The sequence below is a fragment of the Neodiprion virginianus genome, chromosome 3, assembly GCF_021901495.1.
Source record: "Neodiprion virginianus isolate iyNeoVirg1 chromosome 3, iyNeoVirg1.1, whole genome shotgun sequence".
Classification (NCBI taxonomy): domain Eukaryota; kingdom Metazoa; phylum Arthropoda; class Insecta; order Hymenoptera; family Diprionidae; genus Neodiprion; species Neodiprion virginianus.
This window is the reverse complement of record NC_060879.1, coordinates 28,884,339-29,028,517: the sequence shown is the minus strand read 5'-3', so window position 1 is coordinate 29,028,517 and position 144,179 is coordinate 28,884,339. Positions and strand designations below refer to the sequence as shown.

Sequence of the window (144,179 nt, the reverse complement as noted above, 5' to 3'; positions counted from 1 at the left end):
CAAATGTGATTAGGTTGTAATTTGCGGACACGTGTCGAACTACTCTATTAGTAATGAGGGTTCGGACCGTTTCGGGCAGGTCCAGCGGATGTCGGCTTAGCACCGGCATCAACTACCGCCGCCGAAGGCGGTTTGACGCCGTGGCTGGGATATCCGGAATTCGAGTCGAAGCTCCGTCTACCCGCCTCACCCATAAATTGAAAAGATTCCGTTCAACGTTCGTTCCTGTTGACTCTCACCGACTTATCCCTCTGCCGGGGCAACCAGGTATTGGAATCCGCGTCATCTCCGAGCGATCTCCGCCCTCGCGATCGACCCTAGCTCACTTTTTTTTTCATCCCCGTATCACGACGCCTCCCAGCCTCGAACCCTTCGTCCCCCGTTAGGACGTTAGGACAGGTGTTCGACTGATGTACGTGTGGGTTTATCTGGATGTGTCGAACCGGCCTGCTTCCTCCTCCTTTCAGTCCGTCTAAGCGCCTGCGTCACTTGTACGGGGTGACGTCGCGTTGAGGTAGGTTGTCAGAAATAATCAAGAACCGTTCGCCCTGATAGAAGTCACCCGAAAGATTTGCCGTAACGATTCACTCTTCCCAGCGGACCTGCACGCTCGTTTACCACCGTCCACCTACAACGAGGGTTCCCATCACCCATCCTCGAATACAGGCTCGCACACATCCAACGAAATGGTAATGATGACTCCACCGTAATGACGCGAAGATCTCCTCTGATATCACCGCGAAAGCTCTTTCCTATGGAAATAACCCTCTCAGCATCATATGACGAGGGTAACAAAATTCGAACAGATATTTAGAGGTATTTAGGGGAATCCTTAAGCTCGTTTCGAGTTAAGTGTGGACGTTGGCGTCGGCTCGTGCTTATCACGTTCCGATATTCCCGATTGTTATCGGAAAAAAGTGACGGAACAGCTCGCGAGGAGTGGATATCTGCAACCGAATTCGGTACAACACTGGCATTCCGCGACCGCGTATTGTATAATGTGAATCCGAAACGGTTCGTGTTCCAAATCATTTCCACCCACTCTGGCATTCCTGAATATCTCATACAACATCGCTTAAAACGATCCAGATGTTCTTTGAAACCGGGTGTCAGCTCCTCTTCATTTTCAGACGAAAAAGCCGCGGCCAGTTGAAGTTTAAATTATCGCTCCAATGCACGCGAGACAGTCTTATACATTATACATATACGATACGCAGTTGCCCCCGAGGTTATTGTCGACGTGGCGGGGTGGGTTCGAGAGGACTTGTCGAATATTAAAGGAAGAAATTACCGTGGCGGTGAGTCGGGAGACAGAGACTGTTATTTATTCCTCGGAGGTCCTCGAGGTCCTTGAGGTCATCCAACTCGTCGAAATCCTCGGGCAGTCGCCTCCGACACAGAGCTTACACGACCCCCGGGACTCCCCGGTAGCGCCCGGAAAAGGACTCAACCCCGGCCGACACACACCCACGATTTTAAACACCGCACGAACATCTGTCCTCGTGTCGAGTAGGACTCGGCTGACAAACACAAGCCTTTTTTCACGCTACGTCTTTGTCGTGCCTTTCATCTTGCCGCATTTCTTCCGAGCGAAAGCACCCTTCCCGTTCACAATCAGCCGGACCGCGGAATGGACGGTCTGAGAGTGCAAGCTCGAGTCGTAAGTCGGGAGTCGTCGAAGCGGCAACTCGCTGCAGCGCCCGGGAGTCGTTTATGGAAAAGGGTATCGAGCCGGGATCGGAGAGGCGAAAGGTAAGGGCACGAACGGGCTCCGCCGTTATAATGCTCGATAAACTGATTCTCCGAGTCGAAAAGTCTGAAAGTCTATTAGCTCGAATCGGATCGTATTAAAACAGCTTTTGGCTCAACCGACTTAAGCTTCGCTGGAACTCGCCGTGCCAAGTAACTTATTTCGTACGGTTCAACGAGTATACGGAACTGATCCTTTTTCCCGCCATGCCACCCCCTCAAATCCTGCTGGACGGAAATGACGCGTGTTCGTAAAACCACCGCTATATGAGACGTAACTGCTGCGAGAATTCTTTAAGAAAATTTTTCTTTACTCTTGTTATTTTCAGAGCTTCGCGGGGTTATTGCATTCGTGACTGCATGTACACTCTCCGCACGTGTGTATTTCTACGTCGCGGAGATTTCTTTTCAACAAAAGTGCACCACTGCTGCTGCTGTTACCGCTACAACAATGGCGACAAAACCAAGCTGGAAGAAATATTCCGCAAATATTTCAAATGACAATTTTCGCGTTTTTAATTACCATTCCACTTTGACGGACTTAGCGATCGATCAGCTTTTTTGTCGGACAGAATTTGCGAAACGTGTCTTCCACGCTTCGTCTAGAATTTTTGGCTCATTTTTTTGTTCAATATTCCAATTACGGATAGTACACGCCTCGGCTTTTATCCTCGACACATGTTTTCATCCACGAAGTAATTTCTACGGTTACGTGTACACGTTAATGGGTTTTACTTGATTTATCTTGTTTATTTTTCCCTGTTACGCCTGATTGAATAATCCAGTCAAGGAAGCTAATGCTATGCATTCATCTCTTCCTTTTAGGTTCTTTCGAATAACACTGGCACTCCGGAGAGTTGAATACCACGAGATAAGTGCAATTACACTTAATAATGCCGAGCTTTTTCCGTGCAATCCTACAACGGGTGAATAAATTCTGTGAAAATTGTATTTATGCTCGTTACCTTGAATGTATACATATATGCACGGGTTTTTTCTCACTCACTTCTCTCTCCCCGCTCTTTCCATCCCTCGCTTTCCCGCCGCGCTCGTAACGTTTCATTATCAACGAACTTCCTATATTTGCACCCTTACTTAAACCTCCACCCGACGATACAACTTTTACGTTATCATCCACTACCTGAATTAAACCTTATTTTTCACCTTACGTTGTGATTATTATAACTCATGTTCCGGGCTGGTTACTCACGTTTTCCATTTCTCCATAAAATTTCGATCGTAAATCATGTCAGAATAATATTTTCGCTTTTATCCAGTGGTTCAAATATCTCTATAACTCACTTGGCGAAGGACCTTGCGAAACTGAGCAAATATTCATACACAAGCATCAAATTGGTATTTCCTTTCTCGCTATAACCGTTCATGAAAGGCGCACCATCAAATTCACCTGAAATAACTAAACACTTTCAAAAGTATGAAAAAATACGGTGACACCTCAGTCGAATAAACCATCTGTTGCAATTTAATAAATATTCAATCCACCTGGAAATGCATTAGTCTGAAACGATTTTTTTTAAAATTTTTTTCCAACATTCACACCAATTAGTTTCTCCAACAGCGTACAACGAACGTATCCCGCGCTTCAATCAGCAGTAGCCAATGAATTATCAATGCCCGACGATAAGGGGTGAAATCAAAACCGTGAACAGAGCCGTGCCTAGCCCCGTAGGAAAAATAATTGTACAAACGTGGTTAGGGTGTAATCGTAAGAAAATCAGTGGTCTTCGCCTGCAATGTAATCAGCCTAATTCAACTTTAATTAATGTAATGCACGTGTTAAATTAGTGGACGCCGTTAGCAGGTAACCGAGTAAGTAATAGTAAGTAAGTAAGTGCACGTGCAGTCACGCAACACGACACATGTCCGTCAGTTTGTCCGATAGGACGCGTTGCGTCGCGTGACACCGTCGCTTTCGGAACGTCTGTCTGAAAAGATATATACACCTACATACCAATGTATCCGCAATTACGCGTATAGCTATATACGTAGGTACGTATGTATACGTGTACTTGGAAGAGACAGTCGCCGCCACGCCGTCCGCCTTCGGACAGCAGGTATACGTAGAAGCCCCGCTTTGCATGGTTGCGATAAGCTTTTTACCCATTAGGGTGATTAAATACGGCATGAAATTAGTATACAAGTTTATTCCCGTTTCTTTTTTTTCCCCTATTCCTCTCCCTTTTTATCTCTTTAATTTTCATTTTACAACGCAACGGTAACCTGCAGCTACGAGTTTCGCTCCTCTGCGTTATAATGTTTCCGCAGTTTTTAAATGAAAAAGTTTATTTTCATTTTCGCTTCATGAACGATGGACCGGATCGCGATGGTCGGATAATGAAGTCCTGAGTATGTTTCGTTGAACGCATTGAATTTGATTAATTGGCCCGTTAAAGCCGATGTATTAGTGATGTGGTATCAGCGGCGGGTGCAAAAGCAATATCAGAGTAACGTCTCGTTTGATACAGTATCCAGAGCTCGACGAGTAAAACAACATTCATCACCTCAAGCAACGTCGTATGCGAAATACCTGATCGATATCATCCCTCATTTTATATGATCTTACCTACCCACAGAAAGCTTGGAACGGTCTTAAATGTATCAAAAACCGCACCTCGTTTCCTGGGAATCGCTGTCGTTGCGAATAAACGGATTCGTTGTTTATATTTATTTTTCTATCGCGTTCCCTCATCCGTCATCGGAAATATAACACTTTGTTGGAATTGGAATTATGGTTCTACAATTTACGCCTAAAGAGTATATGTTTTCCGATTTTTATGTGCGACACGTGTAATGAAAAGAAGTAAAAAGGTGTCTTCGCATATTGTGTGAGATATTGAGCAAGCAGATATGGGGAAAATTTGAGGTTCTGAAAATCCTGAAACTAATGATTCGTGTCTTTCAATTTTTATGTACTGGTTGAATCAAGCGCTGAAAAGATAGCGGTGTTTTTGAGGGCAAAAGTCTGTAGGTACGTGGGATTCAAGACGCGCTTCGATCTTTTATGCATGACGTGCCGTGCTGTAGCGAATTCTCAGGAGTAGAGATAAAAAGAACATATATATGCTGTTGTTTTTTTTTTTTCGTACTTTTCTCTGCTCCTTCCTTTTTCTACAGTCTTGGACTGCCGACGACTATTTGACCAAGAGAAATTGGTTACCCTTTGATATCCCCTGTCTCGGGTTAGTCTGTTTTCCTTCTTATTTCACCTTAGAATTGATATTCTCATGTCACACATAAGTCGGGATGCGCAGGTTAGACTGTACGGCACACCGTGAATTTCAAACTCAATCACCGTTCGTACGGCGCTTTTGAAATTCATTGTCGGAATTTTACATGTGTACCTTTCGATCGATAAGTACGAGTGAAAAAAAATCTTTACCGGAGTGTATGTACAAAAAGACGTTGAGTGCATCGGCAAATGAATGCCGAAAGTATACCCTTGAAACTATCAACAACCGATCTGAATATTGGAGAGGGAGCGTCGTCGTAACGAAATTGAACTTTTCAGCTTGTCTTGGTATTGAGAATCGAACTGTCAATAGGTGATCACGCGAAGAAGGAGTAAACTTTTTTTTCGTACAGAGCCAAAATTGATATTTATCCCGGAAGATATCCCTTCGGTTACGAGGATACGAATTCGGGGGGTACGACGCACGCGTATATACAGGTATCTTTTCCTTTCGGTGTTCGCGGTTTGTTAGAACGACGTAACAAATAAGGTAATCTTCCACACATATAGTTGGGTTGTTGAAGCCGGATGCCGCTCTGACTCTAAAACAGCGTCGGGACCACCGAGTGCGATTCGGTGGGCGAAAAAGAAGGACGAAAAAAGGTCGGAGGCTCGGGGCGAAGGTGGAACCAAGGGATGGGGCCGAGGGCCGAGTGAAGGCTCACGCATGCAGGAGAGAGAGCCCGCCGGCACTACGTGGCTTGAAAGCTTGGAAAGCTCGGGAAAGCTCTAGCCCTATATTCTCTATATTCTAGATTTCTTCATTACGAGATCATGTAAGGGATGTCGTGAGGGCTTTGAGAATTTCCAGTTCTCGTTATTCATGGAATAACCTCGGTGCCGAATCGGACCGAGTCGTGTGACCAAACTGCTAACCGTTTAACCGACCCTGCAGCTCTGCAATCGTTAATTCGGAATACCACAAACACTGGCCAGGCTCCGAAATTGGCTTCCGGCATGAATCGTGAATTATTTCCACGATCTGGTCAATTCACCTCGGAACTTTTTACCAAACACCGAATTTTTCCCTATACAATTATATCGACTAGAAGTTATCCGCTTCAGGCATTGCGTGCTGCGCGAACTTTGGAATCTGAATTTTGAAGCTTGGGACTTACGTCGGAGTTGAATTCGTGATTAAACTATTTTTGTCATCGTTGCGTTCGGCGATAACTTTGCCCCGATCATCTACAAGTATAGTGAACGATCGTGCAGCCGAAATAAAATCCCAGCCTTGTCAATGGCCGCCATTGTTGACTCTAGAAATACTTTAAAGCGTTTGCTCAATAACTTTTGGCAAATTTTGAGCTTATACAACTTTCATCGGAGTATCGGGCTAGTCAGATCATTGTGTAAATTTACTGATTCTCAACGTTCAACAATTCCGTTGAATACTGACTACGTTGTAACTATCAATGATGTATTCGAACACCAATAAATACAACACGATCACTCTGTCATTTGAGGAAAATGCAATAAGACACGGTTCTTCAACGCTCCTGAATATGCAATCCATTCGGACGGTATTAGAATATTTTTGTATATATTTACGGAAGCGATATCGGAAAATGGTATCTGAATATAGATATTGGCCCTTCATATTTCGCGGATATTATTGGCCTCCTCTACAGATTCTGCGGTGTCGAAACATTGTCTGCTCGCCGATTGTCAGAGAGCGGAATTCTAATATCGAAATGACGAAACTTTCGTTAAACAAGAATATATCTCTTTTGACGTCTATTTAACGCAACAATGAGGCCTCGAGGCTGAATTTACACCCTCCGGTGCGCCGCAGGGCGTCTCGACTCTTTCCAACCCCGATGATCTGACCTGACTGAAAATCAGACGATCAAAAGCTCGACGTAACTACCTGGAACTGAAAGCGTTTCTTTCGATACGTACCTTCCGCCCGATTTAACCCTATTATTACTCCTTCACGACTTGTTGCATTCAATTTACGACACTGCAAACAGACTCTGCCGAAGGTAGAGAAAGAGCCCCGCGACGATCACCGAGGAATCGCGTCGTTTATCAAATACTCGAGAACTCCACACGGTCTTGTTTATTCAGAATATTATTCCAAGTATCCACACTTTGATGCTGTACCTATAGAACGAGGCTTCGTCGCGGAAAACTTTTCAAGAAAACAGGGGCGAGACATCACTTTAAGGGTGGATAACGCGTGGCTCACGCAACTGTGAGGTTTGACAAAAATGATGAGTCTGCTACGGTGATTAGTAAGGTCTTTGTGCGGCCGAAGATTACAGCGGAACGCCTTGTACGCACCACGCACGGTGGAGATTTCATCTTCCCGCCGTATCAGGTGTAGTCCTCAAAATCTCGAACAATGCTTCGAAATTTAAAATACGCGCTGGAAATTTATCACCGCGATGCTCGGCAGAAGTCGTAAGCATAATAATCGTGGATGTACAAATCGCTCAGGTCGTGAAAACTGCGATTCGAGCAAAACCGAAAGTGAGCGCTCTCACTCTTGAACTGGGAAATAATGAACGTTAATAAGAAAGTTATCGACAGATATTATTCTTAAATATCAGGTAGGAAAGAGTTGTGGAATTGTTTTTTTCTCTTTCACATATATTTCGGTCGCTCGGGGAAGCCCAATTTGATGATTTATTTTCTTTCTTCGATTAAAAGACCATAAAGTTGACGACAATTATAATAGGCAGGTTGAAATTGGCATTATGTGACACAAATCGCGCTAGAGCACATCTATATTTTATATGAAAAAAATAAACGGTGAAATTCAATTACATGTAGCTTTTTAAACTATTATTTGCACTGGAAATAATACGACCCAATTGTTTAAAACCACTTTACTTTACGGACATATGATGTGAAAATGGTGAAAGTTTTCTTTTTCAGCAAACTCTACCATTGTGTATACAGCTCTGTTGAATTTCTGGCAAATATTATGCAGGACTTGAAATAATTGACAAACAGCGAGTAAAGTCAAATTAATTGTTACACAACTGTATAACGAATTCAAAGATAAATGGGAATGACATTTTTAAGAAGTAGCTGAAAACCGAGCTGTTACACGAAGCTAAGCGGCCATTCAGCCATGCGTCTGGTGACACATTAACCGGAAAAGCTCCCCTCGGCGAAGCAGTTGTGCGAGAATTTCCCACGTCGAGCCGGGTGAACCGGTCCAACACCCCGCGTGGCCAGGTGTCAGGGTTCAACCCGTCAAGGGAGCGGGGGTGGTACGGACAAATAAAATACCCTAAATATTTAGCGAACAAACAAATCTACCCGGGGCAGCGACATTGTCCCCGCAGGACACGGTTCGAGCCATTGGTTCGCTACATCGCCTTTACGCGGTGCGCCGTTGCGTAATAGAATCGCATTTTCGGGATACAAGAAAGGAAAAAAAGAAGAATAAAAAAAAAAACAACGCAACAACAATAACGAAAAAAGGGAAAACATAAAATTCAACCATACCAGCAGTAGAATTATTGCTCGAGGCCTGGACTTTTCGTTAAAGCTTAAACCGAGTGGGAGAAGCAGCGAGAACGAATTGGTTTCGGCTGGGTAAAGGGTGTGGCTCTGGAGGGCACGAGGCCGGTACCCTCCTCATCCCTCTCCTCTTTTCTTGGGTTATTAGCGACGCGAAATAATTATTTTGGCGCCCCACGTCCCGACGGAATCGACGGATTCTTTCTTATCGTCGCCCGAACGAAAATCAGCGTGATTCCCTGCTCTTGCGTCTCTCAAGACTCGGCTTGTACGCTCGCTGGTGAAACAGCTCGGCGAAACAATGAAGAAAAGAAATTATTTGAACCGTGAATTCGGGGCTTACATATATACCCACTTCATATTTCACTACCGGCGAGCCGGCATCGCCTCTCCCTTATTCCTGGATTTAGTGTAAACGTGACAGCTGCATTTATCGTTTTATTTCACACAACGTCTAAAGTCGATATATTTTACACTCTTCTTTAGGCGTGCACGCCTCAGTCGGCGTAGCGCCGTTTCTTGCATACCCATCCGGAGGAGGATCCTTTCAAACTGCACGTTTGTACCCACCCTATGTGTGTATTTTCGCAGGCTCATATTTTTTCGACCATATACAACCACTCCGCGTGGATATATAATACAGTCAGCATGGCTGGCACGTTTATCGCCGCATTGGCGCCATGCACGTGACAATGCGATACGTTACGCGTGTCGATGAACGCGTCGGATAATGATTACAAAAAATTTTCAATTGTTCTGTGAAGAAATTCAACGTCAAAGGAAAATTTTAATAAACCCGGGTCTCGCTCAGCGGCGAGACGTCCTTTCAATTTTATTATACCTATAATATACCTTATTATATACGGATATACATGTATATGTATGTATATGTATGTATATCACCAACATCCGTTTCTTCTCGTTATTGGAATTACTCTCGAAAGATACTCGCTCGCCGGATAATTTAATCTCTGAGTTCCTTCTCGATGCGATACATTACTTACAGACGTATGCGTGATAATTCATGTGCCATTTTCACGTTGTTTATTAACTTTCGTTGTTATTGAATACCCGGCTGAGATACGCTTCGCTGGCTTATCAATTCATCCCTCAAACCATGACGTGCCCACGGATCCGTACTTCTGGTCACCGTCGACTGCCCGCAATCTGTTTCAGACCAAAAATATATAATCCGAATCGGTAAAAAATTGCCGTACAAAGTTGACGTTGGGTCGAGGGTCGCGTGGCTGGTAAACTTCGCGCAGAACTTCACCGTCCGCGAAGTCTTGGAGAAAAACTGAAATTAAGTCCGAACGCTTACTTGGATAAATTTACCCAAGTGACGCGATCGCATATACATATTAGATAAAACTGCAGAAGGGTTTTACTCAGCGTGATTGACGCCCGTGAGATATGAATATAATCTTAGCAAAACGACAGGCGAATAACTCGCGATTCTGGCTCTAGGTAGCGTACAGCTTGCGTTGAAAAATATTCTACTCCCAGCGGGATTCCATACCGAGTCAATTTTCCAGGCATCCGCGACCAACCTTCAATCACAATTACATCTCCCTCTGCAGCGTGTCTGGGATAAGAGTTTTCACTCTAAAATATAACGTCAATACCGGATGTGTCCGCTGATAATATCTCGTGAAAGAATAAATCATATTGTTGCCAGGCATCAACATTTCGTATTCGCAATCAACAGCGGAGCTTTTGACAGCCCGAATCCAAATAATCGCGCTGGATATATAATTGGCGTATTATATACAAGCAGCGAATGAAAGTTTTGTAAACGTTCGTATTACCTCGGTTAAATTTGTGCGATAATCTGTATTACTGAGTTTCATTCCGACGATAGTTGTCGATCACACAGCATATTGTTCCTAGGAATATATAATTAGTTTACTAGAGAATCATATATCATGATACACCTGAAGCCGAGATGAGTATTATAATCAAATATATCAAAGAATTCGAATGTATTCCAATAAATTCGTGAATGAAATGGCAAACGTAAAAACATTCCAGCTTTTTGAGAAAAAATATGTCTGTAATAAGCTTAAACTTGTACTTCATAGTTTTTTGACAGAAACGTCGATTCTGTTTATCTATTTGTTAGAAAAAAACTTATTAGATTAGAATACGTAGCTTTTCAAACCTTCGCAAGATATATTAAAGTATGGATGAAGAATGAACTAAATATTTAGAGATGCAGCTCCTGTTTCGTGCTGTCAACGATACCTGTTATTTTCCTGTCAAGAATCTTGAGTAACTCGAATAAATTATTGCTTTTTCGATGACCGTAAGATGATGACAAATCTAATAACGTATACAATGATAAGTTAACCTCCGGTTTGAGAATGATGACGTAGCGACTTCGGCTTCGAGTGGAATCACCAGAGTAAGTGCCGTTCGTTATTTAAACTTCCGAACTTGGTGCGACAATATTTATGGTGACTTGTCAGCAACGGTGTAATTGGCTTGATGTGAAGCATAAAAATTAGCGAAAACGCGGACTTTGGTGTGTTTGAAAAACCTGCAGGGCGAATGACAACATATACCCTTTGAAAAATTCTAATCCAGGTTAAAACACTCCGTTTCTTTTTTGAAGCTGTAATCTTCTAATTACAGTGAGATTTTTCACGTTCCCTGCAGGAGCTAAAGTGCGAAGATGTAAATTTTTAATTGACGTACGCTACACACGCTGTGCCAAACCTACTCGTGGACGCATGTTATGCATTAGGTAAGTGTAATTGCGACGCTGCCCGACAAACGAAACCGTTAATTACTCGACACTATACGTTATACGTGTATCGTACGACTCCCGTTAAATTACTCGTAATTTAATGACCTATCTGTTAATCAGCTTTTCAAAGTGCACAAATTTTCAATATTATCGGATAGAAACTCCAGTAACTGCAAGGCTTGCAAAGATTCTGTACAAGATTTCTATTATATATATATATATATATATATATATATATATATATATATATATATATATATATATATATATATATATATATATATATATATATATATATATATATATATATATATATATATATATATGTATATAATATAATATAATATAAAACTGGAGGAGTAGCTACTGCGCACTTGAAATTCGTCAAATCTTCACAATCTCTCCTCGTTTTAACGGGTTTGAAAGACGTGCAGGTACGATATTGTCAGGAGATTTCACCGCACCGCATAGTTCTGATGGTGGTAACGGGAAGAAAACTTGGTGCAACTTCCACATAGTTTGCCCATAGATCAGGTAGTCTAACACCCTGACCTATGACTCCTAGAATGAAACTGGATCGCACCTAATTTATCCAAAGGTTACGGCATTTTCTACGTGGGTACATTACTTCGTTGCGCGAGCTATAAAATATTTTCGGAGAAGCGAATGAAGAATACTCGTCTCCTAGACGAGGCCGGGGTGCAGTATTCCTTGAAACAACGCAGCGAACCAACAGCACTGCGAAAGCTGAATAGCAGCCGAAAGTTTTTTGGCCTCGGGAAAGCTATCCTCCAAGTCTTGATAGAGTTGGTTGATGGAAAACTATAGTAATTTAGTCTCCGTTGGGCGGCTCTTGTCTTCGGGTCGTTATATTAAGCTGCGGCAGTCGTGATTGGCTGTTTGAGAGAATTTACTCCAAAAATATTGAAAAATGTAAGGGTTCCGGATCTCCGCTATTCGGGAAGTCGACATAATTGTAAATCAGTCTGAATTCTGACCATCCGGAATTTCCAACCGCGCCCATGTATGATCAGAACGGAAAAGCTGTTCATCCGTCCCCGTCGAAATCACATGCGGTGATACACAAGGTGCGGATTCCGTTCAACATTTTTCAACCGAAATCACGGTAGGCACACTCCCCAGCACCCCTTGAAGAAATATGACAGTCGAGCCAGACTTTCGGGCGTGCGGATAAAACGCCATTTTCCCCCGGTATACGGTACACCTGCAGCTATCACTCGTGACCTGCGAGAAAGTGTACATATTTATCTTTCCCCCATACCATCCAATCTCTCTCTTGCCCTCGTATCATTTCCCTTTTGGAAACCCACTCCTCCCTGCCAACTCTGCGCGCCCCGTGTATCTGTGCTCGGCACAGCTCGCATCCTGCAACTTTCTCGTCGCTGTGATCGAGACTCGTTTTCCTCAACGATGAAGTACTAATACCATGCCACGAATACCATGCGATTAAACCCAACACCGAGTGTCACAGTGAAGCTTACTTTATTTCCAAGCATTGATCACTGGACGGTCACTGGAGCTCTTCGTGCGTATCGTCGTTTCTTTCCATTGTACTGTAATAAAAGTATATTCGTTTATTTTCCTGGTGAAAGAGGTGAACACAACTTGCCCCAAAGCAGTGCCGGTACTTGGAAAGCAGAAGTATGAAGGATATCTGAGTTGTCAGTTTATACCGGAGAAGAGTTTTACCACGACAAAGGCGGACTGAGCAATTAGACATTGACAGAATCAGGATAATCAACCCCAATCAAGGGCGCAGATTCATCTTGAAAAGGGGAACTTTGAAAAGACCGCAGTGTGCCTGAAGAGAGTTTATTTTATTTTATTTCGCGTTTTCTTTTTTGTGTTTTATTCATTTTTTCTTCTTTGTTTGATAACGCTACATTATTGCAGTAATTTATAAACCCTTTGAAGTATATCCAGTTATAAAAGTCAGAATCTGTAGAACGGTGCCTCTCGCACTTCATCACAGTTACCCTCGAAAATCGTAACACAGAGTTATTCACTAACCACAGAATTCGAAACCAATCGAATGATACATATTAGGGTGGCCTTAAAAAAATAATTTTTTTTCCGTAGATCAAAAACGTTGATTTATTTGCTAAAACAAATTTTCGTGAAAGGAGAGCCCCGTAGTTCAATCTTAAAGGGTCGCTCAAGCGACTTTTGTACTCGGTTTCTGATTAACACGTGAAAAATCAAAGGGGCAACAACGGAAGAAAAAAAAATTCCGGATCAGTGTGCAAAGTGACCGCATTGAGGGGTATGAACTACCTATTAATCGGTAAGTTTTGAATGTTTCTTTCTGCACCTATATTTCGCTGAAGCCAACCAATCGAGAGAGTGCAAATGGCACGATCAAAAAAGGTCAAGATTTTTGAAATGAAGCAAATATTCCCATCCATCCGACAAGATGTTCGATTGTAACACTCAAACACGTTCACCAAAATATTTGCAACAAAAGAGAAAACAAATGCACTGTGCGCTTATTCAGTAATAGGGTGAAGTTTCCCCTGTCGCTTCCACCCTGATGTTTCATGTGTTGATCAGATACGGGGTACAAGATTCGCGTGAGTGACCTTTTAAAATTGAACTACAGGGTTCTTCTTTCACGGAAATTTGTTTTAGAACACAAATCAACTTTTTCGATCCACGCGTGTCGAAAAACAAAAAACAAATATTTTCTGGGACCGTCCTAATACACATACTCCTATAATTTTTTTTGTTTTTATATTGAATTAGCAGCGGAGAATTCGAATTCTTGGAATACTGCAGTATTAATTTGGCGTGAAATTAACTCATCACTGGCACAGATTTATCGTACAAAATTTCAAGGTACGATGATATAAACGAACTTCGCGCCTAAAGATGAACGCTTTTACTTCAGCCTCAACTGATCGTGGGATCTTTCACAGGTCGAGTCTTTCATCGGGTTATATATACTTCAAAAGCCCATTGCGTTTCCAAAAAATATCTCTGAGACAGACCGGTCCTTTAAAAGTTTCCTCTTTCGAGAGAAATGTGCATGAGCGCTTCAAACCTATTAGGACTCTCAGATAATACTGGAACTTTGAAGATGAAGTCGAAAATGGCGAAGGGAAAGCACGGGAGTTAGGAACGTTGATCAACAGCGCAAGTAGATAAATAAATGAAAATTTGCTTCGTAATAGCAATATATTTCAGTGTAACAGGTCACAAAGCGAATCAATAACCCGCAAATATTTGTAGAAGGTAATATTTCGAACGAAAATCATATCGCGTTTGATCAATACCAGATCAAATAATTTTTACATAACGAAAAATAACTCACGAACGTCGGTAAAACTTGTGTGACTTCGTGGAAAATTTTTCAACCCAGTACACACAATGAGAGAATACGACGGGTATCTGACTATTCAAATACAGTAGGAATTTCAACCATAAAAATAGTTCATTTGGCTATTCTGCTGTATATAAGTTGATTAGACCGTTTTACAGTCGATTCAACTATTTTCTGCTGGGAATCATGTGTGTTTTGCATGTGGACGCGCGTTGTTGCTAATGACATAGCTGATGCAACGAAGTTACGCTGTTTTCGAAAAAACCTGACTCAAGTTTCCAGATTGAAAAAAAGTCATTTTGAATAAACGTTTCTCTCAATGAATGCGATCGACGTTGCGCTGGTTTAAAACATGTCAGGTATTCCATGATTGAAAACGTGTAGTGTTGCATGGAACTTGTTACTGGTTACACGCTTGTCTGATCATGATCGGGCTGATTGCTGAATTCCGGTATGTAGACCAATCAACTCCAGTTCACGCACAAGTGTTATCTAGATATTCAACGGTACGGACCGGACCGGTACATCGGAGCTCACGTGAATCCTTACGAGAGAATTTCCAACTGTCCGTATCTGTTTTCAAGCCACGATTAATCACTTCCTAGTAGTAGCTCACTCCAGTCGCTGTATCGATTCCGATAAAACGCTGACTGCTGCTGCAAGGCCGCGACGCCGGCCGGATTGGCGCGTCGACGTCTAATTGGACCTTTGAAGAAGTTCAAAGAGAGCGAACCCTCGGCAGGGCGGAGCTGGAGATGATTATGGACGGTAGAAATGACTTTTACAAAGTTAAAGAATATCACATTCAAAGTCTAAGGTCGGCAAGGCTCATCCTCTTCTCGCGTACAGAAGCTGCGGCTTGTACAATATGTTCCGGCAACGGAATAAAGCACGTGGCAAACGATCGACGCACGAAGGGCATATTTGCGCGCATCAACTTCGATACCGTCATCGACGAGCCGTCGCAGTTCGCGCCCTTCGTCCTCGTCGGGTTCAACGTACGGTCCGCAGCTCCGTCAGCCCGTAACTGGCTCTCCTCGTTTCATCGGAATTTATTCCCGCTAAGCTTTGAACCTCGTGCCTAGATACAGCCGGGATGGGTAGCGAATTCAATGCAGTCTGCCGCGGCATTCCGACGACATGTCATTTGTCCAAACTGCTACAGCGCAGCCGATGGGATACTCCCGATACGTGGGCAGCATGTAATACCCCCGCAGCCGTATACGGCAGGGTGGCTGGCTGAGCACACAAGCAGAGGGGCCGGCGAGGCGAAATCCGGGACCACGTATCCTCCCTCGCTGCACCTGTATCGGTGTACCTGCGGATACGATATACGCTGGGGAAGAGAACCGATAAAGAGGGAACTGAATATCATGGCACATGATTTGCATCCTCCTACCGGCTATCGGGCCTCGAGGTAACGGCGGACGCTTTGATACGTAACGGAAATCCCCAGGTTATTTCATCCGACCGTGGGGAAATGACTATCCTCGTAACGTGTACCCGATGTCCTTTTAACTGGCTGCCAACCGTTAACTCGGCCTCTGGTGATATACTTCTCAGGCTCACTGAAATCCGCAATTACTGCATTAACGCTGCACGCGGTTACACGGTTTGACGGATGCCCAGAGATAGTGAAAATTCCACGCCTAAGGCGATCCTTACAGGTATAAGCACGCCGGAAATCCGACGAGTGATCGATCGGTACACTTGTATTATACGTACTCTTATCGCTGTGATGGGTGAAAATTTTCTCACCCTCGTCTGGTACTGATCGAAGGAAAATACGGCCATCCTGACGAATAGCAACCTGCACGCGATACTTTTTTTTTTTTGTAATAAATTTCGAGAAAGATGTTTATCGTTTGGTTAAACGGGAGAATTCGGACTGCAGTGCGAGTGAATTTGAACAGTATTACTTCGAATGCTTTTCCCGATAGGCTTTAGGTGGTCATTAAAACCGTTAAATAACCTGGTTTCTCCGGTAATGAATATCGGGAATTTATCGCTCACCCATGCATTACAGGGTCCGAAATGCTTTAATGGCTTATAGCCAATTTCTCCGATACACGAGTGCAGCGGAACCATTGAATCTGTCTCACGGAGTTGGAAGAAGCCGTGTAATTGGCTTTTGTGAATAATTACAGAGTTCGATTTGAAAGAACAAAGGTGATCGGATGTATCGCGATGGAAGTGCCGGTTGCTCTAATTATTTGAATTTTATTAATCACTTCAATGCGTCAACTATGTTCGTAATACAGGGTATTTTAAATTTTGAACATGTCTGGACGCGAACCCATGATTTGAAGGGACCGTGAGTCGTAACTGTGAAAGGTGCTCCAGCTGTTTGAATTTTATTAATCACCGCAGTGCGTGAAACGTGATCGTGATGTACTGCACGTTAAAATTGGAGAGGGTCTGTACTTGAACCGATGATTGGAAGCCGCCACCGTGGGGCTGTAACTGTATCGTCTCTCATCACGCTTTGAAATGATCTTATTTACAGACGTTAATTCCGTGATTACACAGAGGAGAATGTAAACGATGAAAGAGGCGAGTGAAGTAGGTAGGTATAAGAATCTAGTGGAAAATTACAATTTGGAATATTCCTTTCTGAACGCTCGATCAAGTTTGATTGTTTAATTGGTAGGGGCGGAATTGGGTCTTCGCTTCACTGTTACAGGCTCGAGTAATTTCGGATGTTTGCCATTTATTTCGGGCTTTAGGTATTTACCCCGAAGTTCAGGGTAGATATCTACCTTACGCCAGAGGAATTGAATGCCCAAGTATTTTCGAGGGCCCTCGTCCAACCGCCGACCGAGCACCGGCCTAAAGTGACGCTGACCCGAGATATTACCACGTCACGAACGACACGGACTACGCGGAATCAAGCGGCCCCGACAAATCAGGAAACGGACGGATCGCTAAGCGTTCCGTGATTGATCCCGAACTGATCGCGCCTATTATTGACACGGCCAATCGTCGGCGGGATTTCCTTCGGCGACAAACTGCCTTCGATCGTCCGTACGCGCGAATTGATTCGTACGTCGACGGGCGTCTCTAACCGAAGCCCCCCTGGCGAGCGATAATTTCTTTCCTCCCTCCTCTCAAGCTCTCGAGCGTCGCGACGCCGGAGCTTCGCGCGAGTCGTTTGTTACGTTAGACGAAGCGATTTGTTGCTTCCGACGCTCGGTTGCGGCGTCTCAGTCGGTCGTGGCATTGCTACCCCTTTCGCAACCCCTATTCTCATTCCACCGTCTTCGTTTTGATAACGCCATGTCGCGAACTCGACGTCGAGTGCGTTCTCTCGGCGTCCCGACGCCTGGTACATAGAGCTACCGAGAAATCCCCATCTCGGCCTCCGTTCTGTGTACACATGTACGTAAATACACGAGGGGTAGGGTTAGGGGGTGCAGAGATATACAGTTGACACCCAAGTCGGCGGCCGTAAACGCAAACACCAGGTTGCTCGTGTTGCACGCACACGGGGGTCTTCGGCGTTTGCGAGAGGGTGGGTGCAGGGAGCGCGACTTGAGACTCCGAATGAAAACGAGTGATTCACAGCCTCTTTGTCCTCTCCGTGTTTCCAACTCGGTCGCAATGGCTTCCGTCAGTTACCCGCGACATTCCGCGGCGTCTCGTCCCGTAAGACCTGGATGGAAAGCAGCGGAACGTCACTGACTATATAAACGTCTCCGTCCCTCTCTCTCTCTCTATCTCTCCGTTTACCCCTTTTCACCCCGCGCGTTATACCCCGACTGGATCCGCACCTTGTACCCTTCCTACGCGACCTACGACTACCTGCACGGCTGCCTGCGCGAGGGTCTCTCGTGGGAAATCCTCTAAACCTATAAACCAGTTGCGTATACTAATCCTGATTCAATCACACGCGTTACATGGATTGATGTCAAACGATTGCTGCAGGGGTTGAAAGGCCGGCGTTACACACACTCCCTTGACTCCCGAACAACTGTTGTACGTATCCTCCGATGTACGGTGTGAAATTGAATTGATTCTTTTTCAAGCGGGATTGAATAATTCGTTAACTAACGATTTAAAGTTCGGTAACTCGTTTAAACGAATTTCCCTCGCTGCCGTATATTCCAATTCCGTCTCCCGTAGTCTCGCCGCTGCTGCGGAGGGGAAGAAACCGGGGCCCCTCGCAAATCTTGTAATTTTCGCTACGGGGATAAGCAAATTGTATATTCAACCACGGCGGTATAGTTCAACAGTCGACTCTTTGGATGCGAGTTCCTTAAACACACCACGCAACCTTTCACCAGGCAAACAATTGTTCCCGGGATCTTTTAACGGCTGTAAGTCGAGCCCAAAGTGGCTTGAGGTTTCTCAAAAGAAGAAGAAATATCACAAAAAGTGAAGGGATATACCGCGGCCATTTGAATGTATGGGGGTCCCTGTTACTGTGCTAATAAGGGTCGTCAAGAAACATTTTCCACCGGAGTTTTGCTTAATGCTAATTAGTTCCGGGCTCAAAGTTAATTTCTCTTGCTCTTGCCTATGTACACATACACAATCTACATGCATACACACACCTACATAAGTATATATATATATATATAACTTTTCTCACAGAACTCAAACAAACATCAAGGCCAGCGTCAGCGTCACCGATATTCTCTTGGAATCGTTAGTATATTTCACCGGTACTTTCTAAGACCAGACAAACTTTTGCAAGCTCAAGTTATTCATCGATATATCGCAGGAATGTACATACGATACAGAGTGCCTGCCTCTTCGTGTCATTGAATCCAGATGTAATAATCAACGACGCTCCGACTCGCCTTATAAAAAACTGAACTCCACGTGGAAATTGAACCGGGCTCCGTATATTTTGCGTGCGCGGCTTTTCTGTAACATGCGATCAATTATTGTGTGTTCAATTTTTTTATCACCTTCAGATACGATCATTCGTGCTTTTACCTCTATTTTCATCAGAGAACTTGCTGTGTGGCAATCTGATTATAAATATATTTGCTTTTTTATCAAATACGGCGGGCTAGCTCCAACGTTACAGCTATACTACCGATCCATTGTGCATTTTTAGGCACGAACGCACAGAGGATTGCTTTCGTGTGTTATACGTTACATAGTTGCCTACATGTCTGGCTATCCAATCCGACCACCGCGAAAAACATTCGATCGAAACAAATTGTCTTTTTCAACTTTAGACAAAGCGTGCTCTGTCACTCGTACGTAACAATCCTTCTCAGAATTCTCAGACATCTCTACAGACACGAGTTATCGCCATTTGTTTCCCCAATTCAGCGCAAATAAGTTAACTACGGATTCGGATGAAAAGTTATGATGAAAAATTATGCATCTGGAAAATAAGTGACGTGCAAAATTGCCAACTTCCGACATATTTTTGGTTTCAAAATATACCGAGCACCTGCAGATTCCGCCTTATCGATGGCCGTTATGATTATATGTATATGGGTAAATTACCTTTGCTCAATTTTACCGAAACAGATATTCTCAGTTCTTTCGACGTATATTATATATTCAAAATTAAATACCGTGGCTGTTTGAATTTGTTCAGTGGAAAAACAGTTTCGTGAAATAGTTCATAAAATTTTGATCATGGTATGACTTTCTACATTGGGTAAAACCAAAGCTTGGGATTTTTAATGATCGCAGAACGTAAAGGCCATAAAATTTCCGAGCTTATGAAAGCTGTTAATCACCGGCCTATTTAGACCCAAACAATTTCGTCGCGGTGCCCCTAAACCTCTCTTCGTCCCTGTTTCTACCCCTGGGCCTCGGCCATTTGAGCACTAGCTTACCCGTGTACAGCACAGCACAGCACAGCACAGCACCGAGTGCCTCACACCCTCGGAGCGCACACCCCTTGACGCCAATAGTATATAGTTAAAGTTATAGTAATTTCACGGTAAGCCGGAACGAGTTGGAGTGATACTGGTATTTTAAACTTCGACGCAGTTATATAGTTTAACTGGCCCAGGAAACTTATTCCGCGAAGTTAACTGCATGTAACTACGTGATGCTCATGAACGTGCATAGTGAGACTACCTATTCGACACGTGATAGCATGATTGTCTAATGACGAGGGCGGTAAAACTTCGGCATTGAGGTATTAACATTCGGAGGACTTTGGATTTCTACGATTTTATACTTGAGCGAAAGCTGCAATTACGAAACTTGGGACGTATGTTGATCACAGATCCGTTATAGTCACGCCGCCAAAGTTACGGGGTTGCGTACGTACAGGAATTGTCCTATTACAGATGAGTTGTTAATCCTGCTATAATGTAAGTTTCCGAATTAGTTGAACTTATGCATGTAATAATTGTATCATCGGATCTCATTCTTGTAATAGCAAAGATGACGAAGACAACGATATCATTCTTGAATTCGCTGAGCCGTGAATACTACACCTATAATCCATCAAGCGAAAATTAAAAACCTGTGCTCGCGTAGCTGAAAAATGGTCTCGGAAGACGACAATGCGAATAACGATACGTTGTATCTTGAACTCACAAGGTACCCCTACAAGTGACGCGTTGAGAATCTTTTATCGCAAGAGAAACGCGGTGAGCAGTTATCAAAATAAGCACCTATTTAGAAATATGTATCAGCGTAACTGAATCATTAGTGGTGAAAACTGGAATTGAGGATTTTTGAAGTACTAGAAATTCGTTGTTTCATTCGTCGCCGCGATTTAAAACCATTTGGAATGAGCCTACCGTTTGCAATGACACATTCCTTTTTCATGTTCATTTCCGATTAAGCAATTTGATTACATTAAACCGATGATCTTTTTAGTCACGGTAATTGAAAAATCGTGTTGCAATCCTTACAAAAGATTCTACCACGCAGATTGGATTTCGCAATTGCAATAGAATGTTGCGTATTGTGGTACTGACTTTTTTTTATGAAATGGACAAGCATATTTTTGTTCAGTGAGTAGAATAATTTGGGCAATTTTTCTGGTAGCGTCTGATAGAGAATTTTGACTGTGCCGTTTATTAACCTCAAAATTTACTCATGGTAATACAATTTCCGTTGTTAAAGCTAAACATCTTTCTGAGAGTATGCAGCTTGGATGTGATGTGAAAATGTTTTATGTATGGGATGTTGAAACGATTTTCTACTACTTTTGAGCTTTGGGAATTCGGAAATCGCATAAACGAACAGTAAATTGGCTTGAAAAAAATATTCGTTATTTACACGGTTATGCGAATCTTATAAAATAATGATGAGCATAGGTATGAATTCAAAACGGGATTTTCAAATACTGAAATATATTTCACCGTGCAAAAGCCCTTCACTTTTATTACTTTGCAGGTTGCAGAGTTGGTTTCCCTTCTAAGCGCGAGGCATTTTCGAACCTCGAAGCATATAAAAAAGCCGTACGTTACTTTACGACCTCCGCGAGTAATATCGTCGAAGTGTATACTAATAATTCTAGCAACTGAATTCCCGTGGAAAAACAAACAAGAATTAGCGCTACGGAAAAGTGAAAGGTGTGCTGAAATCGAAATGCACAAACACGCGTATATTCCGTCTGTAAATTTACATTGAAAAAGTTTATCCGCAAAACAATCTATCGATCGGTAAACAGTTCAATTTGTCATAAAAAGAAGTTAATCGACCTTTTTCTGAACGTGCCGAGGATGCAGCTGGAATGCAGATCAGGGGAGTCTATGCGCGAAACGGGAACCGCAAATGATGTTGACTTTGGGTGAAATCCGCGGTCGAGAGAGGACGCAGCGGGAAACCCGCGTAAAACCGTTAAAGTGGCAAAAAACATTGGAAATAATTAGCCCCGGGGAAAAACTCTGAGAAGCCGGATGGCCGGGCGACGTCATTGGTACGTCGTTACCGCGAGGGTATCTACCTGCCTGCCGAGTTTATCTTCTTCGAGAATTAGCCGGTGTGCAACGCTGCCGGGTTTGGCTATTTTGCACCCACCTTGAACCAACGACATGGACATGTAATACGACACCGTCCTCTACACGCTGCATGCGGAGGTGATGACTCCACGGGGAATTGCATCGAGGCACGAGGACGCGACGCGACACGACACGTTATGGTACGGTATGGTATACCCCATACCTCGTACCTCGTACCAATATATATATATATATATATTTCGTTCGTATGGCCCGCAGGAGTCGTTGTCCAGTGGCGGCAAACTTTTGATATTCGACCATGCAGTCCGAAACTGCTAAGGCGAGGTCGGCCGCGCGTTGAGCCCAAGTTTCAAATGACATTCTCCTAAACCCTGTTTACGTTATATTATGCTGTTAGCCTTGAGCCCCGTTGCGGGGGTGATTTGTTTACCGGTGAAATTTGACCAGGTTGGGGCGTCTAAACTGCGCGCCGCGTAATTCTCTGTGAGATTTCCTCTCCGTTTTCTTACATTTTTTCCTTTTTTTTTTCCCTTTCCGGCTATTTGTCAATTGTTCTTTTTTCGGCTAGTTCACCCTTACCTTTCTCTCACTCTCGCCCTCTCACTCTCTCTCTCTCTCTCTCTCTCTCTCTCTTCGTACGGAAAAATGTTTTCAGGATTTTTCATTTAACCTGGAATCTCAGGAATCTACTCCGCTCCTCGAAACACGGTATACGTACTTTATTTCAGCCGACGGCGAACGATGCGAGTCAAGAAGTCCTCCGGTGACTTTTCCGTACCCACCAACTAACTTCGGAAACGGGAGTCTCTGAGCAAACGGACATAATGCTTCTCATAAAGCTTTCGAAAAAATGCCGACGATTCTTTTTCCATTACGCCTCGATAAATCGCTTCCTCCAATATATATCCGCAACCCTCACACTTTCGAGAACTTCCTCCCCTTATCCCCGGGCATTAATTTCACTGCTACCCGTACTCGGTCCAATGCCTGCACGTACCAAACGTAAGCAGCGTAACGAGGAACACGAGTTTCGCGTAGAAAAGTCTCCTCGCGAAACTACATTGCTCTCTACTTCTCGGGTGATCATCCCAGGGACAGGAGACTTGACGGAAGCTTTTCCACACCTCGCCGGACGAAGATAACTCCTGACCAGGGCTCTTCTTGTTCCCGATGTCACCGTACCTACCCGTATGATCCCGTCTCGCTGAGAGACAAAGCGTTGAGAGAGTGTTGGGCACCGAAATCCCGACGGATCACCGCATCAGTTTCGCGAACGCGAGACCAGATCGCCCGCGTAATTTGTCGCCGGGTCAATACGCACCCAACCATCAACCCTGCTCCTCTTCCCTTTGTCTATTTCATTTTTCACTTTTACCCTCTTGACCAAACGTTTTTCACCGACTATTTTATCTAACGTTTCGCGATGTATTCGATTTACCGCACGGTGAACCTGACTTGGACATATATATAGGTCTGTATATGTACGGTGTATAATATATTTAAAGGCGAGTATCGAGTAGCGACGCTAAATCAATTTCCAAATTTTTTTTACGCCACAGACACTGTCAGCGAATCTTTTCTTTTTTCGTTTTATCTCACCTTTCTACCATTTTTGACAAACGACCCTATTCGCTGCATCGACGTTTCTGATATATAATATTGTATATATCTGTCTGGAAAATCAAAACTTCTTCCATGACATTCGTCAGAACTATTTTATCACACGATACAGCTGCGTTGACATTTCTTATCAAATCGTACCGCACGGTCGGGGCGTCACCGGTTGTCGCGTGATATCATGACGTTGAGAGATATCTTTGCCGACTTTCGAAATGTTGCAAAAAAGAAAGAAAAAAACAAGCATAAACATTTGTAATCGTAGTACGTCAATCACCGCGGCATAATTTTGCCTCGTCTTGGATCAGAGTCGTAGATGTTTTGCTCCTAGTTGACGAAAAGTAGTCGTCGTCAAACGGATGGCAGGGGACAGTCGAATCCAACCTCATTAAGAGCGGGTGATGCTGGGCGATATTATAGCGAGCATGACTGATGATACCAGATATTAGTTTGTATGATGAATAGTCTCGTTCGTCTGCACCAATCATTCCTATGATTGTCGGTTGAAGGTTTCCGAGCACTTTTACCTCACGCAATTTTCAATCAGAATATCATTCATTTCGCAAAACGATGTAACAACTTAAACGGGAAAGTAGTGCCATGATTTTTCTTTCATTAGCTATCATTGTGCCGGTAATAACAATGATGCACCCTTTTTAACGAAGTTCAACTCTGTATGACACGAGGGCTGTACTCCTCCTAACTTTCAACCGTTGTAGAATGCATGGTGGAAGTTTTACGTCCCTCTTTCGCAACCGTTAAGCCATGTTGTTCAAACGTTTCAGTAAAATCAGGAGCTGAGATGCTTGCCGCGGGGGGGCAAGTTAACTTAATGTTCTTGTTGCGTAAGGATACAGACCTTCGCGTGTATTGTCGGCAACGCACCAAAATCCGGACGCAATGAATCCAAAATTCAAAGGAACGTTAATAAAATACCGCTCAAGCACGGAACTTCGAGTTTTCAGATGGATACAAAACAATTTCGAGAGAGAAATGCGAGTCTAGAAGGTACGTCGATCGGGTATTCAGCCCCGGGATAATTATATACAGCGAAAAAATTCTTCCGAGTAATATTTTTTTTCGCATATATTTTTGCCAGAGCAAGTTTAACAAGCACTACAAAGAGCGTCGATATACAGGGTCTGTACGAAGTTGTATCGAGCTGGGTTTCTCATGAAGCAAACACAGGAACGTCAAAGAATTTGATAGAAAACGCAAGAGAAGTTAACCTACATCGATACAAAAGCAAAGAGAATTTGAAGAGTGATTCTATTCCGTGTTCGCCGGGATTGAAAACGATATACCTACAAAGAGAGTCCTCGTCACTCAATAACGTTATTCGTCGTGACATCGGGTCTAAGGGTGCGAGGGTGGGGGGAACGCGAAGGTACGGTAGTTGCAAAAGGAACGAAACGTGTGGAAGTCTGAGATCATAGAGAGCGAGAGTGAAAGATCGGCGTATCGGTAAAGGTTCCATAAAGTATTGCGCCCGCGATCGAGGCGGGGGTGGGTGGATTAGGTGGATACAGGGTATAAGATATCAGTCGGGCAATTTATCGAAAGGAATATGGAACAGGGAACTGTTTCCAGTATTCTAGGCATTAAGCCCTACGAACGAGACCAACAATGGGCCTAATGCGGATGAATGATGATACGTAACAAACCTTATTCAACAAAAAGTTTTGGTAGTAAATTGAATCCAGTGCTCTAGCCTCACGGTCCTCGGAGTAGGTGGGCAGACAGGGTGGAGGTTGAGGTTGAGGCAGCCGAGGCAGAGAACGGAGTGTGTGGTAGTAGGTGGTAGTGGGTGGTGGTAGGTGTAGAATAAGATCATGGGCCTGGCCGTTGTTGCGTGCGCGCGGGGCGAAGGCGATAAGCGCATGCGCGCGATCCAAAGAGGCTAGCAGCCACCGCGCGGCGACGCTCAGTCTCGCCTGTCGCAATCCGGTGCAGATATACGTGCAATTACCCTGTCAACGGTACTTAAAATCTCCGGCTCTCCGTCGCGGCGAGCTTTCGCCAGACGAGTCGGATCGGAAACGGGAGTTTGTCCAGTGATCGAAGGAGTTTCCGAATTTTTTTTTCACTTTTTCACAAGGTGTTTTTGAAACGGTGCGGTTTTCGCGGGCTAAGAAAAAAATTAACGCGTTATTACAACCCCCCGAACGAGGGTGACGACTTTTGTTTTTACTCGGAGGGTTTTTAAAATCGACGGGAACGGGCCAACCTGGCGAAGCAACGAGGAAAAGGGGAAAAATCGAAGGGGTGAATCCGCTGTTGAGAGGAAAGACACTTGACGTCCGGTGGTGCGAAACGCGCGCGATTAGAACGCCTCGTAACGCTGCCTCTTTGCAGCGCACCTTGTAAGCGGCAAGTGTGGTGAAATCGCCGTCACGATGCTCTGACATTAGCGCCAAAACACTGTAGTGAATCCTGGCTAAATTCGAGGGGATACATAGTTCGCCTAGTTAATCCCCTGCACTCGCGAGGAAAAGAAGGCGGGGGGATTTATTGCCCGCAGTTTCCCGTGACGAACCGTCATTAGCCGCCTCTGAAATCTCGCCAATTTCTTTCGAGACCATGGATCGCCACCTGTGGCTAGGCGTTACTCTGCTTTTTGCTATTTCGCAAGGTAAGTTTATCACCACGCTCATTCGAATCTCGGGACGACGACAATAATCTCAAAGCGCGACCGCAAAAATTAGGGAACAACATCATCAATCCCCGAGATTCGAGTCTGACTCCCGATGAGCGTAGAAGCGAATTAGCGTGGGGCGAGGTGACTTAAGATTCGTTCATTTTCTGCACATGTAAAGTTAAACAGCTTACGGTTGTATCAAAAATTGCTATTCGGTTGGTAAAATGGTAGAAAAAAAAGGCTGTAACGGCGAGAGAAAGCTCTCGTCGTCTCTCGCCGTCGGGAACGAAGCAACCTGCAGCTTCCGTGTAAAGACATGTGTGCAGACTCTGTCAGAGAGCCGTTGACAAGATAGGGTCGAAAATTTCTTTCACGCCGATCGCTGTACCGTGTTTGAAAAATTGCGACACATTTTTTGCTCGCTTTTCTTCATACCGCCGCGGCGCCGCCACGTTGCGTCTCTTTGAGTGTGACGCACGGCGCAAATAAATCTCACTGACCTTTGACAGATCAGATGTACGTACACGCATATTGATAAATAGGTCAGCGATAATTTATATTGACATAGATATGCATGTTCATCTCACTTGCGCAATAGCATCCGTAACTTTGTACCGCGATTTCACGTAACTGCGGCTCATAATTAATCGGCACGAAGTTCTATGTATAACGGTGCTGATGAAAATGCGTCTATCATATCCGTAGGTATAAAGTAGCCCCTGCAGGGTGGTAATTTTTATTCTCTCATCACGAAACTCGCTAACGAAGCATTTATTATCTTAATTATTTTTAATCAACCGAAAACCAGATGTAGGCATATATATATATATTGTACAGACATACAGGTATATGAATTTATGTAACAGACAGATTTACTGGAAGTTTTATCTTCTCTCGAGATATAAGGTTTGTATATATGTGCGTGTATATACTTTAGAACTGCAGGGCTGGGGGCAGGGGGGAACTGGATCCGAAGATTAATCGAAAGGCATCAAGTCAAATGCTTTCGAGGCAAACGTAACCTAACGCACCTCACAAACTCAGAAGCCACCCTATAATTTGGCAAAGCCCACAATAAAGTAGGCTTGAACGCTTAGCTTAAACATTTTTCTACACTCCTGCGGGTAATTGATTTCTCTTCCCCCGTCTCTTTTAGCACGCGATTTCAATGAAGTTTGGTATCGACCCGATGTGCCCCATGTGCTTTGATATTTTTACTTTAAGTGGTTCCAATTCATTCAGGGAGAATATAAGAGAGAGAGAGAGAGAGAGAGAGAGAGAGAGAGAGAGAGAGAGAGAGAGAGGGAGAGAGGGTGAAATAGAGTCAGAAAAAAGTAAGGATCAAATAAGAAGGAAATGAAACAGTAAAAACAGGTAGTTTAAATGGCGGGACGATTCGAGTGTATAAATTCACTCGGACGAAAAAGCGTTGGCAAATGCAATTTTCACCGTCTCCATTCCCCTAACTTCGAGTGAAAATGAATTCAACCCTGTATGCACTCTGCGCTGAGGCGAAACCGATGCTATTTCATTCCAAAATATATGCGCACACGTGCCGTGCGGATTGCAGAGAGAATACGCAGCGCATATCGCGTGCAATGCATCGTCGAACAGCGGATGCTTGCACCTACGTGTGTGCAACGACAATATTGCAAGGACGTTGACGCGGTGATTCATGCAATGACCGTACGCAAAGCTAGTCCGTTTGTCGCGGTCCAATCGAAACCCCGTTCCGATCATTATTATTCTTTGTCAGGTTCAAGTCGCATCAATAATACCTACCCCCTTCATTCGGTGATATATCGCGTTTGGAGAGGGTTTTCATTCACGCGTCCGTCAAGCGCTGACAGTTTGAAAAAACAAAAGCAGATAAACAAAATTGAAAGAAAGAAAAAAGCAATCGAATCGAGAGATCAATTGAGTATTTAAAAAAGGGGCGAGAGGGAGCGAGGGATTGTTACGGTCAGAAAATCTGGTCAACTAATTATTCGCTGGTGAATTTCGGGCGGCGCGGCGCGATCGTTTCGCAGCCAAGTCGCGTTTGGCCAATTTAAACGAGATCACTTTTTGTCAAGGCTTAACAGGTTTCTAATTATTTGGCACGTCGAGCGATACCCGGTCGCCCGACAAGCGCAATAATTATCGCCTTTTCCCCCTTGGTGGAGAAGACGGAGATGGTGGAGAGCGTTCTAAGATCGATCACTGAAAATGCACCACAGAATGAGTATTTGATTAGTGTCGGGGCTGCCTGCACCTTCGTTAAAATTAATTACACGACGATCAGGGCGCCAGGATGGATAGCCGAGGTTCATTCTCACCCACGTACCGCGAGGCGATCATACGTATATATATATATATATACCTTATACGTATACCTACGGCAGATATAAACGTACGAAGCGAAGCTGTAGCGAAACAAAGAGTTTCGGAGGGATCGCCGGCGATTCGGATAAAAAGTTCTTATTTTTCTTTCGTCTCCCTTTGTTTTTACTTTTTCTCTCTTCCTTCTCTCTTTTTACAACCCATGATACGGCCCCATGGCGCGAGGGCAACATTCACCCACATAAATACACGGTACCGAGACTCTTGTTTAAATCCAGGGGCGTGATGATGGGGCTGGTTTTCCGTGTAGGTTTCAACCTGGTTGGGCAATATTTCATTGTTTTATTATTAGGGCGGGCTGCGGGGGTTCGGCGTGGGGCAGGGCACGAAATTCTGGAGGAAGCGGGAAAGGGCGCGGGGCAAATGACGACAAACACCGCCTACGTACGCATGTATGTATGTAATTACGTATGTACGTACGCATGTTACAAGTAGCTGAGAACACATATTTTTTCTTCCCGCGCGAATATTCTTTCCTCGTCTACGCGTTCAGCTCGGGACCCCTCGAGCACGTGTCTGACGTTTGTTACGCCGAAAAGGCTAAAGACACCCCAGGGGTGAAGACTCCGAGCCGGTTGCATAACGCGCGTGCATGCCCGACTTATTCGCAACTCCCCAGCTGCTTATCCAAGCCATGCATGTTGCATGGAGCGTGCAGCTCTGCCAGCGCTCGCAAGCTCGTCGAAAATCGGTTCTCTCGGAAATGCGACTCGTAGGTATCCTCGTATTGCCCTCGAGATAATCGCAGATCTGATCCTTTGACTTGGCTGCGAAACAAAACTGACTCGGGAGAGACTTAACGGGATGACATTATCAGCGGCGTCACTTTTAGGGGTGGCTCCGAGATGAGCCGGGAGTGGCGAACGGCCCGTAGCCGAGAAGTCGGGGTGCGGGAGGCCAACACCGTGAATACGAGAGTACCCTATAAATAATTTCATGTCCTTCACATGCAAGTTTGAAACCCCAGATCCACGCCGGCTCCTTCATGATCCTTCGGTTTTCCGAGAAAGTTATTTACCCTGAATTCCTAGGCCGTATTCCATCGACTATCCGGAGTGGACGATATTTGATTTTCGAAGGACACGAGAAGGCGTCGATTGTTGAAACGAAAAATTACCCGCTGCCGTCAACGTCTTTTTCAACATCTAGCCTTGGAACGTAATCCGCATGCGCTTCTTCCGCAACAATATGCACATACTTGATTTCGCAAGTCCCGCGGGAAAATTTACCGCATCAGCTTCTGCGATCATTTCTCTGTATCCTCGTGTCGTTAATTAAACTGTGTCACTGTGGCAGCGAGTTAATAGTTTCCACGCTTGTATGCCTACGGCTCCAGCCGGTTTATTACAGGAATTAAATTCTCCGCACCGAGAGCGTTTCGTTGCCTGTACGTATAACGAACAAGTGGAGAGTTTGGTAGCCGTTCAAAAGAGGATTAACAAATTGGTGACGCAGAGGCATGTTTAGTCAGGATTTATCTGGGCAAAAAGTAACGGCCCTCTAGCGATGCTTGGAACGGTTACGGAAAAGGATGGGACCATTCAGGAAATTGTTGGAATCCATTAAGCACTATACCGAACTCAAGAACTGTTATGACCATATTTAGATATACGTTATACTGTGTTCGTAGCTACGATTTACTCGGAGTTATGACCAAACGTGATGTCGCTCTTTAAAAATCTTATTAGTATAATGGAACTAAAATTTTTTACCTGAGCCACTCGTGTTATACTTGGTAATTCACACATTTTTACTTGGAAAATATTTTCGTTGGGGATGGTTGAACATGTACGAGCAATCGTGTAACTTTAAAATTCATGCCGAGTTAAAAAACAAAATGAGACGATTCTTCAAAAAGCTAGCAGACACGTTCGATCGTCGTACTTGCGATCTTTCAAATATCTCGATCACCGTGAAATTCTTGGCAACTCCTTGTCCGTGTGTCAGAAATAGATAATGAAAGAGAATGACGGGAAGTGGGTGCGATAGTTTACATCTGAGGGAGAGCTGAGTATCAGTTAATCGGTTATTCGGGCGCAGCTTACGGGCTGGTAAACATGGGGGAATAAAAAGAAGAGAAGCGTTCCGGAGCTTAACACCTACACTTATAACGGGAAGTTCTGGGTAGGACGGTAAAAGTCACGTACACTCTACCCCGTCATCTGTTAACAGTGATAAGTCCGGCTGTTAGTCGGAGATCAATGGTCAAATCGACTGGTTCGCCGCTCGGCACTCCGTGGCGCGTAGCAATTTGTCCTCGCGACTCGAGGATATAAAAAGAGCTTCCGAATTCCGGGGCCGGATTTTAGCACGAAAGAGCAGACGCAGGATGCCAGAGACATTCGTTCTGCCCGTTCCCATTCCGGGTAGACAGATGCGTTGAAAAAGTGTATCTATTAATTCAAAGCTACTGTCTGCCGCGAAAAATCGAGGCTTGAAACTCTGTTCGAAGGTATGTACATATATATGTACTATACATACATGAACGCTTATACGAAAAGGTACATACGTATAAACGCAAGGGTACACTCGGAGCCAAAAACCATAAGCCAGCCTGAATTACCATAACTTTATACCGGGCGATAGGAAGAGCCGAAGAAAAACAAAAAACGAGAAATACAGTTCGATGGCAAAAATACGGACGGAGTCTGATTTATTTGGAAAATTTACAGAAATTGATGTTATGTATTCAAAATACGTAGGTACTTTCAACACGCTCACCTTGCCGTACATACGTCGTGCTTGAATATTCGATTTATTTATTCTGTATCTCCGTATTCTATGCGAAAGAGAGAGAGAGAGAGAATATAAAGTGCAACGAGTTTCGTGGTCTTCGAGATCATTGGATTTATTCAAACGGCAGAGCTAGTACGGGTATCTACGAAGTTCTTTATTCACAGTTGCACGAAACTCGTAGTGTAGGTATACTATGTGACATAATCGGATATCGAACCGGGATTCGTTTCTCCGTTAAACTTTGTGTACCCACAGCTGAAAGAGCCTTATACATTGGCGGAAAAGCGTTTGCGAAACTTGACACTCTCGGAAGTTTTAACGTCTTAATAACGTCGAATGAAAACGCGTATGCGATTCACATGTTCAGGTTTCTCCCTCTGCGATCTAAATTCATAACGAACGAATTTTATTTCCAAGAGGAATGGAAAACGACGAGTTTTTAGTATTCCTGAATAGTAATACAGCTCTTCTTTCTTCTTCGTCTTCAGCGATGTAGCTCGAATTATACGTAAATCGTAACCGATGTAATCCCAACCCAACCTAACCCGTCACGGATAAAAAGCATCAAGGATAAAAAAAATTTAACGGAAAACCTTTTAACGTGTACGCATTGTAAAAAGTATATTCAGAATATCATTTCGCATTTTGTATTTAAATGTACATCTTGCAAATTGAGGAAAAATATCTCTAATAATTTGCTACGCGCTACGAAAGCTTTCTCATATTCGAATGCATTTGAAACTCCGACGACGAAATTATTCGTACTATATTCGCACTACATTCTTATTGGTAATGAGTCTATGAAAAGAGAAAAAGTTGCAAAATACCTGGATGTAACATTTGATGAAAATTTAAATCAGGAGGTTCACGTACAAAATACGTTCAACGAAGTTACATATCTGGTGTATGTCTTTGCTAGGCTGAAGAATATCGTAGATTACTCTAGATTAATCGCTGCGTATTATGCGCTCTTTCGTGGTATTTCCACCTATGGTATAATTGCTTAGTGGGAAGTGGAGTATGGAAACGTAATGAATTTGATTCACTGGAGCCAATACAAAGTCGTGAATATCATAAACGATAATTTAATCGATGAAGTCAAAAAGAAAATAATCAGTTACCTGAATGCAATTTAGAAATCGGTAGGAAAAGCTGTAATTTTGTAGCGATCACGTGTTTCACCAAGCTACCCAACGAACTCAAAATAATAGACGTGTATAAGATAACGTCTAACAAATGATAGTAAAAAAATGGATGGTCGAAAATATAACGCTAAAATCATGTGGAGTATTAGTATTATTGTTATTGAATCTGTTTTTTTTTATTTATAGAATCAACCAAATGTATGTGTCCAGTGTTTCAGCATTGCTTGATAATAGTGGAGAAAATCAAAGAATAATCGTACATCATACATCATATCATACATCATATCGTACATCATACATCATATCATACATCATATCATACATCATACATAGTATTAAAGTTCGAAACCAAAGTTTGGATGTTCGGATGTTCAGAAAGTGACGTCACCCAAAATTTTTTTTTCTCTTGACGTCATCGATCTATAGTAACCGTCACGACCAAAATCAGCTAGCCGAATTCCTCAGTCTGGAAACGATCGCGCGGTAGAGCGGACGGATGAGAATCGTGCGCCGCAAATTTCGAGTACCGGGTTCTCTACCTCCTGGATCTTGCGCTTCGGGTACGCTTCCTGATGCAACTCGACTTCCAGGAACAAGCGCTCCGTAGTTCTGGCTGTCCAAGTCCTTGACCTGGTGACTTTTAACATTCGGGACTAATTTTATGTACTTCTGGCTGTCCAGGTTCTTGACCTGGTGACTTTTAACCAAGCGCTGCGTAGTTTCTGCGCTCCAGGTCTACTTCCTGGTGAAACTCGACTTCCAGGACAAGCGCTCCGTAGTTCTGGCTGTCCAGGTCCTTGACCTGATAACTTTTGACGTTCCGGCCTAATTTTCAAGTTTACAAGTTTGATTATTAAAAACGTAATTTTTTGTACTATCAAACCAATGTGCATGCTTCAGATAACATTTTGAATCCGAAAAGAAAACCGACCGACCAGGATCAACAAATTGCAATTGGTGAGTGGCTGGCATACTATATATAGGAATACATGACAATAACGTCGTTCAATTAGAGCTAAAATTGCTGGGCGTAGTGTTTCGAATCTGTCAGCACTTAGCTGATGGTTCTGTGGTATTTTGTGACGAAATTTATTGTCATAAAATCACGATCCGTTATACTTACATGGATGTGTAAACGTGATTTGTAACATTATATAGAAAAAAAATCTTACGGGCAGATTCGGTTTGCGTCACTTGCACAAAGACAGTGTTCATTCTGTATACTGTGAAGCAAATACCAGAATTTCTTGGGGGGTCCATTGTGCCCCAGTCTCCCCTACAACTATGTCATCTGGTAAAACACTGACAACGAGTAAGCGATCGCACGAGCACAAAAACCAGTTGCACTAGGCATCCGACCCCGTGCGAGCTTTAGCGAGCGAGTGTTTTAAAACTAGTAACTATTAAGATGAAATGTAAATGGACTGGTATCTTTTTACATCCTTTTACATCTTTTATACACGAGTTTTATTTTAACATAGATGATCTACCGGTGGTTTGTCGTTTGGTGAATCAATTGCGAAGAGTAGTGTTGAGTTCACAATTAGGCAAAGTGGTTTAATCCTGTAAATATATCAGTGGCACATAACGATTGTCGAGTAAGACGGAACGCCGTGAGCAGTCGAAGTTTTTGCGCTCACGGGTTCGTACAATTTTGTAACGACGTAACGTTGTCCAATTTGTGAAAAGCAGGTGCCGCTCCGAGTGAATTTGCTCTCGAAGAACGTTGGGAATTCCTCTCCTCAAACAGTCGACGCGATGCCGTCGTCGAATTATTTCCGCCAATATGGTCGTTAACACGTTGAGCGCCATGTCAGCCATCGGTGGCTGACACTAGACTTTCCGTTTAGGCCGCGTCAGCCATCGGTGGCTGACACTAGACTTATCGGTGGCTGACAGCGGCGCGCGTGGCCTGAACGGGATTGTCTTAGAAATACGCGTGGCGCTCAACGTGTTAATTATCGGACCTATGACGCCGTATCTCGTCCTTCAAAGAAACGTTGAGATATCGCGGTAATTAGGCGTTGTTTCAAAATTGAAGCTCCTCCGATTACAATTATGCAGACTCCTCCGATCGTGAGAAATCGATGATAGTGTTTGTCTGGTATAGCTACAGAAAAAACTGTTCCAAGAACCGACGCAAGCACGTCGTGTTACCCTCAGGATTGTAACCGGGACGCGTTTCGCTGTATAAACTTTACCCACCTTAATCGTATTTCACGAAGTATCCGCCGCCTGGACGGTTATACTAGGTGCATGGTCCAACACCATAGAGGAGATAATTAGTCAATTACTAATAGTTTGGGTCCCGGGCTACGCAGGTATATAATAGGCACATACTCGGTGCACATGCCCATAATCCTTTACGTATGTATGTACGTACGTAGTTGGAAACTATAAGGTACCCACTGGTGCTGCTAATAGTTTACATGTTCAGCATCAATATTCGCCCACCAACTCAAACTCCCACGTAAGTTCCTGTTTACATTCGGAGACCAAAGTTCGACGTCGCTTCGGTGTCGCTCGCTACTGACGAAAATTCAATCTGGCTGGGTGATGCGATTGAAAGGATATACCTTCGCTGCAGGATGTGATTACCCGACAACGGATGACACCGTGCATGCTCGAGTCCTTTCTCACCACTAGACCTTCGACTTCGCCGTTCGTGGGATGAAAATTCCACGCGTACAACTATCGCCGGCGTACCCGCGGATATTGAATAAGGCTCCGACTATAATTTCGTATCAAGGATAAAAGCGATCGCTTTCACAGACTTCGGCTGCAGGATCCGAGCGGATCGTTCGATTGATGCGATTAGTACTTGTCCGGGTTATAATATCAAAAGTAACCGACTTACGCGACGGGCAGGTACAATAATTTTTTTATTCTTCACCTTTCTCTCGCTCCCTCTCGCTCCCTCTTTCCTTTTCTCCCCGTCCCAGCCCGATCCTTACACTCTTTTCGTTACTCCCTTTTTCTCGTTTCCCCCTTTACGACTACCACGAGGTCGCGGCCACTCCGGGTCCCATATTACGTACAACGAAAACCTAATTTCTGAACTGTAAATAGGTATACTAACCGAGACCGAGGTTGAAGGAATCCGTAAAAACAAGAGCGGGTATAGAGAGTCGCTCACGAGGAGGTTGTCGGTTATTCTTGCCCTTTCGACCCGCGGCAGCCAGAATACCCGCCGCTTATTCTCTCGCTTCCTGTTAATTTTGCCGCCACCTTGCGCTCCAGCCTTATAATGCAGTAATTAAAATGAAAGAAATATTAACCGGTCTCTGCCCACCTAATGGTGATCAAGAAGCGCCGAAAGGTGCCCGAAATAAAGCGCAACAATATCAGCCTTAATTTTGAGGGATGACGGTATGTAATAGAGAGAGGAGAGAAAACGTCTTAATTTAATGAAAATTCCAGGCTTGCAGGGCTTTGCCCAAATGACAATATTGAGAACAGGATTATTCCTGTACGTGCGGGTAAAAAGCGTTCACACGCTACGCGGATATGTAATGCATATAAAGTGAACGCGGTTTACAGTTAGTTATACCTCCAGCTGGGCTGCAGGGTGAAAATTGAATGAAAAATTTTTCCAACGCTTTGAACAGGGCACTTTACACCTGATCTACGATCATTTTTCAATAGCTGCTCCGAACGATATGCAGATTTTAAAAGGATATCGGAAGGACTAAGGGATTACTTCATCGCTCATTCATACTTCGCAGTATATACCTTCGTGAGTATGCAGCTTGCGTGTGTATATATATATATATATATATATATATATATATATATGTATGTAAATATGTGTATATATATATATATCATATATCACATATATATAATACATCTAGCCAGCGCTGTGCTCAACTTGGGGATTTCGCGCGCTGACACCTCGCTACCTCGCGCACACGTAGACTCACTTATCATCGTACATACAATTATCCCCATTTATCTCCTCGACACAAGTGCCACTGCCACGTACTTAGTCTTTCTACTCTGTTAAGAAACCTTACACCGTTCTCATCAGTGTAATGTACGATTTACGTGAAGACGCAACTCCGCGAAAGTTCGTTTCTTGTCCTAATTGTAATGCGAAAAGGAATTCTTGTATCAAATTACGACTATTTCAGCTGTTACATCCTGCACATTGCGAATGTGCATTTTATACATCACTGAGACACTCGAATGCTGCCGGAAAAGATAATTTGCGTAAGTGCTCTCGTCTGAGTTCAAGACGATCGGGAAATAGGTATGTGTACTCTGTGAAACGGCGAAACACGACTAGCCTTTGTTTGCTATGAAATGAACGAGATTTGGAACATTAATTTACGATCAACTTGGCGGCTGTGAGTAGATAAACAAGCTGACCGCTCCATGCAGACACGAGGAGAGATGAAGAAGTTGAGAAAGAAGACGCGCCGTTGCCTCGGGATCGAGAAGATTCATTGGAAAAGTAGCGAAAAGACACGGGGAAACAAGCACTTCCGTACCGCGATTTTTCAGTGAATAAATAATAGAAATATACTCCGCTCCTTTGTATCTTAATTACAACGTTATTGTCATCGTAACACTTATACGCGCGGACCTTTTTCGAGACGCTCGTCTGGGTATCGCGGCCGTTTCCCCTCCATTCGAATTCACATGTCCGTGCTTCGCTTTATCCTCACAGGTAGATACCCACTTCCTATACACGGATACATCCCCCCGGGTTCGCGATAAATTTGAAATCATATCCGGCGAAGGGTGGATGTGTCTTCACGCTCAACTCTCAGCCGAAGCACTTAAAATTCCACTCAACCGAGGTGTGCAAATTTCGAGGAATGCTCTCTCGGAGTGTGTCTCTCAAGCGGCGGTTTAAGAAAGTAGAAAATACGGACAGAGAGCAGGAGGAGGTGGAGGATCGCGAAGTGAAAAAGTACAGGAAAATGACGACTGCTTTCAGGGTTGCTCCAAAGTCTGAATATAATTACTCGACGTTCGTGTACACGCATATCCGTATATTTCGAAGCAAGGGCAAAACAGAATAAAAAGAAGATGAAAGAAAGAAACCTCCTGAAAAGTCGACAACTGATCGTGAAACTATTACCGCGCTACATGCAGCCGAGTTAATTGGACTATAAATTGGTAAAGTCTGCTCGGTACGTCGGAAGAAATTTCCTCCCGCTCATCCTGTTCGCAAAAGCGGGCGATCCCGAGTTTTACTGCCCCCTCATATCGTTGCTTCCGACATCCCTCGGGCAACCACACTTCCTCCAGAGTTGAGGGAACGCGGGGGAGGGTTTTTATTGTAGATTTTCGCAAATATTAATTTGGGTGAAAGATAAGGTTAATTCGAGGGCTGAGCAATTACTTTCCCAGTAGAAGCCCGTTGAGGTTAGCTTAGTTAGGCCCGGGGTTCAGCCGTTCGAGCAAACCTGCGGGCGGACGCGCGTCACGAACCACTCTCATCCTTCCTTCCTTCCTACCAACCGTACGAACTCTTCGTAGGTAAACCCTCACCGCCTCCTTTTCTGCTCCGCAGACTGCGACCCTGGGACAAAACGCTGCGCACACCCCGCGAACCTACACGACAGGCTAAGAAGGAGCTAAAGTGTTTGTTTGACAAGTCTGAGGTTTGTATCTTCAAAGGGTCAAACATAGGCTCCGTATGCAAGCATATGGTGCCGGGTTATAAATAGCCTGGGGTGGCCTATTGTGGGATATGTAAACTTCGGCATATAGTAGGTATACAGTGATAATGCCGGGCTCTGCGGTGCAAGGAACTTTTGGGAACCGTCTGCCCAAGGGTCGGTCGCAGCTCCGGAAACGCTTCTGGTGACGCGATGACGTACGGCTGTTTGCATTGAGAAGATTACGTTAATATAATAACGGGCGAATCACTGCGCGCGAGTTCTACCGACTAGCGACTGTCGAAAGTCGGATTGCAACCTTCGAGGAATCTCGCCGAGATGATCGTCTCTCGTTGTCTCGGGGCCTCGCATTCCCTTCTTCTTAATTTAAATTGTTGTCGTTCCGCCGGACCGAAATACCCTCGACTCGCACCTTAAATAGGCACCTACCCCTCTAACGTGCCGGGATTTATGACTCGCCGCGCCTCTCGTGCATGCTTTCATCCTTTATGTACAACGGTATTAACTCATTTCGTTCCAAACGTTTGCTTGGATAGATATGTTCAACGCGCCAGCTAACTTCGTCTCTCGCTTCGGTCGCAGTTCGTTAATCGCCTTTTCATTGTCAAACTGCACTTCGGACCCTCAATGAAACCCCTTTATGGGAATAACTGAGTGGACTCAAAGCGCCACTCGATCAGATCAATGCAGCAGCGCTCAAAGCTCCGGCATCATAATTGCGGAAACAAAAGGCTTGTGTACGTACACGTTTTTCTCTTCGTGGTAAGGAGATACCTGCGGATGCGCGGTGTTTCTCTGAGATGAAACGAAAAGATGCAAAAAAACAAAAAAAAAAAACGAGCTGTATTCGGAAACGGATCGATCGAATCCATAAACCAGTTGGCAAATTGTCTCTGAGAAGCTGCTTTCCCCGCGAGACGATGGAAATTTCTTCTTGAACAACGTCCAACTTCCGAAGGCGGATGATATACGATCGGAATTAACGATAACAATAACGAGTAATTCGCGGGGGATTGTTCATCCGAGTATTCTGCAGCCTATTACATTAATCGCCTTACGGTCTCGTTGCTTCGGACCAGACACATAAATCCGCATCCACCAAAGATACGTGCAGACCAACACCGGCCGGTGCGGCGTTATTCTATATCGCGAGGGGCAAAACCGGGTTACCGCACTTAGGTGTTAGGTTTTATTAGATCCCTCGCTAATTACTCCCCGGTGAATATCGCCGGCAAACTTCCGACCGCCCCAACTCGGGGCAAAAAATGTTGAAATCATTGTTTCGCTTCGGAGAAAGTTGAAACTGCACACCCTAGGCTCTCTGCCTATGATCCCCGTGTGCACCGGGGGGCAGGTGCAGAATTTTGAGTGGGGATTCAATGCGAGTTCAGCACACGTAGCCTGCGTACGTACGCCTAGAGAACCACCGGGTTCAACATGCTTGAAACCTCCCCCCCTTCCTAATTAATGGACCACGCTAATAAAAAAAACAAGTCACGTATCTATAGGCGCGTACCTTTGCGTTTAATGGCCGCACGCATGTGCTCGCTGACCGGTAAAAAGCCTCAACGGCCCTGTTTGTAATTCCCGAATCATTAATCGGGGGTCGTAGGTCATCGCTTCGCAAAGTTTTGCGCATGTTTTCGCTGGCGAACGGTATTTAAACGCTCCAGCCGCGTACACAACGAAATATAATAATTTATCGATACTTTTTCCCCGACACGTTTTTCCCACGTACGTAAATTTTTTTTTATCCCTACGCATGTGTCCGTGGCCCAATTTTTGTTTCACCGTATAACGTACGTACGGGGGGGAAAACGGCGATGAGGTTGAGAGAGATTCTCCGTGCTTTTTTTCCACGCGCAAAAGGGTAGATAACATTAGCCACGCAACCTCGCGTTGTTCTTCTTCGGCGTAGCACCAAACCTCGGAAAATCACAAACTGTGGACTGTCACGATCAACGAGATCCGGAGTAACTGCGGTATCCTGCAGGATCTATCTCCGAGAGAAACTTACAGATTCGCAGAGATATTCAAAGGCGTTTCACGTCTCTGCGCCGCCGAATTTGATCCAATTGGCTTTCCGGTTCCGCGGTCCATACGGGTTACTTCGAAACCAGTTTCCGAGGCTCCCATCCCCAGCAGCGCTTGTTAATTATACGCGAGAAATTGTATGCAGAAATCCATTATTACGCTGTGATTGTCAAATGCAGCTTGACTCCGCCGCTGCGCTCTTGCCTCAATCCCCCCGAATTCTAATGAACGAACCGCGTACCTATACGTATATTGTATATACGTCAGGAACGCGTGTACATACTTCATTTACTACCGAGTCTCCGGCTTTCCTTTGCACCGCAGATGCATTACCATGTTCCGGTTGTACCGCTTTCGTGATATAAAATCATGGAATCCAGAGAGATGTCGCCGGGGGTCGACTGGCTATTTCTTCTCCGTTGACGTTACAAATATTACCCCTCTAACATTGATGGTAAAGCAAGATAGTGGTATGGAGTTACTAATAAACTCCTGCGTTCCCGTACCCGCAACGTACATTTCACCTTTGCCTTTGAACCGCATTCGTTCTTTTTCTTTTTTCTGCAGTGTAAAAAAAGACGATACAGAATCGTGAAACGTACATTCCTCGTAATTAAATTTGTCTCTGGTATAAAAACGAAATGATTATACCTAGCATATAACAACCTTGCAGCAGAAAAATAATTGCAACAAATTTTCCAAGTGGATAAATATCAACAAAATATAGAAATTTCTGCAGCTATATTTACGCGTTCAATTCTCTCTCTCTCTATCTCTCGCCGTGGAAGCAAACCCTTTTGCCTATCCAACAGATAAATTCAAATACGCTAAACCGAAGTGAATTTCTACATCGGATGTGTCTGTGTGGTGTGGGCGTGTGTGCTCGTACAGCAGAGTTTGAACAAAAGGCGGATACTTGCCGAATTGGATTGACATTTTTCAATAATTCGGTCATATGCACCATATTTTTCACCTCGCGTTATATGCACGTATGTCAATATCGCGTGACTATTTTAACACGCCTATTGTACGGTATGTAATACATAGGCATGGCGTGCGGATCATCCAACTTTAGTTTACGTTCATTGAAACGAAAGGAATAGACGAGCAAAAACTGGGCACTGATATAATTACTCCGAAATTATCAAGCAGTCATGTTTTGCCCACTCAAAGGATAAGTTAGGAATAATTTAGGAGTCAAGTAATTGTACCGTAAATTCGGTTGATAAAAGCGGGAAAGTCTGGATGCCTTTCAAAAGCGAGAGCTTAGACGAATTTTGATGGCCGCGTCTCATGCTTGAAGAATCGTACAACGGAAATTCTGAGATGCGCTTCATTCTTATACTTAGGTACTTTACCTTCGAGTTTGATTTTTTGTTTCCAACATTTTTTCTTCATCTCTTTCTCCTCTGCTTCCGTGTTCGTCGTTTTATTCGATTCTTTTTCAGGAACGTTTTCTTCGTCCTCGCATATATACGAGAGGACGTAAAATAGTAAAGGACGCTTTTCGAATACCGTATACAAAAGTACGTAGTTGTATTTCTTTTTTCACCTTCGATGACATGCGCGCATCACGCTCATATATTGTAATTCATTTCTCGATCGTACGATTTCACTGTTTTTCGCAACTGCGTACGCCTAGCTGGATTACAGCTATATTACACCTAAAACGTACGACTCGCGGAGGTGTGTTGCACGCCTAAGTTCTACGTGTAGAGGCATTATAAGCCGCACAGTCTGACGGGGCGGGCAGACATGCGTCAAACAAAGGGGACATATTGCATCCGCCGAATTGCTGTCGCTTGCGTAGGACCACTAATCCGGCTGTAAAACATCGCAATTTCAGTTACTCGTTTTATCTCCGCACGAAACGCATTATTTACGCGACCCACCATTACAATTACGCGCTGTTGTTGAAACCGTACTTATGCCGAGTCCCGCTGACCAGCCGCGGCTCTCGAATCCTCCCATGCGGACCAAATTCAACGCCGTCGTTTTACTCCAGGTATATATACGTATACAATATACACACACATATATATATATATATATATATATATATATATATATATATATATATATATATATATATATATATATATATATATTGAGTTTTGACCGAGAGAAAAAAATTTCCCGACTATTATCGTATGTATGGGTATTCGCGCGTCCTCGTACCGACAAAATGAAATCTGCTTGCCAGATGATGCAGCGTCCAAATCTAACTTCGACCCAAACCCTGTTCATTTGTCTCGCGTTCAAGAATAACCGGGAAACTTGTCAGGCGTTGGTGTGTACATGCTGTTTTATACCTACAAAACGTCTATGTGCTAAGGGATATTGCACTCGTATGTGCCCGCCAAGCGAATTTATTACCGTACGTCTTTCCGCAAATACACAACCATGGTTCGTTGTTTCTTTTATCATTATTGTTATTCTAAAGATGTCAGCTCGATTGGGAACTTTGTGGAATTTTCATCCCAGTGAACTGCAGCTTTTTAAACGTGCACAAGCTTTTTAATATATTCACGTTAAATTTTTGTGCTATGAACTTAAATTGAAAATAAATTAAATGATTATAGTGTCCAAATATGATTTTAGTTGATTGTGGGTTAAGGCGGGGCTAAAAAAGATTCAAATATAGAAAAGTTACAATATCCAATTTTCAAAGATGAAAAAATGTCTGTTACAGAATCGCTAAAATGTCGAAATCTAAAGTGTAGAAAACCAGAATACTGAATTGTCAGAATTGTACTATTTTCGTATTCTTATGGCTTTCCGTGTACCACGATCTTTGTTCACGATGACTTTTCTGTATTTTGAACTCAAATTTTGAATGTTCTAACTTCTATTCCTGATCGTTCTACATTTTTCCCACCACCCCAGTCCACCCGTGAAGTTTTGTATGCGGGATGATTCTTAGAATAAAGAAAATTATTTGTTTTTGTTTTTCACTTATAAATTTATGCAAACGTAACGGGCCAAGGGTTCGTTTCATTTAACGATATTTCTTTTGAACTTGTTTGTCAGGAATGTATACATCATATCGCAGAGTATCGATTTCTTGGGTTTAATTCAGGGATTAGTGGATCCCCGGTTGGTTTCGGGGCCTACGAGGCACTTGCCGGTTAATGTCTTAGAAAAATGAAGAGGTCCCCCGGGAAAAGTTTTAATTTTACCCGCAACCGCGACCCGGGTGTTCCCGGTCCCCTCATAGTTATAGTAGTTAGCGAAATCTCGGGGAAAAGCTCTTTTACGACGGTCGGGGTAAAAGGCACAACAACAAGACGTCGCCCGACTCCCCGAAGAAATGCTTAACCACCCAGCAAGGGGGGGAAATAATCTACGCCTCGGGTTTTCCAGGGTCTATCTGTATACATATCAATAAAAATGGCGACATTGTGAACGTGATATCCCGGGACGCGATCGGAATATCGATTTGTTATTTGGCATTCGACTCAGGTGACTCGAATGGTCAGAGCCTCTCGCGTTCAAGCGAGCGAACGAACCGAGGAAAAGAACGAGAAGGGTTGGAGTAGAGAATTCCTTCTGGTATTTCAGGGAAAGATAACGCAGCCGGGGTGAAAGTGCCTGAAATATATCGCCGATCAGAGCGCGGGAGATAACTGAGCGGGAAATTGCGATACAAATTTGGCCCAGCTTCTCGCGCTGAGGATGAAAATTTTTCCTTCGACCCTTCGGTGACGACAAATTCCGGGAATTTTTTTCAAAATGAATCGAATCATATTTTGCAGTTGAACAAAACGATCGGTTCGTGTCCTGAGTCGAGTGCATTCTTCCAAGTACTTGTAATGTTTCTATAAATTACTGAAACGAAATTGTGTATTCCTCGTCATTTATCGATTTCAATTTTACGCGTCGAGTTTAATTTTGATTGATAGATTCGAAATGCTGGGATAAAAAAAGAAAGAAAAAAAAATGACGAGGAATGAAAGGTGAAGGTACATTTTTGAAATTGTGTTCTTTTTTCTAAGGTTGTTGGGTGTATGGAAAATTGCGATGCTTGAGTTGGAACGGTCTTGAAAAAATGGAAAATTTTTACAGTCCAAGACGCGTATCATCCCTGCGCAAGCAAAGGGGTGGAGAAATGTGAAGGGAGGGCATAAAAATACGACCGCGTTACATGCCGCGTATACGCCGATCTCGAATTGAATTGCCAGAGTATAAAAAATAGCATAACCGATTTTCACATGCCGTGCAATTCTCGTTTGCATCGCAGATTTTCACAATCACGCATAGAAAAAGAAGTTCTCGCGAGATAAGCTCGATCGCGCCGACTACGATATAACTTGGAGAAAGTCTAAATTGCTTTACTGTTGGCGCTCGGCGGGATTCAAAGTATCCAACCGAGCGTAGCGCACCCGGTCTAATTTCTAGTTCAGACTTAAGTTATTACTTTCTTACTTGAATACCCGGCGAAATTATCGATCCTCTCGGCGATTGGCCCGCCTTGGAAGACATTGCCTTGGCACGAATTGGCTCATAGATTCGCCCAACGTATATCTATGTGGGTATATGTGTGATATCTGCGGCGTGAGACGCGTCTGAGCGAAATCCGACGTGAGAACAAGATCCGCGTCGGTGTTTTCAAATGACCCGTCGTAAAAACTTGTGTGTATAATGTGGATATCATATCCGAAAAAATGATCACAGTAACGTCCAATTATAGTAGGAGACTCCGTGAACATTCTACGAGAATAGCAAATCCTATTTTCCTGCAGCTCGAGCGTCTTCGAATAAACGAAAATTGTCCAATTAGGTTTTATTTCTAGTCCGCAGTAAAGCTTTATATAACTGGATTAACGAGGACTCATTTTTATCGCGGAGAAGGGGCTTCGCGTCAAGAACCACTCAATGAGACACAGGTTTATCCTAAATTAAGCCCTATCAAGAAGGAACAAAATGAACGAGGACAGTCACAGCGAGAAACGCCGGTATAGATTACTCGGAGGGGGCTGATAATAAGATAATTCCCTGTCGAGATCCTTTTATCTTATTATAATCCTAGGTATAGCTTATTGTCAAGATAACGTGAACGCATCTTGTATCCCAAAATACGCTCAACCGCGCAGCTTTTCATAGGTATATCTATAAGGTATTCGGAAGGCGCCGCCAGTTGATACCCATGGCACCGCAGCAACGGTACCACCATGATAAGTAATAAGCGAGTAATTCGACGCTCGAAAAAAAGGAAAAAACAAGTTTTCACCGTTATTAAGTACCCGGGCTGAGTTCGCAGCTGAGCAACAGGGAAGATTAGCTGGAACTTTTGAAGCGCAGGGCGAGGAAACATGGCGCGGTCGGCCGGCTTATTGGTTATGGTTTATTATGGGAGACCGCACGGCTTTGTCGCAGCGTTATATTGCCAGCATATACTTACTTACCCGCGATGTAAACTGATTTAGGGGAAGATAATTATTTTATTTTATTTTTCCCGTCGGCGAAGAGGCGGATGGCGGAGGCGGGGAGAAAATTTAACTTCCCTCGAGCACGGCAAACTTAACGTAATAAAGCCAGAAATTCTTTTGTATGAGTTCATGACGGGAATAAAAATATCGGGCAAAGTAACCATCCGAAAGAGCTTTTTCCCATTCATATCATAGCGGCGCGGCGAGGCTGTGAAGCGAAATGCGAATGCAAATTCATTTGTTCTAAGCTCACCCCTCGCCTTCACGCGGATGCGTTCCATATATGGGTAATGGGGTATATGCGGTATGTATTACTTTAGAAATCAAATTTTATCCAATGCTAGCCGGCTGGCGTTTCGAACGCGTTATAACCTATCTTGAGACCGAAAAGCCGCCGTTGCAGAATTATCGATGCGACCGGCTCGAGCATCGATTTCCCCGATAATCTTTCCGGGAATTACGATTCCCTGATATTGCTGTTTACCCGCTGACGATGCCGCGGCTCTCGTATGCTAAATAAAACTAGACTAATGACCGGATCATCGTCTCTAATCGCGGAGGCGGCAGCTGCGGCAACCCTCTTTAATCCTTTCTACCCTTTTATTTTCCAAGGTGTGAGATGCCTGCGGGACGTCAGTCTGGAAGTTCTGCCCGAGGTTGTTCAGAGAGGTCAGGAAGCGATTTTACGATGCCGCTACGACCTGCAGGACAGACCGCTGTACTCGGTCAAGTGGTACCGGGGTAACCACGAGTTTTACCGATTTGCACCGAAGGACTCACCCGCGACAAAGACCTTCCCCATCGCCGGCATTAACGTTGACGTGAGTATTACTCTCTTCGACGTAACTGACATGGGAACGAAATGTGGTTATACAAAGTGAAATGTTAACAATATGTACTAGGATTTTATCGAGAATAATCCGCGAAATTATTATTATATACTAAATTCTTACCCACAATTCGTATAACGTGCGTGTAACATAACCCTTTCAAAACGGTTGCCAATTCGAGTGGACATACATTTCGAAAATCCACAACAAATGTTTCACTCGTCAGACTTTTTTTTAAGAAATGGGTTTTGTCATCGATTCTGATACCAATCTGATAAAAAATATGTCGAAGACTGTCCCTTCGTTTAAGTATGTTTTCTAGTTAAAAATCTGCAGTTAGTACAGTTGAAAAAAGAATCGTGCAATTCTAATTCTCATTTCTAGTTTGATATGATTTTTAAAATTCATCTTTTTAATAGGGAAAAAATATTTATGTTTATAGAATAGTCCTAAATATCACGAAAAAAATGTACAAGCTCGTTAATTCTGAGCACATAACTATTCTAATCTGTACATACACGAATCCAATCAAATGACGAGTACTGCAGGTGGATTATCGATGCTTCAATCGCATCTTTGAAATCCGTCAATTAATTGAATCTATAGACAGGTATTACAAAAAATTATACGCATCAGATAGCCAAATGTTAATGTCAGACGTGTAGTAATTCAGGTGGTTAAGAATATTTTGCGCGAAAAAAAAAAAAAAAATAGTAATAATAATGATTATTCGCCGTAGTAGCGATGAACAAATTTTTAAAGCACGTTCTTCGTATCAGTAAATACGATGAATTGATCCAAATTTAGTTCATATCGCGACCAGCAATGAAATACCGCATTCTCAGCCGACGATGCAGAATCGTAAACCACGTCGATTCCCACACGAACGATGAAGTCGGCTTTGATTTTCATCACGTGCACTCATCGAACGGCGTGAAAATTCGACAGTCGGAGTTACAAGGCTCGTAATCATGGACCATTCGATAAAAGGTTCTATTAGCGTCGGTCACACCTTCCCCACTCTCTCTCGCACCTTTAAGGTTCACCGCCGATTGCGGGGGACCACTGAATGTGGGCGTGTGACATACGGAAGGGTTATATTTGCCAGGTCGCGTCTCACCTCAACTGCAAACACCCGCCATAACCAAATACCTGTTTACACGAAGGTAGCGTGAATGTTGAAAGGGTGGGGCGAACATGCCTGGCGCAAACACTCTGTTGGTTCATTGAGTTTTCTTGGCGCCGAAACACCGGCCAGACTGCAACTTTGTAGGATACTTACCGCATTCCGCAGACGGCGATTCGTGAAGTCTGTTTGAGTCGCGACTGGATTGGATTAACGCGAATGGAATTATCAGAGAACCTTATTCACATCGTGCGGAAGGGTCGATTTACGTCTTCGGCGTGTAAACGCGATTGTGCTTCAGGTTGCGGACGCATGTGTGTCTGTGTGTGTATATAAGTATATGCGCGATGGGATTGAAGAGTGAAAGATTAACGTTGTCTCAATAAAAATTCAAATTATACAAAGGTAACTGCTTGGCTAGAGGGATTCCGTTCCGAGCAAGTTGAGAGTACGCGAAGGAAGGATATGTGGACCAGGTTTACCTCTGTTCTTTGTGCCTTTTACGTTGTGTAACTCACGTTGCACACAGCTGCACCCATCGTGCGGGGGGGGGGGGGGGGATGAAGACTAAATACCAAGATAGAAACATAAACTTTTGCGGAACGCTTGTTTTCCATACCAATTTAATCATGGAAATAACCTGCGGCCTGACTACAGTTTAAATATACATGATACGCCGAGGGAAAAAGTTATCGTGATCCTGATTCGTGACACCCTGTGCTAACGCGCTTAATGCTGGTCTCGTGAAGCGACGCGGTATGCGGCTTGAAGTCGTATCTATACCGATTTCGAGAGGCCTGAAAAGAAAACGAAAACGAAAAAAGAATCGACAAGGAAAATAAATAGATGAACGAATAAATCAATAAGGAGAATGCAATAGGAAGAATTCTTTGACTTCAAAGAATGCCAACATTATTCACCAACCCAATCACACGCGGACTTATTACCAGTGATAAAAGTCGGTGTTGGGAAAAAAAATGGGAAAATTTCACATCGCGTGTGAATTGAAGTTTTAAATATAACAACCGTAATTCTCTCGTTCTTCTCTGAAGCGGTGTGAAGCGTTATTCTCCATTACGTATAGACACAGCTGTATCGAATTGACCAGCCGTAACATATTTTGCTCACTCAGCTTGACGCTTTGGCCATAAAAGATGCACACGCTTCGTTTATGGAACAAGATTTCCTCTGCCGGTCGGTATAAAAGAGTCCGATGATATATCTGTGATAAATTATTGCCATTTCCTTCAAATCGCCTCGCTTGCCCGCAACGTTGTTATGACAACGTTCAAGAACGGGCTTTGAGTACAGAAAGCTCCAAGAAATTGATCGTTGACAAATGCTGAAGCCAAGAAGTCGATCCAGGCTTATCCCATTACGAACAATAAGTGCATGTAAACTACATCCTACTGTAATATATGACACATAATATTGCCAAAGTGACGCAGATATATCGAAAGACTTGAAGATATACCAAAATTAGTTTGATTTTATAAATGAATTAAGTAAACAGATGATCGAGTCGTCTTGTAATCATTTTTTACAAAAGATGTAAAAAAAAAAAATCAAAGCGTTAGAGAAATCTGTAACTCGAGTTAGATAACGATTGTAAAACATACGTGTTTCAACGAGTCGAAAAGTTGGTCTGATTCCAACGAACCTGAAAAAAGGCATAGAGAGCGATAGATATCTGCTGATTGTACTTCCACCTTATGGTACGAAATTGTGATGTATGAGGCGGCTCGCAAAGTCTGATTGAAAAACGAGCTGGAATGGTTACGAAGCACGCGGTGGGTAAAAAGCCGTAATAAGACAATATCGTTCCTATTTCGCGTGCGTATCATAAACACGTACCGCGTAAAATGCATGACGCGTAGCGAGTCTCATACAGACGTGAACAAAAGGAACGGAAGACGAGGAAAGCAAAGAGAAGGACAGAAAGAAAGAGGAAGACGGAAAGAGTGGTGAAAAAAAGAAGAAAAATAAAAAAAAAAAGAAGGGAAGAAAGGAAGGAAATCAAGTAAAGAAAAACGGAATCGGATTAACAACGCGAGTGGACCGGAATCTCCAGAGGGACGGAATTTCATCGGAGTCAAAACACTTGACCCGAGCATTTCCCTTGTTTGCAAAGCCGCGGCCTGCGCACATGCCTGTCGTTCTTTGCGTACCAACATACGGATCTTCCATCCCTCTCGTTACCGCCATATTCCCCAGGGTATCGTCTCGTTCTCCGCTGCTCTACATCCTCCCGTACTGTAGACTCGTTGCAACGGTGCAACCTCGGAAAAGCTCTGTCAAACAACCGTCACGATTGTCTTCTGGTGAGAGATTTTTTCCACTCTTTAAGTATCTTTCGCGACGCGAGATTGAAGGCGGACGTCCAATTCATTGAACGCGGAGAAAAATCTCATTTGTTAAAGTAGCTGGAAAGTTGTCGTAAAATTAATATCGTTACAATAACGGTTTCAGTATTATTGTAATTGCAGGTGAATATGGTACGATAATTAATTGTTTACTTTAATTATACCTGGTAATACTAAATTATTAATTTGTTTAATCGGTCTGATACATTTGAACAGGTGAATAAGACCTGAGCATCAATTTATTCTTGCATCGGCATTAAATTATCGCAATAGTTGTAAAAAAGATATAGTACGAGTGACCACGAAGAAAAAATAACTTTACAAGATTTTCTCGTTATAGTTACAAAGCTTATTGTCGTTTTTCACCCAGAACTGTAATGTCTTGCGGTTAAGGTAAGAAATTAACACTATACTAGAAACTTCTCTCCGTGCCGCAACACAATCAATATTCATTTTTCACCGTACACAAGGATAAAAAATTTTCACATAGGGACTATCAGTTGCCATCGTGAACATTTGCGAGTAGAACTTGTCCGGCTCCTGACGATATTGTACGTAGATACAAGAACGACGGTTCTAAAAACCGATGTTCACACCCTGAAAATTTTATTTTTTTTGCCTACCCAAGTTCTACAAATCTCATTTAGCCGTAAAAGCTGGAATTTTGGATAACCCGCAGATATCAAATGACGTTGACAGTCTGAAAATGTTGGGAATTTTTTTTTCAAATGCACAAAAATGGTCTGTTGATTCACGTCACGCATATATACATAGTCAATTGTATAATTAACGCGAGGTTTGTTCTTAATTTCAACGTCAACCGTTCTTGCGCTATTGTGAATCGAAAGTTCCTATCCTTGATGCGCGTTGCGATCGTCGTACGGTAGCAAAATCCGCGTTTAACCCGAGTAAAAACAGTCGTTCGAAAAGTAAAGCGCAAAGATTGAGTCGTGGCGAAATTTGTCAAGACAACCTGTGGAACGAGAATGAAAAAGAAAAGGAAGGCGCAAACAGAGAGAAGGACTCTGAGAGTATTTCACGCCCCGGTATCCAGAGCCGGTATTTTTAAAGGACCTTGCCAAATTGTGTTTACCCAAGAGCCGTCGGAGCTACGGGTGCAGAACCGTCGGCGGGCGTCCCATCCTTTATTCAAATGTGGCGAACAGAGTTATTCCTATCAATGGCAGTCCTCGGCCACCAAAGCGGTGTCCGTTCGACACCCCGGAGCCGGGAAACCCGGTGTCCCGTATCCTCGTTACCCTCGACAATCGCGGGTTGAGGGTAATTAATGTAACCGCGACATGACGCCGAGCGAGACAAGCGAGCCGGACCCCCGTGATAAATACAAAGTGAACATCTCGCCGGTGAATGGGATTCATCATCTGTATACCCTCTCTGTGCTTGATTTCGAAGCATCAAGATTGCATTACACTGCCGGCATTGTCCAACGCTCGTTTTCGCCTGCCGGTTGCGCCGCATTTCTCTTCGACGAATGCCTTTGCTGCACCGGCATTTGTGTCTGTACTCGATGCACTTGGGCCCAGGGTGGCGCAAGCGTGTGTGGGAGTACCGGTCGGTTGAATAAACTTACGTTCACCGCACCCTCGCCGCCTCGCGGTCGAGCTATTCGAATTATTTTCCAACGAGCATGAGCTAGGCAACGAAATGGCAATAAACCGCGCTCACCACCTCGTTCGAATAGGGTCCGAATTGCAGGAAATCAAGCCGATATCGCTTCCTCGAAACACGCGACCATACCTGTTTACGAGTATACCTATGTACGTATACGCGCCTCGTACCAAATAATTAATAAGCACGTTTATTCGGGCATATACGTTCCAAACTCATCTAAATCTGCACGGGACCAGTGTCATTGTATACATATAATACACATGTGTGTGTATGTATGTGTTATACATTAATATCCGAGGATTACATTGTACAGGGGGGACTTGGAAAATTCTCCTACCAATACTCTTTTCAATTATTCTCCCACGTGAAAGAGCAACCTCCTTCAGATATTGTGAGATTCACATTTTCAGTGCCCGGATATCCCTTCATCAAAAATCCATCATCTCCGCGCGCACTTGACGTACACCATTTATGAGAAGCACCGAAGCTCTATAAAAATTAAAGCCAAAGGTGGAGAAGAAGAGGCGGACATAGCATCTCGCTCAACGCTTTCGTGGATGATTCTTTTTCTCCATTTCTTCTGTTTTTTATTTATTTTTTTGTCTTCAAGTTACGGAGCACGATATGCAAGCTTGTAATTTAAATTGAACAGTAACTGAATTTTGTATGGCATCATTGAATTGATTGATGATATTTCGTTGTGATTTACTCATAGGTCTGTGTTTAGTCGTAATGTTATATTATTTGAAAGAGAGAAACTAATTTAAATCACGTATATATACTGTCTATACAATTTAACCGCGTTGTATAAGTTACGTCGTTTCGTAAAATATGAATATAACGTATACAGAAGTTTTCGACGCTTTGTTTTGTTAAACAAACGACTCGGTGTAACAACATCGTTATTATTACTTTTATTATTACTATTATTATTGAGACGCGGTGGTGAGTAATAAGATTGACGGTAAAAATGAATGTTGGATATTAATACGGTGACTTGGAAGTGACAATTCGCGTGTTCCTTCTCACTTGACGATCTTTTCAACGCTGCAGATAAAAACTTCCGTCGCGGAGTAGTGATTAATTACGGAATGTTCTTATCGTGTTTTGAAAACTCGCGTTTCGGACATGCGGAGATTTATGTACATTCAATAGCTGCGAGTATTCGCGTGACAAGTGCGTCAAAACGATTAAATAGATTGAAGCTGGAGAGAGAGAGGGAGGGAGAGAGAGGAAGAGGAAGAAAAAAAGAATCTTTGACGAAGAATAATGATATTAATTCCGTCTGCAGCAGACTCGCGTTTCATCACCCGAACCCCGGGGTTTCGAATAATCTTAGGAATCCAAAATATCGCCGAAAGTGATCCAACATCGCGGTTGATCTGTGATTATGCAGAGGGGCTTGCTGAATCGGTCAGAGTACATACTTTGGTCTTTGAGGCTTGGCTAATGGCATGTTAATGAAGATTTGCGCAACGTTTACTCACCCGATCATGTCCGTCGTGCTGGACGTCGATGTCTCATGGATGACGAATGACACGGATCCTGTACGCTTTAAACCGCAACATAGTTTATTAGAGATCGTTGGGGTTCGAGCTGGGTGGTAAAGATTTACCCGATGCAAATTATAATCGTAAATAAGAATTGCACGAGCTCCCATTTGCGTTCAGATGGAAGACGATTCAGCTTTCAATAGCCAGATTTTACCGGATATAAAATTTCGGCTCAACTCCAGACGTTAGTGGTGGCAGCGGCAGAAGTAGTAGTAGCGTGATGTAGCTCGACAGCACATGTGCGGATTTTCGCTGATTGCTGTCTACGGAAATAAAAGTTGTCGATGAAATTTATTCATATCTTGATAACCGAATGGACGCTCTCCATTCTCTCTGTGCGCGTCTGTGTGTCGCTGGTAGAGAAAGCTGACGCAGAATTGTAGGTGAAAAAGTTTGAACGTTTCAATACCCTCCTCCGCATTGAATGGCTCGCGGCGCGTTTAGGTACGTACCTAAAGCTCCTGATTAAAATATGTAAGAGAAGTATTAGTTTCGCGTCTCCTGCACTTGGCGTTATACCGCCTACCTCTCCTATATTTACCCCTCTTGACAATGAAGCTTTTAAGTTCCAACGAGTCGCAATAGTGCCGAGTGCATTGGATAGCAAGGGCCGGGTTTTGTTCTCCCCGGAATGAAAGACCGTCTATAAATCCAGAATCGAAGGCTCCGCCTCCGACCTATACCCCTTTTGTCTTTCGAAATCATCGAGCAATATTGACCTCGTATAAAGTCTGGTGATAACCGGGCGACGCGACGCTTTCTATCGATTAATCTGTCGTTGACAGAGACTAGTTCTGCATCGGGGCCAGAGGGTTGGGATCGATTGAGCGTGTAACGGATTGATCGGGAGTGACCTTAAAAGGAGCCAGGATTGCATAAGAAAACTTTTCTATGCGAGGGAAAAAACGTCCTGGTTTCATTACTTGAATACCGACTATACTTTGCAACTCTTATAATTACAAGAAAACATTTTCTTTTTTTTTCCGATTACACGCACTGCACTTCGGAAGTCACTTTTTCAACCCTCCCTGGAGTGTATCAAACGATGCTGTTCCCCTCAAACTTATCGCCTCTCTCTTTTTCAGGTCACGAACTCGAACGGCAGTCAAGTTATGCTGAGGAACGTGGATTTCAGACTGTCCGGGAACTTTAGCTGCGAGGTTACGGCCGATGCACCATCGTTCTCAACGGCCTTTGTGACGAAGAATTTGAACGTAGTATGTGAGTAGCCCAGTAAAAGTGATAAACTCTTTTCGCTATTTTTACCCTCTTTGAGCACACACACACACCGGCAGCTCGCGAACTAGCGGAGAATATTGCAGCACCTGCTTTGCTGTAATTTTACAACGCTTGTAATATCGAAGCTTCCGTACTTTGTCCAGAACGATTCTGCCCACTTTCCGTCATAAATTAACCGCGCTGAATATTCGCGGATTAGTTTTTACACAAGTTTGACTTAATCCCTAATCCGTGTTCTATAATACCGGAGATAAATTCACGTATTAACGTACAAAATACGTTTGCGAACTTACGTAAGCCTCAGTTGCAAGTTCTGACACACCGATATAACCGCCGTCTCTGGCGTATGAACAGTTTTTATTTAGTAAAGAGTTCACCCAAGATTAAACAAGTATCGCAAAATTTCAACACTCTCCATCTCTCTCTCTCACTCTCTCTTTCTTTCTCTTTTTCTCTCCTCTCTATTTTACGATTTATTCGAATGTAATCAGCTCGTATAGGGAAAATTTCCCCTCGCCTTTATATTATGTACGAAGGTAAAAATCATAATGTCGTGAAAGTATCGATCGAGCTATTAGAGCCGAGATTGTTTTATCGCTGAACGTGGAGCGCAAAATACTATCTCATCTCAAGGAGGAGCAAGAAGCACGTTTACGGTCCTCATTTCGCGACTGGATAGAGAAAAAGCTCTTCCTCCGAGCAAGTTCTATAGTGTCAACAGGGCTTACCTGTCGGCGAAAAATAATAAAAATCTTGTTTACCTCTGTGAAAATTGTGTTTCAGCTTTACCCCAAGGAAGGCCCGCGATTGCAACCGGTAGAGACCGTTATGATCCTGGAGATACTCTCGAAGCAAATTGCACTTCACCGCCTTCAAAACCATCCACCCACCTTTCATTCACGCTCAACAACGTGCCGGTGAGTATTTAAAAAAATTTTTAATGGAGGCAACAATTATTCTCGCTTTGGGCTTTACATTAAGGTATGCCATAATTATGAGCTTTACACACTTAGGAAGAAAAAACTTTTATTAAAATCGAAATAAAATTTCGTGGTAAAACGAGCTGGACGCGTTCTGATCGTTATTGAAAAATTTTTCGGTATGACGTTTGAATGGCACCACTTGTAGGTAGACGGATTTTTATTTTTTCCGATTAAAATCAGCCGAACCGTGCATCGACGCGAGCTTGAAATGGGACGAAACCGTACGTAAAATACGTATCGGTTTTTTTTTTATGAAAAAGCGAATTTTTCGAGAGTACGCGGCGCGAGCGATCCGCAGCGTATCTTCATCGTATCCTCGTGACTTTGTGTCAATATACTGTCACTTGTGAACCATTGGAATAACGAGAACCGTTCACTATTGAATATTGCTTGTTCAATGACGTAGTATAAAATCTATTTAATCAGTTTAACGAGAACAGCCGCGTTGCGTTTACAACAATATGCGTAGTTTATTGATCCAGTTGAAGTAAGTTAAAAAAATACGTATGAAATACAATACTCGAGTGGACAAAGAATTTTATAAAGCTGTATAAACATGAATTTCCAGGATTATTCGGTCGATTCAGCACAATCCCGGTTGGAATCAATCAGACTTTCGTCCGAAACGGGTGTCAAAGGAGTCGTGGAAACATTTTCCCAAATGCTCCTTCGTTTTGTTTTCGTTCGCCGACATACCCTACTGGCTTACCATTTTCAAAGCTCTCTAGGAAACATCAAAAGCGCCACAGAGTTGTTTCGACCGAAAGGAAAGAATCCACGTGACCCTCACGAATTCGTTCGTTCGGTTCATCTCTTCTGTGTGTCTTTCAGCGGGTGTGGTACGGGGCTTTGAAATGAAACTCTGAACTTGTACTCCGTCGTTGTTTCACTCGGCCGTTTCACTCCGTTCTCGCGTTCACTTCCGCGGGATTCCCCTTATTTCAAACTGATTTCTACGGATTAAACTACAGGTACATAATTAAGATCTTATTCGAGCAAGTCGTCTTGAGGACGACTTGAACACATACTCACCGGGAGTTTAGAAAATGGAATAAGTTTACTGGATTTCCCTCGGTCCGTTGGTTTGCTCAGAGCAAGTTTGATCGCTGTGCGACGTCGACGATTCAAGTATCCTTCACCGTGCGCCATGGACCCCTCGCATATTCCACCTTCAGCAGATACGGAAATCTTGAAGCCCCCTCTCCTCCCAATATGCTTGACCAGTTCATTTGACCGTTCGAGCTTCATCAACGAGGCTGTCCACAGTTCGCTATAAATCAACTCATTAGCCATCTGATGTTATGAACCATATGTATATGGCTACGAATAGACAACCCTGTACGGCTTTGAAGCCAGCGGGTAAACGGCGTGATTCACATTCATTATTCCAGTGAAATTCTCGGTTTACCGCACGCGTACTGTTGCACACATTGATAACTAGGAATCAGCATCGAAATTTGACGTACTTCTAGCAAAAATCTGATCGAAGAGAAAAGACACGTGAGATGACGTACGCTTTGGCAAGCAAATCAAACGTGCGTGAATATCGTGTTGAAGTAACTATGAAGAAGACGCGACTCTGCGCTTGTGTTTGTCACATCGTACGAAGGTATAAATTGCCTTCATTGAGAGATCAAAAACAAAATTCGACAATAAGAAAATCTCATCTTCAGAGACAACCTGCAGTTCGATGATTGCTGCTCGGCATTACTTACTTGTTGCCAAAGATTATATCGTGGGGAAGAAGCCAGTAACGTAAGTGCCATGCCAGTGCAGCTTATAATCTCGATGATCGTAAATCTACTCGCTTCGTAAGTAGCGTCATCCATTAGTTCGTCCGTCCGTGTCGCGCCAGTTTACAATTAATTATTGTTGAAAGTCTGAGTATTCCTATTGGTATGGTTGAAAAAGTATCGTCACAGAGTCGCTTCGTCTGTACATTATCGACAAAGCGACGCGTCGAAGCCGATAGTCAGATGCACAAAGCTTCGCAATTGTGGAACTGTTTTTTGCATAAATATTCATATCTCTCCTGGATCGTTTGATTGTTACGAACGAAACAATGGTGATCGAAATTCCTGAGAACGCGCGTGGCCAGGCTTTGTTTCAACATAACTTTTTACAGAACTTCACTACGGTCTGACAAGCTCCACTCATCCAGGATAGACTCCCCCTCGAAAACATCCCTTGTTTTCAAACATGAGAGCACGTCACGACGCGAGCTGAATATATTCCTCAATCCAAAAAGAGAACGGAGAGCAGATGACAATACACGGCATGTTGTAGATGTGAGAGAGACAACATTTCTCTTTCATCCGTACGTTGCAGCGGTCATTGTTTCTCGCCGCAGCAACGTTACGCTTTACCTTGTATTAGACTTATAATTGTGCAAGGTGAATTTCTGATAAATTTTTCACCGAGCACTCGCATTTGTGTGCAAATCCTTGCCGATTTCTTCGGCGGAGTTTTCCAAGTTTTTGCGGCGCTTGGGGTAATGGAGAAGCTAAGCGGGGTCGCTCGTGTTGAACGTAAATCCTTCTTGATCCCCTCGTTAATTTAATATTCCTTATGTCGCATGGCGAGTGTCGGGGCGAGCGATGCAGACTGGCAACATTTGTTTACACGTTAAGCCCGTCACCCGCAAACCGCCAAGAAACGGGGTGGTGATTTCTCTTTTATTCGCCGAGTGCCCGCGCGGAGTATCTAACCGAGAGAAGATGGTGTTGTTTGGCGGAAGGCAGAAAGTTGTCGGTCCTACAAGGTTAAATATTTCAGCCGCGTAGCCTCGGGGCCTTTGTGGACTGGCTCAGATGCGCACGTATATTCGATGTAAGGAAGTCGAGAATTTGTTCCCCGACGGCGTTTCGTGTATATACCGTCTGGTGAAACTGTCCTCGCGGAGGTCGGACGACGAGAATAAAAGGGACCTCGAGTTACGAACGAAATGGGGTTGCCACCAGCACCAATCTAATCCGAAGAAGTAAAGCAAAGAGAAACACCCAATAATTAAGGATTCTCCCAGCAGCACTATGAGTCCGCGATGTCTCCGAGGAGGAGCGGAAGGGACGGGAAGGAAGAGAGAGAGAGAGAGAGAGAGAGAAAGAGGGAGAAAGAGGAGGAAACTGAAATTTGACGTCTGGTGCTCGGTATATTTGTGTTAGGCTACGCGCCACTGGCATTCCAGTCTTTCGGGCTAACCACGTCGAGTCTACCCCTTCCGAATTATAAAGTCAGTCGATTATCATCCTCGCCTCCTCCACCTTCTCGCCTAGATGCTAATTTTATGCGTAAAGTAAATTTTACCGCGTACCAGATTTCCCCCGATTTCCGGTTCACCGCGAAAGTAATCCGAGCGCCCCTCGGCTAAGTCCCGCTTACGTCATTGTCACATGTAATTTCAAACTCGTTATAAGAACGAGTCTTACAACTTATAAGCTGTAAGCCATGGCTCTCGTAGATATTTCACTCGAGTTCCTCCGCTATCCTGCATTAGAAATATTATATAATACAGTCTATATAAGCTCCTACTTCTATACTATTTGTCTTTACAACTTTATACCTGAGCCACTTTAATAAGGAAGCCTCCCTCACTCCCTCCGGGATGGAGTCTCTTTACCCTCATAAATCGGTTTTGGTTCAAATTTTTTTTCTTCTCTCCGACATTTTCGGATCTCGGAGAAATCGAATCATTTCCTTTTGGCCGCTCTTGGACCTCGAGAAACTAAGTTTTCTCTGGTGGACCTTCTGTTTGGCGAAAGGTAGCCGGAAAATAGGTAGAAAAAAGCCCCGGCCTCCAACTTGCGCTTATAAACGTGAATATTGTATGTCGAAATTGAACCATCGGGAACACAAAAATACATACTTTTTAAACGCTACCAAATCGGCTCATGGCAAATTTCATCCAAGCACAATTATTGTAGGAAGTTTGTCATCTCAAGAAGAGAACATGGCACCGTCAAACTCAATGGGATTTATCGGTTTGTGGAAGTCATTTTTCTGTAATAACGTTGAAAAAAAAATGAGTTTTGGGAAGTTGTAGTAGTTCTAGGGCATGAAAGTTGAATCAATTGCTTATGAAAACTCAGAGATATCGTATCAGGACAATAGGACCCAATATCCGGAATCTTTTGTTGTATGCAATCAAAGTTATGTAACCAATATTGACCTTATTTTGAATAATTAAACATCGAAGTCCATTATACCGATGCGTTGACAGTCCTATCAGAGCTGGTAGCCAAGGCTGGAACGCTTCATGGAAAGTTACGAGTTCGAAATCTATGTTTGTTCCTGGTGATAATATAAATTCACAGTTGTATTTCCTGCCAAGAGGTGAAGCGAAGAGGCGCCCAGAGCACTGGGAAAACAAACATTTCCGCCTGACAAGGGCTTCTTCTCCTTCTTCTCCTTCTTCTTCTTCTTCTTCTTCGTCTTCTTCTTCTCTTCTTCCTCCCCTGCTCCTTCTTCTTCTTCTTCATCGTTTCCTTCCACTTCTTGTTCTTGTCGTCATCGCGTCACGTCACCCACACATGAGGCCGCGGTGTAAAAGCGATACACACAAGGGCGTCGCGTCGCCCCCCTGCAGCAGTCAGTTTCACAATTCTCGGGGAGTCCTCGTCACTGCCAGTAACACTACCACGAGGCGTCAACATCTTTATTTCATTACAAGTGCGTACTCGCCCGGTCTCTCCCGCGGAGTATTCGTATTCTCGACTTGTAACGGTGGCGCGAGGCGTAACCTCCGCAACCCGGAGAACGGAAGGACCGTCGGAAAGGATGAAAGTGCCTGGAGGAGCGTCAGGAAGAGAAAAGGACAGCTCGAGGGGCGAGGGAAAGGGAGGAACGCGGCCCGTAGTATACCTACCTGACTCGAACACCCTCGTTTGTTTTTCGTGTTATACACATTTTCCTCCATTTGTACCTCTTCCTCCGCCTCTTCCTCCACACGACATTTGCTCTCGCGGGAAGCCATAGCGTTTCTGCAAACCCGGGTTCCCAGCGTTATAGGCATGACGCCCGCCTGCAGCCCGCGGCACAAAGGATTCCCAAATTCGAATGAAATACATCAAGCCGCGGCTGGAAGGACGCTGGGCAAACAAGTGACGGCTGGTTCCGTTTAGATCCACCCTGCACCGGATGTACGCCTCGTTCCCCTTTGTCAGTGGCGGTCGCGGCTCGGCTTGACCCGTCTTCCGTATTCATGCCCCCGTTCGCAAATACCGACCAATAATCGAACGGGCTTCACAATCGTAACTTCACCGTTACCCATCGGTCACCATGTGCTCCGCAACTCGTATTGTGACAACCCGTTCGCCAAACCCCGAGTGTCCCCGTCGTCCACCGAATCATCCCTCGGAAGCTCCGAACCTCCCCGCAGTGGCGTAATCGCGGCTATACTCGGCTGGATGTTCACGGCTCTATGTGAGCTTCTGCTATTCAAACGGCATTTTGAAAGCCCTGAATATAACCTGTCGATTCCCGCCGATGCAGATGGCTTGATAACGGCATTTCACTCACATTTATTGCTTACTTTCGTGCTGCATACCCAACGTTAACTCACAAAGGAACCACGTCTTCTGGCGATACTGAGTACCCGACGATGCTGGCTTTATCTCCGGTTCAAAGAACGTTCGGGCTTGTTGACTTTCACCGTTTTATGTATCCCTTTTTCTTCCATTCACGATCTTACCGCACGCTCACGACTGTGAATTGGTTTTATGGTACCGCAATATTTGAGATTTTCAACCACGGTATTACCACGCTTTGATCAAGAGTGCGCAAAGCGCGAGCCGTGCAGAGTAAATTACAAGCGAGCACGTGTACTTGGGTGGGTGAGTACACATACATATTTCGCTTCACTCGACGGTCAAGTACTGCAGCTGGGTGTGTAAATCGCGATATTCAAAATCACAGAGACGCGAAAAAATATACTCATATCTATTACACAATTCGGATGGAACTCCATTTCAGCATATAATTTATCGAAACCACGTCAAAGTGCGAAATTATAATTTACCTTTGTACACCCCCGTATAATGTATCGTGCGTATTTGCGACACCTCGCGATGAGAAATATGCAAACATATTCGCACTGAACAACAGATTTAACGCGCAAATTAACTCTCTCTCTCTCTGCCAGCTCTTGCGTTGTGTAGTTCAAATGCATATTATTATATTTTGTGAAATAACCGCTTCGCTCGTTCCTGATTATACACTCGGGGATTTTTATCGTTTACCCAACAAATTTCATGATGTTTACAGATTTAATTTCATCGCGCTCACCGTCCAATCGATTACAACATTCGTATCTATAACTACACTCATCGTGCGGTCGAGAGTATCGAGCAGAGGGGGATCAAAGGAAGCCTTCAAATCTTCAACGCTCTGTTGTAGATTCTTGCAGATAAACGTAAAACGTGGCTGAAGCCCCGCGGCGTTTCGACCTTTCGCCAAACAGCTCATGACCAACGGAGAAAGATGTATTCCAGGCCATCGCGATATTTTACGGTCATTTTACGGGTCGTTTTTGTTGCCTATTTTCACGTCGCTGAGGAATTTGTCGACTGGCGCGACATTTACGGCGATAATTATCCAGAGCAATTGAGAGAGAATCGCAAAGTTAAGGGGGGTGAATAATCAAAGCCGCAATTTCAACGAAAACTGAATAACTTTTCCAAGACGTTTCCGAGGATAATAATATATATTTCACCTCAATGAAAGTTCAGAGGTACGTATATCTAGGCTCTTAATCCAGATACTAGATTAACAGTACGTAAAGAACAGAAGTAAATTACTGTTTCAGTACCCATAAAAGCTTCATTTCTCCAGAGTGAATGAATTATATTATCTGATCTTGAAATCTCGGGCGCGATTATCGAGGTGCTTGAATAGCAAAGCGTATAGCTTGAGTAGACTTGGTCATGACGATTTCAAGAAGCGGCAGCTATCTATCGACTTTTGCATCTATGTGCGCGGACTGGAAGAATCGGCGAATAACACGTACAGCGAATGCTCGAATATAATTAATTCGGCAGGTCTGGACAAAGCTCCGTGAAGCGTTGTCTGAAATCAGGTGTATCCACTTCAATCTAGGACGACGAGAAGTTGCCAGTTCCCGGCGAAATTGCCACGTTACAAGTTGGCAATACTCTTGGTACCAATTATCCCGCCCCTCGACGGGAGAACTTGACTTTGTACGCGTCGTTGTTGGTAATAGAAGCGTGAATAGGAACAACTATTCCACCACAACATCGGACAACGTACGTACAAAGAATAAAGAACAGCTTTCCACCGCAGCTTAAGTACGGAACTTCTCGAGAAATTATCTACTTCCCTACCCTCTGTGCTGATCCGATAGTCTCTCCGCGCCATGCTGCAGTCGGAAAACAACTTATTGTCAACGCGTCAGCGATTCTGAAACGTACACCTGTAATATCCCCCTTGAGAAGAAACTGATACGAATTCAAGGCACGAGTGGGAAATCCATGTATAGTTTGAATTGTTATTTTTAATGATGAATTGTACGATGGTAATAATTCATTCGTGAAATCGATCCTCGAACGAAATTACTGGAACTCGTAGGTACGTAGAGAGTTTGCCCCACATTGTTCAAGTATCTAAAGGCAAAATAATGGCCCGCAGCAGGTAATACGTGTACTGGAATAACTAAAGGAATGTAGAAAGAAGTGGAAATACGGGTAATTAGAGAATCGAGCGAAATCCACTTAAAAAGCCGCCAAAAAGATTGAATGCACTGTATAAATTGAACTGAAACTTCCGTGCCCGAAGGAAAATAGCGGTGACGTTTTTACTGTCGCGAAAACGTATTTAACAATAAGGGGGAAAGAAAAATTCATTAACACGCAGTTCAAAGCATGTAAAGTAATGTTGGATGAATCGTGTAATAATTGCGGTCGTCTGTTTATAACGCGGGTCGATATGATATCCAAGGAGAAAAAAATGGGCGAAAAGTCTTCGTCTCGCGCAAGTCCTGAACGCAAACGAAGCTAGATCGAATTCCGGGAGATCAAAGAGGTGTCTCGGAAGGGCTTGAAAAGCGCTGCCTAATTCTCAGATTCGATTAAACAAGCTTCCATATGTCATTAGCCGTACTGTTTCGGGGAAGCGTAACGGAAATCCCGTAGTTTGTTGGACTTACGGAGTACCTAGAATGATTTCAGTGCGTGCAAGTGCAGGAGAACCGGAATTTCATCCGAGCCGAGGTCTCGTTGTTTTAGGAAAATATACAAACTCTCGTCGTCCGTATCACGAATGCATCGCCGCTCGGATATAACCATTCGAAGTAGGTACCCAACCGCCCACTCGCGCCCTGAATGCATTCGCTCGGTGCAGCGGCTGCACTCGGAGGTATTTAAAAACCACGAATACAAATTGATACTAAGCGTGGAAAGCGCCGCGGAGAACGAGAGCTTCCTAGCCGCATGTGTAAATATTAATAATGAATTAGCCGGTCGGTGTGTGCACAGATGAACCCGTAGGCACATCTCGTCGTCCCGGAGAGATTTATTCTCCTCTCAAACGGCGCGGAAAGGGTTGACTGAGCCTTTCACATGACGTAAATCGTGCGTGTATATGAGAGCTGAAATTTCGCAGGGCAACAAAAAACGCGGTGGGACGGTGGGTAAAATGACGTTGAAAAATACTCATACAAGCTTGATAACCGAAAAAAGCGAGATGGTCCTCGGGTGCCGAGCGCGAGAGAGTGAATAGTTCGCCCTTCTTGCCGCCGCGTTCGAGGATTTTTCCACTTTGTAACGTTGATAGTCTTCGCGTGCCACTAACGACTCTGAAGATGATTAATCGCGCGGCCCGATTCAATTTCCCGCAATTCCGTTACACCGCCAACTCGAAACCACTTCATTCCCATTCCGACCGGGTACCGCGGAGGTGCCAATTTGTAATTTTTATACCGAATCACCGGAACGCCATATTTCAGGATAGATTCGGTGCATGTGGGAGTGCGCGTGTGTGCAGGCACCGCGTATTAATCTTCATTAGGCTCGCAACGCGTTACGCCGATCCATTTTACGACCCCCAAAGTGGCAAAACAATGCTTATTGATAGCCAACAGAGCGTGGAATTTATGAACACTGCCAAAACGATTACCTGCCTCTCTCCCGGACGACTTGACGCGAGATCGACGCAGAGGTTTTCGTATCGGCCGGGGATACGCATCCCTCGCCCTTTCCCTCCTTTTTATCCATCCAACACCCTCGACTCATCCGCCATATACCTAACGTATACCTTACACCTTCGCCTGCCGTAGCACCGAAACTTATCCACCGCCTGCTCCTCTTCCCTCGGCGAATAGGTGTTATACCTATCTACCTACCTACCGCCTTCGGAAATCACCGCGAGGAGAACCGCACGCTATCTCGATCGGAATAAATCCTCTGTAATTCAACCTTAACTGTAACTGATGCTCCTCCTTCGAGTGTACTCTGTTATAATCGAGAGCATATACCCGATTCGTCATTGTTATATTCAATATTGGCCTAATGCGTTTCCGTACTTATTAATTTACGAGATGAACGTTGTGTATTTTTCGAGAACGCGATTCATTTCGCAGTTTCAACGAAACGTGTAATCTGAGGTGAAGGTTACGTTTCACAGGCTCCAATTTTTCCACGATTATCAAATTGTCGAGTGCCGTTGTGATAACATCGATAATACAACTGTGCTCTTGAATCCAGTGAAATAAATCCCAAATAATTCATTGTTAATCACTGACGCATCCCGCGTGACTGCGTTCGAGACATAAAATTTCCTGAAAAATGACAGAACAGTTTCTTGCAACATTTCAGGTCCATAAATCGAGACCAATTTCTCGGGAAGAGGAAAACGTGAATACAGAAGGCAACGATATGAATGTACGTTCGGATTGCATTGATAAAACATCGAGACTTGTGTATCTCGGACGCATCTTCTTGCGAGTTTACGTTTTAAAGCAAAAAATGAATCCGATTATTATAATGCGACAAAATCTTGGCTGTAATATGTATGAATTCGCAGAAAGTGATGAATGATAAAATGAAACGGGGAAAAGAATCCGCAGAGGCAGAATAAAAAATAATTAAGAATTTCAGCGATAAAGAAGTGTGGAGAAAGATTTTTACATGTTGCAGCATGTGAATTGGATGGTGCGTCAAAGACGTCGTTGTATCCTCGTATCCTATTATGCAGACTCAAAGCAAATACGTGCGCGTTTCTTGTGAAAATAACAGCGTCGCTCCTCCCGGCGGTATATTTATTTCAAGTAGCACAAAAACGAAAAGAGATAAAAAAAAAAAAAAACGACAAACGTACCGACGACGTGAGGACAGACCGAAAGAAAAAATTGATAAACCAAAAAAAGAAACAATTTAGGAATAAAAATGATAAAAAAAAAGTTCATATTCGCACACGAGAGGCTCGGAAAAGGCGTCAATTCTGCGACCCCAATTGAAATTCCAAGTCCATTACAGCGGGCGGCCCGTTTTCTCCGCCTTAACCTTATACCTTAATTCAAATGGTTATATATACGCATACGTACATATATACGTGTACACCTGGCTCTCAATCCGTAACTGTGTTACTTTTTTTTTTTGTACTAATTTTCTTTCACGTTGCCTTATGAAAATATAGAGCTCCAGAATCCGCTCGAAGTAATGAGAAAGTATTCGCGCTGTAATGCTGGAGGGTTAAATCGTTCAACATTACAACTCGACGCGTCGTTCGATGCATACAAAGCTCTGGGGGGTAGAGGTAACTCTCGACGACGACGGTGTAAAAGCGGACGCGCGTTCTCTTTCCACAGGGAATAAATCACGCCCTCCTCCCCCGTGGTCCATAGACCTGCATCCGCGTAATGCTAGGTGTGCACCAGGCTAGCCACCCTCCACCCTCCGTCCACCCCCGAGGATGCTGCAGTACGGCACCCGCAAACAGCAAACTGGAGGACGCACGCAGGCAGCCGTATGTGTGATAACGCGGGATATGCAGGATAACGCCGAGGTCTGTTATATTTTAGGATTTGTGCAATCCTGGATTCTCGGCGGAGAGGGGGGAGAAAATATAACCGCCGGACGGAGCTTGGCAAGTGCTATAATTTCAGTGTAAACTGCACGTTGGACCTCCAGGGCGGACGCGAGGCGAGGCTGCCGCAGCGCAAAGCGAAACGAAAGTTAAAATTTCATGGAATATATGATCGGATTGCCTATAAACTAAAGATACCGGCATTCGCGGCTGCGTGCGCGGTCCGACGTACGCGAACCACCTACTTTCCGGTGTGCACCTTCATATAAAACGCGGATGTCAATAACAGGAACGCGTCTCTCTACAACGCGCGATATTCCTGCGGCGTAAAATAAACCCGGCGATATTTATCCCGTCTCATCCCCTATAAAAAAGCGGTCCTGCCGCGGAGGCACGGGCTTTGTTTTACTTCCACCAGCTCTCCTCTCCTTCCCTGATAAATATTTCATTCGTATTATCGCACAGCCTTCTGCACGTTTCAGGTTAATGTTTCCAACGCGTTATACATACGTATATATGTATATAATGTATTATATACTCACGGTTTGATCAAACGCTCGAGCGCTTCGGGCGCGAGAAAGTTACTCTTCTGCATCGACCACGGGGAAATTTTACAACCGTTCGTGCAACCCTTTTACCGGCAATTCTAGCCAAAGCTAGGCTACTATATGTATATTTATACTGTATTGTAGTTAATTCGAACGGCGGGTATTCACGCAGCTTTGTAACCCTTGATAACAGTATCAGCATAGACATCCCAATAACGTAAAACGCCCTGCTTCCCCGTCGCTTCCCTGATTAATCATCTCTTTGAACGCAGCACCCGAGACACTCAATTAACGCTAATGCTAATCAACATTAAAGCATCGTTAGTTGATCACTGACTCGGAATGGAGTCAATTTAACACTTTGTCCGCGACTCTAGCTGGTACGTTTCGATTTCAATTTCAAAAAATTTTCACCCAGAGACCGGCGCCGAAACAGCGATCCCCTTTTCTCTTTATCTACACGCCCGCAGGAAAATGTGATTTTGCGATAAAAATGAACTGAAACGAATGGCTATTCGTTCGACGGCGGGACGATGATAGGTTTTGCTTTGAACGAAACAAAATCGATCTTTGTACATAATCGTACCAATTTTTAATCACCCTTCTACGGTTTCGATTCAAATCACCGCTATCACTCTCTCTACCGGAGTTCATACATTTTGTATGGTATTTCTAATCTTTGTCATTCGTTCGTAATCGCTGCACAATGTATTTTCAATGCGGAAGGTGAAAGAAGGGCATGAAATTCAAGTTCCAGAATTATAAATTGCACAGCCAGAATCCCGATATTGGCACGAGAACATATCGGATCAGTATAGCAAAAATTATTCAAATTGTGACGCCATATGGCTTGACTGGTTCTCAAGGTGTTGAAGGGACGTTGAATTTCACCGCACCGATTCCCTCATATCGAACTCAAATATGGGTACATAGCACGCGCTACCGCCGATATTATTCCTCGCTTTTCTCATATTACTTTATTTGAATATCGCTCACGTGACTCTCGTTCTCGATACAATTGTCGGAAGAAACGTCGGGAAATTACATTACTTCACGGGTCGCTTGATACGCAGGTATAAAAAACTCCGATACACCTTACGAACGTTTCCACAACTTTGGATTAATCCGGCTCGATGCTTGCGGAGGCTGAAGGAAATTCTGAGCCTCAACTCTGGTGCGAGAAACGAGATCAAGACCAGTTTGTAATTGTAAACCAGTCGGCATAGCAATGGGGAACACATCTTAGTCTTCTTATCAGAAATTACTTTCACCTTTCACCTCGCGAGATACATTACCATACCTTGCGGAATTATTTTATGGGGTGGCTTGTAAAACAGCTGTTACCCACCTCCGGTGCTCGCTCTCTGCTCCCGAGAACATTTGGTATTTATAGGATGTGAACCCATTCAAAATACGTTGAGCACTTCACGCACTCGTGATACACACACGCAGAGAGAGAGAGAGAGAGGGAGAGAGAGAGAGAGAAACGAGGTGGACCAGGGGAATTGTTAATGCCCCTGTTGTATGTTCACTTTTTAAACAATGAAAATAAGATTTGATCCCCGTGAAAATCCGACGATTTATATTCACCGCTGAAGTGTGAGTGTGTGGGTTGTTGTGTACGAAAAATTATGCATTCCAGAGAAGATTATTTAAATTCTAATTATTTGTCAAATTGGCGAATCAATTAAAACTTTTAATTATCCTTACGCGTTCGACGTATTAATCCGACGAGCGAAATTCAATAACAGAAAAAAAGCTTCTGCCTAAATCAGGCATACATAATTTTGGACACAATTAAAAAACACATCGTATCTTCCCGTCTCATTTTTCTCGGTATTAAAAATAATGAAGGATAGAGAGCGAGGGGTGGGGGGTGGGGGGAGGACCGGTAGATATACATGTAAAAATAGAATAAGAAATGTAAAGTGTGCAATTTGGCGTAAAAGTTTGAGACCGCGCGGGAAAGTTGATTCGGTTTTAATAGAGCTTCACTTTTTTTTTTTTTTTTTTTTTCTCCTCAGCAACGTGGCTTTATTCAAATTCGCGTACTTCATATAATTGTCCAGGGCTACTCGCGCATACCATCAGGTATAATGAAGTTTTCATAACAAGATTTGCATATCCTCTGCACCGCCCGCTAATCTCCACTTTATATTTACTTATCCGGCAGGTCGGTCAAGCCAACGTGAAGCAGCGCAAGTTCGACTCGAACTTCGATGGCCATCAGCATCTCGGCACGAGCCCCGGGCTTTTAGGGAGCGAGCTAAGCCTGGTCCTCAAACTGCTTCCGTCTCATTATGTCAACGGTCAATTGAACCTGCGATGCTTGGCTGAGATTCCGGCCGTATACACGTCGATGAGCGAAGTGCAGCTCGGCCCAGGACAGCGGGAGCCGATCCCCGAGAGAGGTAAACACACGATCCTTTATAATTAGCGCGTTACTCGCAACTCCGCGATTCTAACCCCCGTCTAATTATTATTTGCGTTTCTTTTTCACCCTCTATACTTTTTAACGCTGAAACGTCGCGACGACCGGCGTGTCACTGCAGCTATACTCGTTTCCAAAATGGCGGACCGTTCGGTGTAAAACATTGAATGGAACATGATATAATTATGACGACAGAATTTTTAATACGAGACTGGCATTTGTTCGTGTAATGTTTCTTGAGTATTTTTTTTTTTATTGCTATAAGAGTCAATGTTCGTTGGCTCATCCGTGGATTCTGTTCACCACAAAATTACTTGCGGAATGAATATTCTTACAGTATTCCTTTCTAGCGAAAGATAATTGTATTGATCAATGATTATCGGGCGTTTTTAATCAAATTTCGCTGTTCATGTTTGATCATTTTTGCCGTTCAAATTGTAGGCCTGATCTTATTTTTAATTGTTCTTGGCCCGAAACATCACGACGACTATGAAAACCTCTGTTTCGCGTGACTGGTGAAATTCAGTCATTTCGCAGACGGGCAGAAAGATAATTGAAGTAATTGGAGCATTTTATCCGCTGATGAACGCAACGTGAATAAACGGCTGAGGTACTAGTAGCGGGTATAAACTTCTCGAAAACGAGAAAATCCGAACAGAAGCTGAAAAGTCATCGAGGGGTGAACTGATACGCGAATAAGCTCTTCGGTCGAGCATAATGTGCGACGTGAATGCCATGCAGATGCAGCGGCAGATCATAGATTCGGGTAGAAAAGGAAGCTGTAGCGTCGAGAGGAGAGGGATGAATTAGAGATAAAGATAAACTCTCTCCGTGGCAAAGACAGGCTCTGGCGCTAATTAACATTCAGAGTTTTTTATACGCGCACCCACTCAATTCCTCGCCTCCATCTCGGCCTACTGGTTCGTTTATTAACCCGCAGCCTGCAGGCCGTTTGACGTGGTGGTAGGGCTCGGAAGTATGCATACATAGGTACCCATATAATTTCTACACACGGCACGGGCACGTCAGTGTTGCATATATTGCGCAGAACGTGCCTCTGTGCGTCGCGTAAAACTCTATGTACACGGTTATAACTCATCAAAGGAACCCTTACATTGCTGATTTATGCGACAAATTAAAGCGGCAAGTGCGATGACCCGTCCCGGTGAATACTATCCGCGTTATACAATATTATGCATATCGTATACGCGTATTGCCTTCTATGCCCGGCGAAATTTGCATTCTTTATACGATTATGGAGGATGATATTGTGCGAGACAATTAATTCACATATGTTCACGCTGTGTCTGTGCTGTTCAATTTTAGGAATAGAACATGCAACGTAATAGTGCCAAATTAGTAATTTATTTTTACTCGGTACCGTAAAACATGTGCTTGGTTACCATCAAAGTTTCTTCTTGTTTCAAGTGTGTTATAACAATAGAGTAGCATAATTAACAAACTGATGGAGGATACAGGAAACTTTTTTCAATACTCTGAAGCTCATTTTTTTTTTTTTTTTTTAATAAAATTACCTGTCTTGCGAAATTAAGATTACAGTTAAAGAACGTAATTAGATGTGCATGGTTCGTTTGACAAGTGACTTTGTCAACCGAAGTGAGCGAGTTGATATTTTCCCGAAGAAAACTGTTGTGCAATTTAAAGGAAGTTGAAATATTAGTTTAATATTGTATGAAATCGAATAGAATTCGATTTTACTCACGTGTTCTGTAAAAATAAGGAAATCATCCAGTTAAAGTTAAGATTTACGTTTTCATAACAGATGACATCTCGTTAATGATGCACGTGGTATTTCGAATACCACGATTGACAAAATATTTCTAACGACGCAAACTCGCGTGCGGTATTCCGATTTTTGATGTGATCGTATATATCTCTAAATATCGAAGTCCACGTATCTCAAACGCGAAAAAAGGTTCAACAGCCCCATTTTATACATAATTCTGAACAAAATCACTCCCAACACATTTTCATTCGACGCAGAATTAAAGAAATTGCACGAATTCTACGAATTTACTATTGCGGTTTCGTATAATTCGTGCCATTTCTTTATTTCTGCGTCAAATGAAAATTCGTTGGAGTGTTTTTCTTCAGAATCGTGTATAGCACGGGGCCGTTGAGTCCTCTTTCGCGTTCGAGATACGTAGACGTGGATATTGGAAGATATATAAGTCAGTGTCGAAATCGACCAGGGTACCTCCTTAAGTTAGTCCAGATTGAAAATTCAAATATATTCGCTTTCAACTCACGAGACAACGTCTGCCGATGCGTCCCTATGTACATACATAGGCGTGTATGTCGAATCGGAAATTGCCATTATTTGAAGATCCTTCTACTTGTTGGATCACGCCGAGGCTTGTACCTACAAAGCGTGACACGATTTCCATCGAATTCCTTGCGGGATATGCGAGTCATAAGCATGTGGTGCAAGCACAGACTCCAAGAGTCTGGACCGGTGAGTGTTTTGTTGACTGAGTGACGATGAGTTTTGAGGTAGTTCCTGCAGGCTGCAGCAGTCCTTGAACTACCCTTCCCTGCTGAGCTTCGGTGCAAAGTTCCCCCTATACACCGGGCGATAATCCAGGTTGCTGGTTACCGAAGAGGGTGACGGTGAAAAGAGGTCGCTCCTTCCCATCAACAAAATCCTCGCCATCACGCACTCCAATTTAATTCGCTTTGCTCGCGGCGCAGCCATGCCGGTCCAGAAACCTTTTCAGCGTTTCCCGTGACCTTGCTGAAAAAGCCTGATCAGGGAAAAGCTCATTTCGCAATCCCCCTGTCGTCGTTACCTCGGCGTAATTCTTAATCTAGTTACGAGAGGCACAATTAGGATAATGCCCGCGACATGTTTCAAGTCGTTTCCACGCTCTCTCGAGGACTTGCTTCCGAGAACTCGAACTACTTGATGTGAGGATCGCAGGCTCAAGCCGCGCACGATTCACCAGCTCTATCGCCTCGATCGCGTCTCCGAAATTACTCAAAGTCAACTCAACGAAGCTTCACTTAACCCTTCCATCCCTTTGACAAAGTCATCAGGTCATGCTTCCTACCGATCGATCGTCTTAATTACTTAATGTCGTGCTTGTCCAGCGAGGTTCAGTCTCCCAACACTAAAATAGACCTGACCTCTCAAGTTGATCACTTCCTTCAGGACATTAAAATGATCTACGCCGTTGCTTGGAAAAACTATTGAGGAGTGTCCTCGTTGTTATTTAATGTTACAGCTCTTTAATGATAATAGGACGCGACGATTTAACGATTAAGGGAAATCACGGTACGCGATAAATTATTCTATAAGGTATTACGTATGGTATACGATTTTTTACGAGTGAAATTCATGCTCAGTATAACAGTCGTGCAGGTACGTTTAAGTTGTAAGATACATGTCATTACCTCAGTTTCAAATTATCGGAATTATATTTCAATCTAATTCCGCAAGTCTCTTTGACCCCAGAATGCAAAAATATCATTTTATATTTCTGTACGGGGGGAGCAAGGCGCTTGTTATCGCCTTGTTGAAATTATTTCCGCGATTCTTTACTTCCCCGAAATTCCCATAATCCTGTACGTATAATGTATAATATATAACCGTAACAAGTATCATCTTGTAATACTTGAATGTGTTTATTTATACGCGGAATCTCGTGAAGGGGGCGCGTTGATTCCGAGGAGTCATATTTACCTGGCCACCGTGGACCGTGTTTGAAGTACTATTTGATTATTTTCAGTACTAATCACATCGCTTGCCACAAGGATGGGAGCGAAGTTAGCCCCCGGCGGATGTTTAGCTCAGCCCAACTGCACCTTCGAAGTCTTATTCGAGGTCTTATTCATATTCAAACCAAGTTTACGTGATCTTTGAGTGAAATTGTGTCGCTCGGTGGGCGAGCAGGAAACGCGGGGGTCGCTGCAGCCACATACCATATAATCATTTGCATAGCAACTCTGGCGAAATTCCAATTTCCGGCAATTGCTGCAATTGCCGCGTACCTATAACGTGCTGCATAGACCGACGTATTATAAGTTTTACACGCATCGCACATTGTAGGCATACGGCGTTTGTGCAGTCCTAGGTGATTGTCTTATAAATTAACCGATCCTAACTCAAGTTTTACGAAAATCAATGACATCGAGACGCCGTCACGTCTCAACTTTGCGGGATTTCATCGTACCGCGAGCATTGCGTCTCAAAGAAGATGTCGACTGCGTGCTGCAGGATCCTCGAGATTCCCGCATACGAGTCAAAGTTGGAATGCCCTGCATCTGCGTCTTCATACGTTACCCGCGTTCTCTACACTTTCGAAATGAGAGTGTTGCCGGGTTGAATTGAATCCCAGGTGAAACATGCTCCTCAAAGAAACGCCATCCGTGGTCCCCGTAGCGTGTCGCACGGTTTATACGTATATTGTAGAAAGCTTTCGGCAGGACCTGAGCGCGGCTGCTTGTAAGGATCAATTTCGTTTCTTCCCTTTGAACTAATAAAGTAATTAGAACTTGCGCATTAACGCAAACGTACACCGCAAGCTCAGCCGCGTCTCTTCGGTTTGCCTGTAGTCCGGGTCGCGGGCCCTGAAACCGAGACGCCGCATCCTTCTCTCATTCTCTCTCCCTCTCACCCTCCCTCTTTCGCAAATTGAGCAGAGTAACCTGTCTGGCGAATCCCGGCTAATTGCGTCTTATTCAATAAACACGCGAGCCGGGCCGCGACCATTTAATTGGAAATTCGATTACACGTCAGAAAGTTTAAACAGTCCGTTGGTATCATGTCGTTGTGCGGTTTCTAAGTTGGCTCGTGTTATTCGCGGTTAGCAAGGCATTAACGCATTAATGCTTCTCGCGGCCGGCGCCAATTCCGTTTAGTGCAAGCCCTGCTACGCCGGCCATGCCCTTTACCTACGGCCAGGCACGCCTACCGCTAAAGGTAATTTAACATGCATTAGCCAGCCTTCGGCAAGATTTGCGAGCGCATCGCCTATATCTATAGTCGAGGACCGTACGGAGAATATGGTTGCACTTATACGTTAACGCCTCGTTCCCGCAACCGCAACCTCTGTACCATCTAATCTGCATGTAAACCTATCCGATGTGCTTGCGGGGCTAAACTTTGATTATTGATCTGTTGCAGTTACTTCGGAAAATGGTTGTCCCGCCGTCGCGACGACGTCACTCACGGCACTCTGCCTCGGGCTCCTTCATCCGCTGCTGAGATAGTCGCTGTAGATTTATAATCGTCGCCGATGCCGCAGTCAGTGCGGCAATTGCCAACGCCGTTGCGTCGGTGAAGCGAAACCGCAGTAACTAGTCAGAGAGAGGGGCGGTTGGGGTGGGGTGGGGTGGGGGGGGGGGGGGGATATATATTGTTGAACGATATAAATTTATGTGGTTTTTTATATTGGTTTATATATATTTAAAGGGTTAAGAGGATATATGCGATTCGCGTATCAGAAATTTGAAATTTTTGTATGTTCCATTTGTTATTATTGTTAATATATGGCAGGTATTGAGTCTCGGTTATTGCGTGACGCGGCGCTACGTACAGCGTATTACGTGTTTTGTTCGCGGCGTAACGCAGCGCACGCGGTACGGCGAGCCGGGTATTTCGAGCGTAAGGTTCAGGGAGGATCAGGTGATGAAGTCAAAGGGAATTCAGCCTCGAAGGATCGTGGTATAATCAGCGATTTCCATGGCAAGGAAATTTTACCGCCCAACAATTTCGCTCAAAGTAGTACGAAAGGGTCTCCGGGGAAGACGATCACGCGAATTGCGACAAAGGTAAATCCGTCGGCAATTAGAATATCCCGCGAACATCGGTTTAATTTGAGAATTAAGTGAAATCGCCAAAAGACGTTGCATGTTATTACACATATATGGGTGTAATAGGTATGTAGGAAGTTTTCTCGGTGCCAACGGTCAAAAAAAGTATTTCACATTCTAATCGAATGATCCCTAAAGAACCAGACAAATAAATTTTTCTCTCTCAACAAACCTGACGACGACTCGTCGTTCACTTTGACTTTCTTTGCCTCCCGATGTGTTTTCCTAACTTTTGGCACTGGTGCCGGTTTCACGTAACTGAATTTTTGCGGAGAGCCTCTCCCATTAGGACCGAAACAGCAATTCATACGTTATTTCTTTTCTTGACCGTTGATACCGAGAAAATTTCCTACGTACATTTTACACCGTCGAGAAAAATCTCAATTTTCAACACCTAGAGTAGGAAAAAAAAAAAATAAAAAATTTCACCATCGTGCCAGACAGAGCTTGCTCGTCGAACCGACAGCATTAATATGGCCGCCGCGTTAAATCGTGACTTTTTATTCGCCACATCGGACACGTAAATCTGCAGGCGTGACAACGCGGCGCCGCGGAGGTAATAATGGTAATGAATATGGTAATGGTAGCCGAGGTTGAGGAAGATTGAGGCAACCGTCAAACGAGTTACCAAGGTATTATACGTATAAACCTACGCCGTGTATGAAACCGATACGGTACGAAACGTTACCTTCGAGCGGCAGGAAGTCTTCTCGTACGTACACCGGGATGTACGACTCGCGCTCAAGTTCGTGCTGCTGTTCTTGCAAGGAGTTACATGTAAACAACTATCGCTAAGAGTACCTAAAGCGCATCCGCACGTTACACCCACCCGCAAACTGGAAGCACCTGCACACCCGGAGCAGCAACAGAATGCACCGCGGTTGGAGTTGAGGGCAACTCGGGTTACCCCCGGTGTGCGTTGCGGTACCGCGGAAATCCGACGCTGCGGCATGATCCGCACAAGAAACTTGACGTCAGCCACGCAATTAGCCGACGACGCAGTGCACTTTGCGCCAGGGTGTCGAGTTATCTTCGGTGTATCGCGCGAGCTCTCTTCGTCGGCGCTGCACCGTTAAGGAAGGTAAAACGGAGTCGTTTTGTATGCGAATACCAGCCGAAGCTGATTTAGGAATACCCGATGGCAACTCCCTACCGGCATGTTTAAATCAAGTGGCGTACCGCGGTGTGCAACTACGCGGACTCGTGACTTCCGCTCGGAATTGCGCGTATCTACCTACCTGCAGGTATCCTCCGCGCTATCCACCTGCCTCCACTTCGCCTCGCGCTGGAACGGTCGAATCTATCGTCCCGGGGCAGAGGGGCGAGTGCTCCAACCCCCCGTTATAGATATACCTAACTAGCTGTTTACCGCGATACGATCGCGGTAAGTCTACTGTGAATTTGTCGATTGAACCTTGTGCTCGAAATACCTTATCGGTATGTAGGATTTAAAGGGTATATTATTGCTCGTAGTTAAGTAACGTATATTATACATACAGGGCATCGATATAAATATGTATACATATATAATCCGTGTATTATATACATATATAAATGCGGGACTTGTCGCGCCGTTGAATATGTCTATATTATATACACACTTATTAACGAATTTTTGTTAAAACACGAAACACAAAATCACTGTAATAAGGGTTAGTTTCATTCGTCACACGTCGATATAATATATTATACAATATATATATACATATGAACATGTATATTTAAATATGTCAGAGCGTATATGTATACCGATATCTGTATATTTATACGCTTGTCTTGCTAAACGCATGTATTTGTATACATGCATGAAGGTATGCGTGTGTGTGTATATATATATATATACATACATAGGTATACGTGTAGAGAGAGAAAAGTGTAAGGCCCTCTTGCTCACATGGTTAAAGCTAACACTACCACGATTGTCGTACGTAGTTTTTAGTAGCTGTAAGATATAGGTTATTACCGATACACGCATGCTTCCCTGTCAATATTATTAAACGTTAACCGGTAAGTTTAGTTAATCCCGTTAACAAATATATTATGTACATACGGTATATGGATTAATGTATAGAAGAACTAGATTGCTGTTAATGAACCACTGAAGAACGCAGAGTCCGAAGCGCTTCAATCTCTTCCGCTCTGCATTGATTGAATATTTTCTTAAGTCACAGACGTGATTTAACCCGTTGAGTATCAATCGGGAAAAATATCCGATTCTAATCGTTTTCGACGTTTATTTCACCTTTTTTAATTTTCCTGCTTTTACCATTTCCGTTGATAAAACGATCCGTTCATCGAAACGGTTAGACACGAATAGATTATATGCATAATCCAAACGCAATTTTTGATGATGTCATATAAATGATATTTCAAATACGTTTACGCTCTAGTAAAATTCAAACAATCAAAATTTTCAACAAATTAACATTTCGAAATGATATATTTATGTATAATAATTTACGACAAGTTGAAATCGGCTTACAAATTAGCTTACTTGATTATGCGAGGAAAGATCAACAGTTTCGATGAGTTTCTGAAAATTGTGAAACTGATCGGTTGATCGGGCACGAATGGAGAATAAATAAATGACAAGAATGATATCGAAATAATATTTATTTTAAAAAAGTACGGTACAATATAATATAATATGTAAAGCACTTCAAAATATATGTTAAAAACGACACAATGTTCGGAAAAGTGTGATTTCTCTGCTGGAGAAAAAAACACGCACACGCATACGATTCCGTGGTCCATCCGTAGAGAGTTGAAAAATATCGATTAGGCGGTGTGTAACGAAAGCTGAAATACAGTAAATGACCGTTTGCATCCGGTCGAACGGCGACTCCATTGGGACGTGGGTGACAGCAGCTAACCGTGTGAAAAGCAAATTGACATCGCAAACGTACGCCTGTGTAATATGTAAATCGGCGGTGCATCAAATTGATTTCCAATTGAAACTGTCACTAAGGCGGAGCTCGAACGAGCCGTAATTTTTGACACTCGCGATCGGCTCGAGCCAGCCTGCCACAGGCAACGTATCCATCGATAACAACTGCAAACTGGCCCTATAACGAGGGTGCGGCTGCAATAATGGCTGCAGCAACGTGCAGCAGTATTTTCACCGCGAGAATGAAGAGCCACTTGAATCGCCGACGTCATCACGGTGGCCATATTTTTCGCTCAGTTCGAAGCTCGAGGAAAGGAAGTGGAAAGAGGTAACGCCGGCACGTGGCTCATGATTAACGATTGGAGAATACCGAACTGAAATGATTCGGTAGAATAATAAGTAAGGCGCCGAAGAAACTCGCGGCGAGAGGAGAAGCGAAAGAGAGTCGAGGTGGAGGAGGAGAAGGAAAGAATTTCATTGTATAACAATTGGGTCAACGATATACCATCGAGAGCATAATGGGACGCGATGAATGAACGGGTGTAGAGTTTTATTTTTCGACGTCATTCGTCATGGATAATACTCGTCGGATTCTGTTGCTCCTGGACAGGATTAAGTGCCGTATACCTCTTACTCTTTGCTTCTGCTGCTGCTGATTCTCCTCCTCCTTATCCAGCTGCAGCAGGATCTCGGCTAATGGGTTAGATTATTCAGCAAATTTTCAGCCACCGTCTGACCTATGATTCGAACTGACAGCTCGCGCGAAAAACGTGCGTCAATGTTCTTTACAATAACTTCATGTCGTACCGTAAGCTCCGCGACTCTTCGTCGACGTCGGCTAACAATAATCGGGCAGGCTCTAAATTCGGTCCATACAGGGTGGCTCAGCGAAGATCGAGCTCTCAGATGCGTCTCGCCTGATTTAATTCTCTCATGGTGACAAACTGCACCTGTATCGTATACGAGAAAGTTCCATTACTCGAGTGATGGGACGTGCGAGTGACATATTAGCAATTTTCTACAGTACTGCAGTAGACATATGTGTGTTTGCGTGCATGTGTCTGTGAAAGAGCCCACGCTCTAAGTATAATACACGTAATTATATAACTTGATTGATATCACGCTCTAGTTACAATGCCGCTGCTGCCGCTGTAGCGGTGCGGCGGTAAACTTGTTCAACGAATTTCACGCGCAAACAATTACGCACGGATTGACAAGCAAGAGGAGCAGAAACTTTCGGGGGTGGGGATTGATTCGAGCGACGGCGTTAGGTGCGATATAAAGTCCAGCCGAATCCACGATTTCAACAGTTCCGTGAGTACCTGACTGCAATGCCGGGATTCCGAGATTGAATCGGGACATGTCCGCGGTTTGAAGAAGCCGTTGGTCAGGAAACAATGCCGGTCACGCATACTCAACGGATCGCACGCGGCACGGGCACAGGTACATTACCCAGCTGCCACCCTTTCGCCACCGCGCGGTGACTGTAATGGGTCTGAAACAACATCACTTCGTATTAAGCACATCTCCAAACGGTTGGTGGGTGTATATAACGTACGTACACGTTGCACACACGCGCGCATACAGGTACGCACGAGCTGTATATGCGAGATAACTTTGTCCTCTCAACGGCAAAGTCTGTCAGCTGACGTTTCATTTTCATTCAACGTTATACCGCGTCCTGTATCGTTCATCACGTTCCGGTTGCTCAGCATCCGCGAATCCACGGAGTGATACATTATAATATAACTAATGGTACCGGGTCTAACGTAAGGTACCTGTCGGATAACATCGAGAAGTTACTCTGACGACCGACTTTTACCCAGCTTCTGTGTAGGTGTACCAAGATCTCTCTGACTTCGGTTTCGGTACATGGTGTAGAGGTACCTTATACGTGATCGGCGGGTGTGCGGGGAAAAAACTTTGCACATCGAATGGTATTTACCTTTTTAATTCGGAACATGGGATCTATAAGATTTACGTATACGACGAAAAAAGTACTCAGATTTTTAATCAGTAAACGCGACTGGACATCGTATCCCAATAAGTAATTTTCGGATAAATTCAACAAAGTTTTGTGTGCATTTTAGTCGAGCAAGTCAAAATACTTCTGTTATCTTAAGTTGTCCTATTGGATCCGCCGTTTTCTTATTTTTTTGTCTTCGGATTTCGTTTCTTCAAATTCACATTCAGGGAGTCTGAATACTACTCTGAACAATTGAAATTTTCTGATATAATTGGAAAAGAACAAATAATAAGTTTTTTCACTGGAATACAAAATTTATTAGATTTTAGAAACGGACTGCCGTTTATGCTTCGAAATATCAAATATCTAAAAATGGCTTCGTTTTATATTCGCTCTTACAGTCGATGTAAGTGAGAGTCTTGAGACTACTCCTCATAAATGTTCAACTTCAACGTTGTTACGTTCGGAGAATTCTGTTCTGTCTAACTTTGAAAACCTGCCCGCCATCTCGTGTTGATCAAACGTTGTAATAAAAATGCAATTCACTTCTTTTATATAAAAGTACTGGATCCAAGAGGAAATGTAGAGGTTTGAGAAAACAATATGAAAGGGAAATAACGTTCGCGCTCACATGTCGCCAGTCACGCCTTCTGTTCCACCTTGCAGTCTGGCGTGCCTTTGTACGGGTGTATGATGATGTTAGACCAACGTTATCGCAATACAATGCATGCTTCGCTTTTCGAACGATTCGTTACACTTCGTATTCTTCAACATCACAAATAAAGTACAAGTATGCAATTTAACGAATGATTTCACTACAGCACGATTTTTTAATCCGCCAACTTCAGCAAACGGTTGAAATCACATGGCACTCATCCAAGTATCGCTCTTTTGCCCGCTACTTCCGGCATCGGAAAAAAATAAATACACATATTTTTTTTACCATTGTAATCGACGGAAGGAAGGAAAGAAGGAAAAAAGGAGCGAGAATCACCGTGTGTAAAGTTTATTCTTTCGTCCCTCGAATTATTGCCCGTCAATTTTCTCGAATGTGCACCGATTCACCCGACTTTATTATAAACCCAAGTTGGTGAGAGGAGGGAGAGAAAGTATCGGGAGAAAAAACAAACGCTACATGGCTATTCGTAAAAATAATCCCGGTTCCTCTGCAGCGTTTGTATAGCTTACGGAGGAATGCGCGAGGGTATAAAACTTCCGGCGAAAGGTTTTGAGAAAATAAAACGTTTCACACCCCCGAAAAATATTCCGGGGAGGCGATCCGGAATCCGGGAAAAAAAGCGGAGGCCGAAAAACTATCGCTGCATTACATTGACCGTATTCGGAGAAAATCATGCCCGGTGGCTCAAATATGAATCAACGAAAGAGAAGAATGACGCCGAGACCTTCCGGATCCTCAGGAGCCTTCGAACCCATTGCTTCCGGGCTCGGGAGGGAGCGGTTGGACAATATTTTTCTATCGCCCTCCATCGATAAGTCTCAGTCTTCCACGAGAGCGCGACGCACCAGCGATTGGTGACACAAATGACCTAGAATCCAGGTTCAAGCCGCGCACTCGGGACGAACGGAAGAGGATGCCGTGGGTGTGGCAGGATGCGAGGAGAGGAAATGGGAAATGACGCGTGAGCTGGTAGAGGTCGTGTCTGAACTTTATTAAAAATGTTATCAAAATCGGCGCATTCCTAGGAATCCTTTGCCGAGAGTGAGTTATCTCCTCCGTATTTCAAATGCAGACATGACTTATCGTTAGGTACGTACCTTTTCGCTATTCCGCCTAGCTCCGTAACGCGTCCAATCCCTACTTGCTAATTGCCGTTTAATTTTCGTAATGAGTTTCGGGGGCTGTCGCGTGTCTTTTTGTTATCAAAATCTGGCAGCGGTCATGTGCGAAGGTGTCTAATTTAATCACAGACACTGATATCCCGCGAGTTTTCAGTGCCGTTGAAAACGTAACGATATCTTTGTTATTTAACGTTTCCAAAACTATGAATTCTGTGCTTAGCTCCGAAGATTCAATCGAACGCGTATATAAGTTATCCAACTACGTGCAATTCATAAAAGTACAAATTATACGTTAGCGCTTCATGGTCCACCTTGTTCCGAACGTTACGACGTATGCTTTAATTCTTGTAGCGAGATATAATCAAATGCTGAATTTATACATTTAAAACTTACAGTTTCACGGATAACGATAAAAATGATATGACACCCGCGGTGTGTATGTATAAAAATGATCAATCTTGGATAATCAAAAATGTAATGAGGCATACATTAGGGTGTTTCGGTAAGTAATAATTTGCGATTTTCCACTGTGGCACCCGCCAAAAACTTTGGTCTTGAGAAAGATTCTGTCAAAAGATGACCGTTCTACGTTATATATGTGGAAGATCGCGTGCATTTGGTCCATCCCTTTTTCACATTGTTTTTAATTTCTAAAGAAACACGTTGTAGGACTTCAATTATTATTTCTTTCCTGACACTTATATTCGACCCAGAGATCGCGAGCCATAACACAGCAATATGTCATCCGGGTATCTTATTCTCCTAAATTAAAAGTTCATTTTTAATTATAACTATTATTATGAGATTGAATTAATGATGAATGATCGTCAATATACATTTCTCAAACATCAACTGGAAACTTGATACTACAAGTGTGCATCTTCTTTGTAACGCAAATTGATGTTATGATTGATGTAAGCAATAAAAAAAATGTTGTTCACGATTCCTCACAAATTTAAGAAAATATATAAACCTGAAAAATGAACTGAGCGTGATCTTCCACATAACGTAGAACACGCGTCGTTTGCCAGAACCTTTCTTTTGACCTAAGCAAACTTTAGGGGGTGCCATGGTGTAAAATCGCTAATTATTTTTTTCTGAAACACCGTAATATATACTACAGAATTGTTAAAACGAGAGAGTGAATACAATTAACGCACGTACGAAGACCGGCAGTACTATAAATAAATAGTATAAATGATAAAAAAGTAAGCTTGATATATCTGTGATGTACCATTGCAGGACATAATGCATTATTTATTCAATTCGATGTATATAATAATAAGTATTTCAATGTTGAGTATACCACATTATTGTTAAATTTAACAACGAACCCTACAAATAAGTGCAGATTTGACTTTGAGAAATTCGTACCCACAAGCATTAACTGCATTAAATATTTGCGTTGACAGTTATAGTGTCACATGATGCGAATCATCTTCACTTGCTGTGGAAAAGTTGGTATGCAGGTATATTCAGATTAAATTTTAAGTCGCGAATCCATTAATCTGCGGTTATTTACGGTTTACAAAAACAATTGTACGTCTCTGCGCATTGTAGACGTAGGTATAAAGTTGGTGTTTTTCACGCGGCCGCAGAGAAACTTGCAGGTGCAATCTTCGGTGCCAGTGTTGAGTGAATTATGGTAATTGGATGTTTACTGTTTAAACAAAATATATAAATATTTCTACACCGCTGGCGGGTATAATTTGTCCAATTACTTCAAACTTCGTTTTCGAGAGCTTTGAAACTCCCAACGTTCAACGTCTTCTTTTACATAATTATGATTCAGAACATCAACGGCGTGGGCTGGAATGTATGTTGAAGTTGATATTAAAATATTTAATTATTAACATTCAATGGTATCCACCCTTCTGGCACAGTTCGAAGAATCCAACTAGCCTTTGTTTGATACAAATCAATGTGTCAAAGCTGGTAAAACCTTCGCCGGAACGCGAGCTTTCGGTCGTTCGTGGTTGAGCCGGAATCGACAAGGCTTTGATCTACGGTGAAACGAGACAAACCAAAAAGTAGCAGTTCATAGATGTAAAGCCTGTTTCGAGAACACCACGTTTATTGGACAATATCACATTTAAAGACGCACGTATTATAAATTTCAAGGAAACGTGTTGATCAACGGTCTGCGTATTAATACAAAAACAATAAAATTTTGGATCATTAAATTTTTTGCAATCGATATTTTTCAGATGTGAATAATCTTTGCACCGTAATAGGGATCAAAATTCGATGTAATTATACGTACCGGTTCAGATATCGCACAAACCTGACTGCTAAAATTACGCAATGACAATTATTAAATTCAATAACTGATTCACCCTGAAAAGCACACAGTTTGATATAATTTCCCACGCGGTTTTCCAGCAACTAATTCAACACGCCACCTGCTTCTCGGAGGACGTTCGTATTGAAACTTCACGCCTGCGGTGTTATTGTTGGGAAACGGATTCGTGTACCAACTTTTATTTTACTTACTTTCTTTCTTTTTCTCTCTCTCTCTCTCTCCCTCTCGCTCTCTTTCTTTCTTTTTTATCATTACTTTTCATTATTCTTTTTCGCTCCCCAGGCCATAAATTTTGCCGGAGTTTCGTCCGGTCTTAAGATATCAGCTTATTGTAACAATCCTCACTGGGTTTCCTATTATTATTTCACTTCTCTCTTTTTCAATACCTGCAAGAAAGCCAAGGCATTGTACGCGGCTATACGTGTACTGCAGTTCAAGTATCAGAAGCTGGTCCGCCGGTACCGTTCATCGGACTTCGGAGGGGCGTAGCAGGGAGAGAGGGCTTTACTTTTTTCCCTCTCTCCTCTGGATGGAAATGCGGTGGGGAAATAAAAAGTAGCGAGCAAAAAGTCGAATGAAGTTCAATCCTCAGGCCGGAACAGTCGTTTGCAACATTTTCTTTCCTCCGTTCGAAGCCAAGACACACCCTCGGTGGGGGGCTAATAGTTTCGAGTTTGAAAAACAAAGAAACTCGCGGAGTGACTGTGATGGATGGAGCTGCCAATGCAAAAAGGTTGGATCGACGGAAACGGAGCCGGACCGAGTTTTGCATCTGTGCCTGGGTCCCGTACCCTCCCCTCCTTCCCAATCCCTCATCCCTTCCACGGAGTATTTATCTCCGTCAGCTATTAAGTGATCCGGCTGCTGTGACTCAAAGCCAACGAAGGAGGCTGCACGCTTTGAGGGAAGCGGAGCTTCAAGAGCTTGCAGAGTAGAGCCGAGAGAGCTTGCGACCTCAAGCCTCGCCCCGTGACTCGTCGGTGTGCAACCTCGTCGCGAACAAAGGCCAACCAGAGCTTAACACCCGCTAGCGTAAGTAAGAAAAAAAGAAGTTTGGTCACTAAAAAGTTTGGTAATACAAAATCACTTTTGGAAAAACCTTTCATATGGAACCTCGGCCGTTTCGAGTTGGTCGCGGCTAGGTATAAGGTGTGTAGGTGGTGGGTAAATATTTACGTGCAGGTATACGTATACAGTTTGCGAAGGAAGGAACAGTCGGGGAAAGCTCTTTTTCCCCGTTCCCGAATGACCGATTTCTTTTCCCTTTCTTTACGACACTTGGCTGACGGTCGAGCAGCCGATCCTACCCACATTTTTACAATCCAGTTATGTTGATCGTACGCTTCGCAATATTCTGTCACTTGTTTCATACTGGGGTATAGGTATGTCATATTCCGAGAGCTGAAATGCCTTGACGGGGTATCTTCACTAGCACCATGGATTCTACATATAATATCGATTGCCGGCTTCAGTGTATAAGTTTCTCTTTCCCATTGTATTTGCCATTATTATATTACAGCTAGGAATTTTCTTTCGTACTCAAATTGCTACACGTTCGTCAAACTTTCATTTGTTCCGCTATATTTTCATATGCCAAGGACTCTGCGGGAAACGAAAATTATACACGTACTACTGTATATACTTTGAGAAAAATCGCGGCCAATGATTGACGTGTGGCTTTAATACCGCACACCGCATAAGCAGAAATCAAAATAACACGTATTTTCAGCTGGGTGAATATGTGTAATATAATACGTTTTTCGTTGTAGACGTTGTATTTGTACGTTCAGTAATTTTACTGAAAATAATAATAATTCTAAGCAAACTACGTCAGTGCGGTACTCGTAAAACGTGTCTGTGTTCCCGACGTACCGTCATTCCTTTTCTCATCATCATTCTTTTTATTTTGCATTCCAAAGCCGTCAAGGAACAGATCGTTGCAAATAACTGCTAGAGGTAATTCCCGTAGGTAGTGAAATTGCCAAAGACGACAATTTATGTGTTTTCGTCCACCCCTCGCTGTTTTATTGCTCGAGATAGAGTTTTGATTTCCATCTTACACATATACCTTATACCCCAGTCTACGGGTTTGAGATCCGGGGAAAAGGCTTCGAAATTTCTATAATCTCTATAAAACACGTAAAATATTGAAAGCCATGATAGCGAATCGCGTGCGGGACAATGAAAGTCAATCTACTTCTCAGACTCGTGAATTGCAATATCGCTTTCCGCTCGACTGGGGTTAAATAAGAGAACTTGTTCGCAGTAGACTTGACGCTCACACTTTTCATCATCCTTGTTATTAAGATTATTATCATTATTTAAATTAAGACTATGCATATACGAACAATAATCTAATTTTCCGTGTAATTATATGTATACATACGCTTTACAATAACAACTGTGCGAATGAGTCAAGAGAGGCTTGTAGCGGTTAGTTAAAACTTATCTGTGGTTAAAGTAGCATTTTAAAAATCGTTTATTCGAGTGTTCATCAGCTAAATATCTTGGACATACATACCTTTGAGAATGAAGCGGTGGAGAGCAAGTTTGGAAATGATACGAATACTCGTGCAGTAAATAGATGCATAAGGTATAAATACAGAGACACCTTGTAACGTCGTAAGTACAAACATTAAGCCCTCACTGTGCAAAATAATTAAGTGTTGTAACTATCTTGACTAATCATCGATTACAAGGTTTTCATTTTCTAGACATCGAATGTATGTACGTACATTAGGGTGGTTAAAAAGAAGCTTTTTTCACCCCTAATAGTGTTCTGATGATGACAACAATGCTTTCTTATAGAGGTTTGGAAAATTTGAAGAATCAGCTTCAAGGATCTATGCATGAATTTGAAAATTGTTTCGTAGTTCACGAGTATTTTAACTTTCAATGAAAAGTGAAATTTTCAGATGCTAAATAAATGGAAAATAAAAATTCAAAGAGTGACTTGTTAGCTTGAGCTATAGAGCTCATCTTTGAGATGGATTTTTATTTTTATCAACATTCTAGAGGATAAAAAAGTGAAAAAAACCCTTTTTGTGCCACCCTAATGTACATGTACATTTGTTACGGTTGAAACTTGCTCAATGTGAAGTTTATAAATTCTGCAATTATCGTACTTATATATCCAACCCACGTGTATGGAAAATTCTCCAGCCAATCTTGTTACGGGCATACCAGAGCCACTCTTATGCCAAAATAATCGCCGCACTTATACGGGAACCAGAAAGATATTTAGTGTGAACACTTATACAGGTAAATACATATATATATATATATATATATATATATATATATATATATATATATATATATATATGTATTATATAAACAACAATAAAGAAGTGAAAAGATATTGTAGTACTATCGAAAAAATAAAAATGCATTTGCAATATGAAATAAATACATGGGAAATGAAAAAGAGCTGTACCATGTAACATATTTACCGATATCAATATCGTCAATACGTTTCATGGCACTTCACGAGAACTAACACTTTTACTCAATACTGCAACGTATACGAAAAGCAAAACTTGGACGTCTTTTTGGCTTTTTCTGTATCTATCTTTCCCTGAAAAAGTTGACGCATTTTGTTGGATGGGTATATGTAGATATCATCGTTGCTGTTTATATACGGAAAAGCGGTATCGTGTTCCGTTGCAGAATAAACGATCATATCCGACATCGGAAGCACGCGTGATTCATAAGGCTCTCTCGCTGCGCGAATAATTTATGTTCATTCCAAAACTCCAAACAAAATACAGCTAGATGCATGACATATATAATAATATATGTGTATGGCGCATTCCATGTCAAATCGTATTACAGACGTTCCTGAATTTTTCAACCTCATACAAAATTCATGCAGAAAAATAAAGGATCAACCATGAGTTACTTTAGATTTTTTGACTCGATTTGGAATCGTGATGTAAAGAATAAAAATAAATCGAAACCTGTGGTGAAAGAATCATTCTAAAATTAAGTTTGATTTTATTAAAATAAAATTTCAATGTGTTAAAAATACGATGTGCATCGTGGAATCTGTTCTTACAAGGATAAATATTTTGTCGAAACAAATGAAAAGGGGATTAGGGAAAACATAGCATTTCCTCGTTCAAGTTGATCTAGAATACTCCGTATACGGTATTCCGCCTTTAGTTTGTCGTAGAGGCTCCTAAACTTCAGTGTTATAAAATGCGGAGCTCACGGAATACATTTTGCCAGAAACTCGGGACGATGCTAACCTCTCACTTGCATCCTGCATGGAAGCTGGGGTGCCGGGGTAGGTGGACCGTGGCAGTGAATAACATTCTTAGCTACAGCAATACTCGTATTTCGAGAAAAGAAATAATTCGCACTGGAGGTAGAGAAAAACTAAATAAATAAACAGCCCAAAAAGACCAAACAAGTTGTACGGTACGTAGGAAGAAACCACACCAGTTTTCGCTCCCGTATATCTCTCTCTTTTTATCTCTCTCTCTTTCTCTCTCAAGTCTCGCCCGGTATTTCGCTGCTTCGTTCCTCTTTCGTGTCTCGGTTTCGCAGCTCTTCTCTGAACCCAACTTTGCATCAAGCAAAGACCAAACTACGAGGAAAAGATTCTCAATGCAAACGGCTGAAGATAACCTGCACCCCGAGTCGTAGCATTAACGCCACAGGAAGGCATGGCTTTGAAAGATCGTCTTCTTTTTTATTCCCCAATTTTTTGTCAACATTTTCACGCTTTTTCTTCTCTTTCGCCGGCAACGCATTTTCCTCCTTTTTCGAAGACCGTTGCCTTTTCCGGAGGTGAAATGGAATCAGCCGTGTACACAGAGGATGACTCTCTTCGCGGTGAATCCTCGCAAACAAGCATCGGCTTCACTTCCAAGTAGGTATTATACATGAGAGCTACCGGTGGAATCGGGCTGTTTGAGGATACCGGGGCGAAACGAACAAGGAACGTTCCCCGCCCAACCACGCGAATGTATTTCTTCTCTCGACTTGGGCAAGCCCAACTACACCGGCTCCGAATCATCCAAACAAAAGCTTATACTCAAGCCCGGCGAGGGGGGCGAAAGAACGAAGGCGGGCTGGTAGTAGTTACATAGAGCTTTGTTTCTCGCTCTCCAAGTACGAGAATTTTTGGCGCACCCCGGCCGACAAAGCGGGGCGAGAAAAGTTTTGGAAAAACTTTCGGACCTTGCCGTCTCCTTGTGTGCCCTGCATTCGTCCCCCGCCCCTCACCCCCGCCCCCACCGCCACCCCCCATCTCCTTCCTTTTCTTCGGAGGAACAACAGCATTCGAAATCCGAATCCAGCAGAGCGTGCACTTTCAATTCTCTACTCGATAATCGATACAAGTGCTCTCTCTTCGGCGCAAAGGCGGCAAACGGGCAGGAAGTAGGGGCTGGGAGATGACGAAGGGCCGAAAGTGAGCAGCCGTGCACCCTATCAAGATTATACTTCGCATCGCGAACCCGCTTTTTAACAGCTCGGTGGCGAAATGAAACCTTCCTTCGATTCGGGGTCGCGAATGATTGTCGTATACCGTAGGCTGATTTTTTCATCGAGTTAAGAAATCTGTATTTACAACGCTGCTACCGTGACGACGAGTTTTGAAAAAATGTCTCTTTTCATTCCTCCGCGTCGCACGTGTTTCAGCTTTTCAGGAGTATAAAATCACTCCCTGCACCCATATATCTTCTCCCGTATCACTATCCCAAGTTGAGTATACACATATATATATATATATATATACACGTAGTATATACGTGTAGATAACGATGGAATGAAAAAAGGACTCATGAATATTTATACGCAATAACAATGATCGTGCTTTTCTTGCAGCCTCTGGTGCTTACGGCACCGCATCCCCTTCTTATTAGGAGGGTGATGAATTATCAATCAAATGATCGAGTAGCCGCGGAGCTCTAACGTCGGCCAACAGGGCTCACGGATTCGGAAGATGGATATATTTGAAAATATCTGGAGGGTCGATCCGTCGAAACTATGTAGGTATCCTTGGATACCCAACGTCGATCGTCGAGACATCAAAGCGTACACTCGGTCCCAATGGTTCCCCTTTATATCCCGGCGAGCCCGTATATCCCGGACACATACATACACATATATACAACTCCATATATATGTATACATACATACGTACGTATGTAGGGATCATGTACAAGGGCATATGTATACGTGTGTATACATAGAGAAAGAGAAGTAAGTGAGGAAATGAGAGGTCCGAGGGGAGGAGAACGGGGAATATCTCGCTAGCCTCGAGCAGTTGGCCGTCCTTCCATTATATTGCTTCGGACCCCCGAACGGCGAATACGTAAATTTAAGGGAACCGCACGTGAGCAAGATCTAAAAGGGTCCGGCGCCGTTGATCCCTGACGTTTTAAAGGACCAAACTGAAATAAGACTGGTTCGCCGAGGGAGGAAAGGACCGCGTTAAAGAGCAGTTCGCAACGGCCGAGGGGAGAGATAAGCTCTTCCGCCAATCCAGCAACCTTTTCTCTTTATTTGGCTTTTTTATGAGGTGACGCTGACACGATAAATACTTAATGCCACGGTGTCGTTGGCAGGTGGGTAGGTAGGTACCTTTATGTGTATGTTAACTTGCCACCGCACGGAGAAGCGCGCTCTAGATCCGAGTGAAACGCGCCAGGCACTAACGACACTAACTCTATCGCTTTCCATCGATTAGAGCTGAGTACCCTCAACAAGAAAGTTGGCAGCAACACTCGAGCGACTGCTTTATACCTATGTATATAATACATAATGTGCATGCCTGTATATTTAGTGCAAAGTTGCTCTTCTTACTGCCGCAGCTGTATTAGATTACAAAACACACGAAACCCTGTTTCGGCCGAATGAAACCATCGCCGTTAACAAAAGGAAAACAACTCGTTTGCAGGCGTGTCTTCCAGCATGTACGTATAGCTGTGTCGAATCTCGGGGAAACCCTTCGGGCCGAAGGCCTTCGTTTCTCTACGAGGCCGAGAGACGAGAGACGATCCCATATTCGGAGTTTAATTACAGAAACAACCGCAGTTGGCAAATCGCTTTCTAGCCCGGTGAAAAAATAATTAACCAACAAGATACACTGGCACGCGTGACCAACGTTGGGCACATACCTTAATGTAGGCCCACCATCGTGTTTCTTGGGGTGCTTTGCCTCGCCTCGCACGCAGACACGTGCCGATTCACTTGGATGGTCTGGATGTTGTACGAACTACGATTACGCGCCCTGAATTTTACATGACTGGAGGATACGTTGCTTGAACTGTAAATTCTATGTAAGGAACTCCGTGCGCAAACGAACTAGCTCGGTTAAAATTTGAAAAAAAAAAAAAAACTGCAAATTAGCGTCAAGAGGCGGTAGAGTTTCTTTACGCGTGACATGGTAATTTACGTTCGGGTCGACGGTTTATTCGATCAATTTGAAATTCCTTGTTCACGCGGAGAGAAGAAAATGAGCAGATTTTACTGAAAATTGCAGGAAAGAAGAGACGCATCAAGGTTTTGGGTAAGAAATACCCATGTCAACTATATTTTTTACGATAAATATAGCAGATCTTACTCTACCCAAATTCGTTTTCACTGTTTCTAGGGTGAATTATACATTTTACGAAGTATATTTCACCTAAGAACCTGACGTGTACCTCTTTGCCTGCAGTGTTGAGTAAAATCTGCTCTTTTATTCAGTGTGCGGAGAATGTATATTTGTCACGGATATTCAAGGCGAAGAATTAACAATGAATACAATGTGTTTTTTTATCTTATAATTATGTAAAGTTCCTCAAAGTCACTCGCAACAAATACATTCGTACAACTGAAGCGTTTTGACGAAGCGGATGATAGTTTAAGGTTTGAATTTCATAGTTGGCGATTGAAGATTTTCAATATGCGCCACTACGTATTATTGCCTCATACGTGAGTTGGTATATAAACGCGTCTTCTGCGAGATCTTTATTTTTATTTTAGTAGCATGTATCCATGATCGGTGCAAGTACGCTTGACTGGACCGGTATAGAAACTCAGTTGCCTATGACATTGATCATTGTGAGACATCGAATCGCGAGGAATAAGAGGTAAATACACGGTAAGCTTTGTTATATTCACTTTCTTGACGGTGAATTCTCGTCGGAAAGAAGGGAAATCGTATCGAACCGATAAAAGTCATTCGAAAATCCAGCCAGCAAAGCGTTTCGAGATAATAAAACGTCGAGCAGTTTACCTTCGGCATTGCAGTTTTCTGTTTACTTCGCGCTGGTTAAATCATTCCCGAGTACAATACATACACGTGTGCTGTTTACAGTGTGAGATCGGATATTCAAAATTTTCTAAACGTCCGTTGGTTTACTGCATTTTTTCATTTTCACTCAATTACCGTAAAAGCTGAACATGGTAAGTACTGCAGTTCTACGGGAAGATCAGAGGTGAAATAATTAGATCCGGGGGTCTAACGACGTTAATAGCCTACAGCTCATAACTCCCGGGCGGATATATAATCGATACAAGAGTAAGCACTGCTAATGTCGCTATATCCGCTGGACCAGATACGAGGTTAAACCACCGACGAGTTGCCTCGGGCACCGCCCCTATCAATATACACGAACCGGCATGTCCGTCAGCATTGTAAAAGTTTAATTACCGGTATGACAACTGCTCCATTAAAATATCCAAACATATCGAGCACGTGAATATGCGATCTATCTCTTCATGTTGATAATATTGCATCATTTTCAATACTGGCGATTTCACGGTATTATACCTATAATTCAGCACACAGTATCTTTTTCATCGCTGCAAATCGCTCTGCGATTATGCAATTTGTATGTATTGAAATGCTACGCTCCGCTTTGATTTAACGTTATCGGCTTGCATTTCGTAATATTTCCCATTTGCAGACACGCGGTGTGGCTAAATTCATTAAAATAAAAACTCCCTTTGAGGAATAGTTTATACACATTCACACATACCATATATAACTGTAATATACTTAACACACATACCATATATAACTGTAATATACTTAAACTTGTGATGAAAAAATGAGTGCGATCGTGTTGTGTTGTGTATAAGATAAAATTCACGCCGATTATGGGGCAATCGGAATGTGTGCGCGATGCGTATTAGTCTGCCGTATATTTCTTACCGCGCGGAGTTATGGGATTAATTTCACACGTGCAAGGGAGCTAACGAGCGCTCATGCTGCGGAAAACGGGTACTTGGCCGTAAAAAAGCTATTTGCAACACATAAAGTAAACCGAGTGATTCGCCATGCTCACCAGCTAGCCCGGCCACATACTGGACCGCCAAGATAAATAGCTCAAGCCCCGGCACTATATCCAGCTACGACACTTAAAAAGATGCCAGTAACGTTTTATCGAAGGAACTCGAAAGAAAATTACCACGCGCTCATGCCAGCGACACTAAGTTGTCACAGCGGCGATAACGTCAGAACCAATCGCTTGAGTACCTAACCCGCGTGCAATTGGTTGGCACAATAATTCATCACATTCGGCATTCGAACAATAACTCTTGATTTCGACAGTAATTCGATATTCGATACGATGCAAACGTTTGTCAGGAATCAACAGAACCTCGCATATGCGCTTGCGATATTCATAAATTCATAATCGAAATGACGCCAACTTTATAGATACACTGAGAAATTATTACGTATAACCGGCTGAAATAAACGTTGGAAATTTTTCATTCTTAACCCAATTCACAGACAATGACGAATAGTGAATTGTTGAAATGTATCATTAATGGTACACGATATTGCGAACCGTTGACGGTAATTGAAGGAAGAATCACGATCGAGATCTTGCCAAATTTTGTTACCGTGTTAAGAATAAACTCACGGGGTACGAATGGTCAGTTTCAGAAGTGGTTACTTCCACATAGAAAGCTCACCTCGCGTAGTGTATACCTGTATAGTCCGTGTCTGGCGTAACGACCAGTTTTAAGTAACCATCAAGAATGTGTTCTAAGGAATAAAAAGCACGGCGTATACGGCTTGAAAGAGCGTAATTCAACCAAGAATAGGATTACAGTAAAAACCGGAGTCATCCTCGCAGCAGAGAAGAATAAACAGAAGGAAGAATAAGATCTGTGTAAAAGGAGGAGAAAATGTAGACCTTTAGTCTTATCTTCTATATAGTTTCCTACTACTTTATTTACTATTACTCCCATAATCTCGTCCTTATACTGCTCTGCCCAGTCGTATGTACTCGAGAAGCTATAAACTGTTACTCGTATAAACTTTTACTACCCCAAGACAATCCACATCGGCGCCCACTTCTTGGTTTCCACGTATTGCCATCTTCCTTGGTCATTGATTGCGGATTGATTCTGTCCGCATCGACTTATCCACGGATGACAGACAACTCGACGCAGCTCTGAATATCCAATATTGAAGAGTATAGTTTTGAAATACGTCAACGAGTAAGGTAAATACATCATCGAGACAATTCTTTAACCACTTTTAGATTCCGTCTATATGTACTACTTGGAATATAATATGATTCTTTTATTACTTGCGGACTTTTACAATCAATAATTTGCCTTGAGTATCAACTTTGGCTCTTGAGAGTTTACAGAAATTCGCTCTGTCTATGTTGTCGTAGAAACGTGCATTCGATAAGAAATATGGGAAATCTATGTTATATTTATGAACCGCCAACAATGATAGTATCCAATAATTAGGATATTGTAAACTGGCGATGAAAAAGTTTCCAAACTAGGTTACACGTAGAGAAGTCGTGACCGAAGAAAAGTATATCTTCAAACTCGTATATGTTTTCAAAACTTTGAAGCGGTGAAAATAACGGAAGGAAACATAAAAAGAGAGGCAGAGCAATATTGCCTCGCGGCTGGCGTTCGATGCCGAGTCTTGAAAGTACAAGGCCATACATTTAATGTACTTCACTGTCCCTCGACTAAATTCCTGCCCTTTGAGTGTTACGTTTTTATTCATGCAGAATATCGTGCCCCCTTCTCTCAACCGACACACCTACCCTACGTACGTACGTTCTACACATATCATATACGCCCAAACACGTGCGGCGTGAACGTACAATTTTACTGTAATCTCAAGGTACGCGCGTACAGCATAGATCTAAATTGTCACGAATGGATGTGCGCCTGTGTGTACCTACGGAGAAAAAGGTAAGCAAATAAATATCGCAATATGCACGTGGCTCACGTACCTCTATTTGCGGAATCCCTAGAGAAATTGAGAAGTAGCGGTGCAAGCTGCGGAACCTATCGCCTCAACCCCTGCGCTTCGCGTTCCGGTTGTGAAAACAAGATTCGTGTCACCAGTATCGTCGGGAACATCGTTCCGAAATCAAATTGTCGAATTCGCAAAGCTGGACGTCTATTTTCCAACGTACAGATGGGAACACGTTCCGTCGTCCTCCTCCATCTCGTCGACAAATTCAATTGCTTACGAATTTACATGATTGCGGGTCCGCACGCGTAAAACCAAATCACCAACGATGAATACCTGCTTATTACATGTAATAACGTTGATTCTAATGCACTTACGGGCACAGCTGACGGTCAACCTCCAGGGAGCTTAAATCTGCCAAATCGTCCTACGACTAGGTTGGATGGTCGGAGCTAACCTACGCTCGGTACACGGCTTGCCGAGAGAATTATAGTTTACCTTGAATTATTCTATAATCATTATTAATGGACCCATTCAAGAATGTGTACCTGTCCTAGATAAATGAGAATTGATGAGAGGGGAAAAGCTAATTGATTTTCTCCAAGTACCACCGTACAAGTCTCAATTACAAATCTGCGCGTTTCTGTGACGATATCTGCAAATTACGTCGGTATAGTCAGTCTGCTTTTCAAGTTATAGAGTTGCTGGAAAAAGTTGGAGGATCATGTCCGTGTATACGCGTATGTAGAAGCGAGTTGGGTAGCTGATCATGTGCCGTTATGACGATCCTGAATTCAACCTACGTACAGAGACGTACGGGCATGTTATTGAGTTCCAAAGTGCTATCGAGTGAATTCACGGCTTATATCGTTCATTAATGCCTGGCAACCAGGGCCAAGCGGTTTGTAGATTCACTCCAGCACTTTGGATTCCAATAACTTGCGGTTGGATCGGCATAATGATACATTATAGGGTTGGGAAACCAATGCACATTCAGCTTACCGATCCTCGTACGTAATGCAAGTTGAAACACGAATCTATTCGAGTTTCGAATATGTCGATAAGCGTTGTGACCACCCAGTGGAACATCATCAGCTGGTCGAGTCAGTACGTAACTTTAAGGTGGCACGAAATCATTGCACTAGCGAAGAACTAACTTCAAAGAAGTGAATGCGCCTTTGTCGTCTATGCGTTGACCAAAATCCAATTTTTACGAGCCTTTCGAGCTGCCTTACGACAGTGATTGTATAGGTACGCTGTCTTTTTGCCGTCTAGTCTATCCGATCTAAATTCTATTTGACATTTTAGAGGACATTCGCAGATATTATGGTGGACTCGACGACGACTTAAATATATCATGGAACATCTGACCTTTTTTCTCGAATTCCCGACAATTCTATCTCGACATTTTTTCCGTCGACCATATGCCGCCGTCGAACAGTCAAATAATAGTTGACACCCTGACAGGTGAGCCACCTAGGAAATGATTTTGAACAGACGCTTTACGTCGACTATACGCTACATAACTTGATCATCTGCAGGAGGGTTAACACATCGGCCTCGCCTCAAGTGTTGAGATAGTGACGAATACAGTATAAAGATTCGTATCGAGCCTGTCTCCGCGAATGCCGCATCATATGATCATATTACATTCCATACATATCATAAAACGTCTAACGAATTACATTCGTGGTCAAAAGAAACGATGGAACGGCTTATTATAGTTTTCAATACCGTATACTTATATTTATAATATATTTGAGATGTGATCATACGTGATAATAAATACTCGATACTTGAAATGAATTAGTGATACAGGAATGTGTGCGAGTTATCCAAATGCGGTGAAGTAGATTGATACTACAAAAATATGCTCCGACCACGAGGACACGGAAAATCGTATATTTATCAAGCGATTGTTCGAAAGAATTTCCGGAAATGGTCAGGCGGTTACCTGGAAAATCAAAGATTTGAAAACGAAAGGCGTTCTGAAGTGCAAGGTGAAGCAGTTTTCAAACTGCCTTCGTTACCGGAAAATTCTTGGTGTAGCATTTCGCCGAGTGATGTCGCTACTGCTTGCCGCGACAAGGTCGGTAAGGCTGGATATTTACGAGCGAGAAAATGCTCCGTGGTATTTTGCTGCAGGGTTCTTGACCAATAGGAATGCCAGTAAAGCCGGGTCAAGAACTGGGCAGCAAAGTAATACGGCAGCATTTTGCTGCCCGTGGAAATCCAGCTTAAGCAAAACCCGTTTAGCTGTGCCGTTTAGTGACCACGCCGGTAACGACCGAACGTGTTGCGGGATTAGGGTCGTTTGACAGTTGTGTTTACGAGTACAATAACCTCAACCACTATTGGCAGACAAGTGATTACAGCGGTGTTAAAGGTGCAAGCAAGATGCCGCAGTCCGATTAGGCCTTGTTATAACATTGAGAATAGCCATGTAGCATTATGAGATATAGGTTGTTCAGATATATCCGACTAATTTGTTAGGTAAAGAGAACCGAATCTTAACCTATAAAATAGCGAAAGAAATAAATAGTCAATGATAATGGTAAGCGAGATAATAGACGGATGATGAGTGAATCTGACGACACAGACGTCCTTCTGCTGATACCTCCGGATTTATTTCTGGTTCCATCGTCGGACTCCGAAGATTCAGAGTTCGGCAGACAACAGTTGGGTTACGGCCTCGGAGTGGGTGCCACCGGTGTGGTTACAGAGTTGTTCGAACAGGTTCAGTCTCTTGAAAATAGGATATCTCTGATTGAATCGAAGGACACGAGTTTGGATGCCTCGTTTTTAAATTGTTCTAGCGAAGCTCAATTCAAGGCTGGCAGCTACTCGTCGCCTTCTAAACAGAACAAGCTATCGCTCAGAAATAAGTCAGGTTCAGTAAGTCAGATTTCAAGCTTACAAAACACCCCAACTAAGCTCCGTCAAGTTTCTTCCGTTCCGACCACTCCCAGTAGCCATCATCATCATCTTCATCATCATTCGACAAATTATACTAATCATTTCTGCTGCGATATGACGTCTGTCCAGTTTGATGCTATGAATAGCAGCAACGCAACTAATGCTTTGGAGTCTCATAGTACTAACCTCATCCCTCGGAACAAACACAACAACTTAACATCGTTCTCTGAGCCATCCATCATTCAACACAGCTCCAGTTCTGACGTAAAAACCACTGGGATCCCGCATTCATTTGTCCCATCCCAACACAGGGAAACGCACACTACGACGAGTCCCAAATGTAACGAAGCCATCAACCAATGTAATCGCAACAGCAAATCTGTTGAACGCATTTCCTTTTCACTTCCTGTAGCTAACGCGAGTCTAAAACCGATTGGAAAACGGCTCCATCAACGATCTGTTAAAGAGATGGAACTTTCTGAAGTTGATGAGCTTCTCCATGAAATGGAAGCAACGGAAGCTGAACTTGCTAAACGGATTAGTAACAGAAGTTCGTATCAGCTTCGTCAGGGAGACGTGTGCCACCCGAATTCTATCAGCGAAAATGATGTTAGGTTTAAAGAAGTGAATTGGGACCAAGGATTCAATAGTGCATCCCCAGCTTGTCGCTTGGACTCTAACTCTCAATGTACTAAATTAAGTGATCCTCACCAAAATCTTCCAACAGCCGTGACAAACATCTGCATGGCTTTCGATGAGGATTCCCTACATTTAGATGCGACCGACAAGATGATAGCTGATTTCAAAACTTGGCGTTACAACTGTTGCCCAACAGTGCCACAAAAGGTTGAACAAGCTAATAATAATCATAAGGATAGTATGGCTATGTCCGAGGATTTGGAAAAACAAACTTATGCGCGGTCAAATTCTTTGTCAAATGCAAATATTGATGTAAATAAAAAAATCATTGGGTCAGATCAACCTACAATAGCCGTCAATAGTGACAATGCACATTTGCACGCATCAAATGATCGTACGAATTCAAATACTGCTGCTTCGAATTTGCATAGTGATACTTCGAAAGCTTACACGCCTGTACATTCCACACATGTAGAGTCTGGTCAAAGGCAGTTTGCACAATCTCATAGAAATTCTTATAGCACTGGTAATTTATTAAACTGCACGAATGAGGACATCCATGTTTTCCAAAATGTTGACGCAACGCACAAGATGGGTAATGATGCAGCTACAAATACAGAATTCTCAAGGTATTTCTTGTTCAGCAATACTTTGTTTATAACGATTGACTCCAATGTATATAGAATATCTATCAAGTTAGTACTTACTTGGCTCTCTTTCTTCAGAAAATCACACCGGCTGTTAACACTCTCTGACTTTTGGGAATCAGATCCAAGTAAATCTCAAGAGGATATGCTTCGGATCAAATTGGAAGAAGAAAAATTTAGAAGAGATGTATAATGCTTTTCAGTTATCAAATGGATAAGTTCAATCAAAACCAGTTCAATTTCATTAGAAGAACTAATGTAAATTTTTTTTATGTTTACAGCATTGCGAGCACTTGATTCAAGAACTTCAAAAAAGACTGCTTGAACAACAAGAAAAAGTAGCAGTAGCGGTGAGGGTAGATAATGAAAAAAACGTTGTTATAACAAGACTTCAAAATGCTTGGACCAAGTTGAAATTGAGGTGGCAAGTATTGGAAGCGGAATCAAGTGACTTACATTTAACCCTGAAAAACGTAAAAGATAAACATCGAACGGAATGTACTGAACTTCAATCCCAGATCAAACGGTACGAAGGGGAATTATCGAAAGCACTGGATCTAGCTGGTGGTTATAAAGAAAAAAGTGATACCTTGACTAAAGAAAAATTAGATTTATTAAAGAGTCATGCAGATGAGCTAGAAAATTATAAATCTTTGGTACAAGAAGTTGAGAATAGGTACAGTCAACTAAAAGATGAATACAACAAAGTACTAGATCACAACCAACAACTTGGAGTGGCACTGAAAAATACTCAGCAAGAAGTGAATAAAGAGAGACTTCGAGGCGGTGAAGTAAGAGAAGAAATGGGTGTAATTCATAAAGCTCTTGACGCCTGTGAAGCGGAGCTGATCGTTCTTCGGCAAGAAAAGGAAAATCTTCAGCTAAAATTGAAAGAAGAAACGAATAGAAATCATATTTTGGAACAAAATAAGTCTACCCTTCTTACAGCCATAGATGAAGCAAAAATGGCAGAGGTATTTATGCTGAAATTTATGATATGGAATCCTTTGTCTTCATAAGTTTTTTTTTATATCTAGTTCATTCCATTTCAGCCAAATAATTGCCTTACATGACTTAATTAATGAACAATGATTTCATTACATTCCAGAAAGCAGCTAACGCAGAAGCAAAGTCTATAGCTGCTCAACAAGAAAGAATAAGAATAGAATTGCGAGAGGTTTACCAGAAACAAGTCGACGAAGTAGTGAAAGCTAAGCTCCAAGAATTTCAATCACAACTTGATGCAGCCGAATCTGCGTTTCACTCTGAGTTGGAAAGTAGGCAGCGTGCAATCGCTGAATGTGCAGCTAGGAAGATCAAAACTGTTCTTGATAAGTAGGTATATGTCTGGGCTACGTGAAGAATTCACAAACAAAATCGAATCTTGTATCAGTTGATAGAATTTAGAAGTAACACGAATTAAAAATTTTCAGACATCAGCTAGAGATAAATTTATTGGAGGAAAAGCATAAAGAAGAAAAACGGCTGTATGAAATTCAATTGGCCCAGGCTATGCAACAGGTTTCAATGCTGAATACTAAGTTGAATTCTCAACACGCCAACAAGACTCAACTTGCCGAGCAATTGCACTCAGTCATGCAAAGGCAATGGCAGCAAGCACTGCAAATTATATCAGGTATATTTTTAGCGTTCATACTCATTACATTGTGGAAAAATTGTACAAAACATTTTCAAATTCTTTTATTACCATAGCCACATTTGCATAGATTGAAATTGCTGCTTTAAAAAATGTTTCATTTATACTATAAGAGGGTATGAAACGGATCATTTTCAGGTGGTAATATGGATAATCTAACTCCCATACAACGTATTCATGCTGAAAAGTTTTTTGAAAATAAACATCCAATGAAATCAGAATCCAGCCCGAATATCGGGAGCAGTATTATGGAGCCTATGCGACTGGAGTCACATTCCATGCCCGTGATTGATGGGCGAGGCTTCCTTTCTGCCCGTTTAACTGAAGAAAGAGATGGACACTCGAAATCAAACACTTTAACTGATAATACTCCATTAACAAGTCGCAGAGATCAGCCAAAAGATGATCTTCGTAGATATATCAAAATGGTATGCAGCAATTAATTTTAATGCAATGGATCTTCGGATCTTATTCATACAAATGATCTTGCGTGGTGCATAATTATGCCGTTGCAATATTTCCACAGATATTGGATATGCAACAGCCAAAGTCAAACTTTGTGCAAGCACCGTGTTCTGAGTCACGCCAAAGTCCAACTCCGATTTGCAGAGAAGTCCCTAGAAAGCATTACACGAAGAAAGAACAGAGTTTTCTCAGTGAAGATAGCAGTGTGGTTTGGCAACCAAGTTCCGAGGCAAGTTATTCGCGCCAATGAAAACATTCTGCGAATTTCACATTTGTTGTTAAAATAACGAATTTGCAAGATAATATTGCCAGGATATGCAATACATGAGGAGCAATTCCGAATTCATGATCTATACGTGAAAAACAATGCGAAGATGCGAAAAGCAAATATTTTTCCAGTAACGTGCGCGGCCAACTAAAACAACATTGTGTCAAAGTAGTTTTCTACCTAGCCACAAGCCCAATCAGGCATCATTACGGGTTGCATCCTGTACATTGAACCATTTAATTGATATCTTGCGAACGGAATGAAAATTACTTTCTACGCAATACTTGGACCGGAGCTACTATTCAAGATGGCATTTCAAATCACTTGAATTCCATGATTCAACCATGAAAAGCTGAAAGTATAGCATTTTAAAATCTGGTTTACTTTTAGGTCTTTACTCAAGAAGAAAGTGAATATGTTTCTGTTCCTGAAAAACCGGCGGCAAAGGGGGATCAGCAGAAAAATAAGCCTCCATGGAAATGAATTCTTCAATTCAATTTTGTTGAACCACATTAATAATGTCAAATTTTGACAGTCAACTAGATATACGCATTTGTGAAATATGTAAGCATAAACGTATGCAGTACATTCTCTCATCTATGAACGAATTTTGTATCACAACGCAGCTCGCTAAAAATACGAACTTTTTAAGTAAACTGTATTTTACACTTCAATGACCAACAGATACTATATGTTCTGTAATACAACTTTGATTTTTCAGTGCGTCCGAAAGTTGGTGGTCCGTTGACCAGCTGGATAAGTTTTGATATCAATATTCTATAATTATGGACGTCAGCGACCTTCGAAAATGTAAATTGTGATTATTCATCTGAAACACATAGTAGACCAGGTATACGAGTCTCTGAATCATTTATCTCGTTCCATGGTACGCAACATGGGCACAAATCCTGAGCTCGGAAACTTCGCGTCGAAGACAACCGCCGACCGTCACGTCATACAATAATGCATACCTTTCAATCTCCTTCCTGGACTTGATTCGCATCGTAATATGTCGAATTCAAAAATACGCAAAATCGGATTGGATTTTTACAGAATTGTGCGACAAGTTCTAGATATTTAAGGTTTTTTCAGTCCCAGCTTTAGCTGAGTTACACGTGTGCTTGGCACACGTAAGCATAAGAGCACTTGGAGGGGCAACCATGTACAATATCTGAACATTTATACATGTTTATGGGTATGTAGAATATTCTACAAACGTTTGGACTATAATTTCGAACATCGAACAAAATTCTAAACCGTCAGAAACTTACTGTGAACACCGAGTCATTAGCCAACGTGGTCAAGCCTGGTTCCCGGCACTAATCAAACCAACGATCCGAATGTCCCACATTTTGCTACAGTTTACCAAAGCTAAGTACCAACGAACGTTTGCTTTCATTTTGCCATCTTAAATTATTTGTCATGTGAAATTCGTATATAGCTCCACATTGTTTTTCGCAGACCTTTGCATTAAAGAATTATATTGATGTGATGTAATGAAATCTTCGAGTGTAGAACCACCTTTTGAACTATAACTCCGAGGGACTTACGTGAGATTCAGATGTAAAAGCACCAAATAAAATAAAAAGTAAAATACATTTTTATGTATGCTGTATGCGGATAAATTATTTTGAATTTTAACGCTAAACTTATGCTCATTCATGTTCACTCTAATAGTATTATTTACGATTTGTAAACATGATAATCTAATCTTCGACCGGGTTAAACAAATAGTGCTTATACAAAGTTGTAACTTCTCCGTTATGATAACATTAGTGCTATAATTGTGAATTATTATACGTTTTATCCAAGTTTCATTTTATATCGGCCTTTCCGTTCACTTGATCATTTTGTAAACCGCTTGAACCACATTTAACGAATCGTTTTTAAAATATGTCATAATTTCTTCCTATAAATTCATTCTCAATCATTCATTGTTAACGATCAACAATCCAGTCACTTCTGGATAAAATACTTCAATAGATCCATTTAAAAGAAAAAATGGACAATACTTCCACAAATATAATTTAAATGGGTAAATGTAAATGGTCACTTTGAGAACATTTAAAATGTCAAATGCAAAATGCCGTTTACATTTTAAATGTTTATTTTAAATGAAACAATTTCGAATATGGCCCAACTGTGCCTATCCTTTATACAATTAGTTTCACGTCAACTATGTAAACAACTCTTACAATTCCGTACAAAACTATAGCGACAAGATCCCATTTACCGGCTCACCGAAAGATAACTCTTTTACATAAATTTTATTCGTGGCTCTTGTGCGGAAGCATCCCTTATTCTCAATGAATTGCAATCACCACTCGGACACATACACCTCATGCTTCCACTTCCAGAGAAGTGCTTCTATTTACATGGGGCATTCTAGGTTAATTCGATTATGGTTTCACCCGCAACCTCTTTAATTTGCTCCGCGATTTTTTATATTGTTGTTCCAACTCTGAAAAACGTTCCACTTTCTGGCAAATTCTTCCTGCCCCCTGAGCACCGTAAATGAGTATATTTTGATAGTGGTTGCCCACATTTTTGAAAATAATGGATAAGATTACATAAATTCTATCGCTGTAACTTTGAATATCCCGACCAAAATTAAAGTGGTCAAGCAAGATGGTAATTTTTAATTAATTTTTGTTATGAGTAGATGGAATGGCAATTATACCGGTTGATATTGCGAATGATATAGCTCGTGTATTAGATCATGGCCAAGTAATTCGAGACTTAGCAGCCTTGAGAACGAGCAAGTTCACTGATTTCATGACTAGATCAGAATTATATAATCTATTTGATTTGATGTAATATGGTTTTCTTCTTGGCGACAATTTGTATTTGTAGTTGTGCTATAACGTAAAAGAATAAGTATGTAATTCGAATATTTGAATGATCTATGTGTGCACCCACACGGGAGCGACTTTTTTCGATTTTGCACGCATGTGAAATGGCCTTCAAGCCAGTGTAGGTCAGCTATCATATTTTTATGTTATCTCACATGTAAATCCAATCTCATCAAACTACTTAATGATAGAATTTGTTTATAAATATATCTGTGATTTCCGTGCACGTATTTTGAGAAGAGGTTCCTAACTCGGGCTGGGCTCTTTCCCGAGCATCACTTGGTGACAAACAGTAATCATGTCTAAACGTACGATTGGCTCGCGCTCGTGCTGTTACATAGCAGCCGCGTGTCTGCTGGTGGCTCTTTTGCTAATCGCTTTCCTGACAATCTTTGGTGTTATTCCAATTAAAAATGGGGACATTCCCGCTGGCGAGGATTGGATGCGTCCGGAAACGACGATAACTCAAGGAAGACTCAGAGGTATAAATATGGCCACACACCTTGGCAGAAGATTCGCTGCCTTCATTGGAGTTCCGTTTGCCGAGCCACCGATTGGAGATCTCAGGTTTGTAGGAGTAATTCAGAGTTACAAGTCACCTATCGCTGCACAGGCGGTGCAGAAAACGTTGCCCGGACACCCGGACGGAGATAAAATCTCAACTCGCCGATTCGGAGCCTGAACGACGTTAGCTGCGTTACAATTTCTGCGAGCTATCGCTCAGGACTTCACCGCCAAGCTAGGAGTTTGAACTCAAGTCCTCCCCTTCCGAAGTCTGGCACGTTAGGAACTACGCTGTTACTTACAGCAGTAATATACGGTATCCATAGTAAACTGATACCGGTACTTATGATGATGATGTAATTGATTGGGCAAACTTTGGTTCATATCATCCAAAGATACAAGTAGTTAATATACATCAACACGAGTTGATAATGCAGTGAGGACTTCTCACCCTCCCGAGCTCATACCGTGCATTTTTTTCTTGTTCAAAATGCATGGTATGAGCTCGGGAGGGTGAAGAGACCTCACTTTATTGATAAGATTTTTTACTCTTAGTAAGAAGATGTTGTCTAACCAAATAAACAATCAAGGAGGCGTGTATATGTACTGAAATCACATTGTTTAGCCCACATTTACGTACTTTGCTTTTACACATCTCGATTGCTTTGAGAGTCCGCTAAACCATCGGTAATATCAGCTCTCGACGGATTTTCTTTGGGTTGATTTGCATTGACCACAACTCGTGGCACTAAAATACATAATTGAATGTATTCCAGAGAATAACATGTTCTAAATCTACGACGAAGAATTGGCGGAATTGTCTAGCCTCATGCTGGCCGAAAAATCAACTGTCATTGGAAGTTTAATCGTCACAAAAATACGGAAACATTAATTTCTCCAATTATTCCAATCCAGGTTCAAACAAGCCGTACCGGCGGGTCCTTGGAACGGGACTCTAGATACCGACCGCATGCCTAACGCATGTATTCAGAACGAGGAAAAGCTCATGGGGGATGAGGACTGCCTCTATCTCAATGTCTATACGCCGCAGGTATATCGCAATCGTATTGACTATATTTTGATACCTGGAAGAAGTTATAGTTTTACCATCAGCGTTTCAAATTTTTTATCTTGAAAAATGTACTAGCCGTACCAAGAGATTCAAGGATTTTCAATTGAAAGTACAGACATTTTGAAATTCACTTGATTTCAGTACCGAAACACCAGTTTAGGCTATCGTCTGATTCAACAGCAAACAAGTTTAGCTCTATTCATTTTACATAGGATTCGAGTACTGCCAAATAAATTGAGGCAATGTAGAATTGATTTTATTGTTCAGGCTTTGTTTTGGTTCGTGCACCACCCTTTTGTTGGTAGACTTGTTTTATTTCAGTGGCACCTTCATTGCTTCAGAAATCAAACTTTCGCTCACAGATGTTTGAATATTATAGCGTGTGTCGGACGTGCGGATGGGCGATATCATACACATCAGTGGTGATATCTGATTCGTGTGATTACAGCGCACGCTTATTCATTAGAAATCGCCCACTTTCCGCACTAGTAACGCAATATACTAATTGTTACACAGCTGGGTATAAAATACAGCATATTTTTAGTTCTTTAGATTGGATAAGAAATCTCTGTGATTACATCGTGAAGGTTGATTTCGAGAAATAAACAGATCCTCAATCATTTGAATTTGTTCAACCATACCTACAGTTCTTTATCGTACTCGAAATATTTTGGTTCGGACAACGCTAGAGAAACTGAAAATTTAAAATCTCATTGGAAAATTTTCTACGGAGTTCAAACCTCTTATATCATCTTCTTTTTTGCACACAATGAATCAAACTGTTGTGCAAGATTACCCCCCAAAATCGAAGTCATGAAGTTTTCGTCCATCGATCTTGGTTTCACCTCGCTGTTCCTAGCTCCTTAGGCTGCGTACAGACTAGAGCATTTTTGCGCGCAATATACTCAAGTTTGGACGTGGGTTCCGTAATGCACGTTTATGCTGTCAGCCTGCAACATTGCGATATACGTATAGAAGAAATCAGTGAATGAAGTGCAAAAAACAAGTGTTTTCTCTTTATGATACATAGTTTATAGTTTATTGTTGGTGCATCTATTTGGTTTGCTATCACTTCTCAATTTATCAGATGAAGAATTGAACAAGGCGGGTGCACGGTGATTATTCAGAATCACGGTATACGGTCGGCTCACATTAATGAATTCTGAAATGAAAAAGCAAATAATTACTTTTTTACCAATCTACCGCATAGGTTCCTAGTAGCCAAAACGCTACGTTACTGCCAGTGATGGTGTACATCTATGGTGGACAATTCAAGTTTGGAACGAGCACTCCTGACCGATGGAGTCCAGAATTTCTTCTTAATAAGGACGTGGTTCTCGTAGTTCCGAACTATCGTTTCGGAATACTCGGATTTTTGAGTACCGGCGACGAAGTGTCGCCTGGAAATAATTTACTAAAAGATATAGTTGAAGCTTTGAGATGGACCCAACGAAACATCAAGTATTTCGGTGGTGATCCAAATAAAGTAACGCTCTTCGGTGGAAGTTCAGGCGCCGCCTGCGTTCGCCTTTTAACCTTATCTCCTTTAACAAAAGGTGAGCAGAGTTGCTCAGTTGAATTGAAATACACCTATAGTATTTAGTGATCATCTTTCGGTGGTAAATGTACCCAACTTAATAAGCGAAACTAATGCTTTTAATTGTACGAGAGATCAATAATGGCATTGAATTAGTTTTCACTAAAAAGATATTAAATACTTGGCATGTCAACTTGACGAATAGCTGCACACTTTTTTCAGGACTCTTTCACCAATTCATGACACACAGTATACCGGAAGTCTATCCTCCTGTTCCTGAACCGTATTCGGTGGCCGCCACGCGTGCCACGAAGTTGGGCGAATATCTTGGTTGTCCAACCAACACGTCAACCACCCTTGTTAACTGTCTGAGGACTTTCAATGGGTCATACTTGTACGAAACAGACGTGCTGTTGAAGGATGAAAGGACGGCCAGGCCTATTGTTTGGTATCCTGTAGTCGAACCTGACGTAGATGGTGCACTTTTTACGGATACTCCAGCGAATATCATTGCCAATGGAGAACAGCATGATTTGCCGTGGGTGGCCCTTTTAACTAAGGAAGAAGGAATTGTTACAACTGCAGGCAAGTATGGGTGGATCAACGTGAAGTAACGAATATTCATATAGGTGTCTATATCGCACACAGATGTCAGGTAACATACCAGGCTCTGCATATTTCAAGAAACTTTATCGGTAGTTATTTTTTCTCGGTGAATGATTTTTTCTAAAACTTGCACTTGTTCTTTATTTCAGTGTACTATAATAGGCCGGACTTGTTCCAGCAATTTTTAGACAACGTTGACTCTCACCTAATCAGCCTCTTGAGACACGACGTTTGGTCAGCCGATGTCGATGCCCAAACTGCCGCTCTAAAGTCTCGTTACTTGAACGATCTAACTGCAGACAGAAAATTGGTGAGAACTGGAACAACTGACGACAGAAGTTCAAGTTCCATCAATTATGGCATGTTTGATGTTGCTTTCAGCTACTACACAATTTGACTGACATCATGACCGATTACGAGTTTACCTACTTTAATTACAACGAGGTCAAACAACGTGCAAACAACCCTGCTTACCAGAGTCCCGTATACTTTTGCACTTTTGACTACCGAGGCACTTTCAGCTACAGCTATAAGTTTAGTGGTGGTAACACGGAGAATTGGGGCGCGGTGCACGGAGACGAGCTGCTTTACCTCATTCCTGGACCAAAGGAAATGTTTGCGTCACCAGGCTCTGAATATACTGAGACTGATGTGAAAGTGGCTGACGCTATGGTGGAGCTATGGACATCGTTTGCTATCAATGGGTGAGTATCAGGCTATGAATAGATAAAAGACATCACGTCACAACCGCTTGTGTATCGACAATATTTGACGATATAACACATTTTCAGGTTGCCGACTACTGTAGCTCTCAATGACAACGCGATTTGGGAACCATTCTCATCAGACGAAAAATATCTTCAGATCGGTAATGACAGCGATCCTGGAATTCAGGTTAAAAGTGGTTTTCACGAAGAGCGAATGCAGTTTTGGGAAAATTTCTTTGTTGCTAAAAAGTAGATTTAGTTTGAACTGCGGTTCCCAATCAGAATTCGTATTCTCTGTTTTAAAATAGTTTTTTGTGACTTGCCCGTCGACGAAAGTGAAAGAGATGTGGGAATAAATATTTGATGCCTATCTTAGAACGCAATGTACAGAATTTAGTTTCAATACCTGATAATGATAATATTATCACACAATGCGTAATCGCACTTGATTTTTCATTGATCCATCACCCACATGTCGTACATACAACGTTCGGTATCATTGTCAGTGTTCCATCGAGTAATATCAACCTGTGCCCTGGGATGTCTATTTGTGGCATTGAAAGTATGGCTCGATCGTTTTCAATGATAGTGAGCATCGATTTTATTCAAGGTTTTTGAATTCGTGTCTGAAAAAAGGATTACCATGTCAGTGATACGAGTTTGTTAAATTTTTGAATTTGCTCTGAAATAAGCTTAAACGTATTTGGAATATTAAAATAATGAAACGATTAGTCAAACTTACAGCGCGCTCTCTGTCGCAAATCTGCAAGACTGATGCCCAGCGGTTTCCGTCAGTTACTGCCAGCAGTGCACAGCGAGTTAGTCGGAAAATTTTACGTATAATACTCGATGCTGTTCTCTTACGCGGATGGCGTGAGTACTGTTAGCATTGCGTGACACAATTAATACCATAGTCAATTACTATGTGCAGGCATAAGGAGAATGGGTGCAATATTAAGGGGAGCTAACCCGCCTCAAATCAGCTCTGTGAAATAACGATGTGGAAAGGTTACTGATTGTTTTAAAAATACTAAGTATTTCGAAGTTCAACTTCGCGAAAGCTCAATATGTTTAGAACATTTCTTCATTGTTTTCACAATTGCGACTTTTTTCAAATGAATAAGGTACCAAGAAATCTAGGCGAGAGATTGTTGGAAATAGTCTCCAAAATACGTGATAATATCAGTAACCCGTAGTATCGAAAATTATAAGAGTTGAAGGGTTTTTGGCAAACAAGAAGAACACTCGAAAAACAGTGTTTGTGGCATAATTCAACGGTGCAAACTATTGTTTGTACGTTTTTATTGAAAAAAAAATAATTCAAAATCTTAATATTAGGACGTGAGCGTGATCACATTTTAGAAGTCGCTCGACTGAGTGTCGGCTGAACTAGCTGGTAATTGTTTTTATTAGTTTTAGTGCCAATGTCATGTACTGAATTCTTCGCCCCGCAGATAGAAGTGCAGAACATGACGACCTTGCAGGGAATTGTTTATTTATGTAGTTTACGTATCACGAAGCGTTATACTGTAATCTATGTAGTACGTAAATCTGTTTTCTCACATTTTCGATCTATGAGAAGAAATACTAAGTATCAATTTGTCATCGGCCGTGTTGGTATAACGTAAAAAAAAGGGTGTGAATCCAACAGGTGAATTAATTGCCATGTGTATCCAATTTTACGAAAGTATGCCAAATTCCAATAAATCGAAGTTCTTCAGAAGTCACGCCCGAACGTTCCAATATTAATATTTTGGATATTTTTGTGGTAAAAGCATACAAACAATAGTTCATATTTGTTACGGGCAAAACCAGCTCGAGGACGAATTTAGTCGTCGTTTACGTCCATATGGAGACGCCTTCTTTGATTATCACTTAATGGTCAGAAAACTAGTTTTGTTTATACAAAGGTCCCTTGAGGGGAGCGTCAACCGCGGAGAGTGGTGGCAAGCAACTAACGTGTCACATTGGGTGACTTAAGGGTCGTACGCCACGTAAGCAGACGAGGAAGATAACGGGCTGTTGCAGAGGCATTGGCATAACCCCATGGCATGAGGTGGATTGTGAAGGTGGGCTCGCTTGGGAAACATCGGATAGTAGCGGGAACAGACAACTAAGCACATGCGCCGAGGACAGCAGAGCGCATGCGCCGACGATGGGCGAGCAACCGGGAGAAAGAAGAGGGGGAAGAAGCCTAAGGCCAACAGCGGCAGCGGCAATTTCAGTCTCAGTTTTGGTTCACACTTTGTACTACGCACAAGGGAAGCCTCCCCAAATAAAGAGAATACACTGCCAACCTAACATTTTCGTCTCGCTGACTCGCTCTTCCTCCACCCACGTACTCCGTCTTACTCGTGGGCAGGTCGTGCGAATAACAATATTGTTAAATCATGTCAAAACACCGTTCTTCGAATTTTTTTGCTTGCCAAAAACCCATCAACTCGTACAATTTTCAATACTCTGGTTACCGATTTTTTTGCGTTTTCGGGAGAATATTTCGAACAACCTCTCGTTCGGATTTCTAGGTACCTCCTTCATTTCAAAAATAGCAATGCTTAGAAGAATAATGAAATATTCGAAAAATGTTAAGATCTAGCCATGCAAGTGATCGTTCCAAGTGGCCTGGATACTGTGTTTAATAGAAGACTTAATCGTCAGACACTGAACCCGTCGCATGGGACAGCCGTGCAACATATTTTCGTTGTTTAAATTCAGTCAAACACAACCCCGTTAGGTGAATTAGCAGTACTATGCAATCCGATGTTTACATGATCCTGAAATTGATCGAGGTCACTTGAACGGTTTCGATCCACCAATCGCAATGACTCTGTTGTGTCGGAGCATAAAGCTATCGTTTCTAGTACGTTTACTTCATCAGCCGACTATTTTGTTCATCAGTATAAAGTAATCAAGAAATACTCCTGCTCATACACTATTAATCGTTCTAATGAATTATCTGTGTCTAATCAAAACTTACAGCGCAAACAAGACTACATAATAAGATGTTCAAACTGCATAATCATTTCTATAAAAGAAACAATGTAAGAAGAAATCCAATTAAGAGTAATATTTATTACGCAGAACACAACTGTGAGCATAAGGGGTTAAAGCACAATTTAACTATGTAATTTTGATAGTAGCAGCTTTAATGATAATTGGAAACGCTGAATAGAGAGTTCCCGTCCTTTTTTGTACTGGGTGTTTTAAATTTTTACGTCTAATCAAACAATATTTACCGCCAATGAGTCAGGGACGATTAGACGGACTGTACAGTATATCGATTGATTACGATGTTGCTAATGAACCAGATCTTGACAGAGTAATTCAGGATGTCACAGTTTTGAAAGCGGGAAGGTTCACATGATTACGACTACACCATAATTACATAATCTGTTCGTGTTATTGTGAAATCCTCTTATTTTTAGCAATCATTTGTACCTTTGATTATCATATAACTTGAGTGAATAATAACGGGAATTAAATATTTGATTGTTCTATGTGTGCACTTATATGGGCGCGGCTTTGTATGACTTGACACGCATGAAAAATGGCCTTCGAACCGGCGCTGCTCGGCTTTATTATTCTGTTATCTCACATGTAAATCCAATGTCATCAAACTACTTAATAACAAAACATACATTATAAAATTTGTATATACACTTGATTTTATTGGACCACTTGACAAGGTGGATTTAATTCCTGTCCGCATTATATGTTGAGATTAGGTTGCGAATTAAATTCAAGGCGTTGCTACCAAACTACATTGTCTCTAATTATGACAGGACATCTTTTCTTCTCGCAAGATAAAATGACTCAGACTGGTCTCTTTGGCGAGCATCACTTAGTGACAGACAGTAACCATGGCTATACGTACGATTGGCTCGCGCTCGTGCTGTTATATAGCAGCCGCGTGTCTGCTGGTGGCTCTTTTGCTAATCGCTTTCCTGACAATCTTTGGTGTTATTCCAATTAAAAATGGGGACATTCCCGCTGGCGAGGATTGGATGCGTCCGGAAACGACGATAACTCAAGGAAGACTCAGAGGTATAAATATGGCCACACACCTTGGCAGAAGATTCGCTGCCTTCATTGGAGTTCCGTTTGCCGAGCCACCGATTGGAGATCTCAGGTTTGTAGGAGTAATACAGAGTTACAAGTCACTTATCGCTGCATAGGCGGTGCAGAAAACGTTGCCCGGACACCCGGACGGAGATAAAACCTCAACTCGCCGATTCGGAGCCTGAACGACGTTACCTGCGTTACAATTTCTGCGAGCTATCGCTCAGGACCTCACCGACAAGCTGGGAATTTGAACTCAAGTCCTCCCCTTCCGAAGTCTCGCGCGTTACGAACTACGCTACTACTTACAGTAGTAATATACGGTATCCAGTGGACTGTTTCAAAATAAATCGATAACTTTTTTTTTTTGCTTTACACAATCTTCAACTATACTTGAACATCAAAAAATAATCCTCGCGAAAGGAGAGGCCTGTCCTTCAAAATTTAGAGGTGTCTCATCGGACTTTTGTCTTTTTTTACTTCGTTAATACGTAAATAATTGATTTGCATGGATGGAACAAACGTTTTTCTTGTCTTAAAATGATAAATATATTGCAAACTTATGTATAAATACCGAATATACTAGAAAAAACATTTACAACAACAACAAAATACATTCATTGATACGCTGTGACAATAATCATTTTCGGCTACAAAAAACTTGACTTATTGCAATTGGGGTATTTTTTTTCTATGGTCTTGAAATATTTGGATAAAAAAGACAAAAGTCCGATGAGATAAATCTAAATCTTGAAGGACTGGCCCCTCCTTTCGCGAGGATTATTTCTTGATGACCAAGTATAATTTGAGATTGCGTAAAGCAAAAAAAAAAAATTATCGATTTATTTTGATACAGTCTAGTATGCATAGTAAACTGATACCGGTACTTATGATGATAATGTAATTGATTGGGCAAATTTTGGTTCATATCATCCAAAGATACAAGCTAAGGTTAACATACATCAACACGAGTTGATAATGCAGTGAGGACTTCTCACCATCCCGAGCTCATACCGTGCATTTTTTTCCTGTTCCAAATGCATGGTATGAGCTCGGGAGGGTGAAGAGACCTCACTTCATTGATAAGATTTTTTTCTCTTAGTAAGAAGATATTGTCTGACCAAATAAAAAATTAAGGATCCGTGTATATGTACTGAAATCACATTGTTTCGCCCACATTTACGTACTTTGCTTTTACACATCTCGATTGCTTTGAGAGTCCGCTTAACCATCGGTAATATCAGCTCTCGACGGATTTTCTTCGGGTTGATTTGCATTGATCACAACTCGTGGCACTAAAATACATAATTGAATGTACTCCAGAGAATAACATGTTCTAAATCTACGACGAAAAATTGGCGGAATCGTCTAGCCTCGTGCTGGCCGAAAAATCAACTGTCATTGGGAGTTTAATCGTCACAAAAATACGGAAACATTAATTTCTCCAATTATTCCAATCCAGGTTTAAACAAGCCGTACCGGCGGGTCCTTGGAACGGGACTCTAGATACCGGCCGCATGCCTAACGCATGCATTCAGGGAATGAACGAGCTTCAGAAGGAGACAAAGCTCACGGGGGATGAGGACTGCCTCTATCTCAATGTCTATACGCCGCGGGTATATCGCAATCGTATTGAATATATTTTGATAGCTGGAGGAAGTTATAGTTTAACCATCATCTCTTCAAATTTTTTATCTCGCGAAATGTACTAGTCATACCAAGAGATTTAACGATTTTCAATTCAAAGTACAGACATTTTGAAATTCATTTGATTTCAGTACCGTAACACCAGTTAAGGCTATCGTCTGATTCAACAGCAAACAAGTTTAGCTCTGTTCATTTTACATAGGATTCGAGTACTGCCACACCTATTCAGGCAATGTGGAATTGATTTCACTGTTCAGCTTTGTTTTGATTCGTACACCAGCCTTTTGTTGGTAGATTTTTTTTTATGTCAGTGGCACCTTCATTGCTTCACAAATAAAACTTTCGCTCACAGATCTTTTAAGATTATAGCGTGTGTCGGACGCGCGGATGGGCGATTTCATGTACATCAGTGGCGTTATCTGATCCGTGTGATTACAGCGCACGCTTATTCATTAGAAATCGCCCACTTTCCGCACTAGTAACGCAATATACTAATTGTCACACAGCTGGGTATAAAATACAGCATATTTTTAGTGCTTTAGATTGGATAAATCTCTGTGATTACATCGTGAAGGTTGATTTCGAAAAATAAACAGATCCTTAATCATTTGAATTTGTTCAACCATACCTACAGTTCTTTATCGTACTCGAAATATTTTGGTTCGGACAACGCTAGAGAAACTGAAAGTTTAGATCTCATTGGAAAATTTGCGCGCAATACACTCAAGTTTGGAAGTGGGTTCAGAAATGCACGTTTATGCTGTCAGCCTGCAGCATTGCGATATACGTATAAAAGAAATCCCTAAATGAAGTGCAAAAAACAAGTGTTTTCTCTTTATGATACATAGTTTATAGTTTATTGTTGGTGCATCTATTTGGTTTGCTACCACTTCTCAATTTATCACATGAAGAATTGAATAAGACGGGTTCACGGAGATTATTCAGAATCACGGTCTACGGTCGGCTTAGATTAATTAATTCTCAAATGAAAAAGCAAATAATTACTTTTTTACTATTTCTACCGCACAGCTTCCTAGTAGCCAGAATGCTACGTTACTGCCAGTGATGGTCTTCATCTATGGTGGACAATTCACGTATGGAATGAGCACTCCTGACCAACACAGTCCAGAATTTCTTCTTAATAAGGACGTGGTTCTCGTAGTTCCGAACTATCGTTTGGGAATACTAGGATTTTTGAGTACCGGCGACGAAGTATCGCCGGGAAATAATTTACTCAAAGATATAGCTGAAGCTTTGAGATGGATTCAACGAAACATCAAGTATTTCGGTGGTGATCCAAATAAAGTAACGCTCTTCGGTGGAAGTTCAGGCGCCACCTGCGTTCGCCTTTTAACCTTATCTCCTTTAACAAAAGGTGAGCAGAGTTGCTTAGTTGTATTTAAATATACCTCTGGTATTTAATGATTATCTTCCGGTGGTGAATGTGCCCGAGTTATTGTTACTACAGCGAAGCTGATACTTTTAATTGTAAGAGAGATCAATAATGGCATTGAATTAGTTTCCACTAAATAGATATTAAATACTTGGCATTTCAACTTGACGAATAACCGCACACTGTTTTCAGGACTCTTTCACCAATTCATGACACACAGTACACCGCAACTCTATCCTCCTGTTCCTGAACCATATACGGTGGCCGCCACTCGAGCCACGAAGTTGGGCGAATATCTTGGTTGTCCAACCAACACGTCAACCACCCTTGTTAACTGTCTGAGGACTTTCAATGGGTCATACTTGTACGATACAGACGTGCTGTTAAAGGATGAAAGAACGGCCAGGCCTACTGTTTGGTATCCTGTAGTCGAACCTGACGTAGAAGGTGCACTTTTCACGGATACTCCAGGGAATATCATTGCCAATGGAAAACAGCACGATTTGCCGTGGGTGGCCCTTGTAACTAAGGAAGAAGGAATTGTTGTAACTGCAGGCAAGTGTGGGTGGATCAACGTGAAGTAACGAATATTCTTATAGGTGTCTATATCGCACACAGATGTCAGGTAACATACCAGGCTCTGCATATTTGAAGAAACTTTATCGGTAGTCATTTTTTCTGAAACTTGTACTTGTTCTTCATTTCAGTGTACTATGATGAGCCAGACTTGTTCCAGCAATTTTTAGACAACGTTGACTCTCACCTAATCAGCTTCTTGAGACACGACGTTTGGTCAGCCGATGTCGATGCCCAAACTGCCGCTCTTAAGTCTCGTTACTTGAACGATCTAACTGCAGACAGAAAATTGGTGAGAACTGGAACAACTGACGACAGAAGTTCAAGTTCCATCAATTATGGCATGTTTGATGTTGCTTTCAGCTACTACACAATTTGACTGACATCATAACCGATTACGAGTTTACCTACTTCAATTACAACGAGGTCAGACAACGTGCAAACAACTCTGCTTACAAGAGTCCCGTATACTTTTGCACTTTTGACTACCGAGACAGTTTCAGCTATACCTATAAGTTTACTGGTAGTAACCCGGAGAATTTGGGCCCGACGCACGGAGATGAGTTTATTTACCTCCTTCCTGGACCACGGGAAATGTTTGGGCCACCAGGCTCTGAATATAGTGAGACCGATTTGAAAATGCTCGACGCTATGGTGGAGCTATGGACATCGTTTGCTACCAATGGGTGAGTATCAGGCTATGAATAGATAAAAGACATCACGTCACAACCGCTTGTGTATCGACTATATTTGACGATGCAACACATTTTCAGGTTGCCGACTACTGCAGCTCTCAATGACAACGCGATTTGGGAACCATTTTCATCAGACGAAAAATATCTTCAGATCGGTAATGGCAGCGATCCTGGAATTCAGCTTAAAAGTGGTTTTAACGAAGAGCGAATGCAGTTTTGGGAAAATTTCTTTGCTGCTAAAAAGTAGATTTAGTTTGAACTGCGGTTCCCAATCAGAATTCGTATTCTCTGTTTTAAAATAGTCTTTTGTGACTTGCCCGTCAGGGAAAGTGAAAGAGATGTAGGAATAAATATTTGATGCCTATCTTTGAACGCATTGTACAGAATTTAGTTTCAATACCTGATAATGATAATATTATCACATAATCCGTATTCGCACATGATTTTTCATGGATCCATCACCCACATGTCGTACATATAATGTTCGTTAAATCGTTATGTTTATAAGTGATTCATCGAAATATAATCCTGTGGCCTCTTATACCTATTTGTGGTATTGAAAATCTGCCTTGATCGATTTCAGGCATTCAATTTACAATTTACAGTGAGCAACGTTCTCCTAAAAAATGTAATTCTCGAGTGAGCAAAAGTATTCCTACGTCAGTAATAACTGTATATTGGAATTTAGAACTTGATCTCAAATGGACTTGAACGTACTCAAAATATCAGTTACGATAGTGCAACACGCTTGCACAAACTTTTTATTGCACGTATTTTGTATAATCAGCTAAACGGTCGGTACGGAAAGATGACAACAGCTAATGTTACCGTCACGTGTACCCAGACGCATAATGCAGAGTCGAGTATTATTATGACTATGAAACATAGACGTACACGATTGACTGTTAGAAACCAGTTCGTAATATAAATAATAGGATAATATAAAAATGGCCGCAGGAGTTATTTGAGTGGTACTTATAGATACGTAACTTGTGTACGTACAAATCTAAGATACATCACTGATATTTTCATCGCAGGCAAAAAGAGCACATTTTGCAACAACGGAACAAAGCCGACGTTCATTCCTGTGTTACATAATATAGGACTCTAATAGGGTCTAGGGCACGGTCTTATAGACAGGTCTGGGCACTCCGGCTGTAAAACCTTGCTCGAAAATGAAGCCGTGGTCTAACGGAAGCACTGTCTGCATCGAAGAGCCGTTTCTTCGCCGCTAGAGGATGCTAGTTTCGGGTCCTCCCGGGTCCAACGCGCCGGAGCGCAAAGTGAGTTTGAGCTCTGTCTGTAGGCCAGCAGCGAGTAGGAGCGGATGATTTCGCTGCTCAACTTTCTCGTTATAAATTTATTAGGCTTATAGAGGATCTATATCTAACTGAGTTTGTCCAATTGTCGAATAAAGAGTTTCTAGCTTCCGTTTCAATACGTGATATTCATTTCGTCCACGACCTCATCTTTCTCTGACCCGGCATTTCCAAGCTTGCACACATTTTAAAAACAAATTTTTTAATGCATTGGCATTTCCGTCAATCATTACTTTTAATTTTATAATGGGAAGAATTTCCATTAACCATTGATATTAATTTTTTAGCGGAAAGAGTACCATTAACCAGAAAAAATTTTCGTTAACCATTAAACTTAGTTCTTCCATAGGAGAAATTTGCATTTGACCATTGAATTAATTATTTTATTTGAACAACTTTTCATTCAAAAATTCAATTCAATGGTTAATGTATTATTTTTTCATGAAGAATTTTCCAACCCTGCTCAAACCCGCCCAGACCCACCTAACTTTTACGGAAAGTAACCCAAGGCTGTGAGTCTGTATATATCTTGAGTCAACGGTCACTGTGCTAATCGTAACTTTTTCTGTTTCAGCTGATCAACTTCTTTGCATTTTTTAGCTAATCAAACCTTTTATTTGCTCGCCTATAAAATAAAACAATCATCCTCTTTATCCACATTTAAAACAATTATGTTCCATTCATTAATGAAACATCCTTCACCCGTAATTAAAAATAATGAAAAATTGCAAACAAACCGGGTAATATACACAAGAAGAAAATAAATTGGGAAAATTCATCGATCAGAGACGATAACCATCAATCTGGGTGTTTTGCTTCGACTTCTACAGAGCGGCAATTCCATGGTGAGTATGCTCTATTATTATAAACTGCTTACGTGACGGTAATACAGTGAAGTACCAGTCAGTAACCAATACACGCTTACCGCCAAGTTATTTCGATAGTTAGTTTCAACGTTGACTGAAGAATATACAAACGGATACCCCTGGGTAAATATTTGTGACCAGTTTGCGGTGGGCAATTGGGCCCGGGTGGGCGTGGGAGCGTAGTAGGGTTCTACTCTGTCGATTCTACCTAACGGGCTCGCTCCGACATTCGTAGCAGCCAAAGTAGTGTCAGAATGGAAGCTTCAGATTGAGTCGGTACAAAGTGAGTACGTAAGACTACTGATCGACTGCGACTTAGAAATGTCGATCAGCTCGATCATGCCCGTGAGAAGAAGCGTAACCGCGTCCACTGCCAACCACCCCAACTAACTCCGAGCACCTCTAACCACCGGCAACCACCGTCTCCCACCACCGACCACCTTCATCCTCGGCCACCTCGTCGCCGTCCTCCTCCTCATCACACCCCAGCTTCGACCACGTCGTCATCGTCCTCCTCGACCACCGCCGATCACCTTCAACCACCACCAAACACTTCCTACCCCTTCCAGCCGCCGCCAAACACCTCCTGCCACCTTCTGCCACCTTCAAATACCTCCTACCATCTCCTACCACCTCCTTCCACCTCCTACCAGTTCCGAACACCTCCGACCACCCCCTCACACCTCCGGCTACCTCCTACCACCACCGAACACCTCCTACCACCTCGAACTTTCTCCGACAACCTTCTAGCATCCCCGACCACCTCTTACCAGCACCTGCCACCTTCAACCATTTCCGAAAACATCGTACCACCTCCGACCACCTTTGTCATCGTCGACCACCTCGACCCCCTCCTCATCCTTCGCCTCGCCTCGCGACCGCCTCGTCGTCCTCGACTTCCTCGACCTCCACCGTTCACCTCCAACCGCTGTCAAACACGTCCTACGTTGACTGAAGAATATGATGACAGTTGCCCTAATGGGTTTTAGTGCAACAGCGAAAAATCGTCGTGCGTTTGCGCTCTCTGAGATGTTCCAACGGTAGAGTTCAGAACTTGTTGCAGAACATCAGGGAGTTACCAATTTCGACATAATACTAGCTGCATTCATCTTTATAGAAAAAATTCGGAGTGACTGTAATTCATCACGGTTGCGCTGATTTTGATCGAGATGAAATGGATGCTCCGTATGTGAGACAGTATTTAACGCAGTGTCCTGATTTGAAGACCTAAAAAGTTGATAGAGAATGAACGAAGCTGCTTAAAACTTCAAGTGTATTTTAACACACATTTGAAAGGTGTAAGGTTTGTCGGACGTGATTTTGCGAGAGAAATCGATTGGGCGCAGTCCCAATACGCTGAGATTGACGAATCAAAAGTTACAGCCAAAGAACAAAACCTGTGATTATATGAATCCTTACGTAATGTTTTTGATGTGTTCTTATACTGAAAATATTTATTGCTATTCCAGGTACAACCCGAGGTGGTTATCGGTGGTTGTTCGAGGTGGTGGTTCGCGATTGTTGGAGGTGGTCGGAGGTGGACGAGGAGGAGGACGAACTGAACTGAGTCTCAAAGCCCCGTTGACATAAAAACAGCTATTCGATAGAAATTATAGTTTATACTTTACACAGCCCATTGCATGATATTTCATTATAAATACATATGTTTCAATGTATTTAGGAATAATTTATCAAATATACAGAGGTCATGTGCAAATAATAAATGAATTGATTCGACCGCAGTTTGATGTATTCATTAGAGCTTTAACAATAAATTTAAGCTTTGTTACTTCTTTTATTTTATTATGGATAATCAAAAACATTTCCGACTATTCGTGCTGTGGAAGCATGGGGATTAAACCAAATGTAGCAAAAGATTAGAAACAGTGTATGTAGAGTACGAGTATTTTTTTAATAATGCAAATAGAATAGAATACCACGCCTTGCGAATTGGGTTTCCAGACAGAGATGAATGATGAATTTTTAGGACTGCATTATCGTTGTTGAATACTCTATGCCTCATGGGAAAAGAAAATCTGTAACAATAAAATTGATGCACCGGATCATCGTCGACTTTAACTTTTGAAATGTCCTACCATTTTCGAACACCTCCTACCTCCCCCTGCCACCTCCGACCATCAATGGTCACTATCGACCTCCCCTATCACCTTCTGCCAGCGCCGACCACCTCCTACCATTTCCGAACACCTCCAACCATCCTATTAACCTATATTACTAGATTAGCTATGACATGAAAAGAGAAGAATTATTCATTTCAAAATGGGATTCTATTCGACGCGCGCTCGATGTATTCCATAACATCAGTATTCATAATTATTCCAACAACTTTTCATTTGCTCTCTCGATCTTGAATTTTCAGAGGCATAGAATCGAAACGCTGGTTTAGCTGGTCGCAAGTGAAGCATCTGCGTTGGGCGGATGAGCGGAATTGTTTTTCGAAGAGTATTCGGATGGAAAAAAATTCAGAGTAACTGCAATACATAACGGATGCGCTAATTCTGAACGAGATGAAATGGATGCTTCGTATATGAGACAGTATTTAACGCTGCGTAGTGATTTAAAAACCTAGAAAGGTGATAGGGAGAGAGAGAACGAAGCTGCTTAAAACTTCGAGTGTATTTTAACACACATTTGAAAGATACGAGCGAAATCTTTCATCATCCAACTGTCGCACAACGGCAGCGTTGTTAACTGACCCGTTAACTGAAGGATATATCTTCAGTCAACGGCTGACCATCGAAGGGCCTGGCCGCTTGAGTCTGGAATCGGCAGGAGAGATGAAGTGTGTATTTCTTGTATGAAACGTGAAAACTAAAAGCATTATACATCATATCTTATCATCATACATCATACATCATACATCGTACATCATACATCATCATGCATAGTATTAGAGTTTAATACCAAAGTTTGGATGTCGGATGTTCAGAAAGTGACGTCACCAATTCAAAATCAGCTAGCCGAATTCCTCAGTCTGGAACGAACCGCGCAGTAGAGCGGACGGATGAGAGTCGCGCTCCGCAAATTTCGAGTACCGGGTTCTCAACCTCCCGGATCCCGCGCTTCGGGTCCGCTACGCGGTGAAACTCGACTTCCAGGATAAGCGCTCCGTGGTTCCTCGTTCATGTTTACAATAAATTATTTCAATTCGTTTTTCGCGCAATCCCAAATTCGGTAGCTGTCAGTCCGCTAGTAAAATTTCTCGACTTCCAGGATAAGCGCTCCGTGGTTCCTCGTTCATGTTTACAATAAATTATTTCAATTCGTTTTTCGCGCAATCCCAAATTCGGTAGCTGTCAGTCCGCTAGTAAAATTTCTCGACTTCCAGGATAAGCGCTCCGTGGTTCCTCGTTCATGTTTACAATAAATTATTTCAATTCGTTTTTCGCGCAATCCCAAATTCGGTAGCTGTCAGTCCGCTAGTAAAATTTCTCGACTTCCAGGATAAGCGCTCCGTGGTTCCTCGTTCATGTTTACAATAAATTATTTCAATTCGTTTTTCGCGCAATCCCAAATTCGGTAGCTGTCAGTCCGCTAGTAAAATTTCTCGACTTCCAGGATAACCGCTCCGTGGTTCCTCGTTCATGTTTACAATAAATTATTTCAATTCGTTTTTCGCGCAATCCCAAATTCGGTAGCTGTCAGTCCGCTAGTAAAATTTCTCGACTTCCAGGATAAGCGCTCCGTGGTTCCTCGTTCATGTTTACAATAAATTATTTCAATTCGTTTTTCGCGCAATCCCAAATTCGGTAGCTGTCAGTCCGCTAGTAAAATTTCTCGACTTCCAGGATAAGCGCTCCGTGGTTCCTCGTTCATGTTTACAATAAATTATTTCAATTCGTTTTTCGCGCAATCCCAAATTCGGTAGCTGTCAGTCCGCTAGTAAAATTTCTCGACTTCCAGGATAAGCGCTCCGTGGTTCCTCGTTCATGTTTACAATAAATTATTTCAATTCGTTTTTCGCGCAATCCCAAATTCGGTAGCTGTCAGTCCGCTAGTAAAATTTCTCGACTTCCAGGATAAGCGCTCCGTGGTTCCTCGTTCATGTTTACAATAAATTATTTCAATTCGTTTTTCGCGCAATCCCAAATTCGGTAGCTGTCAGTCCGCTAGTAAAATTTCTCGACTTCCAGGATAAGCGCTCCGTGGTTCCTCGTTCATGTTTACAATAAATTATTTCAATTCGTTTTTCGCGCAATCCCAAATTCGGTAGCTGTCAGTCCGCTAGTAAAATTTCTCGACTTCCAGGATAACCGCTCCGTGGTTCCTCGTTCATGTTTACAATAAATTATTTCAATTCGTTTTTCGCGCAATCCCAAATTCGGTAGCTGTCAGTCCGCTAGTAAAATTTCTCGACTTCCAGGATAACCGCTCCGTGGTTCCTCGTTCATGTTTACAATAAATTATTTCAATTCGTTTTTCGCGCAATCCCAAATTCGGTAGCTGTCAGTCCGCTAGTAAAATTTCTCGACTTCCAGGATAACCGCTCCGTGGTTCCTCGTTCATGTTTACAATAAATTATTTCAATTCGTTTTTCGCGCAATCCCAAATTCGGTAGCTGTCAGTCCGCTAGTAAAATTTCTCGACTTCCAGGATAAGCGCTCCGTGGTTCCTCGTTCATGTTTACAATAAATTATTTCAATTCGTTTTTCGCGCAATCCCAAATTCGGTAGCTGTCAGTCCGCTAGTAAAATTTCTCGACTTCCAGGATAAGCGCTCCGTGGTTCCTCGTTCATGTTTACAATAAATTATTTCAATTCGTTTTTCGCGCAATCCCAAATTCGGTAGCTGTCAGTCCGCTAGTAAAATTTCTCGACTTCCAGGATAAGCGCTCCGTGGTTCCTCGTTCATGTTTACAATAAATTATTTCAATTCGTTTTTCGCGCAATCCCAAATTCGGTAGCTGTCAGTCCGCTAGTAAAATTTCTCGACTTCCAGGATAAGCGCTCCGTGGTTCCTCGTTCATGTTTACAATAAATTATTTCAATTCGTTTTTCGCGCAATCCCAAATTCGGTAGCTGTCAGTCCGCTAGTAAAATTTCTCGACTTCCAGGATAAGCGCTCCGTGGTTCCTCGTTCATGTTTACAATAAATTATTTCAATTCGTTTTTCGCGCAATCCCAAATTCGGTAGCTGTCAGTCCGCTAGTAAAATTTCTCGACTTCCAGGATAAGCGCTCCGTGGTTCCTCGTTCATGTTTACAATAAATTATTTCAATTCGTTTTTCGCGCAATCCCAAATTCGGTAGCTGTCAGTCCGCTAGTAAAATTTCTCGACTTCCAGGATAAGCGCTCCGTGGTTCCTCGTTCATGTTTACAATAAATTATTTCAATTCGTTTTTCGCGCAATCCCAAATTCGGTAGCTGTCAGTCCGCTAGTAAAATTTCTCGACTTCCAGGATAAGCGCTCCGTGGTTCCTCGTTCATGTTTACAATAAATTATTTCAATTCGTTTTTCGCGCAATCCCAAATTCGGTAGCTGTCAGTCCGCTAGTAAAATTTCTCGACTTCCAGGATAAGCGCTCCGTGGTTCCTCGTTCATGTTTACAATAAATTATTTCAATTCGTTTTTCGCGCAATCCCAAATTCGGTAGCTGTCAGTCCGCTAGTAAAATTTCTCGACTTCCAGGATAAGCGCTCCGTGGTTCCTCGTTCATGTTTACAATAAATTATTTCAATTCGTTTTTCGCGCAATCCCAAATTCGGTAGCTGTCAGTCCGCTAGTAAAATTTCTCGACTTCCAGGATAAGCGCTCCGTGGTTCCTCGTTCATGTTTACAATAAATTATTTCAATTCGTTTTTCGCGCAATCCCAAATTCGGTAGCTGTCAGTCCGCTAGTAAAATTTCTCGACTTCCAGGATAAGCGCTCCGTGGTTCCTCGTTCATGTTTACAATAAATTATTTCAATTCGTTTTTCGCGCAATCCCAAATTCGGTAGCTGTCAGTCCGCTAGTAAAATTTCTCGACTTCCAGGATAAGCGCTCCGTGGTTCCTCGTTCATGTTTACAATAAATTATTTCAATTCGTTTTTCGCGCAATCCCAAATTCGGTAGCTGTCAGTCCGCTAGTAAAATTTCTCGACTTCCAGGATAAGCGCTCCGTGGTTCCTCGTTCATGTTTACAATAAATTATTTCAATTCGTTTTTCGCGCAATCCCAAATTCGGTAGCTGTCAGTCCGCTAGTAAAATTTCTCGACTTCCAGGATAAGCGCTCCGTGGTTCCTCGTTCATGTTTACAATAAATTATTTCAATTCGTTTTTCGCGCAATCCCAAATTCGGTAGCTGTCAGTCCGCTAGTAAAATTTCTCGACTTCCAGGATAAGCGCTCCGTGGTTCCTCGTTCATGTTTACAATAAATTATTTCAATTCGTTTTTCGCGCAATCCCAAATTCGGTAGCTGTCAGTCCGCTAGTAAAATTTCTCGACTTCCAGGATAAGCGCTCCGTGGTTCCTCGTTCATGTTTACAATAAATTATTTCAATTCGTTTTTCGCGCAATCCCAAATTCGGTAGCTGTCAGTCCGCTAGTAAAATTTCTCGACTTCCAGGATAAGCGCTCCGTGGTTCCTCGTTCATGTTTACAATAAATTATTTCAATTCGTTTTTCGCGCAATCCCAAATTCGGTAGCTGTCAGTCCGCTAGTAAAATTTCTCGACTTCCAGGATAAGCGCTCCGTGGTTCCTCGTTCATGTTTACAATAAATTATTTCAATTCGTTTTTCGCGCAATCCCAAATTCGGTAGCTGTCAGTCCGCTAGTAAAATTTCTCGACTTCCAGGATAAGCGCTCCGTGGTTCCTCGTTCATGTTTACAATAAATTATTTCAATTCGTTTTTCGCGCAATCCCAAATTCGGTAGCTGTCAGTCCGCTAGTAAAATTTCTCGACTTCCAGGATAAGCGCTCCGTGGTTCCTCGTTCATGTTTACAATAAATTATTTCAATTCGTTTTTCGCGCAATCCCAAATTCGGTAGCTGTCAGTCCGCTAGTAAAATTTCTCGACTTCCAGGATAAGCGCTCCGTGGTTCCTCGTTCATGTTTACAATAAATTATTTCAATTCGTTTTTCGCGCAATCCCAAATTCGGTAGCTGTTAGTCCGCTAGTAAAATTTCTCGACTTCCAGGATAAGCGCTCCGTGGTTCCTCGTTCATGTTTACAATAAATTATTTCAATTCGTTTTTCGCGCAATCCCAAATTCGGTAGCTGTCAGTCCGCTAGTAAAATTTCTCGACTTCCATCAACCATTATCGATGGTTGTTCGAGGTGATTGAAGGTGGTCGGAGGTGGACGAGGAGGAGGACGAGGAGGACGAGGATTTGTGCTGGGTGAGTAAAACACTTTTATAATATTTGATGGCAATTGTAATTATATTTCATCTGAAATATTACAAACTTGTCACGTTTACAATAAATTATTTCAATTCATTTTTCGTGCAAGCACATATTCAGTAGCTATGAGAAATCTTATACAATTTATTATATTATTAATTAATCAATTAATATTCTTATAATATTTAATGGCAATTGTAATTATCTTTCATCTGAAATATTACAAACTTGTCACGTTTACAACAAATTATTTCAATTCATTTTTCGTGCAAGCACATATTCAGTAGCTATGAATAATCTTGTACAATTTATTATATTATTAATCAATTGATTAATTACATGAATCCTTATACAATATTTTTGATGTGTTCCTATACTAATAATATTCATTACTATTCTAGGTATTACCCGAGGTGGTCGGAGGTGGACGAGGAGGAGGACGAGCTGGACGAGGAGGAGGACCAGGTAGACGAGGAGGAGGCGGGGTGGGTCGTGGGAGAGGAGAAGAGAGGAAGGGAGGGGGAGGGGCCGGGAAGGGGTAGAGGTGGGCGGGGAGGGGGAAGGGACGGGAAGGGAAGGGAAGGGGATGGGGAGGGGGAGGGGGAGAGGGCGGGGAGGGAAGGGTGGAGGGAGGGCGGGAGGGAGGGAGGGAGGGAGGGAGGGAGGGAGGGTGGGCGGGCGGGAGGGAGGGAGGGAGAGAGAGGAGGACGGATGTTAATTCGAGCCCGTTAGAGTTAATAGCAGAACATACGCCCGCCCGCCCGCCCCTTCCCTCTCCCTCCCTCCCGCCCTCCCGCCCTCCCGCCCTCCCTCCACCCTTCCCTCCCCGCCCTCTCCCCCTCCCCCTCCCCATCCCCTTCCCTTCCCTTCCCGTCCCTTCCCCCTACCCACCCACCTCTCCCCCTTCCCGGCCCCTCCCCCTCCCCTCCTCTCCACTCCTCTCCCACGACCCACCCCGCCTCCTCCTCGTCCACCTGGTCCTCCTCCTCGTCCAGCTCGTCCTCCTCCTCGTCCACCTCCGACCACCTCGGGTAATACCTGGAATAGTAATGAATATTATTAGTATAGGAACACATCAAAAATATTGTATAAGGATTCATGTAATTAATCAATTGATTAATAATATAATAAATTGTACAAGATTATTCATAGCTACTGAATATGTGCTTGCACGAAAAATGAATTGAAATAATTTATTGTAAACGTGACAAGTTTGTAATATTTCAGATGAAAGATAATTACAATTGCCATTAAATATTATAAGAATATTAGTTGATTAATTAATAATATAATAAATTGTATAAGATTTCTCATAGCTACTGAATATGTGCTTGCACGAAAAATGAATTGAAATAATTTATTGTAAACGTGACAAGTTTGTAATATTTCAGATGAAATATAATTACAATTGCCATCAAATATTATAAGAATATTAATTAATTAATTATTAATATAATAAATTGTATAAGATTATTCATAGCTACTGAATATGTGCTTGCACGAGAAATGAATTGAAGTAATTTATTGTAAACGTGACAAGTTTGTAATATTTCAGATGAAATATAATTACAATTGCCATCAAATATTATAAAAGTGTTTTACTCACCCAGCACAAATCCTCGTCCTCCTCGTCCTCCTCCTCGTCCACCTCCGACCACCTTCAATCACCTCGAACAACCATCGATAATGGTTGATGGAAGTCGAGAAATTTTACTAGCGGACTGACAGCTACCGAATTTGGGATTGCGCGAAAAACGAATTGAAATAATTTATTGTAAACATGAACGAGGAACCACGGAGCGCTTATCCTGGAAGTCGAGAAATTTTACTAGCGGACTGACAGCTACCGAATTTGGGATTGCGCGAAAAACGAATTGAAATAATTTATTGTAAACATGAACGAGGAACCACGGAGCGCTTATCCTGGAAGTCGAGAAATTTTACTAGCGGACTGACAGCTACCGAATTTGGGATTGCGCGAAAAACGAATTGAAATAATTTATTGTAAACATGAACGAGGAACCACGGAGCGCTTATCCTGGAAGTCGAGAAATTTTACTAGCGGACTGACAGCTACCGAATTTGGGATTGCGCGAAAAACGAATTGAAATAATTTATTGTAAACATGAACGAGGAACCACGGAGCGCTTATCCTGGAAGTCGAGAAATTTTACTAGCGGACTGACAGCTACCGAATTTGGGATTGCGCGAAAAACGAATTGAAATAATTTATTGTAAACATGAACGAGGAACCACGGAGCGGTTATCCTGGAAGTCGAGAAATTTTACTAGCGGACTGACAGCTACCGAATTTGGGATTGCGCGAAAAACGAATTGAAATAATTTATTGTAAACATGAACGAGGAACCACGGAGCGCTTATCCTGGAAGTCGAGAAATTTTACTAGCGGACTGACAGCTACCGAATTTGGGATTGCGCGAAAAACGAATTGAAATAATTTATTGTAAACATGAACGAGGAACCACGGAGCGCTTATCCTGGAAGTCGAGAAATTTTACTAGCGGACTGACAGCTACCGAATTTGGGATTGCGCGAAAAACGAATTGAAATAATTTATTGTAAACATGAACGAGGAACCACGGAGCGCTTATCCTGGAAGTCGAGAAATTTTACTAGCGGACTGACAGCTACCGAATTTGGGATTGCGCGAAAAACGAATTGAAATAATTTATTGTAAACATGAACGAGGAACCACGGAGCGCTTATCCTGGAAGTCGAGAAATTTTACTAGCGGACTGACAGCTACCGAATTTGGGATTGCGCGAAAAACGAATTGAAATAATTTATTGTAAACATGAACGAGGAACCACGGAGCGGTTATCCTGGAAGTCGAGAAATTTTACTAGCGGACTGACAGCTACCGAATTTGGGATTGCGCGAAAAACGAATTGAAATAATTTATTGTAAACATGAACGAGGAACCACGGAGCGCTTATCCTGGAAGTCGAGAAATTTTACTAGCGGACTGACAGCTACCGAATTTGGGATTGCGCGAAAAACGAATTGAAATAATTTATTGTAAACATGAACGAGGAACCACGGAGCGCTTATCCTGGAAGTCGAGAAATTTTACTAGCGGACTGACAGCTACCGAATTTGGGATTGCGCGAAAAACGAATTGAAATAATTTATTGTAAACATGAACGAGGAACCACGGAGCGCTTATCCTGGAAGTCGAGAAATTTTACTAGCGGACTGACAGCTACCGAATTTGGGATTGCGCGAAAAACGAATTGAAATAATTCATTGTAAACATGAACGAGGAACCACGGAGCGCTTATCCTGGAAGTCGAATTTCACCGCGTAGCGGACCCGAAGCGCGGGATCCGGGAGGTTGAGAACCCGGTACTCGAAATTTGCGGAGCGCGACTCTCATCCGTCCGCTCTACTGCGCGGTTCGTTCCAGACTGAGGAATTCGGCTAGCTGATTTTGAATTGGTGACGTCACTTTCTGAACATCCGACATCCAAACTTTGGTATTAAACTCTAATACTATGCATGATGATGTATGATGTACGATGTATGATGTATGATGTATGATGATAAGATATGATGTATAATGCTTTTAGTTTTCACGTTTCATACAAGAAATACACACTTCATCTCTCCTGCCGATTCCAGACTCAAGCGGCCAGGCCCTTCGATGGTCAGCCGTTGACTGAAGATATATCCTTCAGTTAACGGGTCAGTTAACAACGCTGCCGTTGTGCGACAGTTGGATGATGAAAGATTTCGCTCGTATCTTTCAAATGTGTGTTAAAATACACTCGAAGTTTTAAGCAGCTTCGTTCTCTCTCTCCCTATCACCTTTCTAGGTTTTTAAATCACTACGCAGCGTTAAATACTGTCTCATATACGAAGCATCCATTTCATCTCGTTCAGAATTAGCGCATCCGTTATGTATTGCAGTTACTCTGAATTTTTTTCCATCCGAATACTCTTCGAAAAACAATTCCGCTCCTCCGCCCAACGCAGATGCTTCACTTGCGACCAGCTAAACCAGCGTTTCGATTCTATGCCTCTGAAAATTCAAGATCGAGAGAGCAAATGAAAAGTTGTTGGAATAATTATGAATACTGATGTTATGGAATACATCGAGCGCGCGTCGAATAGAATCCCATTTTGAAATGAATAATTCTTCTCTTTTCATGTCATAGCTAATCTAGTAATATAGGTTAATAGGATGGTTGGAGGTGTTCGGAAATGGTAGGAGGTGGTCGGCGCTGGCAGAAGGTGATAGGGGAGGTCGATAGTGACCATTGATGGTCGGAGGTGGCAGGGGGAGGTAGGAGGTGTTCGAAAATGGTAGGACATTTCAAAAGTTAAAGTCGACGATGATCCGGTGCATCAATTTTATTGTTACAGATTTTCTTTTCCCATGAGGCATAGAGTATTCAACAACGATAATGCAGTCCTAAAAATTCATCATTCATCTCTGTCTGGAAACCCAATTCGCAAGGCGTGGTATTCTATTCTATTTGCATTATTAAAAAAATACTCGTACTCTACATACACTGTTTCTAATCTTTTGCTACATTTGGTTTAATCCCCATGCTTCCACAGCACGAATAGTCGGAAATGTTTTTGATTATCCATAATAAAATAAAAGAAGTAACAAAGCTTAAATTTATTGTTAAAGCTCTAATGAATACATCAAACTGCGGTCGAATCAATTCATTTATTATTTGCACATGACCTCTGTATATTTGATAAATTATTCCTAAATACATTGAAACATATGTATTTATAATGAAATATCATGCAATGGGCTGTGTAAAGTATAAACTATAATTTCTATCGAATAGCTGTTTTTATGTCAACGGGGCTTTGAGACTCAGTTCAGTTCGTCCTCCTCCTCGTCCACCTCCGACCACCTCCAACAATCGCGAACCACCACCTCGAACAACCACCGATAACCACCTCGGATTGTACCTGGAATAGCAATAAATATTTTCAGTATAAGAACACATCAAAAACATTACGTAAGGATTCATATAATCACAGGTTTTGTTTTTTGTCTGTAACTTCAGACGCCTTGATCGCAGCTTATTGGGACTGCGCTCAATCGACTTCTGTCGCAAAGTTACGTCGGAATAGTGCGTGAAAGAATTTATTCCAGCACTTTACAAAGTTGCGAAAATTTTCGCCAAAAATGCAAAGGGGTCAGCCTTACTTTTTTTTCGATTTTGGAGCCGAAAGTTTTTGGTCTTAGATTCGATGTGAATGACCTTTACCTGACTAATTGGACCCTCAGGAACTCAGAAAACGCAGCGAAAAGAGCGTAGGACCAACAGAGAAACGTCGAGCGAAAAAGCACCTGCTGAAAAATGTCGAAAACACAGGTTCCCCTTTTTTGGCTGTAACTTCAGATGCGTTGATCGCAGCGTGTTAGTACTACGCCCAATCGAATTCTCTCGCAAAATTACGTCGGAATAGTGCAATAGTCCTCCCACTCCTCGTTTCCCACGATTACCCGCAACCGCCCTCAAGCTCCACCGATCACCTCCAACCACCGCCAACCACCTTCAACGACCACCGCTGATCACCTCTGGTTATGTCTTGAATACAAATAAATAGTTTTAGTATTAGAACTCATCAAAAATATTGCGTAAGGAATAATATAATTTTTTTGTCGACAGATTTCACCAAGAAGATTATGAGAAAATTGTAAAAAGTAATGGAACTTTTATTAGCGCGTTGAGAGCTACCGAATTTGGGCTTGCGCGAAAAAGTAAAGTGAAATAATGTATTGTAAACATGTCAGGTTTAAAAAATTTCAAATAAAACGTAATTACAAACGCCATTCAATATTATAAAAGTGTTTTACTCACCGTGCAGAAATCCTCGTTCTCCTTGTCTTCCTCGTCTTTCTCCTCTTTGTCCTCCTCCTTGTCTACCTCGATCACCTCAAACCGCCGCCATCCGCCACCAACGACCACCCCTAACCATCTCCGACCACCTCTAACCACCGCCAACCACCTCGGGTCAAACCCCAAAGACTAATAAATATTTTCACCAATAGAACACATCAAAAATATTGTGTAGGGATTAATATAATTTTTTTATCGACACATTTCACTCAGAAGATTATGAGAAAATAATGAGAAATTATAGAAATTTCATTAGCGCATTGATAGCTCCTGAATTTGTGCTTACGCGAAAAATGAATTGAAATAATTTATCGGGACATGACAAGTTTAACCAGAACTACGGAAAATTAGTCCGAAGGTCAAAAGTCACCAGGTCAAGGACCTGGACAGCCAGAACTACGGAGCGCTTGTCCTCGAAGTCGAGTTCCACCAGGTAGTGGACCTTCAGCGCAGAAACTACGGAGCACTTCTCCTGGAACTTGAGTTGCACCGGGAAGCGGACCCGTAGTGCAGGATCCAGGAAGTAGAAGAACCCGGTACTCGAAATCTGCGGAGCGCGATTCTCATCCGTCCGCTCTAGTGCGCGGTTGTTTCCAGACTGAGGAATTCGGCTAGCTGATTAGTATAGATCGAAGACGTCAAAAGAAAAAAAATTTTGGGTGACATCACTTTCTGAACATCCGAACTTTGGTTTCGAACTTCAATACTATGTATGATGTATGATGACATCATATGATGTATAATGATTTTAGTTTTCACATTTCAGACAAGAAGTACGCACTTTATCTTTCCTGCCGATTCCAGACTCGTGCGGCTAGGCCCTCCGATAGTCAGCCGTTGACTAAAGACATATTCCTCAGTTAACGGGTTAGCTAATAACGCTGCCATTCTGCGTTAGTTGAATGATATAAATATTTGATCGTACCTTTCGAATGTGTGTTAAAATACACTCGAAGTTTCAAGATGCTTCGCTCTATCTCACCCTATCAAAAAAAAAAAAATCGCCGGCAATCACCTTATAGGTGTTCAAATCAGGACACTGCGTTAAATACTGTCTCATATACGGAGCATCCATTTCATCGCGATCGAAATTAGCGCATCCGAGGTGCATTACAGTTACTCTGAATTTTTTTCCATACGAACACTTTTCGAAAAACAATTCTGCTTCTCTACCCAACGTAGATACTTCACTTGCGACTAGCTAAAACAGCGTTTCGATTCTATGCCGACGAAAATTCAAGATCGAGAGAGCAGATGAAAAGTTGTTGGAATAATTATGAATATTAATGTTATGGAATACATCGAGCGCGTGTCGAATAGAATCCCATTTCGAAATGAATAATTCTTCTATTTTCATATTATAGCCGATTATTGTGGATAATCTAGTTTATCTCCTGGAATATTATAAAATTTATAATATGCATCATGTATTAATCTTAGATCGATCATATATACTAATATCGTACATTGATTGCATATGCATTTATTCTTTTTGGTCGCTGCATCATTATTACATCTGATCTATTATTATTAATGATCTATGTATTGTAACGTTCTTTGACGTTACGGAAATAAATATGGATCCGCGAGTTTAATTATCAAGTCAAAATCAAGAACGTGAATAAAATGTTGTGAAAAAGCTTTAATTGCGTAATATGTGTTTCTCGTTTAAAGTCTGAAACAAGACTGTTTTTACAATAATGTTGGTTGACGCAGCAACGTTATTCTTTTGAAAGACACAAGAGGTTTATAAACGTCTTTTATCTATGATGACTACTAGATCATTAAAGAGGGGGCAAAACGGGTGATTTCACCCTTTGTAACAGTATATATTCTTCTCTCATGTACCTAAACTTCAATTAAATCACTGTTTTGCTACGAATTTTGGAAGAAATTTATTCTCATTATTAATTTCTTGTATCGCCGACAAGTCGGTAAGTACACACAGGCCAAGTACTAGCTTGGACCTACCATTGCGAAGACTGTGGTACTGGGAAGGTGAATGCAGCCAGCATTGTGTCGAAATCGGCAACTCTCTGATGTTCTGCAACAAGTTCTCAACTCTACCGTTGGAACATCTCAAGGAGCGCAAGCGCACGACGATTTTCGGTTGTCACACCAAAGCCTATTAGGGCAACTGTCTTTATATTCTTTAGTCAACGGTTTGAAAGAACCACTTCGAGTCAGATATCGCGTGTGAGTCGGCTCTCTCAGGTGTTTCTGTGGTCACGGCACTGGGTATGCTATGATATATCAGTGGAGTATTAGTGAAACCGGAGTCTGCGGTGTGCTGCAGTGTGCTGTCCAATCGAGCAATCCGCCTGACACCTGTTTAACACTTGATGGCAGGATTGTGTACTTACTCGTAGAGTAGAAAATTCGTTTCAAGGAGACTCCGATTTTACGATACAGTAAAAACCTGATCAACAGTAACCGCGTTTCGTGACTCGTTAGCGCGAACACGGTTCGAACGTTTTTTGAATGTGTGAAAAAAACTTCGAAGAATAGAACCAGACGAAGAGAATTAAAGATATAAGATACGTAATATCGCGAAGGAATATTCCGTTCAATTTGGCTAATTAATACGTGCGTCAATCATGCTGTCGCACAATATACTCATCAACACAGGCAACATTCTGTCCCTGAACGAAGTGAAGAAAAAGGCAGGGCAGAATCCTAGTGACGAGGTTTGATTTACGAAAAAAATAATCAAATTTCATACACTATTCTGTAGCTACTAGCAATTAACATTGTCATTTCAGTGTATCATTTTTCTCATCACTTCACATTGCGATGCCTTGACATACAGGTTATGTCTAACTGATTGCATTCTGTCATTTGCTTCCAGTATTCAGGAAATCTACATCGACACTTACCTTACGTCATCAAATAATGATATAACTATGCCTTAAATGCGTTAAGCCACTATCAGAACTCCTTCTCGAACTATCAATGCTGATGTATTACAACTTTGAATGTTGCAGCTTATCGAGACGCTGAAAATTACCCTGGCGGATTTCGAGATTCCGGATGACGCTTCTACCAAGGCAAGCATATTCACAACCTTTACGCGTGTGTTTGTCAAAACCTCCAGCTACAGTTCTGCTATAGATTTTTCTAGAAACCTGAACAGGAAATTCAAGTGGACTGTTTGAATTATATTTTCATTTTATTTTTATTTGTTTCAGATAATCGGACGCGATGATGCCAGTGTAAAAGACCTAGACAGAAAAGAATTAAAGATCACTGTTAAAGTTTTCATTTCATCCCCAAAAAGCGAGTCCTTGAAAGAGGCACTCGATCAAGGTTTGAAGTCAAAATTTATCAACTTTGCAATTGATCGTATATCTCTGGTCTTACAAGTCTCCTTTTTCTCAGTGCTCAACATTCTACAAACTGATTCGATTGAGGCGCTGGTTATAGCATATAGCAAGCCCGAAAGTACAGACGATATACTTACTTCGCTTCAATCCCTTTGGATTGTGATTGAGGAATACATCAAGCTTGGCAAATTATCTTCTGTTGGAGTCAGTGACGTTGATACCGACGTCTTTGTACAACTTTTCCAATGGGCAAATGTACAGTACAGTATAACTTTGTGCAAGAAATGGCGACTGATGATACCATTGGCAGTCTGTAGGCTGAAAATCAAAATTTATGGACTTTTGAACAGAGTTGAAAATTTTTTCTCACCTGTCAGACTGTACAGTTATGCCATGGCATGAACTGTGTTAAAACTACAGACAACTCGTATCATCGGTTCTCACTTTAAGCCTAATCACTGCAGGAAATGGATGGAATACCTAAACCAAAAATCATCTCCCGTGAGCTGTGCAAATTCATCTTGCTTTTTATGCCTAGTAGCACGCATAAAAACGTATTATGATAAATTTATCCCGTGACAGTGAAGTGAGTTTCTACAAAATCCTGACTGATATAGCCATTTTTCGACATGTTATTATGTCTGCATTAATCTGCCCCACCATTATCCATTATCCTCTTGGTACTTGAGAATAACTTCTTGGATATGTTTGAATTTTTCACTTAAATATACTTTAGTAACTTGACAAATATTTTAGGTAAATGTATGTTTTATAAATGACTACAGGGCCGTGGTACTTGTGAACTATATTGCATTTTTGAGCTTTTTTAGCTATATGACCACAGTGAATATTCTTTGTTTTTTTATTACAACTACACAGAATGTTACTTGAGAAGTACTGATAAAACTTTAAACTCTGTGTATTGCATCAAATTGCGATCCAGAATAACCCAGATAGGCATGTGCTGCAAAATCATTTTAATGCGAACTGCAAACTCGAATTTAAAAAATTTAGATACCGACTTAGTATTTTGGTTTTTCCTATTTTTCAATGCAATTGGATGAAACAGAACAACCTTGACTCATTGTTAGCTTACGAGCCCTTATTACTAAAACTTTTCACCCGAGCCAGACTTTCATTGCTTTCATGTTCTGAATTATATCTTTTAAAATTAACCGTGATCTGTTGACAAGTTTGATGTTTCTTTCAGACAAAGCCTAATATCGTTCAAATAAACCTGGCTACATGTTGCGTCGTCCCCCCAGCTCTACAAGTTTTCACCAAAGAGAATGATGTTCAGTTACTGACTCACAGTGATCCACATCGTAAGTAATGTCGTACGTTTATTCACGAGAAAAACACACAACTACGTAATATAGTGTACTGAATTTGATTGAATCAGATTTCCTTGTCCGTTATCATTACAGACTACCGATACGCTTGCTTGTCGTTTCTCTGATTCGCTAATACAAGCTGATTTTGTTTTAGAAATCTTGCCCAAAGCTGCCTTGAATGACGTGTTTGGGAAAAATGTGAATTTACATTGGGTAACGCGGTATCAAGTTCACGTGAAATGCCGAGGCGTTCTTTCGACGAAAGGATATCTCGTCTACATCAATAAGCCCGGTACCCAAACGAAACGATAGATTCAACATTTTATTGTTTAACATTTATTTGTATAAATATATTCGATCAAACACTTTCCTTAAAACCTGTTCGTTTTTTAAAAACTTGATACTTGTACTACGCGAAGATAGTGACATGACTCGCTTATGAATTTCGCAAATCCACATGACCCGCCCATTTGATGAACTCGGTAAAATCTAAATTTAAATATCCTGAGCTACTTATATCGCCTGATCGCAGATCAATTGACAACTAGAAATGTAACTCACCCGGGAAAGCGCTAACTTGATAAACCTGCAGTCGCCGGTTCAAGTTTCGTCATCCGCAACTTTTTTCAGTGTTTTAAACGACTTCGACATGACTCTCATGCAAAATTTGTCAAATCGATACTAATTCAGTAATGTTACATCGTTTTCGATGAAAAAAAATGCCAGTTCGGAAAAACGAAAAAGTTCTCGCGGCGAGATTCGAACCTTCACGTAGTGTTGATATTTTGAAAAATGAACAGGTCGTATGATCCTGGTGTAACTTATGGGAGGCTATGTACAATAAATATTAATTACGAAAATAAACTGTATCTACTTAAGAACGAATCTCATGTTTCAGTGCTTTGTCGTTCATCCGTCGATATCCCATTTTATAAACCTGTACTCAAATGAGAACTGGAGAACAGAAGTGAATAAACGATTTTACGCAACAATTATCGCGATCTTTTCCTAGAACACACGAAACTGAGAAATCAAATTGTCATATTTCGTGACGCGCCAAATATCGTGAACGTAGTTACAACCAGAATCATTCAATCATCTGAAGTAGATTTTTCCTAACTGCATATTTGGCTTTAAAATATTTGGCGTTTGTCAGTCTAGTAGGTATTATCTGTCTAGAACAATAGATTGCAATACGCTAGTAAAATTACGGAAAATATTGAAAATATATGAGCAATGGCCAAAGCGTCAATTTAGCGCTCTCAAAACCATATATTTGCGTCTACTTCCGGCACTTATAACCTGTTTTCCGCTCGTTATGCTCGGCGATTTTGAAATGTTCATAAATTCGGAAAGGAGTTCGCGTCGCTGTATCGAGTCGAAGATTAAAAATCCTCCGTGGATATAACAGCATCAGTATGCAATAAGATCGTTCATACGCATAAATCTTCGATGGCAGCTAGCGAGCGCAAAAGTAAACGCGAACCTGCAAATGCGGCGAGGTCCTATACAGTATTTAGTGGTGGCTACGAGCAAGCGGGTTTACAGAAATTGAGAATCCAATAAGTGCATGTGTGATTGTTGGAAAGAGTACGTATAGCTGTAAGTTTCTCTTCTGCGATTTTTAAGCTATCGCACATCTCTCGGGCACAGATATAAACTCCCCGCTTCTGACAAGCGTAACACCGGATTCTACCAATTAAAATCATTCTGCATATCCGCCATTTCGAAATCCAGAAGATCAACGAATGTGTTTCGCGAAGAAGAGGATATAAAGTTTGCCGCTCGACTACGTTACTGTCTGCGAATTTACAGGCACAAGGCAAAAAGATGCGGTATAGAAATTTACTGCTGATTTTTAACAATTATAACCAGGGTTGCTACAAATTTTTGGGAAAAAATTTCCGGACATTTTCCCAATTCTGGTAAGTTACTGAAACCTAAATCATTCAGCTTATTAACTCTATATTCGGTTCAAATTCAATTCGAATTCAAGAAAAATATCTATCAAAAAAAAAAAAAAAAAATAGACAGTCATTTTAAGCAAATTTGTCGTCTCGACGAAAAACTGTAAATTGTTTCTTCAAAAAAATGATTTCTAATTCCCATGATAAAAACTGCTTTTCACAGTTTTTTCCATGATCAGATTAAAAATCCTCTGAAAATTCCAGGTTTTCCACTACCGCTTTTAAATACCCTGACATTTCCAGGTTTTTGGCCGTCGTGTAATACGCTCAGACAAAACGACGGCTGTTATTCGGCGCCAAAATCAGAGCACGAAAAACAAACTGAGGGATGTTCGGAGCCATCGCTGGGCGCAGTAGCCGATAGGCAGTTTGCAAGGCAGCAGGAGGAGCAGGAGCAACAGCAGCAGCAGCAGCAGGGACACTAGAGACACTGGGTATCCTTCGTTTTGCGTGTGTGACCGTCGTCGCGGCCCGCCTCGATATAAACTCGAATTTTTCTTTTTCTTTCGCCATGCTTCTGCCTTTAGATCTCCCTTTTGCGTTCAGCCGCCCCTCGTGGCGCAGGATAGCGTAAACGTTGGTATATATGCAGGCGGGCGACGGTCGCTGGAAGGCAGGGTATGCGAAAGCCGCGGATACTACGTTATACCTTGGTCCGCGGGTCTGACATACTTTGTATGTAAATGCCACATAATGTCGGTTTCCTTCTTCTTTTTCAACATTTATTTGTTCGGTCCGCTTTGCGCGAGCACGCGCACGCCTAACTTTGCCTCATTCCGTTCGATTATAATTCACCGATTCTAGGATCAGAGCAAAATTCCAAACCTCTGATCATTGGTGGAAATATTTATCGGAAAATTTGATAACGGAAGTTTCACCGTTTTGGGTATCAGAATTGGCATGCTTTCGAAGATTTTCACGGAAAGGGGTGGAAAAATAACACTCTGAAATTTCTGACCGACATTCTCTGCACAATTAACAGAGGTTTTCACGTGCTAATAGAATTATGTGACAATGTTTTGTTCAAACTGTTCTAAGACCACACTTTCAAGATTCTTCGAGGACCTTCCAACGTGGTCCAATTTTTTCTCTGAAAGTGATTTTTTTATTTGTTCTATAGCTGAAATTTTCAACCAGTAGATAATTACGTCACCTGCAGGCCTTACCAAAATCCCTGAATGAAATTACATCATTTCACCAGCAAATCATCTACATCACATTTGAAATTCGTCGCAAGCAAATTATCGTTGATGTTTGCAAAGTAATGATCTCGGCATTAAATTTTCGTATTTGGGTGAGACGAGAAAACGCATCACTCAAATTGTTACAACGATTTAATACTTCATTCGTCGATAATGCGTAAATTCTTAAGACTGCAGGAACGTTGAAACGCAACTAGACTCACAATCAGCGCCCTTGTACGCTTGTATATTTCGTATTCAAATATGTGCTTGCAAGCTAGCAAGGCTCGGACAGACGCGATTATACCGCGACGATTACTTCGGCAATAGACTTATCGCAGGTATTTCAGCGAATTCCATGAAATGCGTAAGTTTTTACGAAATGTGTAAAATGACCGCAGCTCAGAATTTATACGACGTGTACTACCAGAGTCCAGTCATCCATCGAGGCGACTCCGAGTAAACCGCGCAAAAACTCAACGTCAAGTGTAAACGATTACTTCGAGGGACGTCGCGCGTCGCATCGGCTCAAAAGCTCCCGGCGAATACACTGATGGAATTTTGAATTCCTTTCGTCTTATGAGCATAAGGGGTACAGTTCAACGCGAAACTCATTCCTGTCATGAACCTCATTTAACATACTAAATTACAATAATTGAGGTTGTCATACAAAGGTTTACAACAATTTTTTCTGCAGAATGTTGTTCTTTTTTCGGTGAGATGTCAAATCGATTGTCAATTTCTACGTTGAGATCTGAGACCTTTTGAAAAATAAACTTTGATCCAACGTGCTTGGCATAAAGTTGCTAGCCAATAAAAATATATACATAATGAAATTGCGTGTCTACTAGGGAAAAGAAAAAAGGGATCCTTTTTTTTTTATAATTATATATAGTCGACATTCGTTTTCAATTACAGAAAATGGATTCATCGTCGTGTCGAATCACGGACCCAAACCGAGTTCGAAAGATGATTGTATTAGAAAATTGAATAACTTTCGGAACACCCCTTGTAATTGTAAAGCGTGGTTCGCTCGGTGCGAACCGCACTACCGCACCTACGTACACTTAGGTTTCGCTCACACCGAAGTCAACATGCGCGGATTACACTTGGGCTTGGGGGAGCGAGCGAAGGCAGATAACGCGGGTAACAATCGCCTCACAATCGGATTTCAGATGAGATCGGCGTTTAACGCAGGTGGAGACGTAGAAATTGAATGGAATTGTTGAGACAGCCGTACCTGTGTATGCATACGTTTACCAACCGTCTCCCAGTCTGACGATCAAAGTGATTGGTAAGGAATTACCTGCGGACAGGACAGATTCATTGTCCATACCCGTGGCACATAGACAAGTTGCAAATTGCACTCGATCAGCAGGTGCATCAAATATCGGGTTCAAAACAGTTTTACGGTTGCCGCGAACTTTTTTTTTGAAACTATTTCTAAGGCAAGGAAGAACGTTTCTGTGCGATTAAAATTAATTTTCATATCTGGTTCGATCGATAGCCACTGAACGTGAATATTATATGACAAACTCAATCTACCCTTTGGTAAGGGTTTTGGCCAGTTTTTTAACGCAATTCGATATCTCGCGACGCGCGTAGGGACAATATTTCGTTTTTGAACTTCAACCGCATTTATAAATATACCAAGTAGCGAAAAAATCGGGCTGAGTCAGGATCGCCAGAGTCGGCGATACTCCGAGAACCGCGTAAAAAGTGTTTCCGTGTGAGAGAGCCCTTAGAGAGCGGCTGTCCCTCGGTCTCAGTTTCTCTCTGTATAGGCGAGCAAGTCAACGCAAAAGCGCTCCCGTGCGATGCAAAGACTGGTATAAATAAGCGGCTGTCGTTTGCGGAAGCAGAAAACGGACAAAAGGACAGAAATAAAGAAAGAAGAGGCAGCAGAAGAAAAAGCACAAGAAGAGGACGAAGAGGAGGACGAAGAAGAGCCAGACGAAGAAGAAACAAGAAGAAAGAGAAGTAGGAGGAGAAAGGAAGGCAGCGACAGAGAGAGAGGAATAAATAAGGCGAAGAGAGACTCCGCGGACGGGGTGGAGAATGGCGGAGGACGGCACCCCGTTCCTCGACGCTCATCGTTTGCCGTTTGCCGCCGGCGGCGGGCGTCGCGACGCCCGAGAGAGTCCCTCGGCTGCCCCCCGATTTAGTAATTTTCGCCGCGAGGGTGTCCGGCCCCGCTGGACCCCCGCGTCAGCTCTTAATTGCCAAACGTCAACGCTGGTTTCTATTGTGCGTTCACCGCGCGCCCCTGCAGCCGAAATATCGACGAAGTCTCGCATAGTTAAGTACCTATACCTATAAGCCGATGGTACGAGGCTCCCCTGCCTCCGAGGGAGGGGGCAGCGAACAGAAGCGAAGGAGGCAGGAGCAAACACTGACTGGACCAGGCAATGTTTATAGGCCCATCTCCGAGTCTTAAATCTTAACGTTGTCTCCCCGGCGGAGGCTGCCTGCCTGCCTGCCTGCTTGCTTTCCTGCCTGCCTGCCTGCCTGCCTTCCCGCTTGCTGTCCCACACGGGGGCGAGGAAGACGGGAATACGGACCCCCGGGGGGAGGAGGGGTGAGGTTGTCCCCTGTGTTGTGGCGGCGAAATCGAGTCGACCGCCTCGGCTGACCGCCAACAACCGCCAGGCACCGACGACGCATCCCGTGCGTGGCGTTACGCACACAGAAGCCGTGACTTTACTTTACCCGCCTGCGAGGGAATTGCGCGACTCAAAACCATCTACGAGAACTGCCGAGAGATACGGGGTGTCCGCTAAGTACTGTCGCTCCTGTCGTACTCCACGTTTTCTATCGCTGACGGATTCAATAATTTTCATACGGCTCGTGTATGCTGAAGAAGGGTTGTTCACTTATGGGTATTCTTTCATTCCGAAAGTTGGGCTTGAAATTGGCCGATTTTAGGTTCA

General features: G+C 42.4%; 4 protein-coding genes and 1 long non-coding RNA gene across 7 annotated transcripts; 4 read left to right on the top strand and 1 right to left on the bottom strand.

The window, feature by feature from the left end:
- The first annotated feature begins 25,994 nt into the window (after window positions 1–25,994).
- Window positions 25,995–103,932, top strand: LOC124299737 (serine/threonine-protein kinase dst2-like). 3 transcript variants are annotated; one of them, XR_006907055.1, is made up of 14 exons: window positions 25,995–26,709; window positions 46,687–46,895; window positions 54,664–54,799; window positions 55,601–55,734; window positions 69,553–69,790; window positions 99,108–99,963; window positions 100,060–100,168; window positions 100,263–100,955; window positions 101,090–101,316; window positions 101,415–101,617; window positions 101,777–102,066; window positions 102,165–102,332; window positions 102,762–102,935; window positions 103,093–103,932. XR_006907055.1 is itself a non-coding variant. In XM_046753051.1 (13 exons), exons 1-13 carry the CDS (start codon window positions 26,658–26,660, stop codon window positions 102,852–102,854), a joined length of 3,408 nt encoding a protein of 1,135 aa, XP_046609007.1. In that variant the 5' UTR covers window positions 25,995–26,657; the 3' UTR covers window positions 102,855–103,027. The 3 variants fall into 3 exon arrangements, 2 of the variants coding, with proteins under 2 accessions (XP_046609007.1, XP_046609009.1); XM_046753051.1 differs by lacking the exon at window positions 103,093–103,932 and having other exon boundaries at window positions 102,762–103,027; XM_046753053.1 differs by lacking the exons at window positions 25,995–26,709; window positions 46,687–46,895; window positions 54,664–54,799; ... (1 more) ...; window positions 69,553–69,790; window positions 103,093–103,932 and adding an exon at window positions 96,820–99,035 and having other exon boundaries at window positions 102,762–103,027.
- A 1,453-nt stretch (window positions 103,933–105,385) lies between these two features.
- On the top strand, window positions 105,386–110,009 carry LOC124299749 (carboxylesterase 4A-like). The gene is made up of 7 exons (XM_046753085.1): window positions 105,386–105,790; window positions 106,643–106,778; window positions 108,010–108,355; window positions 108,559–108,921; window positions 109,092–109,252; window positions 109,324–109,646; window positions 109,734–110,009. Exons 1-7 carry the CDS (start codon window positions 105,522–105,524, stop codon window positions 109,900–109,902), a joined length of 1,767 nt encoding a protein of 588 aa, XP_046609041.1. The 5' UTR covers window positions 105,386–105,521; the 3' UTR covers window positions 109,903–110,009.
- LOC124299780 (uncharacterized) lies at window positions 107,777–111,598 on the bottom strand. Its single transcript, XR_006907061.1, has 3 exons — window positions 110,392–111,598; window positions 110,056–110,275; window positions 107,777–107,961 (listed from the first exon to the last, which is right to left on the bottom strand). It is a non-coding gene; the product is annotated as an uncharacterized LOC124299780 (long non-coding RNA).
- On the top strand, window positions 111,599–118,391 carry LOC124299745 (esterase E4-like). Its single transcript, XM_046753079.1, has 7 exons — window positions 111,599–113,778; window positions 115,171–115,324; window positions 116,385–116,730; window positions 116,941–117,303; window positions 117,456–117,616; window positions 117,688–118,010; window positions 118,098–118,391. Exons 1-7 carry the CDS (start codon window positions 113,510–113,512, stop codon window positions 118,264–118,266), a joined length of 1,785 nt encoding a protein of 594 aa, XP_046609035.1. The 5' UTR covers window positions 111,599–113,509; the 3' UTR covers window positions 118,267–118,391.
- Window positions 118,392–135,649: 17,258 nt separating this feature from the next.
- On the top strand, window positions 135,650–138,986 carry LOC124299771 (glutamate--cysteine ligase regulatory subunit). The gene is made up of 6 exons (XM_046753127.1): window positions 135,650–136,131; window positions 136,429–136,491; window positions 136,633–136,750; window positions 136,823–137,022; window positions 137,978–138,092; window positions 138,256–138,986. The coding sequence occupies exons 1-6, from the start codon at window positions 136,042–136,044 to the stop codon at window positions 138,411–138,413; spliced, it is 744 nt and encodes a 247-aa protein (XP_046609083.1). The 5' UTR covers window positions 135,650–136,041; the 3' UTR covers window positions 138,414–138,986.
- The last annotated feature ends 5,193 nt before the right edge of the window (window positions 138,987–144,179 follow it).

Bases quoted from the DNA above. Each gene is read 5' to 3' on its own strand.
- LOC124299737 (XM_046753051.1), top strand. From the start codon at position 26,658: ATGGATCGCCACCTGTGGCTAGGCGTTACTCTGCTTTTTGCTATTTCG. The intron at 26,710-46,686 runs GTAAGTTTATCA...TTATTTTCCAAG, and splicing joins GCTTTTTGCTATTTCGCAAG to GTGTGAGATGCCTGCGGGAC. The intron at 46,896-54,663 runs GTGAGTATTACT...TCTCTTTTTCAG, and splicing joins TCGCCGGCATTAACGTTGAC to GTCACGAACTCGAACGGCAG.
- LOC124299749 (XM_046753085.1), top strand. From the start codon at position 105,522: ATGTCTAAACGTACGATTGGCTCGCGCTCGTGCTGTTACATAGCAGCC. The intron at 108,356-108,558 runs GTGAGCAGAGTT...CACTTTTTTCAG, and splicing joins CTTATCTCCTTTAACAAAAG to GACTCTTTCACCAATTCATG. The intron at 109,253-109,323 runs GTGAGAACTGGA...TGTTGCTTTCAG, and splicing joins TAACTGCAGACAGAAAATTG to CTACTACACAATTTGACTGA.
- LOC124299745 (XM_046753079.1), top strand. From the start codon at position 113,510: ATGGCTATACGTACGATTGGCTCGCGCTCGTGCTGTTATATAGCAGCC. The intron at 113,779-115,170 runs GTTTGTAGGAGT...ATTCCAATCCAG, and splicing joins CCACCGATTGGAGATCTCAG to GTTTAAACAAGCCGTACCGG. The intron at 117,304-117,455 runs GCAAGTGTGGGT...TCTTCATTTCAG, and splicing joins AGGAATTGTTGTAACTGCAG to TGTACTATGATGAGCCAGAC.
- LOC124299771 (XM_046753127.1), top strand. From the start codon at position 136,042: ATGCTGTCGCACAATATACTCATCAACACAGGCAACATTCTGTCCCTG. The intron at 136,132-136,428 runs GTTTGATTTACG...TGAATGTTGCAG, and splicing joins GGCAGAATCCTAGTGACGAG to CTTATCGAGACGCTGAAAAT. The intron at 137,023-137,977 runs GTACAGTACAGT...TGTTTCTTTCAG, and splicing joins AACTTTTCCAATGGGCAAAT to ACAAAGCCTAATATCGTTCA.